The sequence below is a fragment of the Vulpes vulpes genome, chromosome 15 (assembly GCF_048418805.1).
Source record: "Vulpes vulpes isolate BD-2025 chromosome 15, VulVul3, whole genome shotgun sequence".
Taxonomy (NCBI): domain Eukaryota; kingdom Metazoa; phylum Chordata; class Mammalia; order Carnivora; family Canidae; genus Vulpes; species Vulpes vulpes.
The window spans coordinates 82821173-82965351 of NC_132794.1; the positions used below are offsets into that span (position 1 = coordinate 82821173).

The 144179-nt window shown below is 39.7% G+C and overlaps 3 protein-coding genes across 6 annotated transcripts; 1 reads left to right on the forward strand and 2 right to left on the reverse strand.

Annotated features, from left to right (window-relative positions):
• Nucleotides 1-9645: 9645 nt before the first annotated feature.
• Nucleotides 9646-89457, reverse strand: HTR7 (5-hydroxytryptamine receptor 7). Of its 2 annotated transcripts, none has more exons than XM_072739485.1 (3): nt 88121-89457; nt 16696-17454; nt 9646-11319 (listed from the first exon to the last, which is right to left on the reverse strand). In XM_072739485.1, exons 1-3 carry the CDS (start codon nt 88660-88662, stop codon nt 11277-11279), a joined length of 1344 nt encoding a protein of 447 aa, XP_072595586.1. In that variant the 5' UTR covers nt 88663-89457; the 3' UTR covers nt 9646-11276. The 2 variants fall into 2 exon arrangements, with proteins under 2 accessions (XP_072595586.1, XP_072595587.1); XM_072739486.1 differs by having other exon boundaries at nt 16691-17454.
• A 10666-nt stretch (nt 89458-100123) lies between these two features.
• Nucleotides 100124-131132, forward strand: RPP30 (ribonuclease P/MRP subunit p30). Of its 3 annotated transcripts, XM_072739487.1 has the most exons (11): nt 100124-100255; nt 101577-101632; nt 102431-102487; nt 102887-102961; nt 105939-106010; nt 112451-112540; nt 120990-121106; nt 121683-121712; nt 122106-122143; nt 122532-122611; nt 126482-131132. In XM_072739487.1, exons 1-11 carry the CDS (start codon nt 100174-100176, stop codon nt 126589-126591), a joined length of 807 nt encoding a protein of 268 aa, XP_072595588.1. In that variant the 5' UTR covers nt 100124-100173; the 3' UTR covers nt 126592-131132. The 3 variants fall into 3 exon arrangements, with proteins under 3 accessions (XP_072595588.1, XP_072595589.1, XP_072595590.1); XM_072739488.1 differs by lacking the exon at nt 105939-106010 and having other exon boundaries at nt 100135-100255; XM_072739489.1 differs by lacking the exon at nt 112451-112540 and having other exon boundaries at nt 100135-100255; nt 126482-127094.
• Nucleotides 131133-133483: 2351 nt separating this feature from the next.
• ANKRD1 (ankyrin repeat domain 1) lies at nt 133484-142969 on the reverse strand. Its single transcript, XM_025995616.2, has 9 exons — nt 142314-142969; nt 141484-141663; nt 140411-140548; nt 140176-140283; nt 138841-138939; nt 137390-137488; nt 137077-137175; nt 136839-136937; nt 133484-134346 (listed from the first exon to the last, which is right to left on the reverse strand). The coding sequence occupies exons 1-9, from the start codon at nt 142338-142340 to the stop codon at nt 134236-134238; spliced, it is 960 nt and encodes a 319-aa protein (XP_025851401.1). The 5' UTR covers nt 142341-142969; the 3' UTR covers nt 133484-134235.
• Between the last annotated feature and the right edge of the window lie 1210 nt (nt 142970-144179).

A 144179-nucleotide genomic window follows, 5' to 3' on the forward strand; every position in this document is an offset into this window, starting at 1 on the left:
AAAAATGAGTAGTAATGGAAAAAGGAAAAGAAAAAGAAGAAAATAAAAGGGGGCACCTTCTAGTTCTGTATATTATTTTTCCTCATCCTGGAGATTTCCAATGCTGCTTGGTCAATAAATTTGCTCTTCCCTTGTTCTTCCAGCTGGTCTTCTGGGGCAGAAGCCTGCTGCACTGACTCTCAGGTGTCTGTGCCTAGGCGGAAATGCCCCGCCCCCCATCAGGTGCCGGGCTCAGTGCAAGCTGTTTACCCTGTGAGGTCTCTGTTACCTGGCACCCTGCCTCTCCCAGGCACAAGGAGAGACAAAGAGGAACAACAACACTGGTGGCAGCCAGATTTCCAGCTCTGGAGTCAGCTCCCCATGAGTAACTAACCAGAGTCTCCCAGTTTGCACTGGCCTAGGTGCTCCCGGGGCAGGTGCAGGTGCACTGATCTGCACAGCCTGGGGCCGCCCAGGAGAGTCCTTGCTGTCCTGTGCCCTCCCCAATTCCACCTGTCCCAGGGGGAGCGAAGGATCACTGGCTTTGTCCACTAGGGTGCCCTGGGATCTGGAGCCCTGTGCTGCTGGACACACACTCCCAGGGACCGCCTCTCTCAAAGCCACCACTATCTGTAGCTGGGCTCTAGGGTAAAGGATGCTTCCCAGCCATCCTGCCTAACCAACCAGCTTCTCCCAAATGCTCTGAGACCTGCGGTGCTCCAGCCCTTTACCGAGATCAGCCCCTGGCTTGTGGCGAGCTTTCCTCCGGGCGCCCCTCCTCTATTAGTGACTCCAGGAATCTGGAGGCTTCACTGCCCCTCCTGTGATTCTGCCCGATTTCCCTGCTAAGCACATTTCCGTCTGGGAAAAATCCAGTGGTGGATTTTTAAAGTTCCCGCATCTCCGGGGCTGGGCTTCCCTGTCCCGGAAGCTTTCACTGCTCTGTTTAGCCCTGCTACTCATGTTCCCCTCCCCCACTTTATTCTTGTTTTTATTTTTTCACCTTTCTACCTTGTTAGAAGCAAAACCTTTTCTCTGTAGCATTCCCGCTGTTCTCTTTTTAAATCTCAGGTTGAATTCGTAGGTGTTCAAGATGTTTTGAAACTTATCTAGGTAAGGTTATGGGGCCAGGTGATTTGAGAACCCCTACTCTTCTGCCATCTTGCCTCTTCTCCCGTAGGATGTCCAATTAAATTTGATGTTCAGTAAACAACAATTTTTTTAAATATAAATATTCCCATGGTACATTTTGAGACATACTACTTCAGGATATACTTCTACTAAAATAATACAAAACTTCCTGCTGTTTATCTGAAATTGAAATTTAACTAGACACCCTGTCTTTTAACTGAATTTTAAAATCCATACAAGTTTTTGCCTTTAACAGAGATATGTGCAAGGAAAGACATGAGGCTTCACTACAGACCTAAAGGGGCTCAATTGATGAAGACTATGAGGATCCCAATATTTTGAATTGTCCCTTTGCAGCACTATAGTAAGATATTCAGTGGGTAAGAGACTTTTCTTTTGGACAATGGTTGGTGAATGAGGAGATGGACACTGCATGTGGCCCTCAGGTAAGTTAAGTTTAGGATGTGGAAATCTATGCTTTCATAAACTATCCATATTGGGAAAATTCTAGGATGTGTGCGTGCATGCCTATGTGTGTGTATGAGGTGGGGTGGAGGTTGATATTGGCACAGTGCACATACCCTAAATTTGAAGACCAGTATTCTGGGCAGTTTCCCAACAGGTCTGCACTAAATGGGTAAATGGGTTGTGACTGTGCCATAAGATACTTTATCAGCTCTTAGGGCAGCCTTGGTTTAGCAGAAACATTCCCTAATATACATAAGGTGGCACATCAATAAATGCTCACAGCAGCATTTTTTATAGTTTCCTAGACATCAACAAAATGCCCATAAGATCAAAAATGGTGGAATTAGTCACTGAATATTTAGGTAACCAAGTTTTATAGTGCAATTAAAATGGGTAAGTCTGATCTATAACTCCCAATATGAAGAGATCTCAAAAACCTAGCACTGAGAAAAAAGCAAGCTGCAGAAGGATGGTAGACACGGTATGGCAATACATATAAAATTACACAGGTTAATTTTTTTAAATGCAACCATCATGCATTAAAAGCAGATAAGCACTGATTAGAAGGATGCAGAGTAACTTGAGGAAAGTGCCTGCCTCTGGCAGAAGAATGGGGTTAAGGAGGACGAGTAAGAGCAATGGCAAAGGATAGCATTTGTGCAGTGGCAGGTCAGGCTCTGTTTTTCACTCTTTACAGTTACTCATTTACTCCTTTTGACAACTCCATAAGGTAACGATGGTATTATCTCCGTTTTATAGAGGAAGTGACTGATACTTAGAAACAGAGATTAGAGCGCTTGTCCAGGGTTATACATCTTTAATGAAAAGTACAAAAGGGGTCCTTAACTGTCCATTAATTTTTTTATTCATAAGGACTTGAAATATGACAAAATGACAACATAATAGATGAGTATTTATTATACTTCATTCTTTTCCACTTTTTTTAAATATCAAATTTAAAAGCTCTGCTTTATTCTTTCAGAGGCTCAAACTTATATAATAAGATCATTCTAAAACCCTGGTTCTTTTCATGAAAACATGTCTTTTTCTTATGTGTCCTCACCAGTGGTAGATAAATTACACAAATGGGTGTCCTTTTTGTCCTTTTTATTTTTGTCTGGTGATATGGAAATGAAGACATTCTATCTCAGTCTAAATTACATAGTATGGCCATAAACTTGCATGCCCCACTACAATTTATGTTATAATATTTAAGGGATGGTTTTCATCCAAAAAAAATCTGTACTTTGCATGGTCCAAATGGATGAATGGGAATTAGGCCCAATTTTCCCTTAATTGATTTAATTAACTGAATCCTTTTTTTTTTTTTTTTTTTTTTTTTTTTTTTTTTTTTTTGCAGAAAAGTTAAAAAGCCAGTATTTAAAAGCTTGCTGCAATTAACTTTCTAAGAGCCAGGAAAATAAGCAGTATAAAGAGTGATCTTTGATTCATGCACCCAGAATAGTTTCAGGTGGTAATTTTATCTCCACTTCCAAAATATATTCTAACATTTCATACAGAGCCATTGTGAGGAAGTTGATGGAATAATGGGGGTGACAGTAAACATTTTTCCCTGGAATTGCTGTCTTTGGCCAAGAGCAGCTAAAGCTGTCTCACTGAAGCCCATCTCCACAGAGACCAGGATGGGGGCAACTGGCCAAGCCTCCCTGACAAATCTCAGCTGTTATTTAATAACCCTAAATCATTTTTGTTTTCAAAAGCTAGTAGTTGTTGGGGCGCGTGGCTGACATAGTCAGTGGAGTGTGCAACTCTGAATCTCAGGGTTGTACATTCAAGCCCCACGCTGGGCATAGAGATGGCTTAAAAATAAAATCTTTAAAAAAAACTAAACAAATTTAAAAAACAAAATAAAATAAAAAAACTAGTTGTTGGCTCCATTGTGAACAGGAGAAAGACCTGACCAGGTCACATAGATGGATCTGGATAACAGCATGCTTTCAGCTATAGGGCCCCTGGGGGTCTGTAAGTAACTAAACAGCTATGAGATTCACAAAGTCCTAGGTAATGAAGGAGGCACACAGGTATGATTTAAGCTGCTATTGCCACCACCATTTGTCACACTGTCTGAAATTCCTACCAACACTCTCTCAGGTTTCAGACATTGATCCAAGAGATTGCTTGTCTCAGTGTAACTATGTATCTTGTAAGAAGGGGACATTGCCCCCAAATATGGATTAGTGTATTTGACTAATTGGCTGATAGTTTAGAGACATCAGAAGATAAGAGAGTGGGGCACAGAAAAGTTTTAATGAGGAGAATATAGAAAGGCACACATTATAGAGCAATAGCAATTAGGGCAGTATATTAGGATTCCTCAGAGAAACAGAACCAGTAAGTTATTTTATATATATTACACATAGCTTATTGATGATATATATATATGATATATATCATATATATATCTTTATATACATGTAAACAAATATTGCATTGATATATTTATAGTAATATATACATACATATAATGTATGTATAGAGTTTTATATAGAGAGAGTTATTATAAAGAATTGCTCACATGGTTATGGAGGCTGAGAAGTCCCACAGTGTGCTGTTTATAAGCTGGAGATCCAGAAAAGCCAGTGGTGTAGTTGAGTTCAAGTCCGAAGGTCTGAGAAACGGAAGGCCGGTTGTCCCAGTCCAAGGGCAGGAAAAAACCAATGTTCTGTCCCAGTCAGGCAGAGTTAATTCTCCCACTCTCCAAATTTTTGTTCTATTCAGACCCTCTAGACATTGGATATAGCCCACTCACACTGGGGAGGGTGATCTGCTTGACTCAGTCTATGGATTCAAATGCTAATTTCATCCACAGACACACCCAGAAATAATGTTTAGCCAAGTCTCTGGGCACACTGTGACCCAGTCAAATTAACACATAAAATTAACCATCACAGGCAGGCTGCAATAGAATTGCAAACTGGGAGAGAATGCTGAGCTGCTAGGTACCCAGATAGGGAGGAATCCAAGAATATGATTAGGAAGTAGCAGTCACAACCTTTGCCTCCTTTCTGTGATTGGGGCTTTAACCTTCAACAACTGCTTTGGGGAATTCAGTGACCCAAGAATCTCTCAGGGTTCAGACACATACATTCAGAACCACAAAACCAGTTGGTACCACTGAGATGCATTTTGTGGAATGGATGGGAGGATATAAGAAAGAGGGACACATCAGCTGGAGGGCTGTTTTGCTACATCTGGGTTGATGTCCTTGAGTTCTACAAGCATCAGGTCTCTCGTGAAATGGAGATAACAATCCCAATAGGGTTGTGAGGATTATCAGAATGAGTGATGAGTAATAAATACTCAACCTATTTATTGAGCTGTATTCATTACTGCCATAACACACATACACAAACACACACACACACACACACACACACACACACACCACACACATATTAGTAAAAGCATGGACTTTGGCCAATATCAATTTCTGATTCTCGACGGCTAATACGCAACACATATTTTCAAAGATCTAGTCTTTGCTTTGTTGACAAACATTGGATCAGCTACTTGGCATGGGGATATAAAAGTGATACATTGATTCTCAGCTGACCTTGTGCTAGCACCAATAGTAATCAGTTCACGCCAGGAGTTACTCAATAATGTAGGAACTAGCCAGGTCTGTTCTTAAAACCAAAATCCATAAGTCTTTAAATATAATTGAAATGATCTAAGGTGACCTGTGGGTTATTTTCAACAAAATTTCTGGATTTCTGGTGCTAAAAACTAGCAGGAACAGAGTACTAAAGAGTATGTAAGAGAATTTGTGAGCATCTTGTGTATTTCTCTGACAAGATGCTAGAACTGTATATAAATGACTTAGATATTATTATTTCATATTAATTATGCTCTTCCACACTAACTGCACACAGAATCCACTACATGATTCAGTTTGTCAGCATGTTTGGGAGTAGCAATTCTCAACTCTTGGAACCCAACTCAGCTGTACCAGAATTAGCTGGTAGGTTGGCTAACAGCTCTCTTCACCCTCTGCTGCACCCAACATAATGAATCAGAATTTCCAAAAAGAGGGTCTAGAAGTTTTCATGTTTAAGAAGCTCTACAGCGACTCAGTCAGGGAACTGAGTGAGTGACTCTTCATGTTGGGGTCCTGAGTTCAAGCCCCAGATCGGGCATAGAGCTTACTTAAAAAAAATAAATTAAATAAACAAGCTCCCTAGATAATTTTTACCCAGAGTGAAGTTTAGAACACACTGGGTTTAAGACAGAAGGCAGACTGGCCACTTGATAGTAACCTTAAGCTTTCCTATATTACAACCTTTTTTACCTTCCAACTATCGTTGACACTGTCAAAATTTAGTCTCTTTCTTTGCCCTATCTAAGAACAATTTGGTTAATATAATCATTCTAAAAATTAAATACCTTTCAGTGCCTTCAGGTCAGCATTCTGGATTCAATTTAATTGTAGATAATTAAAGAGGAGAAACACAGAGGAAAAACTGAGTTGCTTGGAGGCTCTGATTGGAAACTGCAGGCCACTCTTCTGCATGGCTCCTAACCCAGGTGTGGTTCTCAGAGGAGAGCTGCTCCTTGCCATCCTCCTTCACCCCCTGGGTATGACCTCCCTGCATCACACACACCACAGCATATCCTGTGGAAGAGCCTGGCACACAGTGTCCTGAGTGTGTCATGGTTGTGCTGGTCATTTCCTAGCCCAGAAACTGCTTTGTTTTCCATAACTGTACACTTTCAGGGGACAATGCCCAGTTTTTGTGATTTTTTTCTTTTTCTCTGTGTTATGTTTGTTCTGACTATATTTACTGAACTGTAATTTTATGTCTACTAAAACTAATAAAAAAACTGAACTTTTATTTTGTATTTTTACCTCACTTTTTCCTGTAATTTTGTTATATTTTGTAAACGCACAGCTATGCGACAGATTTTTTTTAAACTTCTTTACCAAAGAGCACTATTTTCCACCACACTCCTTTAAACAAATTCAGACAAAACACAGCTCTATTTTAGCACATTCTCACCTGCTAAACAGTAGGATGTTATATTAGATCATCCATGAGATTCTACAATTCTCTGTGAATATGGTTCTATCTTTTTCCTACAGGTTACAAACTTTTATGTGCACAGCAGACATTCTGCTGTCTTGTCATTGCTCTGCACCATATTTCCCATTGTGAGACTGTGTGGATTTAGAGAAAAAAGAGAATTTTAGTAAGAGCCCAATAAAAATGTAATTAAGAAAGGTAATTTGGTACCATTAAAAATATTACATAATATACATCAAAGATAAAGTCTAGATATTTCTTACCATCCATACTTTGGATTATAACTTCTCTCCTCCATTGAGATTTAAATGTTCACATCAATATTTGAAGTGTGCACTTCTTTCTGAACCTCCTTCTATTTGCTTTATCGTAACACATATCACACTGGATTATAATCGTTTGTGTTAAGTAACATTCAGCTTCCTTGCTAGATTTTTAGCTTCACAAGAATGGAGATCAATTCTGTCTTACTCACCACTAGGTTCTAGTATTCAGTCTCTGACATATTAATAAATGTGTATTGGAATAAATGAGTGGAAGAATGAATGAATTTCTTAGAGGAAGAACAATGGATTTTAGACTTTCCTTTCTTTACAGCATCTTGAGTATTTCTTGTCCATTACTTTCCTTTTGTACTATAATTTCTGAGCATCGATTTTATAATTTGAATAGAGTCTAAGACTTCACGTGCTTTTAGAGAGCAATAGTTACAATATGTCTTAATTCCCTCAACTCAGCATTGGTATTTTAATGCCAAATACCCAACATAATTGTTATCTGCAACTATTTCCAATGGCTGTCAACCTCCCGCACTTTCTGCTTCAGATTAGCATAGTAATATTTTGCTTTTACATTTTTTATTGATGATCACATCACATCCCCATTGCCTGGATTGCATATGCAATGTTTTTATAAAGAATTTTTTATTTCACCAGCAGGAGCTTAAAAAGCAGTTGTTTTTTTTTTTTTTAATTAAGAAATTACTTTTCTTCTCCAGAGAAAATGTAGACAAAGCAAGTTTAAAGAGAGATCCAATTAAATAAATTTTTGTCTCTGTGAATTGGATCCCAAGTTGGTTCTCAAGGTCTGCCTGCTTTACACCAAATGTCAGACCGGATTTCCCTTTTGTCATCTACACTGCTTGGATGAAGTAAGAAATGACATCACAATACATGTGTTTCTCCCAGCGCTTCCTAAACGTGCTGACCCCCTGAAAGTTTCAGAATGGCTTCTTTGTGGGCTGGTTAGGGACCAGCTGGCTAGCTGTAAACAAGTTTCAACATATGGGCCATAACACACACATGGTTCTACTCTACTAAGACAGAAAACTAAGAAAAGGTTGCTCTCTTGATATAGAAGCTCATGCAAAAGCAGCAGCACCATGTAGTACACAACCTGCCCTACATTGCACACAGGAGAACATAATTCCCTTCTGTCCCACTCAGTGAACATGTCACTTGATCATACCAGGTTTCCTCGATAGTCCCATCTGAATATTAAAAAGGATCCCTAGAATACTCTGGTTCTTCTCTTTCTCTCTCCCTCTTTCCTTCTCTCCCTCCTTTTTTCCTTCTTTCCTTCCCATTAAGAAATATTTTTTTACATGCCTCCTATATATGTTGCAAGCACAGTGCAAAGTGCTGGGCATATTGATGAGGAAAACAGACACAGCTCCTGCCCCTGAAGAATTACTAAACAATGATGCAGATATACATTAATAATTGAAAATAGGTTGAATATTCCAGACAGAGGGGGAAAGCATGTGTGAAGGCCCTGAGGTGGGAAGCATAGACAGTTAACAAAATGCAGGATCTGTAAGTATCTCTATCCATTAACTTAAGGACTCCTTCAACAGTCAAAATGCTGCAAGGAAAATGCTACCTCCTCCAATTCATGGCAATTCAAGCAATCATTATATATTAGCATAAACTATCTGAAAAACTGTGCATTCTATTCATATTGTTGATATGCCTATAATCAATGAATCTAATAAACCTGCATGAAAACATGATCATTGAAAATATATACAAGCACCTCAAGCACATGACACGCTCGTAAAGGCTTTAAGAATTATGAAACCCTTTCCAGAAAACCTAAAAACTCTATGAGTACCCCTGCTTAACATTTACATAATAAAACCAGACACTAAAGCAACAGTCATTAAGTGACAGCTTACAAGTACTCTTTCCTAAGCACCATTTCCCAATACCCAGCCTTGCAGGATGACAGCTGATATCTCTGAGTGAAAAAAGAGATTAGTCATAACAGCCATTCTTGCTGAACAGTCATAAAATATGTGTAAAGCATTTCTTTCCATGATTTTCCCAATTCTGGGTTAAAACAAAAGCTGTACCTTTGCACAAATTATGTCATGTGTGAAGTAGTATAAGTTGTTCGATATTTTTCTCATTCTCTCTCAATTTCTACTTTCTCCTTTCATTTGGCTGCTTTGCACATAGAACACAGCCTACACTGTCCTGCCCCTGTAGCCGGAATAAGGCAGAGTTCAATACCCAGGCATGCAGGTTAGGCGTGAGAAAGAGCCGATTTCAACAACGAAGGTCATAATAAAAAAAATTAAGCAAACCCATCTGAAAAGCTGGACCAATCCAATTAACCATAATACTTTGTCTTACACTACGGGCATTTGTGATTCCCTACAAACTGCCATAGCCCTCACTCTCTGATACAGTGACTATCTGAGAAATGTCTGCCTTCAATTTGATGGCACACTTCCTAAAACTTGTTTTACTCATCTTTGTTCCACTGATGTCCACAGTGCTGAATGTAGCAGAAGGCCAATAAGTGCCCATTAATTAAATCAAGGAATGAACAGTCATTCTTTAAAAAAAGTTATAAACCGAATAAATCTTCACAGTGAAATGCAGTTCATTAGAGACTGTATTAACTACCCATTAGGATTTTAGCAAAACATTCAAGGCTTGGCCTTCTGCTATTTACATATAGCAATATTTATGACAGCTATGACAGCAGACCTTCAATTAAAAATCATTACTTAGGTTGCTTTATTACAGCTACAAATAAACTTTATTTGATGTAATGTAATAAAACATTTTCAAATTTAACAACATTTATCTGACCAGAATTAATCATTTAAATTATGAATATAAGTATATACAGTCACTTTTGCAAATTCATGGTTCAGGAATTTGTACACGCTTTATCTGAAAAGACTGTGCCCACCTCCCCTTCCAGACCCTTCCTTGCGTCTGGTGAGATGCAATGTCAGTGAAAGAGGAAGAAATCCATAATCCACATTGGAATTCCACATTATCCTGTGAGAGAACAGCTACATTCCTTGTAGAAAAATAATTTTCTCTGTCAGTTCTCTTTTATCTAATGAAGGTTTGCGTTTGCTTTCTCCCCTTGGAGGTACTCATCTGATCCACCAACTTCCTGTCTCATTACGTATTACATAGTGTAATTTTTAAAAACATACTATCCACAAAGGGGCCTCTTCTGTGTCCTTACCTGCCCTAATGTCTATCGCATTGGGGATGGGGGGGAGGAGGAAGAAGAACAGAATGGGCCAGGCACACATCTGATTTAGGTTACAGAGAACACAAAAAACAAATTCTCCTATAGGGAGAGAATAGTGTTCTGAGTGTTTCCCAGTAGCAGCCCAGGCTACCTCCAATTTACACAATTCACTCTAATACAACACTGCCCAAGAATTAACACATTGATGCTCTGTCTCCAAAAGCATCACAACCTTCCAGGGAAACCCCATTATTCCCACACTTCCTCCCACAGTTATCAACTAGCCCATGAGCCCACTGCATTTGTGTGGACATAACAGCCAAAAGTTGTATGCCAACAACCATGCTGGTAGACAGTGCAGTTAGGTAGCACTCCTTCTGTATTCAGGCACAAAGCCTCATTTCCATGAGGGCATCCCCTTCATCCCTCAGGACCCTTCAGAAGAAGTGTGAGGAAAAGCTTTATTCAGGTTTTCTTATTCTCTCCATCCTGAGATCTGTTCCTGAGTTATACCATAACAATAAATGAGTTAAACAAAGAAAAGTACATTGGTGTGGAAGTCATAGGGACCCTGCAAAAAAGCGAAACTAGTTGACAGAAGCTTTAACCAGACACTGCTCTGGGACATCATTTGTATTAGCTGATGATGGGATTCTGTTTTCTAACACGGACATGCAACATATTCAACACTAGGCTTATCACAGTTTGCTTGGAAAAACACCCTTCTGTCCTACCACAAAATACATTCTGTCTCATGAATGATTCCTGAATATTCACCACAATGCCTAGACTTGGAAGCATGGGAAGTTTGCATTGGAACTTTCTTCAATTTGTAGGGGCTTGGATGTACACAAAGCACCAGAAACCATTTCCTTTCTGGGACTCAGCTCTGTCTGTGTGCTTACTGATGAGCTGATCTGGCTGTCTTAAACTGAGAACTGTTTTCCTTGGCACACCATAGCACTGATCCACAGAGAAGGACAAGAGGTTACCATCTCCCTCATCATATGCTTTGTACAACAGATCACCCTGGTTGTTACGTTTCAGCTACCCCAGGAAAGGACAAGCCACGCTCCATTCTGTGGGCTCAGCAAATGGTTATGTTTCCATCTCTGTCTTGCCTTGTTCATTTCATCTCCATTATTCCACTTTTGATCATGAATCATGACTTTTTTTTCTACAGTAGTCAGAGTTTTGTCTGTAAAGAGAGAGAGAGAGAGAGAGAAGACCAGACAATGATTTAGCAAAACCGTAAATATGAGTTTTCATTTTGGGGTGAGTGGATTTAATGTTTACAGCATTCAGTAATTTGAATTATTTGTGGCTTCTAAGGGGTTATAGGAGCTTCTCTAAAGGGAAGGAAAGAATGCTGTGGCTCTTTTCATAAATTTCATAACGTCTATAAGTTCCCAGGGCCTTAATACATTTGTAAATTGGCCCCAGATAACCCATTTAGAAATCCACTTTTATAATATGGCTGCAGCCAAAAATGGCTCCACTCTCAAAAATCTTTGCAAAATACTACTGCACTCGCCCCACATGAAAAGAATAACGATGACCACTTATGAGAAGTGTTCTTCCCTTCAGGCCTAGGAGCATGCATCATAGAAAGACATGTGTGCAAAGACCGGGAAACTCCATCTCCCTCACTTCCTTCCTCCCAGATTCACAGAAGTGCGTGAGTCATGGAGAAGTCTTGGCCAACAGTTGAGGGAAAGTCTCTTTCTCTTTGGTGTAGAGCCACATTCCATCCAGATCCACAGTCCCCTAATTCTATGCCTTCATAGGACTCAGCTTACCAAACACTATCTGCGAGCTTGAGACTTCAGTCTACTGAGGTTTCAGGACCTGGCACTGCAACCCTAGGCTTAGTCTCTCCATCCCAACAACAGTACTACTCTCACTTGGCTCTCAAGACTGGACAGATGGGTTTTCCTGGTGACAGGATCAGTGTCTCCATAAGATATCACCTCTTGCTTTGTCCGTCACCTCCCAGAACAGTGCTTGAAGAGAAGCACCATGCTGCAGCTAAGACCACAGCTCTAGGCTCCTGGGTTTGTGGGAGTGGGCAATGGAAATAGGTGTGTCCCAGACGATGCTCCCCCTCTTCTTAGCCTGAGGCCTCTACCTGTCTCAGAGGAGACACTATACTCAGAGGAGAGACTATGCTTCTCTACAGCTGAGCACAGCTCTCTTCACACTGGTTTATGAAATGGACTGAATCCCTCCAGGTCTCAAGTGGCAGCACCGTCTGATTCCCCTGCCCTCACAACCCACCTGCAAGTCAACCACTACTGAACATATAGACATCCTTGGCCTCTTTCCTGGTCTCAGTGCCACGCTCCTCTTGTGGGCCTTTATGACAAAGGATCCCATGTTTATAATGGTCTCTTAATTCATCTCCCTTCTCCTATTGTGAACCCCTGTCCTGGTCTCACTCCTGTTCAAAAGACTTCGTCTCTCCCCTGACCCACACTGCCCACCTGGTCCTCCATGTTGAAGGAGGACTCACTTGGCTTCCAGGGACTGCTGAAGACCCACTCCAGGTTCCTTATCTGCCTTATCTACCCCTCCACCCACATCTCTGCCCCTCTGTCCATACTGTCCCATCTGCTTTGAGTAGGCCCAACTCCACTTCCATCCCTGCCATCCCTTCTTCTTAAATTCCTGCTCTATATTCAAGGCCCACTCCAAATATCCCCTCCTTTCTGATTTCCCCCAGGGATAGTTTTCGCCCAGGCTTATTTTTCTTATATACCCATCTGTACTGCTTGATTTTTATTTTTAAAGATTTTATTTATCTATTTATTTATTTGAAAAAGAGAGAGAAAAAGAACGAGTAGTGAGTGGGGAGGGGCACAGGGAGAGAGACAGAGTGAGAAAGAGAGGGAGAAAAGCAGACTCCCCGATGAGCAGGAAGCCCAACTTGGGGCTTCCTCCCAGTTCCATTTGAATTTTTTTTAATCACTGGTTTCCATAAAGAAAAGGTAGATTCACCCTGAAACTCAAAAGCTTCAGCACAAAGCCTGAAGCAGCAGATTGACAGAATTCATAAAAGGAACCCAAGGTTACTCTACTACAACTCACCAGTGCAATCAACAGGGATTATAAGAGGCTTTTTGAAGAGAAAGGCAATATGATCACTGAGGAGAAAGGAGAGGCAAAAGAAGAGCTACTTCAAAACAATTTCATGAAATTCTTTCATATGAAAGTATTTTAATAACTGCCTTTCTATACTGTTCAAAATAACAGTGTCAAAGAACGAAAATCATCATAATGTGACACTTAAAAACAATTTACGGCATTCGAAAGCACCTCCATAAATAAGGTGATCAAATTAAAAAGAAAAACAAAAGAATCCCTGTTTATATCACATTCTCACACCTGGTTTTGTATTGCCAGATTCGGACACTTGTGAAAAGGTGACAAAGTGAATTAAGATTAGCAGCAAAGCATGCATAGTCTTTTCTCTCTTTCCACTCCCTACCCAAGTGCCAGTTGGACTCCTGAGTCTCTCACTGTGCTGATCAAGAAAATGGGAAGAAATGGGTAGATATTTGGATGTAGCAATACCGTCTAGTAGATTGTTTACACAGAAAAGGAAGAAAGCCATTATGTAGGAGGCAAAAATAGAGACAAGAAGGCAGTTAGGGGCATAAATGAACAAGTTTAAAACCCAAGCAGCCAGAGAGGGAGGAACCCTGAGTCTGTAGGCTGGCCAAGACATGTGGGTGCTGGAGAGACAGGTCGGGGCGGGGAGATAAAGGATCCTGAGAAGGCTTGCCATGAGCTCTGGATTGGACACCAGCCATTCTTCCAGAAACTCCAGTAAGGTTATGAATTGTTTGGGTTCTTCAGCTGGTATGTGCTTGAATGCAAGTATGGGATATTCTGATTACTTGTCTTACTAACTACTATCACCACATCTACCCAGCCCCCTGGACTGTGAGCTTCCAGAGACAAGGACTGTCACCTCTTTATCTTTCTACCCCCTGACATGCCTGGCATCATGCCTTGCACATGAAAGGCCTCACATGTTTCTGGGGAAAACCAGCCACTGAAGAAACTTAACTTCCAGCCTCTACCTTCTGATTCATATCACCTGGTGCCCCTGGATCAGTCTCCATCACTTTAATGATTCCTGTTCTCCTATGTGCAGAGATTCAGGCAATGACTTCCCTCTGTCCACACCATGGTTTTTGCAACTTCAGTATTACAGAATGTGGGGTAATTCTTTATTGTGAGTGCGCCTATATTACAGGATGTTGAACAGCATCCTATGAGATGGCAGTAGGTCCTCCTCTCCCCTAACTGTGATAACCAAAAATATCTCTAGACATTGTCAAATGTCCTCTGGGGGCAAAACCAACTCTGGCTGAAAACTACTCATCTATACCCAAATCCCAAATTGCTGGGGTTAGAATAGGAGAGCCTTCACAATTTTATCTCATTCTACCTTTCCACTGGATCTCCAAATCTTGCTCCATATCAAACCTCAGTGCCACTCTGACTGTCCTTTGCAGAAGGCCCCATACCAATGCCTTTACATGAATGCCCATATTCTCCAAAGTCTTCCCTGATCAGGGTTAGGGTAAGCTCTGAGTTATTTTCCTCTCCGTTGAATCCTACAGTTTTTCCTGTTTCCACCTCTCCTTTGCTCTTATTACAAAAAGGGTGACTCTGCATACCTGTGTGTTTATGCTCGGACTGTCCAACAGAAATATATGCAGGACCAGAAAAACATCACATATTTTCTGCATCCTTCTCAGTGCATGGAACAGTTATAGGCACAAAGTTCAAAAGGAGTCTTCCCACGCTGTAACTGACTAGAAAGCTGCCTGGTATTGATTTTTCAAAACAGCAGCTACTCCAAATCTCTTACTAGAAATTTCCGGAAGTTAATGGAGATTTAGGCAATCATTCCAAATGATTTTCGTATTCTATAATTATAAATACAATCATTATAAATCAAATAGAACGAGATGTAATGAGAGGATAGTCATTTTCTTAGACCAGGGAACAGCAAACTATCACCTATGGGCCAAATTCAACTGGCTGTTTCAACAGCCACTGTGAACAAAAAGTTCACTTTTTGTAAATAAAGTTTTATTGGTACATGACCATGCTCATTACTTGTGTCTATGACTGCTTTCTCACTGCAAAGGCAGAGGTGAGTAGTTTCAAGAGACTTATCGCTGGCAAAGCCTAACACACTATCTGGCTCTTCAGAGTAAAAGTTTGCTGACCCCCATCATACCTAATGCTCCATACTAGCTAAAGACCCAGAGGCAAATATCCATGGATGCTGTGCTAGTGAAGTTAGGGAATAGGCTGAGTCCTGGAGGTTTTCAGTTATTTGTCAGTTGGGGAGTATCCTAGGTTGGGAGCCTCTGTTGTATGCTGTGATGCTTGAGGGCACTTTAGTGTCCTGGAGCAGGGCTATTCTTCTGGGATAGCAAGAGCAGGAATGTGTCCTTTGCCATGGTTGTTACACATAAAGGAATCTAATTAAGGAAGAATTTCTAGAAGTAAGATTCAGATGAGGTAGGATCTAGACCTAGGAGTGTCCTAGCTCACTAAGGGCCACATTAGCCTCCAATCTATTACCTCTTTTGTCAAATGAAGGGTCTGGACAAGATGCCTGGCAGCCCATGGTTCTCCGGCTGCTCCCTCCCTCTGGGTCCAGTGAAGAGCAGTCCCTCCTCCTCTCATGCTCAACACTGATCTCTTACCAGCACCTTCCATCTTCTCATCCCAATTTCTTTGCCCTCAAACAGCTTTCAAACAGGAAGATGTTGCCTCTGCCTCAGATTTAAAGTAAAATCAGGGTGTGATGTGCAGACAACCCTAATTACTCTGTCGTCTTCTTCCTTCATTACCATGCCAAACTCAGTGAGTGGGTTGCGTGTGAAATACCCATTCTTTATCACCACTGGCCCTCTTTGATCCTTCTTGAGATTCTAACACCTACTGCAATTGCTTCTGGGAAAGTCAGAGGCCTCCCAGACAGACTCACCCTCTACAGGGTTCTCTCCTCCTCCAAAGGTGGGCAGCGCTTCCTAAAAGCTCTGTAGCTTTCAAGACTGCCTCATCCTGGCATGTCCCCATGCTCTCTACTCTCCTTTGTTCCAGGCTGCTTCCTTTAAGCTCATGTGAGTTTGCTCCCTTTCTCAAAGGACTTTATCAGTGAAGGAGGAGGGTATCAAAAAAGCTTTACTGGATGTAAGAGTAAGAGCAAAACAACAATAACAATGTTACAAGAAAGGGAGATACAGGACATGACTCCAACATTGGTTATGGGAAAAGGATGGGAAACATCACCTTCCCTGCCCATCACACTGACTGTAATTCATTGACAAATCAGTTCTGACTTCCTGTCCCTGTAAGTACCTGACTTTAGCTTTGGGAACTCTGTTGGCTGGAGGACTGGAGTCTATAGTATCCTCAATCCCAATCTAATCTGCTGGTAGGAAAGAAGCTGGCTACTGATTCAGGAAGCCCCCTGTGATATACTCTGAGAACTTCCAGACCAGGGGTGGGGGGATAAAAGGAAAATAGTGATAAGTGACCTTACAGCACAAACTCGGGTCTCTCGGGCCTCTCGGCGAGCTTCAGGGCCTCGTGCATGCCTGCCGCCGACAGCTTGCGGTTGATATTCCGGTACTGGCACTGAAGCAGGCTGCGGTAGGTGGTCCTCAGGTCCCGGTTGAAGAAGGCATATATAAAAGGGTTAATGAGAGAGTTTGCATAGCCCAGCCACAGAAATGTCCTCTCGACCCAGAGTGGGATGCAGCTGCAGGCAGTGCCGCAGATGAAGGGCCTGGCTGTGGAGAGGAGGAAGAACGGCAGCCAGCACACCGTGAAGGCCCCAACAATGATGCCCAAGGTGGTGGCTGCTTTCTGCTCCCTCTTAAAGATGGAGATGTTTTTCCTTTCGTGCTTGAGGAGTCTTGAAAGGTTGGCACACTCCTCCACCTCCTTCTGGAGCTTCACCATGCCGTTCAGGGAGATGATGCTGTCTGGCTCCTCGGGCCGAGGGAAGCCGGGGAACTTGTGCTTGGCAGCACTCTTCCTGGCGGCCTTGTAAATCTGGTAGTACATGAACAGCATGACAGACATGGGGATATAGAATGCCACCGCCGTGGAGTAGATCGTGTAGCCAAAGTCCTGGCTGATCAAGCACACCTTGTCATCGTTTACGTTCTGAGCCCATCCGAAGAGCGGTGGTAATGTGATGGAGGCCGAAAGAAGCCAGACGGAGAGAATCATCTTGGCCATGCACTTCCCGTTCTGCCTCACGGGATACGTGAGTGGCCTCGTGATCCCAAGGTACCTGGGGAGAAACGGAAAGCCAACGTGTGACTCCATGATCACACCTGAGCAACCAGAAGCACCACTAGCCAGGCGCCAGGCTTTCTCCCCCACAGCTCCATTCCTCAGGATAGCCCTTCTAGGGGGGCATCCTAATTCCCATTTTACTGAGAGGCAAACAAAGGCTCTGAGATATTACCTCCTTCCTTCCAGGTCATACAATCATCTGGAGGTGCTGCCAGCATTCAGCCTGGGGGCCCTCTGTCCATAATGCTAGGCCCTGGTCTTCTCCTACCTTGTAGCCTCTCCTATTTCACACAGAGAACCAAAGATTAAACATCCGCCCTCCCCCCAAGACCACTGCCACTGAAATCAGCTGGGAACAAAATGTCAAGCCTGACGTGGGATGTTGTGACACATCCTCACAAATTAACTAAGGTCTACCACGCTCTGATATTATACACCCACTGATCTCCTGGATTGTCTTAACTCAGACAGGCTTTTAATTCATTTTAACTTCCCCTTTGCACCGTAGCAAAAGCACTTCTTTAAGATCATAGAGATTTGTGAGCTATTAAGGAAATCCTAGGGTTTGGAAATGGAAAGTAGCAAGTAATCATTTTTTCTTTTACACCCAGAAAATTCTCACACAAGAGTAATGTCAGAAGAACAATCTATAAAATAAGAACAGCCTACCTTGTCTCTCCCCTCCTGAGAAGGATCACAAAAAAAGGGCAAAATTCTGAAAAATAGGAGGTAAAGCCAATGTTTTTTTCTGCGCTTCGATCTACACAGAGAATAAATATTTCTCCATTTCTGTCATCAAGGATTTCCAATGCAAAAGAGACTCAGCAAACAGAAAACATACACAGCAAGATGTTTTTGCTAAATGTTTAACGATTTTCAGCTTTTCAAATTTGTTTTCTTCTCTGTACTGAATGGTCTTAGCTTCTATTTTAGGGAGAATGCAAAGAGCTCATAAGAAGCCAAAACCAGAAAAAGCTGGTCATTTTGTTGTTTTTTTTTTTTTCATGTATGATATAAAAGATATACTTTTTAAAGATTTTATTTATTTATTCATGAGAGGCAGAGAGAGAGAGAGAGAGAGAGAGAGAAAGAGAGAGAGAGAGGCAGAGACACAGGCAGAGGGAGAAGCAGGCTCCACGCAGGGAGCCTGATGTGGGACTCCATCCAGGTCTCCAGAATCAGGCCCTGACTGAAAGCAGCGCTAAACCGCTGAGCCACCTGGGCTGCCCCTAAAAGGACTCTTAACGCAGGAAAAGAAAAGGTAGAGAGCCCCAAAATTACCAAGAGGTTATTTTCTGGAAGTCTATCAGTTGATGGGTTGGAGTTTTAAAAACAATTATTTTGTGCTAGAAATAGCCTCACATGTTTTGCTTAAATTATCCTACAAAAGTCAAAAAAATCATATTTTCACCATGAGAATTAGCATCAGCACAGCACTTACAACAAGGTAAATGTGAAATATTAGTAAAAAGGATCAGCCACATTTTCTCATTCATCAAGAATATTTATTCATTCCTTCAACCAATATTAATCATGCTCTTCTTGTAAGCTAGATGCTGTTTTAAAAGTTGGGGATATGGCAGTGAATAAAACAGATAAAAATCTTGAATGCAGACACTTGAGGAAATCATGTTGGGTTGAATGGGAAGACTGCGGGTCATGGTAATGCTGAAAGGACTCCTGATTCTCTCCAAGGATTCAGGTGTTAGTGGCATGGGTTCATTTTACAACCTTTAGGTCCCTTTCCTCCATACAGGTGACCCATCAGCACTATCCCTAGCTTTATAAGGTATAACTAGGATTAAGGTTTGGTTCCCAAACAGAATGAAGGATGAGAAAGAGGGAGGTTCTCCTGAGAACACAAGAATTAGAGCTGCAAAGGAAGGGAAAAGAGCAAAGGAAGTAAGAAGGGAGCAAGGAAGGGCAATGCCATTTGGGAATTATCTGAAATTATCTGAGTTTTAAGTTGCAGAAAAATTGTTAAGAAAATTTAAAAAAAAAAAAAAAAGGTAAATGAGGAAATTCCTGATGCAAAGTGTTGGAACTGACTGGTAGCATACAGTTAAGCTGATCTCTGCTCTGAGATATTCCATTAAAAAATAATAACAATAAAATTTTAAAATATATTTGTTTTGCTTTGGTTCACGTATTTTCTGCTGGAACTGCTTTCCAGAACTCTCTTTACAGATCTCACATTTGCTCTCCATAGAATCCTGTGGGTGGATGTAGCCTTTTGGCTTCTTCCTTGTTTCTTAACTCCCCCAGCAAGGCTTTGCCAGGACCTGGATTTTGATTATCTTCTCTCTTTGCCCATAGCCACAGGTACAAGCTTGGATCTAGCTTCCAGGATACCAACTCAGGCAGGAGGTCCAACAGGTATAGACAAGTCCCTACAGTTCCCCAGGTAGCCACCAGATGGCATTGTGAGACCATCTTACAACTACTTACAGGGGGAGGGTTGGATATGCCTAGTTAGGGCAATTGGTGTTTGCTGGAAAGAGGAAGTAGGATCACTCAACAAGAAAAGTTATATTTTATTTGTGGGGTTATACAAAAGATTAGTAAGACTGGAATTCAGAATCTCGTAAACTATTCTTGAGGAATTCGATTCAGTTTTCCCTTTCACATACTCCTTACTCAAACAGGGAATTCTATCTTCATGCCCAATTACATCCAGCCTTTCTAATGCTCACATAAATAATATGGAATTCAAAAAGATTAATTCTGAGAGATTGAGTACCAAAGCACATCTCACAATATTAAATAATCTCATAAACGCAGAATGCTCATTCATTCTAATATACTAAGTCTGACTTATATTGCATTTCTGTTACGGGAGTTGGCCCATATTAGGTCCTTCCTGGGTACACAAATTATATTCCATAAAATCCTGTTTTAGATTCCATTCTCTAGTGATCATGTCATGTCCTACAGTAAGGTAGTTATAATTACTTTTTTAGTCTCTTGGGCACCACCTGGTGAGAACTGATGGCTAAAATCAACCAAAAGATGATTTTAAAAAATAAATGAGTGCTCATTAAAGTGTCTGGAAATAAAATAAATAAACAAAAGTCAATAGTTTTTTTTTAAAATCAATTAACACTTAGAAATACAATAAAAAGAAATAACTCTATTCACAGCAACAATGAAGTCATTAAAATATCTAGATAAATGTTTTAAATGCCAGGGCCTACAAGAATACATAATATGCTACTGAAATAACAAAGAGAGTGCTTGAATCCATAGAGAAACATTTTTAAAAAACAAAACCCAGTGTTATAAAAGTGCCAATTTCCCCTCAATTAATCTAAAAATAATATACAACTCTACTTGAAGATTCCAGCAGGGCTTTTCTTCATTTGACCAAATAATTTTTAAGTTTATCAAGTAAATATTTAAAAACAGAAAATCTGAAAAGGAAGAAAATTGAAGGGATACATATTCTATTTAAAAAAAAAAAAAGTAAGAAGCCACAGAAACAAAAACAGTAATAAGTACTCAGACAGGTCAGTTGAGTAGAATAGAGCCCACAAATAGATTCAAATATCTAAGGGAATAATAAAAGAAAATGAGTCATTTTAAAATCAGTAGTAAATTGGGTATGTATTCTTGAAGTCTGACAACTGGCTAGCAATTGGGGTAAGTAAAAATAAAACTGGCTTACATTTCTCCTTATTCAAAAATAAATCCCAGATGGATCAAAGATTATCATGTAAAAAAGTAAGGCTACTATGAAGAAATATGGGGGAGTATTTCTGCAATCCTGGAAGAACAATGCTTGTTAACTATGATACAAAAGCTTAAAACTATAAAATGACATAGTGATTACATTTTTGACAAAAAATTTTATACACAAAACAAAAACAAATAAATGACATTTAAATTAAATTGAAAATGATCGTGTGTGGAGTTAAAAGTCAAAAGACAAACTCTGAGTCCACAGATCTCTTCCAGGTCAATGAGAAAAAGACAGCCATCCCAATAAAAATACTGAAGCAATTAAACAAAGGAGAAATAAGAATATCCAATAAGCACTTGGAAATAATGTACAATTTCATTCATAATCAGAAAGATGCAAATTTTTAAATGACGACAGAATTTTTGGTCATTTGTTAATTTTTAAGAAAGACAAAAGCCAATATTGAGAAAGTATGAAAAAATAAGCATCTCTCACTTTGTTAGTGGAAGTTGCAACTATGATGACAGTTCTTTAGGGTAGTTTGGTAAGGAATATACATCAACATTTACCTTTTGGCCCAGCAATCAGACTTCTAGGAATTCAAGAATATAACTGTACAAATGCAAAATTATTAATGCGGAAGGATGTTAACTAAATACCTAATAGAAACGGGAAGCTGTAGTGTAAATATCTATCAATAAGAGGTTAGATAAAGTAGGGCTGTTGCATGTATTTATAAAGATACAGATAGAAATATGGATACAGATGTAGATATATAATGTAACCATTAAATATTATAACATACTTATCTATTTACTGACATGTAAACACAAGAAAGTGGATAGAAAATTATGTCTAGCCCTAAAATACAGAGTGCCATATATTGCATTAATCTTTTTATGTAAAACTAGGTGTTTATATGAGTGTGTGTGTGTATGTGTGTGTGTGTATACTGAGATGTCTAGAATATCTACCAAATATGAATGGCACTTTTATCTAAGTTGAAGAGATTTGAGTCATTTTAAATTTTTTCTTTGGATTTTTCTATGCCTAACTTTTGTTAGCAGTATATAAAAAAGAAAAGAAAAGAACATCATTTTAATTCTGAGAATAAAATAAAAGATTAAGGAGGATTCTGTGATTTCTAAACCACCTAAGTGATTTTGGCAATACAGACAATCTGATTCATAAAATCTTTAAAAAGCTGATAATTAAATCTTAGATTGTTTTATCTGATAAGCTTTCCAAAAGTGTTTTATTACATTCATAAATTCACACAAAGGAAACAGAATTCACTGGCATTTAAAGTCCCATAATTAATATATAAAGTAATATTGGTATTCAGGGAAGTGTTTGTCCAAATTATACATTCATTCTCCCAAATCTTGTCTAGTATAAGTCTTACCTTTGAGAGAGGGGGTGGAGAAGGCAATCTAGATTGATTCTAAATATTCCCTAACACACATGGCTAATATTTGTCACACTACATTTTATGAACATTTATGTTCAGTGTTAATTAGAAAGCAAGGTACTTATAAAGCCTTCAGAATTTAACTTTAAAATGCATACAAATGTTAAAATAAGTAAATCTCAGAGACAAAGGCACCAAAGTATTATATAATTGTGAAACATATGCAACTCACAACAGGGGTTCTATTAAAGAAAGGGGTTTGTAGAAAAAGAGGGTTGGGAAGTTATAATCTACACAAAGAAAGATTAAAAAGCAAGTGAATTCTGCTGCCTGTCTTCCATTCTACTATATAGATAGAAATCACAGGTAATGGTTCTTCAATGAAATGACTTCTCTTGAATTTTACTGCTACAGAATAACAATTTAGGGGGTAAAAGAAATAGGATAGAACTACTCTTTGGCAAGTGTTAAACTTTAAAAAGGTCTATACACTTTGCACACCACTTCCATGAGAACTCCTCCCTCACAGGTGAAATCCACTGGAATCTCCAACTGTAACAGTGGTTCCCAAAGTTGTCAGAATCACAGAGAAGCTTTTGAAACCTACAGATTCACAGGTTGCCATCCACAGATTCTCTCTCAAGAGGATCTGGAGGCCCAAGGCTTTGTATTTAGAACTGTTCTGTTCCTTATCTCGTGTACTGCTGTCAGAGCAGCCTTCCCTTGTTCAATTACAAAGACTCTCCTCTTGTATTAAAGATTTTACTTTTACTTAAATATTTCATCTTAATGGTGGTTCCAGTTTGGCCCAGCAAAAGCATCATGGATCATATCTGCGTTATGCCAGTTATCAGTTTTGTCTCCCACTGTGTGAAATGCAAGAAATAGGCATGGTTTTATGTCTTAATTAAATTGTAGATTTTTTTTAAATGTACAGAATACAACAGGGTTTTGTAAACCTTTTTAACAATAAATAAGAAATAAGAACAAATACTTCTTATAATGGATATATTTTCCAGTCATTCAGTACACATATATTTAAGTATATAAATAAGAAATTAAGGCATAGGTATGTGTGTATGCAGGTATAGACATAGACATAGACATGCATATATTTATGTATTATGAAACTGAAACAAAAGTTTCACAATACCAACCTACCATTATAAATTGCAATTCACTCTCTTCTATTCTACTTCAGATTTTTAAAATGTTGGTCATAATGTGTTAAATTAATTTCATGACCCAATAATGGACCATGACCCAAAGTTTAAAAATTACTAGCCTTCAATAAACATACAGAAAGGTGTTAAATATCATGAGTCATCAGGGGAAATGCAAATTAAAAGCACACAGAGGGGCACCTGGGTGGCTCAGTGGTTGAGCATCTGCCTTTGGCTCAGGTTGTGGTCCTGGGGTCCTGGAAATTAGTTGTGCATCAGGCTCCCTGTGGGGAGCCTGCTTCTCCCTCTGCCTATATCTCTGCCACTCTCTGTGTGTCTCTCTTGAATAATAATTTTTTAAAAAGCACACTGAGATGCCACCGACACGCATCAGAATGGTTACAATTAAAAATGATGATGATTCAAATTGGTGCAGCCACTCCAAAAAACAGTACGGAGATTACTCAAAAAGTTAAAGATAGAGTTACCCTATGACCCAGCAATTATACCACTAAGTATTTATCCAAAGGATACATAGTGATCTGAAGGGGCCCCTGTACCCCAGTGTTCACAGCAGCAATGTCCACAATACCAAACTATGTAAAGAGCCCAGATGTCCACTGACAGATGAATGGATAAAGATGAGATACACACACACACACACACACACACACACACACTGGAATGTTACTCAGCCACCAGAAAGAATAAATCTTGTCTTTTGCAACAACGTAGATGGAACTAACGGGTATTATGCTGAGTGAAATAAGTTAGTAAGAGAAAGACAATTATATGATCTTACACATGTGTGGAATTTAAGAAACAAAACAGAGGATCATAGGGGAAGGGAGGGAAAAATAAAATAAGATGAAATCAGAGGAGGAGACAAACCATAAAAGACCTTAACTATAGGAAATAAACTGAGGGTTGCTGGAGGGGAGGAGGGTGGGGGGATGGGGTAACTAGGTGATGAGCTTTAAGGAGGGCATGTGATATAATGAGCACTAGGTGTTGTATGCAACTGATGAATAACTGAATTCTACCTCTAAAACTAATACCATAGTATATGTTAATTAAATTAAACTGAATTAAATTGAATTGAAATACAATTTTTTAAAAATAAAAATGATGATGATGATGGGGGAGTCTGGGTGGCTCAGTCAGTTGAGTATCTGACTCTTGATCTCAGCTCAGGTCTTGTTCTTAAGATTGTGAGTTCAAGCCCTGTGTTGGGCATAGAGACTATTTCTAAAAAATGATGATGATGATGGTAAAAATTACAATCCTAAGTGTCTGGTGAAGACAAAACGCAACTGTCATTCTCATGCACTGCTGGTGGGAGTATAAATTGATGCGGTAACTTTGGGAAACTATTTTTAACATTTATTGAACCAGAATATATATGTATGTGTATGTGTGTATACATATTTTAATATATATTTCTATATATTATGGAGAAATAATATATTTAATATATATGCATATATATGGAGAATATATATATATACACACACACATATATATATTTATATTTATATATATATTTCCACTCATATATATATATATATATATATATATATATATATATATATATATGAGAGAGGGAATCCCAAGCAGACACCATGCTGGGTGAGGAGCTCAACTCAGGGCTGAGATGATGACCTGAGCATAAACCTAGAGTCGGATCCTTAACCAACTATGCCACTCAGGTGCCCCTATATTCTTCTAAGTATACAATGAACATTCATCAAAATATCAAAGTATATATATATATAAGAATGTTCATAGCAGCGCTAACAGTAATAGCCCCAAATGAAACCAACCCATTCCACAAGAATAAAATAAGTACAGTTCTACAATAAAAGAATAGGTTTATATATTATGGTGTATTTATGCAGTAAATCCTATAAAACAATAAGAGTGAACCACCTACTGCTCAATTCACCAACATAGGTGATTCTTGCAAACATAATACTGAGCTAAAGCACCCAAAAAGGAAAAAAAAAAGAACACAGTTCAAAAACGGGCAAAACTAACCTATCGTGATATACATCAGAATAGTGGTTATCTTGAAGGGAGAGGGGATGTTGCATAAAAGAGAGTCTCAGGAAAATTTAGAGTTCCAGAAATGTTCTATTTTTATCTGGGTGTGTTACATAAATACATTCCCTTTGTAGAAATTAAGTGAGCTGTGCAGTCATGATTTGGCAGTGTTTAGAATATAAATAAATAAGTTTAACTTTAAAAATTAAAAGTAAATTTTTAAGAACACATCAAACTTAACATTTGCCATTAACTTACACATGGGCCTATTCTCTAAAACCACTGTTATAATGGGGCTATATCCTTTAAAACCATTTTTATCAGTATCTCCAGGCTATAGTCATAGTTAGGACAAGTGAAAATCTCGATTTCCCATTCTGCCCCCAGTGTTAAAGAAAAAAAGTAAAAATTTGGAAAGAGTAACAAAAGCTTCCTCTTTGAAAAACTAAAGTATAAGATAAGAAATGATGGCTTACCTTTAGGGAGAAAATCAGGCTTAATTAAAATAAAGCAAATCACTTAAAGCTAAAAGTATTTTTAAAAAATTCATATACTGTATTAGTTTACTGTTGTTACATAATTAATTACCACTATTTAGTAGCTTAAAATAACACCAAATCTGTAGATGTTCTCACAGTTCTGTAGGTCAAAAGTCTGGATATGGCTCCACGGGTTCTCTATTCAGGGTCTCCCAGACTAATCAAGGTGTTGGCCAGGGCTGAGGTATCATAGGAGAACTCTGGCAAGCATACATTGTTATTGGCAGAATTCATTTCCTTGTCGCTGCAGAATCCATAAAGGTTGCATCTTCAATGCCAGCAGGGAAACACCTGCTACACATCTCAACCTCTGTGATCTTTAAATCCTCTTTGAAAAGGGCTCACCTGATTTGATCAGGCCCACTGACACTGGAGGAGAGGGAATTATGCAGGGCATACGCACAAGGAAAAGAGAACCTTGGGGCCATCTTAGAATTCTGCCTACCACTGATACCCGGTGATAACAGACGCTAAGGATACAGAAAATTTTCTACCAAGTGAGCTCAACAGAGACCTATTTGCTATCTACTCAAACTGAGACAAATCTTCCAGGGGGACTAACTTGTCTGTATTCTACCATAAGACAATTGTTTTCTGCTGAATTTTTCCATCATTCAAGGTAAAAAAAACAAAACAAAACAAAAAAAACCCCACACACACATAAGTTTTCTCTTACCTGTCACTCCATTTTTAACTACCTAATATGTAAAACTCTGTATCTGTCAAAAAATTCTCAAAGGATTTTTAACTAATTATACAAAGTCATAAAAATAAATAATGTAAGATATTACTAGTGACCCCTGAATTATATTTGGTATTTAATCACTTCAGTTGTTTCTGACCTTACAATAAAGTCTAAATTTTCCCACCAAAGAATTTTATTCCTCACAGAGAGAAATGGAAAGACAAGGAGTGACCCAAAATTGACCAACAGCAATAAAACAAAGAAATGACATAAAACTTTAGTTAAAGCTTCAAAAGATCACAGGCAAGGAAAACATATATTCTGTTTTATGACAGTACAAAGTGACTTCTAATCACATACTATCCACAGAACACCGCCTTACAGAATTGGCTGAAGAAAGAGGGTGAGTAAATAATTTCTGACTAGTATTATTTGAAGTAAATTGAGGTGAGGAGGAGCCAGCCTAAAGAAAATCCATGAAAACCATCAAGAACAAAACCCCTCAGGGGATCCCTGGGTGGCTCAGTAGTTTGGCGCCTGCCTTTGGCCCAGAGCGCGATCCTGGAGTCCCGGGATCCTCCGGGATCGAGTCCCGCGTCAGGCTCCCAGCATGGAGCCTGCTTCTCCCTCCTCCTGTGTCTCTGCCTCTCCCTCTCTCTATGTCTATAATAAATAAATAAATAAATAAATAAATAAATAAATAAATAAATAAATAAATATTTTTTAAAAAAAGAACAAAACCCCTCAAATATCATTTTAGCCATGGTAAGAAGGAGCACCAAAATCTATGATCTTCTAAGACACTGGGCCGAAATGGGAGATACACCAAGGTCCAGAAGGTGGGTAATCCTCAGCTTAGTGGAATGTGCTCTGATACAGGACATTTCATGAGAATTCAGAATAAAGAACAGTCCTTCACTAAGGGCTTTTCACTGAGCTGTAGTGGTCTACTCCCTCCCCTTTTCCCCAACCCTACACTTTCAGGCTATAGAAAAGCAGATATAATAAGTAGTAGCCTAAAGGGAGAAAACTAACTGATATCAAATAAGGCAGATTTTCAAGGAGAGTTCAACTATACAATGTCAAAACAAACATTAAGATTTAAATAACTCATGTTAAGAATGAGCCAAATTTAAAAAGAATGTTGCAGCAACTACACAAACATACTACTGTAATAACAGTGGAAGAAGCAACAGAACATGCATAAAATTGTTGAAAACAAAATTAAAAAGACAGCACACCCTTAGATTAGAAGCAGTTTTCTTACAAATACTTTTCATTCTAAAGGACCTCAACAAATACATATAACCCGTGAACAATGCAAGAGTTAGGGGCACTGACCCTCCATGCAGTAAAAAATCCATATTCACTTTTGACTCTCCAAAAATGTAATTACTCAGAGCCTACTGTTGACCAGAAGCCTGATAACATAAACGGTTGATTAGCACACATTTTATGTGTAATATGAATTATATACTGTATTCTTTTTTTTTTTTAAACAAGTCTTTTTTTTTTTTTTTAAGATTTATTTATTCATTCATTCAGAAAGAGCGAAGAGAGAGGCAGAGACACAGGCAGAGGGAGAAGCAGACTCCATGCAGGAAGCCCGATGTGGGACTCGATCCCGGGTCTCCAGGATCACACCCCAGGCTGCAGGCGGTGCTAAACCACTGCGCCACCGGGGCTGCCCTATATACTGTATTCTTAAAACAAAGTAAGCTAGCGAAAATAAAATGCTATGAAAAAATCATAAGAAAGAGAAAACACACTTCCAGTACTGAACTAATTTCACTGAGCAGAGAGCCACAGAATATAAATTTTACAAAGTAAAAATAGCATAAGCCACAAGAATCAGGAGCTAATGAAAATGGTGTAAGATACACCATTAGAAGACTGATCACTTCAACTTTTGTAGTAGGAAAGAACTGATACTGTCTGTAAAATTTTAACATACAGTTTCTGTAAATCGAGCTTCTTGATGGTTGCATGTTTTCCCCATAATCTTCATGCAATCTTTTAGGAACTAATAGCATTAAAATTAATAGCCCTTGCTTAAAGTTTGTACTTCCTTCATTTTAATTTTATTTTTCTTTTAAATTCAAGTAAACTTTGAATATTTCGTTAGAATAATATGTTTAATGTGATCTCCTTCTTATAATTTTTCATCTATCAACTTTCTCTGGATCTGTCTGTTGAAACAGCCAATATCCAAACAGCCAGCTGTCCTTCTAAGTGGACAGAAGCATAAAGGGACATCTAAAATGATCCTCACCAAATGTTAATACTATCATTTTCTTCTCTGCACAGGGAGGGTTTTGACAATTTGTTGCTTTCTAATTTGTGTTTTTTATAATTGCTTGACATTTTTATGATGAACACATATAATTTTCAAAAAACTATTTCTCTAGGGATGCCTGGGTGGCTCAACAGTTGAGCATCTGCCATTGGCTCAGGGCATGATCCCGGGATCTGGGATCGAGTCCCACATCGGGCTCCTCACAGGAAGCCTGCTTCTCCCTCTGCCTTGCCTCTGCCTCCCTGTCTCTCTCTCTCTCTGTCTCTGTCTCTCTCTGTGTGTGTCTCTCATAAATAAATAAAATTTTTAAAAAAATTATTTCTTTAGAGAAATAATTTAGTTATTTTAGAATAACTAAGGGACTTTTTTAAGGCGCACCTAGGTGGCTCAGTCAGTTAGGCATCCTACTGTTGATTTCAGCTTGGATCTTGATGTAAATGTCATGAGTTCAGGCCCTCGGTTGAGCTCCATGCTGAGTATGGAGCCTACTTAAAAAAAAAAAAAAAAAAAAAAAGGTCTCATTCAGTAATTTCATTCACTTGCCCTTCAGTCCTTTTTTTACAGATCTCTCTATGAACTTGGCAAGTTTGGGATTGACTGCTTATTAACCATACTCAATTTCTCAGAAGATTTTATCTTCTTATTATCTTTGCACTCTTAAATTCTCATCAACTTCTTGAATCATGGTGTACATTTTGGGAGGAAGCCAGTTCTTGGCATCCTAACAGTCTAGTCTCCGAATGGGCTGTGGTGGACTATACATATGGCTATATACTCTTTGCCACCCTGTCTTTGAGAGGTAAACTTTTCCCCTTTCCTTCATTCTGGCCTAGCCTTGTGCCTTGCTTTACCCACAGAGAGTAGAGTAAGTGATGTGTGACTTCTGAGACCAAGGGCCTTAGGAGGTCTGTAGCTTCTGCCTTCACAGCTTGGAAAATCCCCTCTTGGAAGCCGACCATGCTGCCAAGAAGCCCAGGCTAAGCATGTTAAAAAAGAGAGAACCTTGTAGAGGAGCTCTGAGGAGTCACTGATGTGGATAAAGCTTTCTTGGATCTTCTAGTTTGGCCCAGACACCAGCTGAGTGTAGTCAAATAAATAATCCTTTATGATACCTTTTGGTGTCAGTGAACCACCCACGTGAATTCTGCCCAAATTCCTGACCACAGATTTTGGAACAATAATGAATCAAATAAAGTTACATGGTGGTTTCTTACACAACAATTTATGACTGAGACAGTTATCGCATTCTCCTCATTAACACATGATCTCAGAAATTGCATTTGCTGACAAGCACTCCGCCTCATGCTTGGGAATGAAGCACTGCTTCGTCTTGGCATCTACAGCCCCTAAAAGTAAGCCACAAGCACTCACTAGTGTTTGAAGCAAATCCAAATTTCATTCTTTGCCTTCTCCATTTCATTTATTCGTTCAAAGAATATATCCTGAGTACCTACAGTATGGTGGGTACTGTTTAAGGACTGGGGCTACAGTGGTGAATAAAAGGGACAAAAACCCATGAAGCTTGAATCTAAAATAACAAAACAAATGAACAAACAAAACCAGAAACAGAATGATAAATACAGAGAACTGGTGGCTGCCAGAGGGGTAGGTTGGTGGGATAGGTGAAATCCGTAAAGGGATTAAGAGGTGCAAACTGGGTAACTTCTCAGTTACAAAATAAATAAACCATGGGGATGAGGAGCACAGCATGAGGAATAAAGTCAATAACATTGCAATAGTGTTGCACAGTGACTCATGGTAAATACACTTTCTGTAGCGCACACAGCATAGCACTGTGCAATCACTATGTTGTATACCTGAAAATAATATAACTTTGAATAAATAAAATTTTAAAAATCTATGAAGCTTACAGAGATCATAAATGATGAGTGAAAGTAAGTGAAAGTAGACAGTAGGTCAGATCATTGTAAGTGCAATGGAGAAAAACAAAGCAGGGGAGAGGAACAGAGAGTGGAGGATGGGTTGGGGACAAGCCACAGTGCAGATGTGCACTGTGGTCCCTCAAAATGTGATGGCAGGCTCCCCAGGATTTCTTGAAAGCCTCCCCACTCTCAACTTCTGTGGCATGGCCTTCACCTGATTCTTTACCTTATGCTGCACAGAGACGCGTTGTCTTCATTTGGTGGCTAGACAATACTCAACATCTGGCTAAAATGGGAAACCGTGGAAACCCTGCACCGGGCAGATCTGGTGTGAATTCTGGCTCTGTCCTTTTCACTAGCTAGAGTACTCTGAAATGGATGCTCAGATGTCCAGAGCTTCTGCTGCCTCCAATGGAAGAAAGGGGGAAGGATGGAGTCACTGTGATGGGGAAATGAGAATGTGTACTTAAAGTTTTCACACCACCCATAACCTGGCGGACACTCAAAAACTAGGCCTGACTTCCTACCCCAGAATTCCATTTTAAAGAAAGAACTGGCAAATGAGGCTGCAACCTGAGTGGATCCAATGGGAGAGAGAGTGAGAGGACATATGAAGCATCTTGGGAGGAAGAACAGAGGGTTTTATGCCCCCCACATGAGCACTTGGCAGTGCAGCATGGGTGCTGATGGAATTTATTGGTATGAGGGCTAGCTGTCCTGGAGCTGGTGAAGTGGCTCTATGAATAAAGAAAAGAAGACAGAAGCAGAAGATACTGTTGAAACAGAGTAGATAGCACTTAGAAATGATTTAGCAAGGACTTGGGAGGTAAAACTGGACAAAGAGAAAGGAGAAGCTGAAGAGACTCATCAGTTTTCAAGCCAGGCTGACTGGGAAGATGGTGGGGCCCTTATCTGATATAAACGGTCCTCAATCTACTGTGATACACCTTCCAATCCAAGAGACCTCTGAGGCACTGATTGTCTCTCCAGATCCAGTGGACATCGCTCCATTCTTGTCATACTTGATGGCTCTGCAGCCCTCAGCCTGTAGTCACTGCCTCCTTTTTGAAACTTCCCTTAGTTCAGTACTGACATACTCCCCAAGCTCTCCCGTGCCTCTGGCCTATTCTTGCCTATTCTTCTTGGCCACCTTGTTCTCCACTATGGGGCCTTTATGCTTTGGAACTCCTCCACGCTGGATCCCAACCCCACTGTCCTTCTAATTCTGTATTCTCTAGCTGTTCTCTTCCATTACCAGGGCTTTAAAACCCTCTATTGACTGATGATCCACCAATTTGAATCCCCAGCCCAGACTACCCCATGGAGGTCTAGGCTCACAAATCCAACTGCCTCCTTGCTATCCCTACTTTGATATTTCTAAAGCATCTTATTCATTCCTTCATCCAACAGACTTTTATTAAACACTTTATATGAGTCTGGCACCATCTGGAAGTGTCCAAACACATCGTCATCTCCACAAATTGAGTCTCCTTTCTATTTTTCCAACTTGGTGAAAACACATAAGGGTGCAATTCAGGAAACTGGGAGTCATCCTGGACCCCTTCTTGTTCATCATTTCCCCCAGGTATTAACCTAGTCTTGCCTAGTGTATCTTCTCCATAACTCTCAAACCTGCCCACTTTTCTCTGCCTCCACAGCCACCATTCTAGAATCATTAACTGTTCTAGATTACTGCAGTGGCTTTTAATTTGGCCTCTCATATCTATTCTTCTCCTTCCTAATACATTCTCCTCATGCATCCAACATGACTTATTCTTTTTAATTTTTAATGTTAATTTATTTAATTGAATATCTGACATTTCATACTTAAAAAATGAAAATATCATAAAAGTCAATATTGAGAAGTCTCACTTCAAACCTTGCCCCGTCTTCCTCACCTCTTACATTTTCTATAGGTACCACTTTTATTAGAATCTTGTGTACACTTCCAGCTTTTCTTTGTACAAATGCAAGCAAATAAGAATATATTTCTTCTCTCCAACTTCCTCATATATAGAACAGCATACTGGATACACTGTTTTGCTCATTGCCTTTTTTACTTCAAAATATATCCTTGAGATACTTTTACACTGGTGCATCCAGAGCTCCCTCATGCTTTATTAAGAGCTTCCTAGCATTCTATTGTGAGGCTTTGCCATCATTTATTTATCCAGTTATAAGTAAATACTGGTATAAATAAATGCTAATGGTATCTACCAACATTCATACTTTGCTGTCCACCAATCAAAGCCAAAAAGAAATCCACACTTCAGATGCAAACACCCAGGCAGAAAAATAATGAAACAACTCCAATGTCTTCCTTGTGATGTGAACTCTAAAAACAGTGGCCACCTGTCCTTCAGTTGGCCTTTGAAGAAAAGGAAGGATGTTGTTGGCCAAGGCTGGTCACCAGCTACTAAAGATCCCACTGATACAGAGCATAGAATGGATGTTTCTTTCTACTAGCCAAGAATACTCCCATGAACTGGAGCCCAGAGCCTAGTTTCCAGAAATCCTACAATAGCTCAGGATATGTGTCCTGAGCCATCCTTGCAGAAGAAACAAGAAGACAGGTTTCCTCAGTGACAAGTATCTCAAGTTGCTGCACTATTTGAATGTAAACATTATTTTCCTCCTACTTTAAGAATATCATATACAACAGTCTAAACCCACCAAGATTCGAGTTTTTAAAAATCATATAAAAATATAGTACCAATAGCTTTGAGTAAGAAGTTTGTCCCACAGGGATGCCTGGGTGGCTCAGCAGTTGAGCATCTGCCTTTGGCTCAGGGCATGATCCCAGGGTCGAGTCCCACATTGGGCTCCCTGCATGGAGCCCCCTTCTCCCTCTGCCTATGTCTGTGCCTCTCCCTCTCCCTCTCTCTGTATCTCTCATAAATAAATAAATAAATAAACCTTTTTTAAAAAGAAGAAGTTTGTCCCTGTATTTAATACTTTGATAACATCATTTTCCTTTCTTAAGTTAATTGTATGGGAAGTTATGAATTAAATTTACTCTGTATTCTCTTTTCTATTTATTACTGTTATCAGATAATTAATTTGCCCATTTCCATTAATCTTCCCCCAAAGCAATCAACTAGCAAATATATTTAATCTTGAAATGCTTATTATGTATGCATAATTTCAATGTTTTCTTTCTGAACTAAATTGCTTATCTGATCTAGGCCTATCACAAATGTTCATATATTTCCACTGAAGTAGAGTAAAATAGAAATCAGCATATACTTATCAAAATGTATTTTCTGGTTTAAGTTTTAACATAATAAGCTTTGAACCTTATAAGTAATTCTAACCAAATATATACTTTAAAATAATTATGGAAACAAATGAACAAAAGAATTTTTAGAAATAGAAAATCAATTATATAATATATTCCAACCTGGAAACATAATTTAAAAGATTAGATTCTAAAAACCAAAGAAAAATTAAACTAACAACAGAAACAGTGGGCAAAATAACCAACACCAAGAGTTACTTTGTTGAACAAAATGAATAAAATAGAAAAGACCCTTTATAGACTGCTAAATAGGAGAGAGATTAAAAGAGAAAAGAAATGAAAGAGAAAATAGCATTTGAAAAGATCACTATCTTTCAAAGTAAACTAAAACAAAACAAAGACTTCTTTAAGAATCCCTTTGGTAAGAACTATAAAGCATTATATGTATAAAAAAACAGTACTTAGGAGGAAATTTCAATTGAAAACTGATTATAAAATCATCATAAAATAATTCGACAACTTCCTAAATTTAGACAGTATTAAAACAAGTTTCTAAAAACAAAACCCCACATTATAGCAGCATAATTTTTGCTCTAATCTACTGAATAATCTCACTATTTACATATCTACTTTAAAAAAGCAAATAGGCATCAGATATTTGGGTGGTTATTTATTCTTTTATTTAATTCTAACCCTTTGTTCTCATATTTTTTCAGTATTTTTCCTTAAAATTATATTTTTCTACTAGTTCTAAATGGTATCCAGTACTAGTAGTCGATATTCACCAACATAATCTAACCACTTAGTTGTCTTCCACTTCTCAAAAACACAAAACATATCAATAAGACTTGGAGATTTTCCTCCTCCACTTCCTTTCCCCTTTAGCACAGTAAACCATTACAAAATCACCACAACTTTAGTCCAGAGGCTCTTCTTCTTCCTCTTAGCCCTTTTTTATATGACATACCTTTACACAAAGGAAAAAATCTTTCTAGAATAAAAAAATCATAGCTGATAAACTTATTTTCTACTTGCAAGGAGAAAAATTTATATTTCTTTTATGCATGTGTCTATCCAGAAACCCAACATGCTTTGTGTGACATGTATTTTTCCTTTTATCCCCAAAATCATTATGCAAAAAGAGTAAGAGCAAAAATAATTCTGCCTCATGTTTTTCTATCATTTGTATAACTACTAACATTTACTGAGCATGCAAAATGCCCAACTCTGATAAATGTGTAGACACGGCACTGGATTCAGTCTTGGCAACCCTGTATGGTAGATATTAGCCACATTTCACAAATGAGGAAAATAAGTCTCAGAGAGGTTAACTTATTCTCCCAATGTCACCCAGCTAATAAAGCTCAAAACTGGATTTCAAACAAGGTTTTTCTTACTCCAGAACCTCCTCCTCACAAATACACATTTTCTACTTCATCATTTACAAATCACATTAATATAATATGTTCTCATATAATCCCTCTTTTTTTCAGTTTATGTTGGTGAATCACTGCAAGTCTAGCTGGCAAGAGCTTAGAATCCCTGACCAACTCAAATTTAGAAATTCCCATCTAGAATATCCCAAGCTTTTGGTTAGACTCACACGTTGTCAGAGAAGTCAAAGTTGCCTACAGCAAACAGCTACACTGTTGGACAGCCACAAGTGTTTAAAAGCTCTACATTAGTTCTAGGACAAATGTGCCTTTTTAATGGTTCCCCTCTGTGGGTGATATTCTTTTAAAGTAACCAAGAATAATTCTCACTCTTTTCCATATGACAACTACTCAAATGGCTTCAGATATTTATGATCTTTTTACTCTCGGTCAGGTCCTTTTCATTGAGATGATAGAACCCTGAGCTGAAACAAGCATAAGCAAGAAGGCAAATGTTATGGCCTGTGAATTTAAAAAAAAAAAAAAGTAGAGGTTGTGTTTCATGCATGTCTTGATCCAGGGGCTTAAATGATGTCACTAGAATCTGGCTTCTCTACAATGCTCATCTCTATACTCAACAACATGGCTCCATTCTCAAGCTCAGTATATGTCTGTTCTGCTTCCAGCACCCACAGAGTTTTATTTTGCAAGGTTCAGTCTGATTCAAGGCTGTGCTCTTTCCCAGCAAACCCAGAAAAAAGTCTTGTTTCTTTCATTTTATTGGCTTTCATTGGTTCACACATCCATCCCTGAGCCAATCATATGGGTCAGGAAAACAATACCCTTCCTACTCAATGCCCCAGATGGGAGTTTCCCACTCCCCCTAAAACATGCAGAGTAAACATAGGGTAGGGATAGTTTCCCAGACTAAAATAATAGTTGTTCCAGGCATTTTCCTTGTTTTCAGTAGAACTTGTCAGTGATCTTATAACATGACTACAGAAGGGAACTCAGGACTCGAAATTTGGTTGAATCTGCAGAGATGGCATGAAAAGTGGAGTCATTTGTTTTCACATTTTTGAGTTATATTTATAATTTAAGTTTATATAATAATATTGTTAATTCAAGGTATTTCTTCTTTTTTGAAGTGGTTCTCCCCTTAAGTACTAAGCACTCTTATGCTGTGTCCCTAGGCTACTCCTTAGGAAAACACTATTGTACAATAGTATCTCATTATGACTTCTGCACTTTTGTCCGACAGGTTTATACTTTGGAGGCTGCTTCACCTGAATTTTGTTATAATACAGCATCACTTAGATATGCTTGGCTGGGGAAAACATTTTCAGAAAACCCAGCTCCAAATGATATAAACAATAAGAATAATTTATCATCGCCCCAAACAAGAAGTCACAAAGTAGGACAGCTCTGAGATAGTTAATTTGTCAGCTCAACAACATCATCAGGGACTGGGCTATCTTCCAACTTTTTAATCTCAGCATTCGGACTCAGCAGTTCTATAGACCTAATATGGCTGCGGCCATTTGGAATGGCATCACACACAAACCAAGACCAGCAGGGCTGTGACAGACCAGTCCTTCATAAGCATCTCTTTTGAAGCAGTGACATCTTTTCCAGATGGCCCCCTTCTCAGAAGTCCTCTTCTCACAGCTCACCAGCAAGAAATATATCACCTACCTATTCCTAAACCAATCATAGACAGAAATATGAGATCACCATGAGTGGTTTAGTGAAACAAGACCATAGAAGAGGGAGTGCCTAGACAAAATATGGTTCTTTTAACAATGTGTGTGGGTAGGCAGCAGGAAAAAAATGAAAATTATCCATCACTTGGAAATAGACCCTATTTACATTTTGGTGTTTTTCCTTCCAAACTGTGTTTTGTTTTATTCCTTTTTGGTAGCTTTCTTTAAAACTACTTTATTCATTTGTCTAACAAATATCTACTGAGGACCTACTATGTTCCACTATTGTTAAAGGCAATGGAAATTTGGTGGTGATAAAGTCAAGGAGACAAATAATTTATAGGTTCTTTTCAGGCAGTGTTAGGTACTATGTGGATGAATTTTAAAGGATGAGGAGTATACAGAGGAGTGAAACAACATAGCAAGTTAAGAGGAGGTCCATCTGAGCAGAGGTGAGGGAGTGAGCCACCTGAGCATACAGAGAAAGCACATCAGATGTGCAAAGGCCCTAAGAGCAGCACACGGCCATGCTCACAAACCAGCAAAAGGGCCAGAGTAGCACAGGATGCTGGCCAGGAGAAATGTAGGGACACCTGGGTGCCTCAGTGGTTGAGCGTCTACCTTCAGCTCAGGTCATGATCCTGGGGTCCTAGGATCGAGTCTCACATCAGGTTCCTTGTGAAAAGCCTGCTTCTCCCTCTGCCTGTGTGTGTGTGTGCATGTGTGTGTGTGTGTGTGTGTGTGTGTGTCAAGAATAAATAAATAAAATCTTAAAAGAAAAAAAAAAAAAGAAGAAATGTAAGGGATCAATTTGCAAAGTGGTCAGCAACCAAATTTTATGGGGCCTGGCCAGCCATTATGGGATACCAGGTTTTAGTCCAAGTGAGGCGGGAAGTCCCTGGAGAGCTGAGCAAGGGAAACAGAGCCTGAGTTACATGTTTAATGCTCACTGGGACTGCTCTGTGGAGAAGAGACTATGTAGAGACAAGATTCTAGGAAGCAGATTTCTCAAGATTCTCTGACAGCTTTTTAAGTTCATTTTTTCCCCATTTACAAGAACAATCCTTTTTTATACACTAGGTTTCTCCTATATTTATGGGAGTCTGTTTCAGTTACTTGTTTTAGACCAGCACTGTCCATGATAAACATAATGTAAGCCACACACGTAAAGTTTCTAGTAAAAAAATTTTAAAAAAGAAAACAGGTGAACTTAAACTTAATAATAATATACTGTATTTAACCCATATGTCCTAAATATTATCATTTCTACACATAACATACAAATTTTAACGAGTGATTTTACAGTCTTTTCCATATATAAAGTCTTTGAAACCTAATGTCGATCACACATACGGCACATCACCATTCTTACTAACTGCACATCAAGCCCTCAGAAGCCACATATGGCTTCTGCTACCATATTGGACATGGAAGTCTGGGACAACAGTTTCCACCTGTTCTTTGTTCTTTTTAATGCATCCCTTATGCTATTTCATGCCTTTAATATTTGAAAACTTAATTTCATAAACATTTTCATTATAAAAGGTCTGAGCAACTTTAATATCCAATATCACTCCAATATGTTGGATAGACATTGTCTCATTCTATTGTCTCTTTAGACTTTTTATTTTCAAATACTTTAATTCAAATACACACTCTGGCTAGCTTCTGTTCAGAATATTTATTTGAAAAAGCAAAGTTCTGGGCATCTTTATATGCTTTAATTAACTAAATAAATTCCACCAACCTTAGAAACGATGTGAAGCTAATTTATTTTCTCTTTCTCTTAAGTTTATGATCTAAATTTGATTTAATCATGTAAGTAATTTCATAAAACTTCATACCTCATACCTCGCATAGGTTGAAAGGATAAAACTTTTTTTAACATTTTAAAATCGACACTTAAGCAGAGTAAAATTAAATTATTAGGTATAAAAATGCTGATTAGCTAGAGTACTTAGGGAATAAGATGGTTTTTAATTGAATTCTAAAGTTAATGTTGGCTCCTTATTGTGAAAAATCTTTCTAAAATATATTAGGCAGATTTCCATTAATTAAGTTTAGTCTACTGACTATAATAGATTTTCCTTTGATGATTCCAGAAGTTATGCAGACTCAGTGTTATTATTCTGAATAACAGCTATCCATGTACAAAAGTACAGAGGAAAGAAAATCCAATTATTTAAGGTCTTAGTTTAGTTGCGGTCTGGCCAGAATTCCCTATAGCATGGCAAATGAGAATTATTATTTTACAGAGTAAGTGAGGGTATACTAGCTAGGAATGCTTTTGGCTAAATATAATAACCTCTCTAAAGTGGGGTTTGTTTTCCCCTGGAGGAGTCCTAACAGCAATGGTGCTTCTACAATGCTAGCATGGACCTATCCTTCTAAATTCCCAGTTGTAACAAACTTAATCTTGTGGCCTTAAGATGGCACCTACCAAAAACCAGCATGCCATCCGTGTTCTAGGCTAGAAGACAGGAGACAGGCCAAAAGACAAAAAAAGATAAAGCTAATCAAATCTGTCCCCTTTTGAGGACTTCTCCAGGAGTCACTCCCATGAATTTTCATCTCAGTCTCATTGGCCAGGATTGTGTAATCTGACTACCACAGCACCAAGAGAGGTTGGGGAGTTAGTATTTCACCTGGATGCATTGCCATTCTAAACAGAACCAGAGCCTTGTTAATAAAGAAAGATAAAAGAATGGATTTGGAAAAGGTAACCAGCAATTGCACATAAGGGGACCGTGGCATAATTGTGGGGAAAAGGGAATTAGCTCCCAAATGCCCTAATCTCATGGCAGTGAGATGGAATGTGAACAGACAGGATCAGTACAAGAGAACAAATAACCACGTCAACAAATAACCATGCCACTTCCTCACCCTCCATCCCAAACAACATGTGCCTCTTTGTCTCTTCATCTTCAGGCAGTGTTGGACTCCATAGACACTTCCAAATACAAATTTTCCTCCTGTTCTTTCCTCTTCCATTTCCCCTAAAGTGGATTCTAACTAGGTAAACCATAGATCCCAAGGATAAGGACGATGACCTGTCTCTCTCTGCCAGCCATTTCAACTAGCAAGGTAGACCACTGGACATGCTGAGTCATCATAAACTCAAAGAATCTGAATAAACCGAAAGAAAAGTCTCACCATTTGGGCTGCTCAAACAGGACTCCTTTCAATGAACTGGGTTCTCACGGAAACACTGAATCCTTGCCCTTTATCTCTGTAAATAATTCAGGCCATTTCCACTTGCCAGCACCCACTGCCTCTCACACGGAGCGTTCCTTTTCTTCCGTCCAAACATGGCTCCATACCTGGACAGCCATCATCCATTGTCCATGTGGTCCTCTTCTACCTGCCTCTCTCAACTCTAAACTTGATTTTTCAGCTTCAACTCCAACTAGTGTCCTGGCTATCAGACGGAGGATCAGGCAACCCTAACTTTCCACAGCGTGCTGACTGCAGGAGGCAATCACCCCAAAGCGAGAGTCGCTGCCCTGATTCTGGTCATGGTGCTGGTGACGGGCCAATGGGAGGAAGGATACTAAACCTGCCACCTGAGGGTGGTGCTGGCCTGCATAGCTCCTGAGAGCTGTCCCTGAGAGCAGTCCCCAAGGAAATGTATGTGCCTCTTGAAGACGTTTAAAAAGAATTCCAGCAAAAGTAAGCTCTCTTCTATCCCACCCCACCCCCTTTGGAGCAGAGAGCGCTGGAACAGAGAAATTAGGACAGACCAGAAGAGGGACCAATACCATCAAGAATGACAAAATGAAACTCTCCACATTTCTAAATCTGCTGAGAAATAAAATCCTGGGACTCCTGGGTAGCTCAGTGGTTGAGTGTCTGCCTCTGGCTCAGGGTGTGATCCTGGAGTCCTTGGGCTCCCCACACAGAAGCCTGCTTCTCTCTCTCTGTGTGTCTTTGCCTCTCTTTAGCTCTCTTGAATAAATAAATAAAATCTTTTAAAAAATGAAAAGGAAAAAAATAAAATAAAATCCAACGTGATTGGGGGAAGTGGTAAGTGTTTTGTCCCAGGAAGAATATAGCAAGAGATGAATGAGGGTCTCTATGCTCTGACCCCTGCCTTTGGCTCCAACTTCATTGCAGGCTACTCTCTTCCTATACCTGCTCTTTGTTTCCCACATACTGTGCCAGCTCAAAGAAGCTGGCTTCTGGTCTAATGAGAAACAACTCTGAAATCCCATTCAATGTTCATTCTCGACTGGTGTCACATCTTCTTTGAGTGCAGGCAATTCCTCAGGCCAGCTCTCCTCCTTAGTGATGACTAGCTAAGCAGCCTGTCTCTGTCAAGCCATGCTTCCAGAATCCCATTTCAAGGAAAGAGTGCTCTGGAGACCCCACACCCACAGATGAACCCCCACCCCAAAGAATATTTCCCATCTTCACTCACACCCCATTGGCTAAAGCATATTACATAGCAGTGCCTAACCCCACGGGCAGGGAAGTAAGTCCACCACAAGTGAAGAAGGACAGATGGAAATAATGCTGAGCAACACAAATAAGCTGCCACGCCTTCCATGTTCTCTCTCACCTCCACACTTTAGCTTCTAGGTGGGGCTGCTCCCCAGAAGCTGCCCCACCCCCACCCCTTTCCTTGGTTAACCTCTATTCCTCCGGTTATTCCTCACCATCCAGGCCTGCATCCAGCCCATTAGAACTCTGTCCTGTCACTACACTTGTCATGTTGTTTCCTTATTTTACTCACAAAATGACACACTTTACAGGTCTGTTACTTGTCTTTTGAAAATTCAAGTATGGAGTTCAGTGTGTGGTTCATGGTAAAGGATTCCAAAATATGTGATAAATGATTAAATGAATAAACATGGGATCCCTGGGTGGCGCAGTGGTTTGGCGCCTGCCTTTGGCCCAGGGCGCGATCCTGGAGACCCGGGATCGAATCCCACATCAGGCTCCCGGTGCATGGAGCCTGCTTCTCCCTCTGTCTGTGTCTCTGCCTCTCTCTCTCTCTCTCTCTGTGACTATCATAAATAAATAAAAATTAAAAAAAAATAAATAAATGAATAAACATGTAACAACTCAGGAAGAGCCAAGAGCAGCAAGAGGCACAATGCCACAGGGAAGTGGACCAGACAGATCCACATCCAGTGTGAAGGTCAGCCATCATCAAGAAGGACAAAATCAAATTCTCCACATGTGTGAATCTGTAAGACAGAAAATCCAATGGAATTATGGGAAGTGATCTGTGTGCGTCAGCTGGGGAAGAGCAGAGGAAGAGGGACAAGCAGACTCTGTCCAGAGCATGGAGTCTCACATGGGGCTTGATCTCCAGACCCCAAGATCATGACATGAGCCAAAACCAAGAGCTGAAGATACTCAACCAACTAAGCCACCCAGGTACCCTATGATAAGTACTCTTAATCCTCTTCACCAATTTCACCCATCCTCCCCATCCACCTTCTTTCTGGCATCCACTAGTTTGGTTTTTTTATCTTTTTTTCTTTGTTTATTTTTTTTGTTTCTTAAATTCCACATATGAGTGAAATCATATGGTATTTGTCTCTCTCTGACTTATTTTGCTTAGCATTATACACTACATCTTCTACATCTATCAATAGACACTTGGGTTTCTTCCATATCTTGGCTATTGTAAATAACGCTGCAATAAAATATGGGCGCATCTATCTTTCCAAGTTAGTGTTTTGGTATTATGTGGGTGAATACCCAGGAGTGGAATTACCAGAGCATATGTTAATCCCATTTTTAATTTCTTGAGGAACCTCCATATTGTTTTCCAGAGTGGCTGCACCAGTTTCTGTTCCCAACAGTCCAAGAGAGTTCCTTTTTCTCCACGTTCTCACCAACACTTGTTTATTTTGTTTATTATTTTAGCCATTCTGACAGGTATGAAGTGATGTCTCATTGGAGTTTTGATTTTCATTTCCCTAATGAGTGATGTTTAGCATCTTTTCATATGTCTATTGGCCATCTGTATGTGTTTTTTGAAAAACTGTCTATTCAGGTTCTCTGCCCATTTGTTTAATAGAACTATCTGTGTAGTGTTAATTGTATGAGTTCTTTATATATTTTGGATAATAACTCCTTATCAGATTACCATTTGCAAATATCTTCTTCCATTCATTAGGTTGCCTTTTAGTTTCATTGATACTTTCCTTTGCTCTGCAAAGAAAACAAAAACAAAACCACCTCACAACGAATATATGTTTACATCTATGTATGAGACATGTGGCTTGGAATCTGAAGTTTTTTAACTTTTCTCATTTTTTATTAGAAAATAATATATGACCCAAAATTAAAATTTCAAATAATACAAAATGGTATGAATTTAAAAGTGGAAGTGTCCTCCCCATTTCCACCCTAGATCCCTAACACCACTCTCAGAAGTAATCACTGTTAGCAGTCTATTCTTCCAGAAATCACTATGCATATTATACTCCCACATGCTGGTATTTAACCTTCTCATATAAACAAGATCATAGTCTACATTTTCTACAACTTGCTCTTTTCACTGTATATAGGGGACATCTCTGAATCAGTACATAGAAACACACCTCCTTTATCTTACAGCTCAATAGTGAGAATAAGGAATTTGAGCCAAACCCCTGACAAAGAGGCCACAACTTTTTGGAATTTTAAATATATCTTTTGAATGGGAAAAGTGTCTTCAAAACACTGTCCTCTGTAAACAATGAGAAAACTGAGTTCATATTCCACAGAAAATCGAAAAGATATCAGAAGGGTAATAAATGGTCAACATTATTATAGCCATTCATCTTTCAAGTGAAGATAAGAATCTGAGAAAGTAAATGCCTTATTCTCCATAGAAAATGTTGTGCATGATTCTATCAGAAAAAGGAATCTAATTTCAAATGTCTTGATTTCAAACATTCTGTCCTGTTATATAACAAGGGCTCTTCTTTTATCTTCTCACAAAAAGAGAATCTGAATTAAAAGCCTTCTCCAATTCAATTTAAAGAAATACTCATGTGTCAGATTTTCCGGATCAAAATCAGGATTTACTGGAATATAACCTTTCTTTGCTATTCTTTGACCACTAAATGTTTCTGGCATAACCAGCCACAGTGAGTACTGGTAGCAAGAAGCTCCAGTCTGCATCTTACTCAAGAATTACTCCCATGGCCCTGCTCCTTGCTCTGGGCACATCTTCCTTTTGCTCCCGAACTTGGTTCTGTCATGCCTCTGCTTGGGTTGGATCAAGCTGGACTCCAGGACCAAGCAGGGACCTCTGGCTGTGCCCTGTTTCCCCCCGGGAGGCTGATTCCTGCCATTAATGGACATCACAAAAATAGGAGGGGTGGTCCATCCACATCCTGGAGAGGCTCCTAGACACCACTTTATGTGGGTCCACAGCACTTTCAATTCCAGTTACAGGCAAGGGACAATGCACCCAACCGCCCCTGGCTCTTCCGGATACCACACTGAATGCACTGCCTCTCCAAGAGGGCACTGAGCACTTTCCAGAAGTGCTGAAGTTTAGGAATGTTAGTTCAGAAGCCAGGCTGACTGAGTTCACATCCGACTTTAACTTCATTAGTTTGAGTGAGCCATTTTCCTAAGACTTAATTACCTCATTTGTAAAAGAGGGTTAATAACAACACTTATACAATAAGATTAAATAAAGCATAATCTTATTTCATAACATTGAATAATCCAGTTGTGTGCTCGTCACAATGTATGAAGCACAAGATGTACTTAATAAATGTCCAGAGATGACAGTGATGATGGCAATGATGAAGACGCTGACCTCTCCAAAAAAGTGTTTGGAATTCCTGACTTCCCTGAGCAACTGAACCCCTAGAATCATGCCCCATCACCTTTCCTATATCTCAAGGAATGAGATGGCCCAGATCCTTCCAGAGGACAGGCACTCTGAAAAAAGCCATGACCGTGCCTTAAATGGCCAACTAGACTCAGCCAGGATCCTCAGAAACAAAGTAAACCTTTGCCTATGCCATGTTCCTGAGGCTCCTCAAGAATGCTCATGAGGCTTGTATAATCCATCCTGGAGCACTTCTTCTCCTTCCCACAAATCTCTTTGACTATCTTTGAGCATTTTTGTTCCTCATTCACACTTGTGATTCTATTTAAGAACCATAAATACAGGCATCTAATGTTCAATATTTAATAATGACATCTAAACTCTGCAGATTCAATTGTCCCATGTGTACTTTTTGCTGGTAAAGACTGGCTTCCTGAGGAGTTTTATAACTTGGAAATTATGAGCCCCATCTTACTGGAACTTTAACTGTGGGAATTCTCTGAGGCCTGTGTCCAGGGTGTATTTCTCCAGAGACCATTTGCTTGCATTTCTGCCAGGCCAGACAACACTGCCCATCCAGGGCTGCGTTAAGCCCAATTCTAGTTTGGAGATTTTGCTTGTTTATTTTTCCTGGACCTCAGGAGTAGTATGATCTTGACCCTAAGCCCTATGAGTGCCTGCTTCTGGTTTCAGATTATCAAGAGAGACTTTTCACTCCCCAGTGTCAAGGTTAAGAAAGGCAAATTTCCCCACTAACTTCTGTGCAAATTTGCCCCTTAGGTCAGCCTTTCAAGATTCACTCAAAATTTGTAGCAGCTTTGATCTCACTTCCCACTTTGTAAAACTCGGGGGCTTACTTCTTGCCTCTGGAAGGCAGCCTTCGTATTTAAGGCTCTAGGTCACCAGAAATCAGCAGCTCACCCCAAGGGAGGCCGCCAGCTTCTATGCTAGTTTACCTCTCTGGCTACTTGCTTCCTCTCCATCTTTGGCCTCTGAGGATTCTTGTTATTTAGTTGCCAGCTCAGCCATGCAATTAAAATGACATGCATTTTTATAATGTTATCCACCGTGTTTTACATTATATGGGTTTTATAGAATATCTAGTCCATCCATAATACTACCAGAAATAGCCTGGATTTTCATGTGATGTTAAAATTTACTCAGTATTTTCTTCACAGTGTTATTTGAATGGTTTGTGCTTGCCTCTCCTCCTCCTCATCTGCTTTAATAATCATAATGCTCCTGCTCGACTCTGAAGCCCCTACTCACTCACTTCTGAGTTTTCTTTTATTTCCCCACTCATCTTCCAAAGTGATAAAGTATGGCACTTTATCACGAATTTTTCCAACTAGGTCTGCCCATAGGAGAAAGGTTACTATATAATTATTATTTTTATACTGTGACTTCAAGCAAGATTTCTAGAAAATTTAGTTCCTGACAGGTACAATACAATTACACAAAGAAAGATGGAGATTAATGGCATTCTTGCTAAGACAGATCCTATTAAATAGATGATGTGGAATAGTATAGGATCTTATACATTATCTTTCACAAAACACACCACATACAAAACTGTCTAATTGTGTTGCCAACCACCTCAGGAAATATTAACTGTCTACCCATTAGACTCCTTCCATTACTTTAAAATTAATCACAAAGGACTTTGGAAAGATCTATTAATAACTGCTGCATCACATACTAAATACATGGTGTGGTTCTTTCTCTAAAGCTCAAGCATTGGATTCTACGCCCATCCTCTGAGACAGCCTGAATTTGAATCCCTGTTCTAATCCTTACCATGTAAGAAGGTAAGAGCAGGTCACTTTATCTCTCAGAGCCTCCAGTCCTCACCTGCACAATGGGAATAAGTGTTCCTCCCTCACATGACCCTATCAGGGTTTAAATAAGAAGGTTTGTAAAACCCCTGGTACAGGGTCTATGTGAAGACACATATACTGTCTTCAATCATTGGCATCTGTAAGAATAAATTCTATTAATATCTAATTTTTAAAAATTTAGCCACCCAGCATTATCCCAACTGGAATAGCGACGACAACTGACCCAGTATTAGAGTTTAGGAAGCCAGGGGTTTGTTTAAGGAGTGGGGATTAATGTGTGCTGACTTTAATACTTCTTCTACTTGGTCCTCTGTGTAGTCAACCCAGTCTCCAAGATGCTCAGTCAGGATAAAGTCAATGGCACCTGCCTTGATTCAGAAAGTGTAATCACTGATCATGTGACTCAGCAGCATTAGCACCAATACATATAGTTCTGTACTACTGTCCAGTTCATTCATTAGCAATGACCACTCTGGGAGATTCAGGCTCCCAGCCCTTGCACAGGCTGTTCCTCTGCCTGAAACACTCCATAGCCTTCTTCAGCTAAGTCTTACTTAGGCACTTAGGCATTAGAAGGCAGCTTGGATGCCATTTCCTCCAGAAAGACTCTCCAGTTCCAATGAATTCCTTGCTTGGAGTTTCTGGGACATCTCCTCATCACATCATCAACTATCCTGGCTTTCTATGGTTATCCACTTATTTGTATGGCTTTTCCGTAACATAAGGTGCATTAGGACAGGAACCATGTCCTTATTTAGAACTAAATCCAAATCCTAGTACAATGGCTGATATGACAGGCATTAAATAAACATTGATTGTATGAGTGAGTGAATGAGTGAATGAAAAATGCAGAGAACTGTATGTAGTAAAAGACTTACTTATCCTATAGACATCACTTAGAGGCATGATATCAGAGATGTCTGAGCAGACAGACCTAAATGTCTAATTGAGATGACCAAATTGAAAAAGTAGCAGAACATACACTTTGAACATTGTCTTCTCTGTGAAAGCCAAGTAGAATTAAGGGGATTTTGAAGTCCTAGATGCAACTTCCACTGTTAGCTGTGTAGCCTCCCCCATCCGTCTGTTTGTTCCTCTCCCACGCCCACCCTCACCTCCCCAGACTCTTGTCCACATAGTACATGATTCAGTACCTGGTATATAAGCACTAAATAAATGTTACCTGAATGGCTAAATGGCACTTCTGCTGTTTTCCCCCCATCAATCCTAATACTTTGCCTATAGCAACAGACCCTTCAGCCAAGAACCAGCACTGAATTCCCACAATCCACATTGAGCCTTCATTTTGTGATATATTTTGATCATATTTTAACCATAACACTATGGTTCCTCTTATTCTTTACTTAGTCCTTAAAATTGTATTTTTCCTCCAACATTTTTTACTGTTCCTCAAACCGCACCACAATACCCCACGACATGGACTGAGCCCCAAATGCAGCCAAACACAAGGCCCTATAGCTGCGTGGAGTCACTTCTCAGTAGAGCCCATAAAACAGTCACTGTGCTACCTGCGAGCAGCCCAACATCGGATGTGTCCTCCCCTGGAGTGTTCTTTCTCACCCAAATTCATGTGACCATAGGGATGTGGCCTTTCTGCAAGGTGTTTCCACACCCCTCTGGCTTCCATCTTAAACCCTGCTCATTGCAGGCATTTCTGCTGAGGGAACTTCCACAACACATTGTGCCCAGGTTTATGTCTGAACTGCACCACCTGGTGTCTTCATTAAAAACACAAAATTTATAGAAGTAGGCAGGTTGACACCTGATTTTTGCTCAGCATTTGCCCACACATTCAATAAGCAGGCTACCCACCATGGAGGCATTAGCTCTCTGTAGATGCCAAGTGGTCAAGGGCAGGCCTCGGCTAAAGATGGTTCATCTGCTTCAGCAGCAGGAAAATGCCTGTCATACTTACCTGCTTCTAGGTATCTGGTTCATATTTCTTTATGCAGGTCAGTGGTTTTTATTTATTTATTCATATATTTACCATACATGTTCTCCTGGGAACGTTGAAGCTGATGAGGTGACTACATGTGATGCCTGGGTTAACATACCCATGTGTGCTTGCTCCTGACATTGGGGGTACATTAGGAACTGGCTAAGAAATGCTTACACAGATGGAAAAGTTGATGAGACAAGCAAAGAGAGAAAAAACCTGACAGAGTTTAACTTCCCTTATTCTCGGTTATTACCTGAACTCTTATTTTTAAACTACAAAGCCTTGAAATTCATGAATAATACAGGAAATCTGTAAAATGCCACTTTTCTGGAATAAGCAGGACATTAAAATGCAAATTGCAGTTCCAAACACAGCTGTACCGATGTGACAAATTAAGCTCTTCTTATTCCTAGTCTTGACATTTGCCTTCAAGATGTTTGTTCAATGTAAAGAGAAAGAGCAAGGGAGAAGCAGATAAGAGGAGGGGTTACCACAATGCCCAGGGTTTTTAGCCCCCCATAAGAGGTCCTGATGGGGCAAAAGGTCATTCTGGGAGCTCTCCTCCTCTAGCAGAATACATGGGGAAAACCATCCTCTGCATTATTGCATGAGGCCTCAGGAAGGCCTCCCTATAAAAATAGCATTCTTTAATAATAAACATACCTCTTTAGAACAAGTAGGACAGAAATCTAGAACAAAGCGAGTAAACTAGAAAGTCTAGAGTCCCTTTTAGACTTACAGTTCCATATTTCACTCACTCAGCTAGGCCCACAAAAGTCCATCCTCAAACCTTCCCTTACAATATAACATATTGATTCAGGACAAGTGCCTACTCAGCCTGGTACACTGAAGACCCATGAGTAAGTAATGCAGACTAAGCTCCCCGCCTTCATTGGGCTTACCTGTCACAGCTGGAGTAGGGAATGACTAGCCAACGATTACATTAGCTGTAATGCTAAATACATATTTGGCTTACATAATGCCCTTGGCAGCCCTGGGACAGAGGTACTATTACTATTCACATTTTACAAATGAGGACACTGAGAGGTTAAGTAACTTAGCTAGCACATAGTAAGTGGGTGAACTCGGATGTGAACCCAAGCACTCTCACTCTAGAATCTGCATGCCTAACCCCTTCATTACATTGCCTCTCGGTCTTAAGGCCTCTTTTACTTTGCTACCTTGCTACCTGTATACAATAAAGACCATATCCTCCCAAAAGTAGGGTCTGCACCCTTGTTATCTTTGCAACTCACCACTCACAATCCCTACCAAGTTTGGTTCTTGGGTAATCAATACTATTTATTGAATAAATGATTCACCTGTTACTACTAAATTACTCTGGGCTAGAGCCGCAACAGCAAATATTAGCGCCACTTAGTGGAGAGAAGCCTGGCACAAGAAAGGCCACCATGACCAAGTAGTTGACAGCCCAAAGGTAGCCAGGGATTAAAGCAATTATCTGGATAATTCAGGTAAATGTCCTTGTGCAGGTACCTTGCCATCATTCTACAGACCTCTCACACTCAACGTGATATAACCAAAAGCTAATCACCTAGTATATAAAGTTAACACTATCCCAAACAGATTAAGCCTTGGTATTCTCAAGGGATCAATGGAGCAGAATTTTTTAAACAAAATTCTTCTAGAAAAGTCATGATCACGGTCACAATACAATAGGAAAGATCCTAAACTCTTACAGGGATGATCTATATATATGTATCTACAAATAACTGCACTAATCTTGTTAAAGCAGATAAAACCAATCACTCAGAGACCAAAAATTAGATTGGGCCCAGATAGAAAGCCTAAATGACAATGCTTGTTCCTGATCCCTGCTTCTACAGGAACTCGACTCTTTGCCCATTCTTTTATTAAGTATTAGTAAATTGTTAAAAAAAAAAGATAGTAATTATAATATCAATGTATTAATGTATGAATAAAGGCTCTATACTTTGCTTAAAGTAAAACAAGTAAGTTGAATTTACTTCTTTCTTTAAATACCTCTTAGCAAAATAGGAAAAATAAAGGAGTATTTTATTTCAGTTATTTTCAGTTGCTTTCCCCTTTGATGTAAAGTGAAGAAAAAGAAAAGTATATGGAAAAATGCAGGGAAACAGAGTCAAAGACCAAAGTGACAAAGTCAGGAAGACTTCTAATCCCTACTGCATAACTTGGCAGACTCCTATTCATCCCTTAAGACCTTGCTCAAGTGTCGCCTCCACAGTGAAGTTTTTCCTAGCTGTGCTCCTCCTCTAGCTGCTTACTCTTATTATTGAGATCCCATAGTACTTGATATGTACACTATGATATAATATAGTATCATACTATAATTATGCACTGACCTGTCCTTGTCCCTTGGAAGCGATGAGGCCTTTCTTGCGAAGTTTCTCACCACATCTACCAGTGATATGACTACTGAAACTAGAAGTAAGTAACAGTCATTTGAAAACAATATCACTTCCTTCTTACTAAGCCATACTTTGTATTATTATGCAACAAAAGCCTCTTGAAAGTAACTCAAAGATACAGCAGTTCTCAAGGCCTTTGCTTTGACTCTTCCTTTTGTGATTTTTTTCTGTGTATGGTCTTCAAAACTAGTCCTCCCAAGCTACAAAATCGACAATCACTGAAATATAAAGTAGAAAAAAATAACCAAGGGCTTTGGTTTCCAATGCTATTTTCATCTGTTCTGCCTAGATGAAACTGTGTCAGGAGGGATACCCAACACACATCAGTGCATCCACCTGAACTGAAAAGAATGTGGAAAGGCTCACTGGAAACATCAAATCTGCTTTATAAACCCAAATGCCTCGACATGATCTGTTTATTTAAATGCTATTGGCAAATGTACTGCTGAAGGTCAACACACAATTAAGAATCACTGTATTTCCATAAAAAATGATAAATAAAACAGAAGGATTAGCCTTATGTAGTTTCATAAAATCAGCTACAATTAAACAAAAATCAATAACCAGGAAAAGCACTGCACTTGCTAAATGCATCTTGTTGGTATAGCGTAATGGTTAAAAATGTTTGAATGGGGGGTTATCACAGAGCCAGAATTCAAATCCATGTTTGGCCGTATATAAATTGGGCAACCTAATACATGTTCCTCAATCTATTTATGCCTCAGTTTTCTTATCTGTAAAAATGGGAGTAATAATAGCAAAATCATGGGTTTGTTGTGAGCACTTAGCAGAGCATTTGGTATATAGTAAACACTCAACAGATATTAACTGTTATTATTTCTCTTTTCTCATTTATTTATTCAGTACTTCAAGAAAATAAATATTGAGTGCACATACTAGATATTATGCTGGAGACTTCCACACATATCACTGCAGCTCCTATCTGGAAAAGTGAAAAGGTCAGACACAAGGAAAATTTCTCATGCCAACATCTCCTATCCTAGTCATGCGAATAGTCAAAGTGTGCTCCCAGGGTTCTGCAAACATTTGATTCAAATTTCATTATTAAAGTATGTTAATTATTTTACAGCTATAAGGCAAAGCATCAATCATATTCATTAATGTCCTTTATCAAAATTTAATGCAAACAAGACCCCAAAGAACTTAATGTGTGCTGCCCAGTTAACTCTGCTTTATTCCAGAGTCCTCACGATAAAGCTTTTCTGTGGATATATTTGGACTTCTTGGCAACATGACTCTGACTAAGAAGACTGAAGGTCTTTTTGTTTTGTTCTGTTTTGTTTTGTTTAAATTCAGACCTGCACATACCTACTCACACAAAATCATACAAGCAAATACAATCGTATAACATAGGTGTGCTCCACTAAATTAAATGACAAGGTACATTCATATGGTATTTTCTGACAAATGGTGACAAATTAAAATGAGTAACCATTAATTGATTCTTAAAGCTGAATACTTAATTAATAACCCTATGCACTTGTTACTTGCTGGGATTTTAATGAGACAAGTATTCACTACTCTTTTAAGTTACTGTATCCATTAAATTGAAAAGAAAGCTATTTTTAAAAATACTGTCATTCACAACTACTCTTATGAGTCCACATTTTCTTGATACCATACAAAGAGAGAGAGTACATGTGCGAGACAGAGAGAAAGAGAGAGAATTAAATTGGATGCTTAGACTGATGTGGCTGGAACTGCCTTCCATAAACACAAATTTCATTGGAAGTTTATTAAATAAGCCTCATTTAATAAACTTTTTAGATGCTTTTTTAAGATGACTTTCTAACAACCAAACATCACAAATTTTTTTTAAAGATTTTATTTATTTATTCATGAGAGACAGAGGGAGAGAGAGAGACAGAGACAGAGAGAGAGACAGAGACAGAGAGAGAGGCAGAGACACAGGCAGAAGGAGAAGCAGGCTCCATCCCGGGAGCCCAAGGTGGGACTTGATCCCAGTCTCCGGGATCACGCCCCAGGCTGAAGGTGGCGCTAAATTGCTGAGTCACCAGGCTGCCCCAAACATCACAAATTTGAAGTCACAAATTTATAGTAATAAAATCTCCCCTTAATCTCTTCTACATATTTGAATCCTACATGATATTTAAAAAGAAGGTTCAGAAAACTTCATTCCAAGTTATTCTCTTTAGTGAGCAATTATCAAAAGCTAGTAACTATGATGGTTCTTAGGTGGGACACAAAGAAAAATAACACCAAGTACCTGTCCACAAGAAAGTTTAAGTCCGGAAAAGGCTTTTAGAATAAGGCAGTATATGCAAAGTGCCATCAAAGTGTGTATGTGCATTATATATATATAATACCTAAAGGAATGAAGATGTAGATTGAAGGATTATTAATTTCAACTAGGAAGTTAGAGGAAAGTTCCATAAATAATCAGTATTTAAGCAGCACATTGAATACTGAATAGAATTTAATAGGGGAATTAAATAGAACATACCAAGGAAAGATAAAAGATTCAGGAAATGCTCAAGAAAGATAAGTGGTCCAAGTGTATGTGTATACGTTTTTGTTCATGTTCACTGAAGGAGGTAGGGGAAAGAGATAATAAGGCTAGCATAATCTGAAACATAGTTTCTGAAATTTTACCTAAAGATGTACATTTTGCATTTGTGCTAGATCTAAAGAGCCAAAAGAGAATAATCTTTAAAGTGAGCTCTGCTGATATTCCCTTCCAGTTTTTTCTGTCACTCAAGATATCCTTATAACTTCCAGTAAACTGAAGCTTGGTAATCCTCTTGTTTCTTCATCTTTCCTAACAATTTCTCACAAACATGAAAATATTACAATATTTGACAGAAGTCTGGGTTCCTTCATCTTTCCTAACAATTTCTCACAAATGTGAAAATATTACAATATTTGACAGAAGTCTGGGTTTTTCAAATTTGAAATATCTAGTCACAGCTGCTCCCTAGAGTTCTTTGTTATTTACCCCAAAAATGTCCAAATCAGTTTTCAGCAGGGTTTATAAAGAGACAGAATGAAATGAAGGAATTTTGAAGAGTAAAAAATTCAAGGAAAATTGTGTAACTCAAACTCATCATTTTCATGCATCTATGACCCATTCAGTTCAGATGATTCTGAGAAAGGGATGAAATAAAACAGAAGATGAGACCATTTTTTAACTCAAACACACTTAAAAATTCTTTGTTTAAGTGTCACACAAGTTCAACCCTCAAGCTCTCAGAGCTAGGAAGATAACCATGATCATGATTCTCATTTTCAAGTTTCTTGACTTCCAATCCAAGCTTGGCTTCACACAGGGTAGAGTGGTGAATCAAAAATATGACATGAAGTCCTTGGTCCTAATATTTCAATGTCTAATTGGGGAGATAAAATATAACATCTATAAATAATAGGAGTTTGTTTTTTGTGGTTTGTTTTGTTTGGTTTTGTTTTGTTTTTTTTTACTACAGCCATACCAGATGGAATTTATCATAACTCCTGGTTTAAAACATATTGTCAACATTGTTCCAGGCATGACCCTCTTTTTTTTTAATCTTTAAAAATAATATAATGAACAAGGTGCCTGAGTGGCTCAGTGAGTTAAGCAGACACTTAACTTTGGCTCAGGTCATGATCCCGGGGCCCCTGAGTTGAGCCTCACATCCGGCTCCCTGCTCAGTGGAGAGCCTGCTTCTCCCTCTCCCTCTCTCTGCATCTTCTCCAGCCTGTGCACTTGCTCTCTCTCTCTCTCTCTCTCTCCCTCTCAAATAAATAAACAAAATATTTTTAAAAATTATATCATGAGCACCACAAATGTACCATCCATCCCTAGAATTAGAATGCAGACAACTATTCACACCCATGGACACCTTTCTTGTTGTCCTTTTTTCTGCCTACCCTCACACAGGAGGTGAAGCCCCTTCCTGCTGGACTAAGGAAAGACTCAGTGGAGCTGGTCAGATTTTGATCAAGGGTGATCAGTAGCATTTGGGTAGATGGAATAGAATATTCAAACATGGACAAAAGCTTGAACAAAGTTCAAACATAAAAAAAAAAAAAAAAAAACTCTACCGCAGGTTTACGGAGGGATTATACAGAATACAAAGGCGGATTCAGCTTTGTGTAAGGGCTGAATGAGAGCCAAGAGAAGACACACCTGTGGGTAGAGACAACTAAGTGCCACCTCAAGTATCTTAAGTGTATTCTGAAGATAATAGAGAGACTTTCAATGGAAAAATAAATGATCCAAGGAGTGTTTTAGGAAAATCAGCCGGATGGAAATAGACTAAATAGACTGAAAAGAGGGAGCCAAAAATCAGAAAGTTCAGTCCAGAGTTGTACAATAAACTATCACTGAAAATGACAACTGGCCAACATTCCAGTAGCAGCGACTCCCTGTTTCCCACAAAAATACACATTCCTCATGAAAACCAAAGACATAGGGCAGCCCTGGTGGCGCAGCAGTTTAGCACCGCCTGCAGCCCGGGGTGTAGTCCTGGAGACCCGGGATCAAGTCCCACATTGAGTCCCACGTCCGGCTCCCTGCATGGGGCCTGCTTCTCCCTCTGCCTGTGTTTCTGCCTCTCTCTCTCTCTCTCTCTCTTTCTGTGTCTCTACGAATAAATAAAACCTTAAAAAAAAAAAAAGAAAACCAGAGACATAAAGCATTTTTAAAAAATCACTTAAGTGAATAACCTATTAACAAGTAGCCTCAGATGACCTTTAACAATATTAAACACAATAAAACTTAAAATACACACATCTTTAAAATCACAGAGAGCTGAAGGATAAGCAGATTCACTGGGTACACAATTTTTAAAAAGCACATATGGTGATAATAATATTAGGTAAAGGAGGGTATATAATCCAACTGGCTTGAAATATATATGGGAAAATATAAATTTCCAAAGTTGACCCCAAAAGAAATAGACAATGTAAATATACCAATAATAATTAAGGAAACTGAAAGATTAAAGAAAAAAAAAGGGGGAGGCTCCAGAACCAGACGTTCTACTATAGACAAAAAAATGCAAATCCACTCATTGTACAAATCTGATATCTACATAGCAGATATAATTCTAATTATATAATATATATTCTAATATATATTATTGTCTAGATATATTATAATAATTCTAATATCTGAAAAAATAGCACCAAGTAAGAATAAACTACTGAAATTAACTACAGGCCAGTCCCATGTCTTTAATTTTAATAGGGATAAGACAGAGCCTGTTATTTGCCCTGCAATATGCTAAAACATCAGGAAAAATATGGTCTCTGTCTTCCTGGTACTTATGGTTTAGCCATTGTAGTATGTAATATGTGAAAATCACAACAAAATACTGACAACAGAATTTTAAAATAAACTAAAAGAATCACTCATAAATACCATGGAGGAAGCACTCCCAAGAATGCAGGCATAGTTTAATGTTAGGAAATTTATTTATATGATACAGTAGTATATCAATATATGTATATGCTGAACATTTTGAATGTATATAGTAATATATAATGAAAAAAAATTGTATTTAAAAATATTTTTTTAAAAAAAACTCTTAAAAAAACAAAAAAATAAGATCAATTCAGAATTACAGAGCAGTATATACTACAGCCTCAACCCTTACACACCAATTCCTTGATGTACAGAGAGTTCTTTAAAAATCCATAACAGTATTGAAAGGCAAGAAGGGGCATTCTCAATGAACCAAAAATCATAAAAGAATCCCTTAAAGATAAAAGGTAGACTAGATCGGATTTAAAAAGGAACTGCAGTCCAAAACCCTCACAGAAAATGACTGCTGAAAAACATGAGTGAGCCTCTCTGAAGGTGCTAGGAAGTGGGATGGGTAAAGGAAGAAGCTCCAGGACAACCAACAGTGTCATCTGAGTAGGGATGGTTATCACAGCAGGGACAGGTAGACAAGTGTGTCACTCTCTACTCACTCCCATGCTCAAAACACTACCTAGCAGAGCACACTACGTGGAAAGGAAAGATGAGCCCACAACCAAGAACTATAAAACATCTGGGACAACCAAAACCACCAAAATGAAGCCCCAAACTCAACCACCAAGAACTAACACCAGAGGAAGAAGAATTATTAGAGCAAACACAGAGAGACTTTAAAATAAATATAATTTTTGAAAGTATTCATATCCCCAGAAGAATCAGACAAGATATTGAACCCATTAAAAAGTAAAAATCGATACAGAAAATTGTATCTTAGAAATAGAGTGTTTTCTTACAATGAGTCAAGTGATTCTAAGGCTCATCTAGAAGAATATTTAGATGATATTAGCCAAGAAATTTTAAAAAGGAAATAGTCTCATTAGATAATAAATTAAAACAGCAAAATATTGTTATAAAAATTGATAATTAACCAGAATAATAGCTCAGGAACAGATCTTAGTGCAACAATGTATTCAGAACAAAGTAAAACACACTTTATTACAGCAGTGAATATAATTCAAGAACTAAATGGATAAAGAAGATGTGGTTTATGTATACAATGGAATATTACTCAGCAATTAGAAACGACAAATACCCACCATTTGCTTCAACGTGGATGGAACTGGAGGGTATTATGCTGAGTGAAATAAGTCAGTCGGAGAAGGACAAACAGTGTATGTTCTCATTCATTTGGGGAATATGAATAATAGTGAAAGGGAATATAAAGGAAGGGAGAAGAAATGTTGGGAAATATCAGGAAGGGAGACAGAACATAAAGACTCCTAACTCGGGGAAACGAACTAGGGGTGGTGGAGGGGGAGGAGGGCGGGTGTTGGAGGGGAATGGGTGACGGGCACTGAGGTGGACACTTGACGGGATGAGCACTGGGTGTTTTTCTGTATGTTGGTAAATTGAACACCAATAAAAATTAATTAAAAAAAAAAAAGAAAGAAAAAAAAAAAGAACTAAATGTAAAAAAAAAAATTCAATGAATTAACTAAAATAAATCACAAATATTTCAATTGTCAAAAGATAAATGAAGACAGCTTAAGCAAAAAAGCAATCTAAGAAATAAAAGATAGCTTTGACTACATTAAAAAATACAAAATTAAGAAGCAAATGATAATCCAGAAAAATAATCTGCAACATATATGACAAAAGAGGACTATCTTCAATATAAAGAGCTCCAAAGTTAATCCTTAATTAATACAGATACTGAGATGCAAACAAATAAGATTATTTGAATATTCACCATTTTGCTTTATTTTATTTTTCACCATTTTAACAGTATTTATCACTAAGTGGTTAAAGTAAGAATTTTATTTCCTTTATATTTTTTTGTACATCCCTAATTTTCTACATTAAACCCAGTATTTTCACAATCAGAATTAAAAGTTATCTCTAAATTAGTAAAATGAAGATAAACACACAAAGAAAATTCATTAAAAAAAATATAAGTCTCGTCAATATATTGCAAAAGCTGGACACCTCTAATCAAAAATACAAACCAAAACAAACGCCATGTTTGCCAAAGTTAAAAAAATTATTTTAATGATACTATCCAGTGTTGGCAAGAATGCATTGAAACACTGTTATATACTCTTCTCTGGGTAGAACCTAAATTGGTACAATCTTCCTGAAGAATGTAACAATATATGCCATAAATATTAAAAATACATAAATTCTTATAAATTCCACTTATAAGAAATTATCCTGAGAAAATAATCAGAGCAGCAAAGAAGTATTTTCATCTACACAGAAACTAGAAACAACCTGAATATCAAAATACAAAACTAGAAACAACCTGAATATCAAAATACAGGGAAATCACCAAATAAATTATGGTAGATAATTATGTAGTCACCAAAAATCGTAATTTTGAAAAATGACTTAAGGATGTGGTAATTGTTCCCAACATAATTCTAAGTGAAAAACAGTAAAATATAAAATTCTATCTACAGTGGGAATGTAAAAATGAGGCAGCTGTTGCAGAAAACAGAATGGTGATTCCTCAAAACATTAAAAATAGAATTAGCATATGACCCAACACTTCCACTTACTGGTATACCCAAACGAGTTAGAAATCAGGGTCTTGAAGAGATATTTGTACACCCATGTTCATATACTCATGTTCATATGTCCATGCTCATGCAGCAGGATGCAAAACAGCCAAATGGTAAAAGGAACCCAAGTGTCCATGGACACAAGATGTGATCTATCCATACAATGTAATATTATTCCACCTTTAAAAGGAAGTAAATTGGCACATGTTACAACATGGATGAACCTTGAGTACAATATGCTAAGTGAAAAAAGACAAAAGTGTAGTATGATTCCACTTCCTTGGAGCACCTAGAATAGTCAAATTCACCCACACAGAAGATAGAATGGTGGTTGCCAGGAGCTGGGAGGAGGGGAAATGAGGAGTTGTTTAATGTTTATAATTTCAATTTTGCAGGATGTAACGAATTCTGGAGATTGGTAGCACAAATATGTGAATGTATGTAACAGTACTGGACCATATTTGAAAATGGTTATGGTTGTAAATCTTATGTGTATTTTACCAGATTTTTTTTTTTTTTTAGTTTTTATTTATTTGAGAAAAAGAGCACGATCAAGGAGGAGCGGAAGAGGGAGAAGCAGGCTCCCCACTGAGCGGGGAGCTCTATCCCAGGACCCTGGGATCCTGACCTGAGCAGAAGGCAGATACTTAACCAACTGAGCCACCCAGGCACTCTTACCACAATTTTTTAAATGGGGGAAAAAACTAGGTATGAACCCATTTTTTAAAGACATTTATAAAAAATGATCATGTTGTTCTACCACCTAAACCATCACTATATCCTAAGAAGAATCTGATATGAGCACAAAGGTTTAAAGACTCTGAATAATAAACAATACAGCCACAAGATGTTAGACATCTAGGAAATAACTAAGAGAAAGAAGGCAGGAACTGGCAAGATGGTAGGCCATAAGAGGGAGAAAGAAAGCCAAAAGTCCATCATCAAAGAAAATTTGCAATATACTATAAATTGCTTACAAATAGTTTTATGCAAGTGGATTCTTCCAGGGAAGCTCAAAGAGGAGGCTGGTGGCAGCTGAAATTTGAATTATATAAGAAATTCCTAAGCAAAAAGACTGGAAAGATATACCCTAAAATGGCAGTGATGGTTATTTCTAGACGGTGAACTTCCTGGTGTCTTTTTTTTTTTTCTCCTTTCATGTACATTCCTTTCTGTGTTTCTTAAATTTTCTACAACAAGCATGCAGGCATTTATTTGTTTGTGGTTATCTTGGGTAGTAGCGATGGGAATGAAAGAAAGGTAAGCAACAGGCATTGCCTTGTGAGAGACGAATCTACAGGACTTAGCAACAGGACCACTGAGGGACTGCATTCTTCCAGGGTTCATTCACTCACGGATTCCTCGATATAACACACATTTATTGAGACTCAAAGGATACCAAAATGAAGAAGACCCTGTTCTTGCCCTCAAGAAGCCATCGGTCCATCTAACAGACTCATTATCAGCCAAGCAGAGAACCACATGAGAGGTGCAAGAGGGCTTTGTACTAAGGATACACTATAAGAAGAACTACCAACCTAGTCAAAGTACTAACTGGAATCTAGGACAGAAAAATGCTTTGAATTCGTGTAAAACAACAGACAAATGCAAGGTACTGTCACAATGAACTGAATTATTCTATCAAGGAACAAAAACTCCATAAAACAATGAAGAAAGTAGCAAGGAAGATGTCCTACTAAGTAAAACTTTCAAACAGCGCATCTTGAAGCATCATTTTGATAAGTATTACCGAATGATATCTTTGGAAAATAATTTGTGTGCTTTTTTGCATTATGAAACAGCATCTACAGAACATCTAATGTTTTCCTGATGACTCAGTGTCATCATCAAAAGCGTCAAGCACGGCACTGTCTCAGACACAGTTAAGCCCTCAGGAGATACCAAGTTCTCTAGGACTATTTCCCCCACTCTGGTCAAGATTTCTAGGTTTTTGGTTTGTTTTGGTTGGGTTTTTTTTCCCCCCATTCTTGTGTGTTTCTCTATAGCTTTTCTGAGCTTTTATCTTAAACATCTTGATTTGTACAGCTAGAGATGAACTAATGCAACCTACTCATCTCACAGGGGAGCAAACTACTTTTCTTCTCCATCCTGAGGCTCTGCCTGCAACATTTAGCGTTTTAATGTGCCTACCGTGAGCAACGCCTCTCCAGTTTCCAATATTCTGCTTCTAATCTGACAACTGGGGAACCAGATAAGCAACCTTATTAGAATTACACCAAAAATAACCATGATCTAAACGGAAAAGTATTCTTAGAACACAAAGTAGGAGTCTTAATGTTGTTCTCTTGGGTCATACATTGTGGGGATTTGGAGGTCTCTTTTCCATGCCTCAGGTTGGGGAAATGTGTTTATAGTACAATAGTAAAGGCTTCTAGGACTGTCTATATAAAGAACGCTAATTCTCTAAGAAGGAGGAATCCTTCCCCTCCTGAACTGTATGATCTCAAGTAAACTGTAATCATTCTAGGCCTCAATGTGCTTACATATATAATGGGAATGAAGTCTACCTGGGACAAAAACGAATGGATTACATGAGGTCATGTGCTTTAAAGAGTACTCAAAAATGAGTTGATATTGCTGTTCCTCTCCACATTCCCTCAAGCACCATAAGAAGGCATGCTGGCAAAAATTAACGTAGTACCTTCACTTATTGAGCTCCTTCAGGACTGGGTACAATCTCACTCAAAGCAAGAGTGGGAGCCCCACTTGCAGATACTCTGATTTAATCGGCCTGAGTTGGGACCTAGGTAAAGAGATCTTCAAATGATTCCCATAGGCACCCAGGTTATGAATTAATGCTGCAGACAAATACCTTGAGCCCGTTGAGCCTCCACACCTGCCTACATTATATCAGGACCCCTAAAAGCCCTACTGTCCACTGATGAGACTCAAGGTTGGTTGATTCTTGGTACCTTCACACTCATCTTCTGGGGACCCTACTCTGACTCAAGTCCTATTTCCTTCAAAATGCCTGACAATATCTGGTGTAAGACTCATCTCATATCAGGTACATACATTGATATTACTGTACTAGTAGTTAAAATACCATGATATTTCCCTACTAGCTGGCATATAGCTGCTGCTGGAAGCTCCCTGAGTGGCCCCACTTCATCATCTAGCCATATGACCTACGTCCACTGCGACTGGTTAGTAGCAATAATTAAATATTTTTAATAAGATCCCAGATTTTCATGAGTAGGGCTTTGCCCCAGGACACTGAAATATACAGGGTGGAAAACACCGTAACAATTTTTTTAAGTTTATGGGTAAAATAATGAAGCAGCAGAAAGAGAAATCAAGGAATTGATCCTATTTACAATTGCACCAAAAATCATAAGATACCTAAGAATAAACCTCACCAGAGAGGTAACAGATCTGTACTCTGAAAACTACAAAACACTCTTGAAAGAAATTGAAGATGACACAAAGAAACAAAGATATCCTATGCTCATAGGTTAGAAGAACAAATATTGTTAAAATGTCTATATTACTCAAAGCAATCTACACATTTAATGCAATCCCTAACAAAACAGCACCAGCATTTTTCAGAGCTAAAACAAATAGTTCTAAAATTTGTATAGAACCACAAAAGACTCCGAATAGCCAAAGCAATCTTGAAAAAGACTGAAATCTTGAAAAAGAAAAGCAAATCTGGAGGCATCACAATTCCAGACTTCAAGTTATATTACAAAGCTTTAGTGATCAAGACTGTATGGTACTGGCACAGAAACAGACACACAGATCAAGGGAACAGAACAGAAAATCCATTAATGGACCCCTAACTCTATGGTCAACTAATCTTCAACAAAGCAGGAATGAATTTCCAATGGAAAAAGACAATCTCATCAACAAATGATGTTGGGAAAACTGGACAGCCACATGTAGAAGAATGAAACTGGACCACTTTTACACCATATGCTCAAAATGGATGAAAGACCTACATGTGTGAGAGAAAACCATCAAAATCCTAGAGGAGAACACAGGCAGTAACTTCTTTTGACATTGGATACAGCAACTTCTTAATAGATTTAACTCCTGAGGCAAGGAAAACAAAAGCAAAAATGAACTCCTGGGACTACATTAAGAGAAAAAGTTTCTGTGCAGCAAAGGAAACAATCAACAACTAAAAGGCAACCTTCAGAATGGGAGAAGATATTTTCAAATGACATACCTGATGAAGGGCTAGTATCCAAGATCTATAAAGACCTTATCAAACTCAACACCCAAAAAACAAATAGTCCTATTAAGAAATAGGCAGAAGACAAGAATAAGCATTTTTCCAAAGAAGACATGCAGATGGCCCACAGACACATGAAAAGACCTTCAACATCACTCAATATAAATACAAATCAAATACAATGAGATACAAATCAAATCAAATATAAATCAAAACAATGAGATATCACTTCACACCTGTCAGAATGGCTAAAATTAACACAGGAAATGACAGATGTTGGTAAGGATGTGGAGAAAGGAGAAAAGAACCTTCTTAGACTGTTGTGGGAATGCAAACTGGTGCAGCCACTGTGGAAGCAAGTATTAAGGTTCCTCAAAAAGTCAAACAGAGAACTACCCTCTGATCCAGCAATTGCACTACTAGGTATTTACCCAAAAGATACAAAAATAGTGATTCAAAGGGGCACATGCACCCTGATGTTTATAGCAGCATTATCAGTAATAGCCAAATTATGGAAAGAGCCCAAACGTCCACTGACTGATGAACAGATAAAGAAGATGTGGTGTATATACATACAATGGAATACTACTCAACCATAAAAAGGAATGAAATCTTGCCATTTGCAATGACAAGGATGGAGTTAGAGAGTATAATGCTAAGCAAAATAAGTCCATTAGATAAAGACAAATACCATATAATTTCACTCATGTGGAATTTAAGAAAAAAAAACAGATGAATGGGGGGGTGGGAAGAGTGAAGGGCAAACCACAAAAGAGAGTCTTAACTATAGAAAACAACTGAGGGTTGCTGGAAGGGAGGTGTGGGGGGGAATGGGTTAAATGGGTGATGGGGATTAAGGAAGGCACTGATGATGAGCACTGGGTGTTATATGTAAATGATGAATCACTAAATTCTATTCCTGAAACTAATATTACACTATACATTAACTAACTGGAATTTAAATAAAAATTTGAAACTACAAAAAAATTTTAAAATAAAGTTTATAGGTGAGTCCATTTGCATAGATAATCACACAACTGGCCTCCTAACTTTATTCAGATCTTTGTTCAAATGTCCTCACACCAGAGAGAATGTAAAACAGCACTTCACTGCCTAATGTTACCATGTTTTAATTTGTTGCACAGCACAAATTACTTTCAATTATGTTTGTGTTTTGATTTATATGTTAACTCCCTCCAAGAACATCCAAGGGTCTGTGAGAATGAGGACTGGTCTGGTTTATTTGCTCTCTAAATCCCAATGTGTTTTAAGCAGTATCTATACTATAGTAAGTACTAATAAATATTCACCAACAGTAAATGAATAACATAATTCATGTAGTACTAATTCATCCATAGATTATGGATGGAAGAAAATATCTACAATTCTTGTATCTGATTAAAAAAAAAAACTTGTATCCAAAATACACAAAGAACTCCTACAATTAATAATAAAGCCATAAACAACCCAATTAAAAAGTGGAGAAAAGTTCTGAAGAGACATCTCACCAAACATAATACCCAATTGGCCAGTAAGAAACTCAGCATCATTAATCAGTAGGAAAACACAAATTTAATGACAACAAAATTCCACTACACACCCAACTGAGTAGCCATAATCAAAAATACCAGGGTGAACATGAAGAAACCAAAGTCCTATACATTGCTTTTGGGAAATAGTTTGATAGTCTGATCGTTTCTTAGAAAGTTAAACAGAGGCACCTGGGTGGCACAGTCAGTTAAGCATCCAACTCTCGTTTGCACCTCAGGTCATGATCCTAGGGTCAGGAGTTTGAGCCCCATGTAGGTCTCCACTCCCAGTGCAGAGTCTGCTTGAGATTCTCTCTCCCCTACCCCTTCCACTCATGCTCACTATCTCTCATAAATAAACAGACAAATAAATAAATCTTTAAAAAAAAAAGCTAAACATGTTCTTACTAGCAGTTTTACTTGTGGTCATCTACCCAAGAGAAATAAAAATAATGTCCACAAAGGACTTGTCTACAAATATTCTTTTAAAAAAAAATATTTTATTTATTTATTCATGAGAGACAGAGAGAGAGAGAGAGAGAGAGAGAGAGAGGCAGAGACACAGGCAGAGGGAGAAGCAGGCTCCATGCAGGGAGCCCGACGCAGGACTCGATCCCAGGTCCCCAGATCATGCCCTGGGCTGAAGGCGGTGCTAAACTGCTGAGCCACCCAGGCTGCCCGTCTACAAATATTCTTTTTTTTTTTTTTTTAAGATTTACTTATTTATTCATGAAAGACACAGAGAGAGAGAGAGAGAGAGGCGGAGACAGAGAGAAGCAGGCCCCATGCCAGGAGCCCGACGTGGGACTCGATCCCGGGACCCCGGGGTCACGCCCCTGGCCAAAGGCAGGCACCAAACCGCTGAGCCACCGAGGGATCCCCCTACAAATATTCTTAAATAGAACTATTTATAATAGCCAAAATGTGGAACATCCTAGATGTCCTTCAACTGATAATCAGAAAAACAAAATGCGGTATATCCATACATTAGAATGCTTTTCTGCAAGATATACATATATGTCTTTGGAGGAAGGGGTATTGGAAATATTCCAGAACTGGATTGTGGGGATAAATACACAACCCTATACATTCACTCAGAATCACTGATCTGTGTACTTAGAATGGTGAATTCCATGGTATGTAACTTATATCTCAATAAAACTGTTAAACAACAACAAAAAAAGATAAAATAAGAATCACTGTACAAATCTAAGTGTTTATTTGCAGTCCTTCCCAGAAAATCTCTCCTACTCCACTCTCACAAATACTGCCTCTTTATCCACCATGACAAGCAGAGATGCCTCAGGCTGGGGACCCAAAGTCAACAGGGATCTGCTAGGTTTAAGACCCTATCTTTGAACAGTATAACCCCATTCTCCCTTAACTGTTGATTTGTGGATCACTTGTATCTGTCGATTTGTGGATAACTTAGAGCTACATGTATCTGTTGATTTGTGGATAACTTAGAGTTACAACCCCAAGTTGCCCCATGAAGTCTTCACCTCGTATCTGGTTTCTACTTCTGGGGTCTACCCACTCCCAACTGTCCTCTTCGTTCCCAAATTCACTTTTGTCCTGGACACTTTTATTTCTCAATGCATAAACCTGATACAAAAACCCTTAATACCACCCCAGATCCTGGGCCAAGAACCTTATTTAGACTGGCATCAGCTAGCTTCCCCCTTGTTCTGGGGCAGGATAGAGTTCAGGCAGCATCTCATAAGCTAAAGGGTATATCCCAGGGATTCCCATTATTCTTCAAAAAAAGAGGACCCCTTTTAAATGTCAAAACATTTTTCAAACCCACACTTAGTAGTAATTGCACTTTTACTATCAGTTGACTAAAGCAGTACAAAATGACAAAACGCTATGCTAGCTTAAATGCTCTTAAGTGAATTTGCATTTTATTAATCATAATCACATCTACATTTACCAGGAAGGAAAATCTGCTATTTTTTAAAAGGGAGAAATACTTACTCCAGCTGCTTCTGCATTCTGAGAAAGTGCAGAATTTATGTCAGGGGGAAGAAGGTCATTTTTTTCTTAGGATATTGCAGCCCTTAGGGAACAACAGCCTCTAGGGAAGCTAAAGGGAAGCCAGCCTCTAGGCTGATCTGATGAGAGAGATAGAGGCTGATGGGAAATAACTTAATTTGCATAATAAAATAAAGATCAAATAGACCTTTCAAATAGGTCTCAGGCAGCTTACGAGAAAGGTGGCTTTTAAATATTGTTTTTGTAATTTTGCAAGGGGTGGGGACAAAGGAGAGGAAGAACCCCAACATACTGAAAGAGGTGTTGAGGTGGAAAGTTTCAATGGGAAAAAGATTTGGACACAAATCCAGACCATTGCTGCTTGGAGCAAGAACCTGGATGCTGTTAGAACACCCCAGCCCACAACATGGAAAATCTGCTATAGGAAATGAGGTTTCTAATCATTTCTTGAGTCATCTCTTTAGAATCGTCCAAATCACAAGCTTCACAGATAATGAGAGAAGATCCCATCTGAACTAGTAAAGCACACAGATCAGAACGTCAACATAGGACCCATAGTCCACCAAGTCTGTCATTTCAAAGACAGTTATAATACCCTTATGCTACAGGAAAAGCAATACTCTCCACTTATCTCCACTTACAAAAGAACATTCTTATACATACTTTTTCTTTTTACCACCAAAACATCCTATGAGGCAGGTATAATCAACCCAACTTTACAATATGGAAACTGAGGCTCAAAGAGAGTGAATTGATGTCTTATAGCTAATAAGGAAGTCACAGAATGAGACCCAAAAGTGAGGCCTTTGGATTCCAAATGCAGTGTGTTTTCTACGTCATCATGGGTATGGAAAATGAACAGAAAAAATAAAAAGAAGTCAAGGCATCTGAATTCTAATTAGTATCAGGCTGCATCAACAGCCAACAGAGAATGCCTCAGAGGTCAAAGAATTAATATGCAATGCTGTAGACAGACTAGGTGCTACTACTAACTTTACTATTTCCCGCTCATGGACAATATGAATATTCATTCATTAAATCATTCAACAAATATTGATTGACTGTTTATCTTGAGCCAGTGCATCAGCAAAGCCAAGTTTCAGTAACTGCAACTCGAATACCATTTGATAATTGTATCCATAATCAGTGTGACAATTCCTTCCCTTGATGGTAAGAACCGGATTCACTGCCATTGTGGTTTGTGGGTGCGACTAAGCTCATGAAAACTCTGTATTTCTTAAAGAACAAAAACCATTTATCCTGGAAGATGCTAATTACACTCACATACAAGCCATCTGCCTACACTGCTTTTAAATGTATAACCAGATAAACACAGAAGCCCATTCATGGCATTTTTTATTCTGGAGCACCCAAGATAAGGCAAAAGACATAGCTGACAAGTTGCCCAAGTGCAGTTGAGGAATCACCTGGGTCACAGTCATTACAGGAAAATGTGATTCAGTTAAGTTGTTCTACAAGGAAAGGAAATAAAACAAACTGTCTAAACTACTAGACACTACTACTACACAACTACTAGGCTGTCCTCACTGGAGTGTACATGAGAATTACTGGATTGGAAGTCAGTCTGGTAGGCCTTCCAGTTCTGGTCTTGTCACTTAGCAGTCAGTTGCTTCAAGCAGGCACTTGCTTTCTCTATGCTTTGGTTTCCTTTATAAAACATGAAGGTTGGACTATATAACCTCCGAAATTCATACCAATCTGAATCTCAGGAAGAAAAAAATTGCACCCTCAAATTAGGATAATTTAAGGAATCTCTTTATGGAGGTATGAGCAGGAGGTAAGGTGATGACAAAGGACAGTGCAGCAACAGAACAATAACTACCCCATGTGCAAAGGGAGGAGGGCAGGAGGCAGTTACAGGACCCAGCAGGAAGGAGTCAGGTAGCAAGGGCCACCTGGAAAGGAACAATGACTTCAAGTCAAGGGGTATAGTCAGTGCAAGAGGACCCAAAGGAAGGTAGGATCTCCCTTTGATAAACTTCCCTGAACTTTCCATCTGCTGAACCCAACCCAAAGCCAGAAAGGGTATCTGTTTCCCAGGGAAGAGAACAGAATGGAGAAAAGTAGAGAGTAGACCTGGAGATGTCAACTAGCAGAGGTCCCTTCCAGTTTTCACATTCTCTGATTCTGTTTGGTAATTTAGGACAGGATAACTTGATCTCAGTTGACCTCTGGCATGCCAAACCTGGAACTTTGGGACAATCAGGGATAAAGAGAAGCCAACATGCACACCAACGTCAACATTTATCTTTTCACCGTACAGAATATTTCAAGGTGCTGATATTGTGCCCCAAGGTGAATCACCAAGGTCTAGATATATTATTTGATTTTCATCCTTAAAAGAAGACACGTGATCTACCAGGAATAGACCATACTTTCCATCCCCTTCTCTGAGAAGCATAAGAGGTAAGACACCAGCTCTGGAATCAAATATACCCAAGTTTGATTCCAGATTCTGACCCCGAGTAACCTGATCAAATTCTCTTCCTCATCAAACCCCTTCCACATTTGTACAATGGAGATAACAGAATCTACTACACAGGACTGTTGGAAAAAGTCAGTGAAATGGTCAGCATGTAGCACAGAGTCCTACAGATAGAGGGTAACATTTAATCTTTCACTGGGCATTTAGTTAACAAAAATTTCTTGGACTTGTTAATGATTTTTACCTAAATTACCTTTTACTTCCTTCATTTCAACTCTGAAAGACTCCTACACAGAACTTTCTAGGGCTCCCAAAATGCCAACAATCGATCAGGGATCTTTATTGAAGCTACAGTTGAAATGAATTTGTTTGAAGAGTCATAACCTTGGACAAGATGAAATTAAGAACTTTCAGTGGGAAACTGTTCATTTGGAAAATGTGAATCCTACACACTGAAAATCGAATCAAATCTAAATAAAATAAAAATCAGTCATCACATAATGCCACTTGAAAAATACAATTTAGAAAAAGGAAACTTGGATACTTATCAAAAGGCTTTATTTTGGCCAGTGTCTTTTATGACTACATACTCTCATTTTTATAAAAATTTGGGGGACTTTGCTATTACCTTTGGATATGCTAAGAAATTATAAGGATTGGTAAGAGACCACCATTAAAAGAGAACGTGGAAATACAAAACGTCAAGAGTAGAGTGAACATCAGATACTGGATATCTAGCTAGGGAGTGGGGAAGAAATGAGTACAGAGGTTGTTGGTAAAAACAGAAGCCAAGATTCAAAGATACTGCAATTGAGTTGCATACATTCATCTGACCTGCCCACATTTCCAAAGTGCATTCTTGGTACCTGGCACTGGGATAAGCCTTATGTTGGGCAAATCCAACAAGTCCTTCAGATACTGCTACTGTTCTTGGAGTATTCAAGATCTACTGGGGAGGTAGACTCATAAACAAACATCCAGAGAACTTGATGGACATTGTGCTATAACATGAACAAATCAACACGGGAACATAAATTCAGGAAAGAGGAAGATCAAATCACTGACGTCTTGCTATCAGTTTCTGCTATATAAGAAATTACTCTAAAATCTTGAGGTGTAAACACTAGCCATATATATTCAGCTTGCTATTCTGTGGGCCAGTGCACTGTTCTGGTCTAGGTTGGTTCAGTTCATCTCAAGTGGGTTTTCTTATGTCTGTGGTCAAGTGATAGATCTGCTGATGCCTTAGTAATTTATGAAAACCTCATTTTCCTGACTGGAGACTGGCAGCCAGGGAAGTAGGAGGACAAAGCCATGAGTCTCTCATTACCCAGCACAGGCTTCTTCACATGAAAGCAGTCACAGGGCCCCCCAAAGCAGCAAAAGCAGGCAAAATCCAATGCATATGCTCTCTTCAAGCCTCTGCCTGCATCATGTTTGCTAAAGTCCCATAAGCCAAAGCAAGGTATAAGACCAAGCATAGAGTCAATATGGGAAGGGCTATAAAGTCACACAGGAAAGGCATATGCACAGAGGAATGGGAAAATTTTGGGATCACTTTTATAATCTATCACAAGGCTATGTACAAGTGACATTTGAGGGGAACGTAACCATCTTGTAGGAATTTACCAGGATAGGAGCTATTCCAGGGATGAAGAATCAAGACAGAAACCAATGTATAATCGTAAAAATGCCTCTGACTCACCCAAGATAGAGCAATGAGAGGTTCCAGAGGCAAGGTTACATTTTATTATGTGATTTCCCACTTTCTGCAGATATGTTTGAAATATATGTAGCTGTAGTAGATCCTATTATACGATTTCCAGCATCTTGCCTTGCCTCTGGGGCTCAGAAGCCAATCGAATAAGGCTGCTGGGGATGTTCATGTAATGCACCACGCAGGTAAAAACCCTGTTATACCGACCACCCTTACAAAGAGACCTTAATGACAGAACATCCTGACAATGAAATCCACAGTGACTTTATAAATCGTGAGAAGCAGAACTGTGCATTCAGAGCCAGAAAAAGTGCTCCTGGCAGCTATGATCATGTCCCCACCCAGAGAGAAAAGAAGGCGCACCAAAGCAGAACTGGATCATAAATGGTGTGGCTCCTACGTCCTTCATTTTCCCTGCCGACTTGTTCTATACCCAAGACCCAAATGAGTAAATTAATGAATGCTTCCTTCATTCCTTCATTTATTCATTTACTTATCCATCACATATTTATTGAGCACCTTCCACATGCCAAGAAAAGCTGGGAACAAACAGTGATGAGTAAGACGCCCCTGTTCCCAAGGATCCTCAGCATTTGCTGTGTGGGGTAGGGAAGAAATAGAAACAAGTACATTTCAGCATGATGATAACAGAGGCTAAGAAGGAGCCTGGGAGAGAACCAAACCCAGACCTAGGGATCAGGGAAAGCTTCCCAGAGACCATGATATATTAGCTGAATCTTGAAGAATATTTAGGAAATAGGCAGGAAAGGGGAGGGCATTCCAGGCAGAGGTTTTAAATATCATTTACAATGACATCCAAATGTGTATATCTAGACCTGACTTCTCTCTGGAACTCTAGAAACTTACATCCAAATGTCCACAGGTATCAAACTTACCATTCAAAATAGAACTCATGATTTTTACCACCAGTCCTACGACTTTCCCACTTGGTAAATAGCATCACCACTGACTGGGTGGCCTGAGCCAAAAGCATGTTGTCCTCTATCTTCTCTGTCCCTCACCTTCCACATCCAACCCTGTTAGTCCTGCTGATGCACCTCTGAGACATATCTTGCATGCCTCCCTCTTCCCCATCTTCACTATTCCCAGTGATCTCTTACCTTGACTGCCACAGAAGCCTTCTGATTGGTCTCCGCCTTGCACTCTTACCCTTCTCCAATCCATTCTCTACAAAGTAACCATAGTGAACTATCAAAATTATAAATGGGATCATGTCACCCAGACTTCAAATTCTGCGCTGGATTTACTGCACTTAGAATAAAATCCACACTCTTTAACTGGCCCAAATCCCAATATAATCTGTGACTACTGCTCTACTCTCATTTCCTTCCAGGCTCTCCTTTCATCCTTCTACTCCAGTCAACTGGCCCAGGGCCTTGGCACCGGCTGCTGCCTTTGCCAGCATGCTCTTCCTCCTGAACTTTAAGGAGCCAGCTCCACCACACTATTTTTTGTATATTTTTATTGGAGTTAGATTTGCCAACATATAGTATAACACCCAGTGCTCATCCCGTCAAGTGCCCCCCTCAGTGCCCATTTATGCCATCCCCCCGCCCACCTCCCCTTCCACTATCCCTTGTTCATTTCTCAGAGTTAGGAGTCTCTCATGGTTTGTCTCCCTCTCTAATTTTTCCCACTCAGTTCCCCTCCTTCTCCATATAATCCATTTCACTATTTCTTATATTCCGCATATGAGTGAAACCAAATGATGACTGTCCTTCTCTGACTGACTTACTTCACTCAGCATAATACCCTCCAGTTCCATCCATGTCAAAGCAAATGGTGGACAGTCTCTTCAATAAATGGTGCTGGGAAAATTGGACAGCCATGTGCAGAAGAACTAGACCATTCTCTTACACCAGACACAAAGATACACTCAAAATGAATGAAAGATCTAAATGTGAGACAAGATTCCATCAAAATCCTAGAGGAGAACACAGGCAACACCCTTTTTGAACTTGGCCACAGTAACTTCTTGCAAGACACATCTATGAGGGCAAGGGAAACAAAAGCAAAAATGAACTATTAGGACCTAATCAAGATAAAAAAGCTTCTGCATAGCAAAAGAAACAGTCAACAAAACTAAAAGACAACCTACAGAATGGGAGAAGATATTTGCAAATCGCATATCAGATAAAGAACTAGTATCCAAGATCTATAAAGAAGCTATTAAACTCAACACCAAGAAACAAGCAATCCAATCATGAAATGGGCAAAAGACTTGAACAGAAATTTCACCAAAGAAGACATACACCTGGCCAACAAGCACATGAGAAAATGCTCCGCATCACTTGCCATCAGGGAAATACAAATCAAAACCACAATGAGATACCACCTCACACCAGTGAGAAATGTGAACATGAACAAGACAGGAAATAACAAATGTTGGAGAGGATGTGGAGAAAGGGGAACCCTCTTGCACTGTTGGTGGGAATGTGAGCTGGCACAGCCACTCTGGAAAACTGTGTGGAGGTTCCTTAAAGAGTTAAAAATAGAGCTACTCTACAACCCAGCAATTGCACTACTGGGGATTAACCCCAAAGTATAGATTCAGTGAAAAGCTAAGACACCTGCACCCCAATGTTTATAGCAGCAATGTCCACAATAGCCAAACTGTGGAAGGAGCCACCATGTTATTTATATCTCAATATACATGTCACCGCCTTGGAAAGATCTTCCGTGATAACCCACTCTAAATTAATACATCACTCTGCTTTAATTCTTCATTATGGCACATGGTTACCAATGAATGACTGAGTTTTTTAAAAGTGTATCTCTTTCTGGCCTATTTATTCTTACCAGAATGTAAGATTCAAGAGAGAAAAGGTCTTATTTTTGTCTTATTTAGGGTATAGAAGAGTAACTAATGAAGATTGAGGAACCAATAAAGGTTGAAGAAATGAACAGATAAATCCCCTGTGACTCCCATAACAAGAAAAGACAATTTTGATATGTTAAGAAGTTGTTAATAAAGGCCTATCACCTTTGTGATCCCCAAAAACTAACAATATGAAACCATAAGGCAATATATTTATCAAAACAGAAGAATTTTCAGACTTTTATCGAGACTATCAGGGACTTTTTCACACCAAACATACAGAATATATATTTCTCAAAATACAATTCTGAAATATTCAGGCAGTTGGATCAGGTCGATCATAGCTGGGCTGTAATAGCATGCTACTGAAGTCTCCCAGGTTTAACCATTAAGGCTCATAGCCCTCTATAGGTGTGTGGTTCTGCCAGATGTTCTGAATTAACCATTAGGAAGGAAGAAAGCTATCCGGCTGCCATTCTTTGAAAGAGTAGAAAAATATTATCAGAATGCCCAGAAATACAGAATGCTCAGGAATTTTAATCAGAACAGAGTCCATGATGAAAGTGAGAATGCAAACCAGCTAAATGGGCAAAACTCAAGCTCCCCACAAAGATGCACTGGGAGTGCTCCCCTCAAGGCCCACAGCTGCTTAGTCCCCAGAGGCTGGCAGCCTGCGCTTCACTACAACATCAGAAGAGTGGGCAGGTAGGTCTGGCCCAGGAGCCATAATTTTGCAGCCACCCTTAGCAAGAATAATTCAGGCACAGAAAGGCTGTTCAAAAACAGACCACAGAGTCCCTGGGTTTTTATTGATGGAAGCACTCAAACAACCCAACTGTTTGCAACTAGAAGCTGAATGACTCATAAACTCCTCCGGAAAGGTCAAAGCACACAGGGATTGACTGCAGAACAATAGATATAAGCTAACTTTTTAAAGGTCCAAATTTTCTGATATGTGAATAAATATTAATTCATGCTCAACTAGATAACCTCTTGAAGTCTGGGCCATGTCTCTATTCACCTTTGTACCACCACAGTACTCAAATATCTAGGAGACAAGTAACAAGGGTTTGCCCTATTAAAGAAATCTCAGCTCCACTATCTTCTCTGGCTTGCTCACGCATCCTCTCTCTCTCCCCTTCTCTACACACACACACACACACACACCACACCTGGCCTCTCTGTTAAGGTCTGCTGGTCTAGAGTCTTTCTTAAACCTGTGAAGAAATGGATCTTAATATTCCATAATGAACTTACCCTAACCCTAGCTCAAAAGCTAACACAGATGGACTGGAGTGGAGATGCCGTGGATCAACACTGGAGGAGAGGGTGCCAAAACACATCTGGCTCTAGAATAGAATGTTAGTTAAGAGACTATGAACTTATGATAACATAATTACTATTATAATAACATCACAGCTGTCCTCTCTGAAAGGTGGTAGAAAACATCTAGTGCTTGATGTGGTTCACAAATGATGTTCACAAAGTCAACATCCCTCTGGGTCTCAAAAGACCTGAAGTCAGACATTTCCCCAGCCAAATGTGATTCCACTACTTTCTTCCTGTGTGCCCTTGGGCAAGTTATTTAAGCTCTAACAGCCTCCCTTTGCTCATCACACAGGTGGCCAGGATGAGAGTGCCCACAGAGTGGTCATGGGGAGGAAGTGAGATGAATTACATAAAGCCCTTGGCAGTGGCCCTAACACAAAGTATGCACTCAACAAATTATGTTGCAAATGCCAGTTACTGCGCTCTCCTACTTGAGTATCACTCTCATGCCTGACATCTGTGACTCTCCTTCTGAGATACCTGAGCTTGGTCGAACATGGTTCTCCACTGAAAGAAAAAGGCTCTGGGATTTTCATTCAATTTTGCCTGCATTCTCCCTCTGCAACAATGATTATAATAAAGAGAAAATCCCTGGCTCTAAGCTGCTAGGTCTTTGGTGTCACTTGGACCTTATTAAAGTCAGTGTACTGCCTATGCATGGGAGTGGAAAGTGACTCTCTAGCCTACTAGACCTTGATGGGACAATCCCTTGGGGCTGTCCTACTGCCTCCATGCTGCTTCTGTTCCATCAATCCCTTGATTCTAATTTGGTTTCCCAGGGAAACGTCTATGTTTTCACCAAGAAGAATGTTTCACAGAAAGCTGGAAAATAAGTAGTCAAAGCCAGACCTTTGGGAATCTGAGGTACCCATCTTCCTTCTTCAAATCAATCCACAATGATTAACTAAACACCTACCATGTGCCAAGCACTACACTAGGGATGGAGACAGTCTCCAACAAGACAGACTCCTAACATGCAAAATATAAGAATAATTCCATGCAGAATGTACAGGTCCTGCCATGCAGAATGTATGGATGATCGATCCCATAGTTCATGAATGCATTACAGTTAATTTCACAAACCATGAATTACAAATTGAAGTGAGTCTTAGTAAGAAAAAATGCAGAAAGTTATAAGACTATGTAAGATGGTCTGGAGATTCTAGGAAAACTTGCATGCTACAGAAACATCTAGCCAAGGACCTGTTTGAAGAGTGGTAAAAATTAGCCAGCCAAAGAGGTAGAAAAGGAGGGAGGGACAATAAAAAGACTTGTGGAGGCCCTGAACATCAGAATGTTGAGGAACTAAAAAAAGAACAAGGTTGCCAGAATATTAGGGGCATGGCGGAGATGGGAAGATTGACTGATTGACGGACTGACTGACAGAGAACTGAACTGAATTGAATCAAATTGAATCTTGGGCAAAAGTTGGCAAAGTCCAACAGGATCAAATCTGGCCTGCCTGTTTTTTGTACAGTACCCCCAGATAAGAATGGTATTTATATTTTGAAATAGTTGAATAAAAATGAATATTTAATTAGATGTAAAAATTACATGAAATTCACATTTTAGTATCCATAAAGTTTTACTGGAACACAACCACTCCCATATATCTACTACATACTGACTATGGTTGCTTTTAAGCCTCAATGGCAAAGTAGTTGCAACAGAGACCACATGACATACAAGCCTAAAATATTTACTAAAATACTTATCTAGCCCTTTACAGAAAAAGGTTTGCCAACCCCCAATCTAGTGAGATAGGCAGAGGTCAGGTTATATAATTTTTTAGGTCACAATGAACATTTAGGATCTTACCCCATGAACAGGGGAACTCGTTAACCCATTAAAAAAGCAGAACAGCATGATCTAGTTAGTGTCCCAAACCTGTCTGCCCATTGGACTAACCTGGGAGCTTCCAAAATATGGATGTATGAATCCAACCCCCAGAGACTGGGCATTAATTGGGCTCGTGTATAGCCTAGGTATGGGCTGTGGAATTTTTTGAAGATTCCCAGGTAACTCTAATGTGCAGATAAGTTCGGGTACTGTGAATAAAATCACATTTGCTTTTTTTTTTTTCAAAGATTTTATTTACTTATTCATAAGAGATGTGGAGAGACAGGCAGAGAGAGAAGCAGACTCCATGCAGGGAGCCCGATGTGGGACTCAATCCCAAGACTCCAAGATCACACCCTGGCCAAAGGCAGGCACTTAACCGCTAAGCCACCCAACCATCCCACATTTGCTTTTTGAAAAGAACATCTTAACTGAGGGGCTTTCCATATTGCTACACACTAGAATTACTTGGGGGATGTTTTCAAACATTCTGATGCCCAGGCCCACCCAGACCAATTAAATCAGGATCACTCTAGAGCTGGGCTCCAAGAATTGTAATTTTTTTTTTAATTGCCCAGGTGATTCTATTCTTCGGCTAGGGTTATACACGCTGCATTACCATGAGGCAGTAGATACAGGGAGCTTCCTGGGAGGATACTCTGAGTGGTCCAAATGAAAGATAATAGAGGCTCCAGTTGAGCTGCTAAACATGGCTGAGGAGAGAGGGAAATGGGAGAGGTAATCAGCAGGATTTGGTGACCGGCTGGTGAGAGTAGGGGGCTTAATGGGAAGTTTCAAAGATGGACCCAAATATCTAGCAAAGCAAATGGGTGCAGAGTGATGTCATTGATTGGGATGGGAATGTTGGGAGAGGAACAAGTTTTTTTGGGGGGGGTGGGTAAGAGAATTAGCTCTGTTCTGACACATTGAAGAGGAAGGGTCTATAATGGAGTTAGTCATATTGAGGCAATAAGGGAATCTGGAGTTAAATCATAAAGGGCCTTGAATGCTGGTATAACAGTATTCTACTCACACAGTAGGCAATGGTTACAGTGATACAGGAGGATACATGGGCTTTTGATCCAGATGCTGTTCCTGCCACACAGAATATGGTGTTCCCTCAGCTTCCTCATCTACAAAATGGAATTAAAAATGTTCACACTTTCTTCTTTACCTTTGGCCAGCAGAGACACTCAGTTAACATCCTTGTTATGAAAATTAAGTGAGATATTGTGTGTAAAATCTTTAGGAATTTACATAGCACCAAAGGTTCTCAAAAATGGTAGTTGTTAATTCTAAAGGATTTAAAAAAAAAAAACAAACAAACGACACAGTGACACTCTCCATAATGTTTTATGATATATACATGTGGACATCCATGGAAGGATCAATGAGTGGGGTCAGAAACTGGCTCTTATGTTCAGCAGTTGTGACAGACAACATAATGGTATCTGTTCACCCATTACTAAGAAGTCAGGGTTCCGGCAACCCTGTGGAAACCACCATCCATCAGGATCCAGGCTACCCTGCTGGCACACTGTCCCTTCTTCCCAAGTGTGGTCCTCTCTTGACCAAGATAACAGCTAGACCTCTAGCCACCAGATTTAAATGCCAAGCAACAAGATGGAGACAGGACAAAAAAAGGGAGGAAGAAGGCACACACCAAATGTCTTGAAGGAAGTTTCCAAGAAGCTGAAACACAATATTTCTACTAACATCTCTTGGGTCAAAATCTGGTAACATGGCCACACCTAGCTGCAAGGGAGACTAGAAAATGTAGTCTTTATTCTGGGCAGCCATATTTCCAGTTGAAAACAGGAATTTCTGTAAGTAAGGAGGAAGAAGGTGATAGGTGTCAAGAAAGTCAGCCAGCAGCATCTGCCACAAGGGGCAAGGTCTTGCAGACTTGGGCTTTTCCTGTGCTATTACCTCACCCGCGATGCCTTCTGGCTCCCTCCCTGTTCACTCACAGATTGATTCACTGCCTCCAGCCTCTTGGCATCTCTATTCCCCTTGCCTGGAAACTCTCCACCTTTCCATCACCAGTCTAACTCAACATTTCTTCAGAGACCTCCATCAGGATTTAACTCCATCTTGGCCATATCTAAACTTCTACTATTTCCTTAAAGACATATACATTAGTACATGGCACTTGAATAGGCTTTGAATATAGGTTTCACCTTGTCTTGGACAAGTCACTTTCTCCCTTCAGGTCCTCCCACACTGAGTACAGACAACAATGCCCACCTCACAACACCAAAGGGAGGATCAAAGATTTCTGTGTGTGGAAAGTGGTCTGTGAACAATAAAGCACTAAAACACCTATTAGCTGCTAGCATCTCTACCCTGCTCATCAATTCATAAGAAGAAACAAAAGTAGTTTCTGGGAAGCATCACTCACAAAAGAACAGAAGACCTGTGTATTCTCCTCCCTCTCACCTTCCCATAGCAAAGCTAGAAGAGGATTCCATCAACACTTAAATGGTCCCTACAAGCTGAAAATTAATTTAGAGATGAGCAAAGATGACTTCTTTAAAGAGAAAGGTGATCCACAGAAGCCAGAATGCTCCCTGCACTGCTGATAACAGCAGAATCAAAGCCAAGAACGCAGCTCAGATTATCGAAGCGAATGAGTCACGGTACCTGGCAAGGAGGTGAGGTTTCAGCCAGACACCAGTCAGAACCAAGGAGTATGGATCTTGCAAATAAGTCAGATGAGTTCCTGTGACTGTTAACAACCTCAAGATGACTCCTGCCCTCATGCATGAAGCAAAAAAATAAATGGCTGCTGATCACACTGAAAGAGTACCAGCATCTGCTCAGATTAACCACACATCTAATGTAAATCCAAATGCCCCTTACAAGTTGTCATTAAATAAATACTTCAGTCCTTCTGATTATAAAACAAAATGTGTAAGCAGGAAAGTACTTAGAATATATATGGATGCTTTCACAATAATTTTAAAAGTGAATATTCATGTGATTATCACCACAGTTCAAGAGATAAATCGTTACAGCACTTCAAAAGCATGCCAAGAAGTAATCACTCTCCTTGTTCTCATGTTATATATGTCTTTCCTTTTCTTTCTAAAATTTCCACTTACCTAGGTCTCTAAACAAAGTTGTTTCAAATTTTTGAAATAATAGTGGAATCTCATTGTATGTGTTCCTAGGAACTCTGCTTCTTCTGCTCAGCATTGTGTTTGTGACCCCAAAGTATTTATGGGTGAAATGACATGATGTCTGAAATTTGACTTAAGATACTGTGAGGATGGAGGAGTCTCAAAGGATATGTTGAAGAAAATGGTGATCCCTATTGAAGCTAGGCAATGTATACATTAGGTTCTTCATACTATACTCTTGACTTCTAAATATGTTTCAATTTTTTTATAACAACAAATTGTTTAAATTACTTTGTGAGATTCATTTTAACCGTGGTTCATTTTCATTGTAGTGTAGCAGTAATTCTCTAAGTAAGGTCCCAAAACCAGGAGCATCAGAATCATCTGGGAATTTGAAATGCAAATTATTTGGCTCTACCCCAGACTTACTGAATCAGAAACTTGGGGTAGGACGCAGCAATGTGTGTTTTACTAAGCTTTCCAGATAGTTTTGATACATGTTCAAATTGGATAACCATTATTAAATAGTATTCTATCACACAAATGAATCACAATTTATTTATCCATTCTATTGATGCACAAATGTATTATTTCAAGTTTTAGGATTCCAAGTTTGTGTATATTTTAAATAATTTTATATAAGACTCTTGGTGACAAGAGTCTCTCTGATACATACCTAATGGTAAAATAACAAAATCACAGGCTGTATGTATCTTTAACACTACATAATAATGCCAAACTCTTGTTCAAGTGATTCACCAATTTGCAATCCTGCTAGTAATGTATGAAAGTAGCCTTTGTTCTACATCCTTGTCAATACTTGGTATTTTTCAGGTATTTTAATTGTTGCCATTCTGGAGTGTTTCTGCCAAATACTTTCAGGCTTTCCAACCTGGGATCAAAAGTATGTATTAGGGAATAGATATATTAGGGAATAGAACTCCAGACATGCATAATTTTGCAAATATGTTAGTTGGTGGGTTTGTATGGAATGGACCTGATTTCAGAAAGAATTTGGCATGATGGAGAAACTGAGAGGGTCAGTGGGACTATACTTGGAAGGCAAGAGGAAATGTGGTACAAAATATTATTGAAAAGTAAGGCAGGGACAAATCAGGGACCTTATACATGTGCTAAACACTTTCGGTTTTATTCTAAGTGAAATGAAAAGCCAATGAAAGGTTTTCAGAAGAGCAATTTACATAGTTACACTTCTGTTATTTGTATATATTTGAAATATCTCAGGCACACATCTACTTCTAGCAATGATGAGGCCACATGATGCTTCAGACCATTGCTCTGCTGAAACAACTAAAAAAACTGGGTAAAGCAGAGACACACCCCTGCTTGTAGCCATCACAGTTTTTGAGACAACACAGGAGTTGAGGGGACAAAATAATTCTGGACAAGAGAGAAGCACAGAGATGAGCCAAAATTCTGCAGCCATTTTTTCCCTTGGGACATTTGCCAAAACTAGGTGAGGGGAAGGGGGTAAGGATCCAGGCAAAGAGCCTCAGCAGAGCTGCTTATGAAGAGGCAACAATATGAGAAAAAACTTTGGTAGTCTATTGAAAATAAAAACCTGAGAGGCCAAGAACCAATAAGAAGGAAGAAGTAGAAAACTAAGCCCAATACTTGGCCAGTATTCCCCTCAAGACATCGGCTGAGTTCTGAAGCTGTGCAGAGCAGGAGGCTGAGAAGCCAAAAAGAAAGCTCCCCACAGGCTTTCAATAGGAGTTTTAACAGTCTCTCAGTGCTGAAGAGAGAACAATCAAGAGTTCCACACAAGCCAGGGGAGAGAGGTCATTGAGAACAAACACCTTATGCTCTTAGCTGAAATCCCAAAAAGGCTACACCTTAAATAGAGGCATCAGCCAGTAGCAGATAGAGCTCTATCAAAACTAAAACATAGCCTGTAGTCAGCACAACCCCTAAGTGGATTACAATAATAAGTCCGCCAATATGCCTGCCTCACAGATATTTTCTCTTAAGGAAAATAACATCATTTACAACATACGTAATTTTGTGTACAAAATGTTGAGTATATAATCAAAGGTGCTTGGTATGCCAAGACGTAGACCCAAAACCTAGAGGAAAAAAATCCAAAGCAGATTACACAAAAAGAAACCACAAGTAACTCAGATATTGGAATTAGTATAAAAAGAGCCTATGTACACTCAAGAGTATAATAACATTAAGGAGAAATTACATGGAAAGGCAGAGAATTCAAATCAACAAAAAGGATCAAATACAGGAAAAAAGGGTCAAATGGAACTTTTAGGAGTGTGAAATTAATAACTTAATAGATAAGCTAAACAACAGATTAGACATAGCTGAAAGGATGGTTAATAAACTGGAAGGCAGGTCAAAATTTTTTCAACATTAAACCACAGAGTAAAATGGAAAATAAATAAAAAACATAAGAGACATGTGTGATAGAATAAAAGTTCTACATTATATATGTTTTAGACACAGAAGAGAGAAAGAATGGGACAGTAAAACTAATAAAGAGATAACAACAAACTAATCAGAGATATCAGTGCACAAAAAGAAAAATTACTAAGAATGCCAGTGGAGTTGACAGCAAATTAACAGCAAAAAAATAATCAATAATCTGGAGACATCACAGAAAAAGTGATAAAAACTAAAGACAAAAAGAAAATCCTAAAAGGAACCAGAGGATAAAAGACACATTATCTTCAAAGGCATAATAATAATGTTGGTTAATGGCTGATTTTTCAACAGAAATGATGGAAGCCTGAAGACAATGGAAGAATGTCTTAAAGTGCCGAGAAAACCCCTCACACATATAATTACATACTCAGAGAAAATGTCACTCAAAAATGATGGCAAAATTAAGACATTTCCAGATAAATAAAAACTGACAAGATTTCTCACCAACAAACTCACTTTAAAAAGATGCTAATGAAAGTTTAACTAGGCAGAAGAAAATAACCCCAGATGAAAGCATGGTAATGAAGGAAAAAATACAAGGCAAAGGTGAACCTGTGGGGAACTGAGAATAAAAACTGATTGTTTAAAATAACAAAAATAATATATAAGAGATCTTTTAAATATGTAGATTAAGATGCATGAAAACCACACAAAAGATGTAAGGGGGCAAAGAGAATTAAAATACAATATGGAACCTTAGTATACAGCATTGTGTTTACCCAAAACAAATGAAAACATGTCCACAAAATGACTTGTAAACAAACAAATGTTTATTATTTATTATTTATTTATAGCACTATTAGTAATATCCAGAAACTGGGAACAATTCAAATGTCTATCTACAGGTGAACTTACAGACAAATTAAATGGAATACTACTCACCAAAAAAGTAAAATAAAACAAAATAAAATACAGACACACTAAAAACTATGGATGGATCACACAGATATTATATTAAGCAAAAGAAGCCAGAATTAAGAGTACATACTAAGCTGTTCCATTTACAAGAGGTTCTAACCAAGTAAAACTAATTCATGATCCTAAAAGTCAGGATAATAGTTATCCTTGAAGTATCAAAAACTGGAGAGGGGCAGAAGGGGATCTCTGGGATCTCTACCCTTATTGTGTCGGTAATTTTCAATTTCTTGATCTAGTGGCAGATTACATCAAAGTGTTCACTTTTTGGAAATTCGTCAAGCTCTATACTTAGGATTGTTCATTTTCTATATGTATTTTCCAAAAAAAATTAAAACATATATTTCAGACATACAGAAAATTAAACAAATAACAAGACTGTATCAACCATCAAAATTCGAGATAAAACATTACCAGTACAGTTGGTATGTGTGCTACTGCCTCATTACACCTCCACCTACCCCACCAGAGATAAGGACTCCCATGAGTTTGGTTTGGTGTTCACCATCCCTCTGCACTCTTTTTTCCTTTACTCCTTATATAAATTCACCTAAACAATGTATAGAGCTCTTTCACATGTTTTTTTTTTTTTTCATTTTTTTTCTTTTTTTTTTCACATGTTTTTAAACTATATATAAAATGTAATTTGATTTCTATTTTTATTTTTTAAAGATTTATTTTAGAGAGAGAGACAGACAGAATGAGTGGGGTAAGGGGTAGAGGGAAAGAATCTCAAGCAGACTCCCCGCTGAGCACAGAGTCCCACTTGGGGTTCTTTTTTTTTTTTTTTTTAAGATTTTATTTATTTATTCATGATAGAGAGAGAGAGAGAGAGAGAGAGAGAGAGGCAGAGACACAGGCAGAGGGAGAAGCAGGCTCCATGCACCGGGAGCCTGACGTGGGATTCGATCCCGAGTGTCCAGGATCGCGCCCTGGGCCAAAGGCAGGCGCCAAACCGCTGCGCCACCCAGGGATCCCCCCACTTGGGGTTCTATTTCACAACCTTGAGATCATGGTCTGAGCCAAAATCAAGAGTCATACGCTTAAATGACTGAGCCACCCAGGCCCCTTTGATTTCTATTTTTAAAAGATGATTCTATAAAGGGGCACAAGGGAACTTTCTAGCATTATAAAAATATGCTACATCCTGACTGGAGTGTGGGTCCATGGGTACAGACATATGTCAAAACTCATAAAGCTATGCATTTAATATCTGTGAATTTCACTACAGGTAAATATCATCTCACTTAAATTATTTAAAAAGAGATCATTCATAGGCAATGAATGAGGGATGGACAGAAATGAAACCAACAAGGCCAGTTAAAATACTTCAGTAGACCTGAGAATGCCAAACTCAACTACCTAAGGAGGAAAGAAATAAAGACAGCTTGTGGGCACAGTTCTTTGAGCAGCTTAACTGTGAAGTGGAGCAGTAAATTGAGGGAGACATAAGGCCAAAGTTAAATAGAAGATCAAGCTTGACCCAGTTGAGAGGAAACACTGAAGGCAAAGAAGAGAGAGCAGGGATCAAGGAAGGAACAAAATCCTTGAGATGAGAAGGGATGGGATGTGAAGTGCAGGTGGTTTGGTCTTTGCTGGGACACAATGTCTTCTAGCCTTTTAACTGGACAGAAATAAAAAGGGAACAGATATAGGAAAGACTGTTTGGTGGTGGAAAGATATTGAAGTATCCATCCAATGATTGCTACTTTTTCAATGATCATGAATCATTATCTGAAAAGGGTAGGGAAGGGAGTGTTGAAGCCTGTGAAGAAGAACAGCATGAAATTGCACTGAAAAGGCTAGAAAGGCATCCCTGTAAGGTGGATGTCATTAAGAAAAATCAAAGGTTCCATCTTGGACACGTTAAAGGCTCACTGGATATCCAAATTCTCGCAATACAGTAAGAGCTCAAAAGCAGGAATATTATTACTCATCTTTGATTAGTACTGCACAAAGCACACTGTAACCTAACCCTGTACTCAAGAGGGAATGAATAAACAAATATTAAAATTTTTCACATTTTCTTAGCACATTTGTATATCCGTGGTCATATTCTACAATGAAACTGAAGAAAACAGTCTCTTCAGAAATAATTCACCTTAGATATCAAATGTATTTTCCTTTGTCTCATTTTTTATTTTTGTGTTTTCTTGGAAGAAAAGCAATCTGTGTCTTCCAGTGTTATCAGTTCTTTATTTTATCTTAAAAAAAAATGCTCTGTTCATCCTCCAAAACAATTTTTAAGTAGAATTCACCAGTGGAGCAATTCTCATAGGAAATAAAGAGACAGACTCTACATCCCTATATTATCACGGTTTGTGACAATCATAGGATATGCTGGATGAAGAAACTGAAAACTCTTGCCAAGAAGGATTAACCTCTTCCTTGTATTCAAGACATCCTTGCTGCTTGCTGGTAAGTCACACGTGCACATGGAGTGAAGAAAGCCTTTAGCTAACATACAGGAATCTCAGGGTAGTCCCAAACCAAACCTGAATGAGCCCAGCAGAGCAGAAGCACTGGCTGTGTTAGGAGATGAGTTAGTATACTGTGCTATTTATGTATCATTTATCATTTATGAAAGGAAACAAATTATAAATGCATTTCTTGAAGCAAAAATTCTATTTTGTTGTATTACACTCAATTCCATTTAAAAGGACTCCATTCATGCAAGAATGACTGATTTGGTTGGCTTAGGAGTCCAATTTTCATGCTTACAATTCATTTATATACTTACTATGTATATTGAGTGCACTCTTCTATTTCCTGTTGCCACAGCCAGACTGTGAGTGCATGTGTTTTTGTCATGCTTAACTGTAGTAATTCAAAACTTCAGCTGTCAAGTTTGGAGCTAATATTCTCATATATGCCATTCATGCACTTTTTTCATGCACTTTTCTTAAAAATAATTCCTTGTTTGCTCTCAGAAGTTCCTACCTAACATGATATGTAAAAATGGCAGGATCAATTTAAAAAGAAAAAACAAACCTGAATCTTTAAACACAGCTACAATATATTTTTTCTTGAAAATATCCCTTTTCCTATCATTCCCTTTATTCAGTAATTATAAACCCTAGTCAAGCAGTAAAATAGGACAACATGTTCAATATCAACAAACCACAAACAGCAGTGTTCACTGGGAGGAAAAGGAAGAAAATCTCCGTTTCATGTTAGACTACCTTTAGAGGGACTATCATTTGAAGTGTGGAGGCATCAATTATTTCTTCTATGCTGAGGGTATACACATGTAAAGGCTCTGTAAGTCCACAAAATAAATAAGCCATCATTTCTCTGTACCATCAAACACAACAGGATACCAGTCTTGTAAGCGGGTTTTAAAACAACAGAATTATGTGGGTGAATCAGTTTCAAGAGAAACAGTTATAAGGTGGCCAAAGTGCACTGGGACCATACTTGGAGTTGTCAGTTATACAGTGTTTCCGGGACCAAAGACCAGCTCCATAGCAGAATCCTGTGATTCTAGAGTCTGAAGAAGCCCTCGGAGTCTCCTAGCCCAATCTGACACCCAAGGCCTGAATTTTTTCCCCAGTATCTCTGACAGATGGTCAGCCTCTGTTTCAATTACTCCACTGGGGCGGGGGGGGGGGGGGCAGTTCTCAAGAGAAAATTCTCAAGGGATATGATGAAAGGCTAGAACCAACCATTCAGACAGGGAGTAAGGCTCCAGTCAGCAAGCCTGCAGGATGCAAACAACATTGTCAAACACCAGAGTCAGACTTCCAGGAGAATGAGATTCGGGATCAGCAACCACAGAAGTGCAACGTTCAGACATGTAGAACCCCCCATTCTGCAACCATCCTCGGTCCGTTCACTGGCCTTGGGAGCAGCTCCCGCAATCTGGAAGCAGGGAGGCTTTTCAACGACTGATGTCTTAGAGTAAGAAACGACACTTTCAGACTCACAGCCAGGTCTGTCAGGTTTAGCCAGGATCAAATCCGTTCCTTCTAAAAACCAAGCCAAGGGACCCCCTGCTGGAACTGCTAACGCTTAAAATACTTTAACTTTGGTCTTAACTGTCCTCACTACAGTAGACTAGAACGCTTTGGGCTCTTCTTTTAAAGGCGTATGTAGACTCTGCCGTAACCGAAACTGCTGGGTGGGTGGAGGGTTGACGGGTGTGTGGGGCTGCCTGGGGCTGCCCTTTAGGCGCAGCCCTGATCCCGCCGAGTGCGGCTTATCCGCCCAGGACCGGCGAGCGCCGGCACTCCCCCAGCCGGACCTGACGGCGCGGCCGGCCCTTACCTGTCGATGCTGATCACGCACAGGGTCATGATCGAGGCCGTGCAGCACATGACGTCCATGGCGATGAAGACGTTGCAGAAGAAGTGGCCGAAGATCCACTTGCCCCCGATGAGGTCGGTGACGCTGACGAAGGGCATGACTGCCACGGCCACCGAGAGGTCGGCCAGCGCCAGGGATACGATCAGGTAGTTGGAGGGCTGGCGGAGCTTCTTGACGAAGCACACCGAGATCACCACCAGGCAGTTGCCGGCGATCGTCAGCAGCGTGATGAGCGTCAGGATAGCGCCGATCACAACTTTCTCGGCTCTGCCATAGTTGATCTGCTCCCCGCAGCCGGAGGCGTTGTCCGGCGGCGCGTCCCAGGTGGGCACGGGGCTGGCCGTCACCTCCGCGGCCCCGCGCAGCAGGGGCGGCGCCCAGGAGCCCGAGCCCGGGCCGGCGCCGTCGGGGCCCAGGTCCGGCAGCCCGCGCCCCACCTCCGGCAGGAGCAGCGCGCGGAGGTGCCCGTACAGGTCCGGGCGGCCGCTGCTGTTAACGTCCATCCTCGTGCCGCCGTGCGCTGCTGCCCATGGAGCCGCCGCCGCCGCCGCCGCCGCCGCCGCCGCCGCCGCCGCCGCCGCCACGCGCTCCGGCCGCCGGCCCCGGGCGCTCACCGCGCCGGTTCCGCTCCGCCCGGCCCAGCCATGGGGCCCGCGCCCGCCACTGGGGGGCGCCTCGGCTCGGCCTCGCGGCCCCGCACGTCCCGGGGCCCCCCGGCCGCTGCGGACTCCCTGCGGGAGGCGCCTCCGGCACCGACGGACGCCCGGGACGCGCGGCTCGCCGGCCGCCCCGCAGCCCGGAGCCCGCAGCCCGCAGCCCGGAGCCCGCAGCACGGAGCCCGCAGCCCGCAGCCCGCAGCAGCCGCGCGTCTCGGCCGAGCGCGCCCGGGAGGCAGCGGCAGAAGTTGCGGAGTGCGCCCCGCCCCTCGCGCCCGCCGCCGCCGCCGCCGCCGCTCCCGCCGCTCCCCTGCGGCAGCCGCGCCGCGTCCCCGCCGCCGCCGCCGCCGCCGCCGCCGCCCGAGCCCCCGGAGCTCCCGGGACGGGCTTCCCCCGCGGGGCCGGGCCGCCGCGTCCCCCGCACCTCCCGCCGGGCGGGGGGCGGTGCTCCGCGCGCCTCCCGGGATCCCGAGCCGCCTCGCTCGCTCTCCGGTACCTCTGCGCGCTGCAGGCGCGGACCCCCCCGACAGACCGGAGCCTCCGCAGGAAGGAACGGCGCTCGGATGGGGGAGGACTTGGGGGCCACGGACGTTCGGACTCATGCAAAATGAAGAACCTGGAGAGGGTTTTTTGTTTTTTGATTTAAAAAAACCTTTTCGAGCACTACACCAAGCAACAAATACTTCCGTTTCCTATTTTGACCACTTATGGGTGAAAGCGAAGCTGGAAAAGGAGAAGGAGCCGAATGGGGAGGGGTGGGAGCTCAGAAGACAAGCAGGGAGAGGATGGGATGCCCTCAGGTCTTGACACCCAGGAAGAGCTCCAGGCTCTGGGGAAAGGACTTGAACGCATTCTCACCCTCCGGCGTCTAGAAACAGACCCCGGCTGCTTTTATATTCCGACTTCAAGGCCTAATATACTGAAATGAGGGTTAATTTTCCCATGGTATTCTGGACATCTTGCCCATAAGCGAAGAAATGACCGATTATAATGTTCTGCAGAAGAATCCTGGAGGTGCATGTTGACTTAATGCCTATTGCCTAAAATCTCCTTGGTATTCAAACGCTGTTACAGAGGCTGATTTTTATTATTTGTGAGGCTTACTTCACTCCGTTTGGTGTAAAGGTTTTATTGGACACACAGCAGTGATTTCTTTAGTTTAACACTCTAAAAATAATCAAATCTGTTTTCTTTTCTAGTTAGGCCCTAGCAGATTATAAATAGGAAAGAAAGGGAACAGAAACCTCGAAATGTATTGATCTGAGAGCTGAATAATACTCTCATTCTTCAAGGTGGGTGTTAGCCCTATTTTTTCAGATAAGGAAACACAGTTGCTACTGCATTCAGCTGGTAAGTAATAGTTTTCAACACCAGGTTTATCTGAATACCCTGTCTATATTCTTCCCCCTACACATTGAAAAAAACAGATTTTTTTAAGAAAAGAAAAAAATCCCTCCATGGTGGGCCAATGGTCACGATTTATGAACATATCAGGGTCTTTTCTCAGCCTGAGATAAGCAGATCAATACACTGAGTCAGAGGAAGAGTGGAAGATAGTTACGTAGGCCTCAGAGCAATACTATTTAGTAGTTAAGAAAATGGATGACAAAATGTCTTTGATCTTACTTATGTTAGTATTAAACATAATTTCAGACAAGAGAAAACTAGTTTGCAGCTGGAAGGCATCTAAGAAATCATTTGTTTACCCTTCAAGACAGAAGGAAATAGAGGTTGGGAGAAGTTTAATGCCTTAGCCAAGATCATACATGACTACATTGAAATGGTTCAATTTTGGGGGTGCCTGGGCGGCTCAGTTGATTAAGCATCTGCCTTCTTGCTCAGGTCATGATCCTGGGGTCCTGGAATAGAACCCCATGTCTAGCCCAGCATCCATTGGGCTCCCTGCTCAGTGGGGAGTCTGCTTCTCTCTCTCTCCCTCTGCCCCTCCCCCCTGCTCCTCTTTTCTCTCTCTCTCTCTCTCTCTCTCTCCCCCCTCCCCCCCCCAAGAAATAAATGAAAAATCTTTTAAAAAATAGTTTAATTTTCTGGTTTTGAGTTTAGGATGTCGCAAGACTTCTTAAAAATTCTTTAAGGTAGTAATTTCACAAGCTACTTTTGACTTTTCTTATTTTAACTTTATAACTCATTTTAACTTATTTTGAGTTTTCTCTCCTACCCCCCCCCCATCCCTCCACCCCCGAGTAATCAGGGCAACTTACATTGTCTTGCCTCTTGTAAATAATATTCTACATTAGTGAATTATACAAAGAATTTAAAAAGCAATAGTTTTATTAATTGAATCTACGGTTAATATAATTTGCACCTATACTCCTACCCACTCTTACCCAGCCTACTTATTTCATAGCAGCTTCTGAGGTTTATTGCATTCATTATTTTTCATTGTAGGACATATAAATGCACCAAATAATCAGTAAAATACTACTTTCAAATTGACTTCCTCTTCCATTTTCCATATAGCATCAGGTCTAAACTCTCCTTTTTATAGAACAGTCACCTCTATTACATTACCCTTGGTGATGGCTGAGTGTATTTCCTTAGAGTTGCTAGGTTTTTAATTTATAAGCTGTCACAATGCATAAACATAGCTATTGAAAATCTCAGCTTCTGCAGCATTACCTTGCTTATGTTGAGTTTAAATTTCATCTATCATTATTCCAAAATCCTGGCAGAACTATCAGGAATTCTTTGTTTCCCTCTAACCTTGACTCACAAATAATCCTCTTTTCATAAAAATGCTAAAAATCTCGTGTATATGTTTCCATAATTTTCTCATAATGAAAACCTAACGGTAGAGCTTCACAAAATATCCAAGAAATACCTAAACACTCACCTAAATTTGTTATTTGTTTTGCCCTTGGTTTCCTGATGTTTTAAAATCCATACCAAGGTGTTGCTTCCTTCACCTTCCCCCTGCCCACCCACTCTTTGGCACTTACCCTGGAGAGGATAAGAGAAGTGTTGACGTTTAAATCAAGTTGTGTTGTTCGTTTTCATCCCTTTTATTTCTTTCATTTAAAAAGTAACTCTGCTGCTTTAAAAAGTATGAAACCTTGTCTAGACTCTCATTTCCTTTAACAGCAGTCTCATAAAAGTGTCAACGAGGGCACTTGACACTACAGCTTTCTGAGGCTTCCAACGGGTCATCTCCCTCTCTCAAAACCGCTCTGGGTGGTAGAGAAGAGCAGCAGAGTCCTACAACAGGAATGACCATCTTTTTATAAGCTCGTCCTTCCTCTAGGTACTCATCTAGCTCATCCACATGCATATGTTTAATCATATCTATGCAGACTCACACATACCCATCCATAGGACCTAAGTTTAGGAGAGTCTTTTCCCCTAAAACCAGCAAATTCTGACAATCGAGATTTACTTTAAGAAACACAAGGGAAATAAAGCTTTCTATGCCTTGGGATCCATTGGCAACTCACTAGTCAGGTAAGTGTGCTAATGTCATGCTAACTGGGATTCCAGTAATTTCCAAAGCCCAACGCAGCTGACTTCCTTCAGACCTACTCTTCTTCAAAGTCTTTCAGCTCCTCACTTTTACACCTTATTGCCTCATTCAACTAAACTATTTGCCTGGGTGTCCTTTGATCCCAGAATTGGATGAAACGACTAGGAAAACCAGAATGCTTGGGCAAATGTAGTGCTAAGATTTTTTCGTATAAATATCCAAATACTACCCAATGGCTAACAGTTGGGCTGTGGATCAGTAGCACAAAGATGGAAGTCAGAACATCCATCCTCATGACAAGGGCTGAAATCTGTCAATAGACATTGGGGAGGCTCAGTTGGGATAAGAGCAGCTAGCTAGTCTGGGACCAGGAATACCCCTTTCTCTGTGACAACACCCTTTACTGTAGTTAGTTTCATCCTTTCTAGATTCTTGGAGTATTTTTTTTCATATCTTTGTTATAGCATCTACCAGCGCAATATACTTTGCATTTACATGACTGTCTTCCCATTAGACTATGAACTCCCCAAACACAAGAATATTTTCATATCTCTGCCATGTACTAGGTGTTCAATAAACATTTGTCAAACTGAGCGCAGAATAATGCCTATAACCAAGTGTCATTCATGGTTTAAAATAATTCCTCAGTTTAAAAGTGAATTGTGAGTTTTGTTTTATTTTAGATCTAGGCATCCTTTAACTATTTTACCTTTGTTTGCATTATCCCTTAAGGCTGACGACAAAAATGTATTTTTTTCTTCAGTTCCTTCCATTTAGAAAAACTTCACTCCTTTTACAAAATAAATGTAACCTTTAAAAAATTGTTATAAAAAAAGGTAAATAGAAGGGTGCCTGGGTGGCTTAGCGATTGAGCATCTGCCTTTAGCTCAGGGCATGATAGAGTCCCACATGAGGCTCCCTGTGAGGAGCATGCCTGCTTCTCCCTCTGCCTATGTCTCTGCCTCTCTCTGTGTGTGCCTTTCATGAATAAATAAATAAAATCTTTTTTTAAAAAAAAAAGGTAAATAGAAAATCAAAGAACAGATAGATACAAGAACACCTATTTTTTTAAAAAATTATTTATTCACAGAGACAGAGAGGCAGAACACAGGCAGAGGGAGAAGCAGGCTCCATGCAGGGAGCCCGACGTGGGACTCAATCCCGGGTCTCCAAGATCACACTGTGGACTGAAGGTGGTGCTAAACCGTTGAGCCACTCGGACTGCCGCAAGAACACCTATTTTTAAATTACTCATTCTTTTTCAAACGAGGACCATTTGAAATATATGTGGTGCATGCACACCCCCTAGTGGGCAATCTATTCCTCAATACAAATTCCGCACAGAAAAACTTCCATGGGAAGCTTTGGTCAGGGAGCAAATTCAACAATTTGGCTTTCATGCTCTGAACCTGAAGGACTAATTAAAAGAAAAATGAAGTTTTTCAATTTAAAGATACTTAAGGAAAAATTTATAAAAGCAGCATTCTCTCACTGATTGAGTCAACATTTAGAGAGTCTAAAACTCCAGGTTGTAGTACAATATGAAAAGCCTCAAAGTATAGGGATGAGCCCACAGGAAAGAGGTGTTGGATCTGACTGGGGAAACCAAAGAATTGACAGAGCTAACATTCCAGTTCAACTAGAAATTTCATCAGTAGCCTGCAGGAGGAGGGACAGGGTTCCATAAATATACAGGACACTTCTCTAATATCTGTAGATTCTAATATGTTTAAATTTAGATTTAAAATAACCAGCTTAATATTGTCAGTACTTCTAATTTACATGTAATATTTGTTAAGGAAAGGCTAAATACATATATTTACTTATGTAGCACGTATTAGAATTTACATATAAGATGATGTTATATGTATTTATATAAGGGTATGTGTGATAATATGTATATATGTGAGTCACCATTAATGCAAGTGCTATGAATGCAGAGTGGTGCAGGTGTACTGCATTGTCAGCTCAAATAACAAAAGCAGTATTACTGCAATGACATGATTTTTTGAAATGAGGAACAACTCATTTAGTTTCCTACAGTTCCAACCAACTCATAATTCCAAGTAAAGTATAGTCCTCCCTCTTTTCACTCAACAGTAATATTCCTGGAAACCTCTGTGCAAATAAAAAAAAATGTGGAATTTGCTGTGCATTTATACATATAACCTGTTCTAGTTGCAAAAAAAAAAATGATAAACAAGCTTTGCCCATGCCAGACAAGGAACAAGTGTTCATTCTACAAGATTTTCTCATATATTTCAGGATAGTTAGCTTCCCTGGTCCCTTCCTGCTAAAGCCACTATCAATCATCCACCTTCTCAATTACTGTGACAACGATAAATCTAAAAAGAATGCCTACCCAAATTTTCAAGTACTCTCCAGGGTTGGCTGGTGGGTGGAAGGGAGGGCATCAACACTGTTGTGGAACATTGATTTAAAGAATGGTTCATCAAACATTTTCTGTAAAGTATCATATGTGTATTTTAGGTTTTCCAGGCCAAAATGCAGGATTGAGGCTATTATATAGGTCCCTAAATAGCAAAACTTCCTTGTGTCATTTTCATTCATTTAATGTTATGAATTGAAAAGTTAAGCAGTATTATCATAGAGTTTAAGTGTTTAAACTGGGGTACCTTTCTTGGATCATAGTCTTGATGCTACAGTATGAGAACAGGCCATAATTTTCATATCTGGAAACCAGTTTCTGTGCAGAAAAAGACCTAGATTATTCCTAGCCAGATAAGTTTCCCAAAGACAAAATTATGCTATCTATGGACAAATCAGTTTGTGTGTGTGTGTGTGTGTGTGTGTGTGTGTGTGTGTGTTTGTTTGTTTATTTATTTATTTATTTTGGTGTGATTTTTTTTTTAAAGGGAGATGGAAGAAATCAGAATATTTAAAGGAGATATATCACCAACCAAAGCAACTAAATCTGACCCAGGCCTCACTGATGAGCCAAAGTGGAGATATTTTCCTTGATAACATTAAGAAGTAAATCTCCTTTCTGCAATTCAAAACTTTCTCAGCATCCACTACATCCATTTATAACTATTTGGAACATGAACTATGTGGTTAACTACCATGGCTGTTATTTTTGTATAGTATTAAAGTTTAGAGTTCAAAATGGTTTCTAGTCAACGGTACAACAAATGGCTAAAATTCTGCATCTTGACAAAATCTTGTCACATTGTGCTTATGTTTCGTAAGTCTGATGTTAAAAATGACCCCTGCAGGAATCCCATCTGTAATCATGGTTACCAATTCTGACAAATCTACTTTAAAATTCTCAAAATTCTTCTCCATACACACACAAAAAGCCACTTCCTAATGATGTGCGTTTTGGGGACACCATTTCCAGATGATATTTAGTCATACCAAAATTTTCAACAACACAAATAGCTTTTATTTATCTACTTGATTATCCACTTGCAATAGAAAATGCCCCAAAATAACTTGATTTTTTAAAAAGATTTATTTATTTATTTATGATAGACATAGAGAGAATGAGAGAGGCAGAGACACAGGCAGAGGGAGAAGCAGGCTCCATGCAGGGAGCCCGAAGTGGGACTCCTCGATCCCGGGACTCCAGGATCGCGCCCTGGGCCAAAGGCAGGCACCAAACCACTGAGCCACCCAGGGATCCCCAATAACTTGATTTTTAAATGCCATTTATCCTGCAAGTTCCGAGCTGTTTTTCCAACATACTGAGCAATAGAATTTGTAGTTATTATGTTCCTAAATGCTAATTTCTGTTTAGGACCTGTTATTTCTTTCACTTTCAACAATCATTCTTTGTAAACTTGCCTTTGGTTAAGAAGTTGTAGTTGTTGCCTGAGCAATTTTTGTTTTCATTTAATATGCCATAATTTCAAGGCACTATCACTGTGATGGCTAATTTTATCTATCAACTTGACTGGGCCATAGGGTACCCATATATTTATTCAAACGTGACTCTGGGTATGTATGAGGGTTTTTTCCTGAATAAGATTAACATCTGAATCAGTTGGCTGAGTAAAGCAGAATTAACTTCCTTAAAACGGGCAGTTCTATCCATCAGTTGGAGGCCTGAATACAACAAAAAGAGTGATCCTTCTTTAAGCTGGGACAATGTTTCTGTTTTGTTTTTTCTGTCACTGGACTCAAGTTGAAATATCAGCTGTTTCTGGATCTTAAGCCTGCTGGCCTTCATACTGGAGCTGTATCAGCAGCTCTCCTGGGTCTTCAGCTGGCCACCTGAAGATTTGGGGACTTGTTAGCCTCCATAATCCCCTAAACCAATCATTCATATGATACACACGCACTTTCTTGGTCCTATTTCTCTGGATAACCCTGACTAATACAACTACATATTTCACTTGTATTAAAAAATCAACCCCCTGGTTGAAATTTCAGTCTTCCTCTCTCCATTCATTAAGTTTACCATCACACATCTTTTCCAAATACTAGCTCTTCCTTCAACTTCTTTCCTATTGTCTTCTTAAGTTGTATTCTTTTGTTATTATAGGCATACTTTGCATCTTAAAAGGGTAAGAATATTCTTTATTTTCACAAGGCTAATTTTTATAATATATGAGCTTTCTCCATCTGTTTTTCATTTTCAAACTTTTGATAGAAATATAGATATAAAAGACCTTTCACTTTCATTTTAATTGCACATTAAAAAAAAAAAAAAAAACAGCAACTAACGTTGCAAACATGGATAGACTACCCGGGCTCAGAAAATGGACAAAATTGAAAGATATCAGGTCAGGAATGGGAGTTTCTATGGGAAGACAAGAATATGAGAGGGGAATTATTGAAAGAGGCTTCCTGTATCAGTGATGTCTTATGGAGTCCCATTAGAGTTCTAGGTTTAGCAATTAACTTCCCTAGTATGTTTTATCAGGAGCTCTATGAAAAGTTGGGCATATTGTTCACTGCACAGCCTTACCAGCCATGTGGTGAATGGGAGCACATAAAAGTCTGCCTAGAGGAAGGGCACCTTTTTTCAATCTGCACAGGAGCTCCTGTAAGTGCTCCATCCTTGGGAATAAGAGAGGGGTTCTTTTTGGGTTGCTGGTATATCATCATGCCAGGGTACCATATGCACAGTTCAGTGAATTTCTGGCCATGTGTTTAGATAATTGAATACATCTAACAGCCACAGCTGTGATGATGTGAGTATGAAGGTAAACAAGAGCTCATGGCTTCATTGATTAAATCTGCAAATTTTGACTGAGCACCACCTGCTTTGTTCTAGTTCTGGATAAACTCCAGACCTCTGCATCCTGTTACTTCTCAATTCCATGCATCAAAATTTAAATCAAGCATTCTCTCATCCAGGAAAACAGACTTTATCTCCTCCAAATCTCCCAAACTCCCCCTCTATCTGGGAGAGAAGACCCTGCCAGATGCTCCTGAAACACTTGTGTAAATCATGTTATAATATTGCTTTCTTGCCTTGCCACCCCCACCCCGTTTCAGTCATAAGCTGCCAGAGGACAGCAGCCCCGTGGAGTGCTCACAAAAGGAGAACCAAATGAAAAGAGGTAGAAGATTAGCTGAACACACGCTGACTTTTGGGGATCAGCTCAAGAAAGACAGGCCTTTGGGGAGACCAAGAAGGGCTCAAAGGTTGCTTTAGATGCCACAAGCCACCCTTTCTTTCTAAATTCCCCAAGGAAGAGGAAATGACTCAAGAGCCGTCCATCTTCTCTGACCTTAGATATAACAGGGATAACAATATCTCTCTCCCTCATTGTCTGGTTGTGATGATTAATCAGATAATGGATACAAAGTGGATAGAAAACGGATAAATGAGATAATGGATACAAAGTACATAGAATAATTGTGCAGTCCTATTATTTTCCAGGCAGAAATTTTCAGGGTCTCCTTCAAACTCCAGAGCCTTGCTGCTTCAGCTTTCCTTGCAGGGTAACCTCTGACCCTTCTTCCCATTTTTTTCTGCTGTCACTATCCCATACTATTTATCCCTCTTCCCAATGCTCCTGCTTCTCTTCCACATCCCTCTCTACCTCCTCTCTTCTTTCCCCTCTAGCCCACCATTTTCTTCTTCCTTCCCCTCCTCTTCTCTCCCTCCTCCCTTCACAACCTCTAACTCTCGTCCCTGCTTGCTTTGTGCAGGAAATTGTACAAGAAAGGAAAACTGAGCCAAACTGCCCGGATCCTCCTGTACTTCTATCACTATTACCTGAGCCATATATTTCTCAGATGTAAAATGCAGATGTTGTTTAAAAAAAGGGGGGGGCAAAAAAAAACAGTACTTAACTCACAGTTGCTTTGAAAATTAAATAAGATATCTAAGTAAGTACTTACCAAATTGTCCAAATTAAATGTCCCTCAGTAAAGTGTTCAGTGACTCTTACCTATTCATCTTCTTTCTCCTCCTATCTCTTCTTCTTCACCCCTAAGCCCCGGGGTGAAGATGAGAAAAGAAATCGAAATGGTATAGTTTACAGCAGGAGCACCATGACTTTTCAAGAACGAAGCCCTCTTTAACGCTGACATCAAAGAATCAGTTATCTTACTCGCCTTCACCCCACATTGGTCACATTTCTGACCAATCTAGCTTTTGTGGTCATAGGTGAAGATGCCTGTATGATCCTGCAAAATTAACACGAGATTTTCTGATGAAAAGAAGAATTTGCTTTGCATGACCTTGTTCTCTTTGCAGAAGTAAAAAATTCCTCTGTTCTTACTTAGGAAATATCAAGTATTAGAAAAAGCAAAAATATTTCTTCTTTGTCAAGTTTAACCAAAAGGAGAAGTGCATGCTACCCCATGGAACAGAGCCCTCTTAAAATTCCATTCCGAAATCAGGAAAGAAATCATGTAAAGAAGGTCTAATCAAGGTGTGGTCGATATACCAGAGACCATCTATGTACTGTTTGTTTTAAGTACAGAAATTGAAACTGCTTAGAAACATTTGCATCACTTTGGTATTGTCTGGGTATCTAAGCCCCCAATCAATGTACTTTTCTTCTTCACTGAGTAGAGGGCAATTCGGTTGTTGTCAAATCAGTTTTAAGAGGCCCAGAGATGCTTACCCGTAATGCACAAGGGACCACGTACGAGCCTGCGAAGAATTGGAGGCGGGACAGGGTACGGTAGGATGGGCTGGAGGGGAGACAGGCCCTTCGTCGCAGCTTGAGAAGCACCGATGCAAACTGCAGTCCCGCAATATCACGTTGTCGGATACTTTATCAATCTTCAAGAGTTCATTTAAATAAGGCGCAAAAATACGGAAACGCCAAAAGTGTGGGGTATAGACCACCGTGCACACTTGTCAGATGGCAAAACTGACACATTTCAGTTCTGCCCGTGCCCTGCCGAACCTGTCCCGCTAAGGCAGCGCCGGAGCTCTCCGCTCTCCCCAGGGACTGCTGCCACCTCGCGGCGGAAGATGCCGACCGAAGCCCGAGCCGCGCGCGGGGACCGAGGTCTCCTGCTCAGTTGTCTCACTTCCTGACAAGCCCTTTGTAAACAACAGAACGGGCGTTAGGAGGCGGACATCAGGAGAGTTTCTTACGTCTGTTTCAAAAGTGCTTCTAGCTCTTGGCAGAAGTGTCCGGTTCGCGAAGGAATCACTTTCCACAATATTTTCTAGGAGGAATGATGGGAGATGTGAACGCCTGCCTCCGAGAGATACCCAACGTTCTCATTCAGAAGGCAAAGAAGGGTTGAGGTGAGGCTGTGGATTTCAACACGCTACCTTTTGCCGATACCTGAAGGCGAAGCAAGGGCTTCGAACCCTAACGCGAACACTCAAGTCGAGGGAAGGAAGGCGCGGACTGAGCAAGTAAACTACAATTCCCAGCATGCCAGAGGGGGTGGGCCCCGCGGCTGCGCAGACGGATGCGCGACGGTCATGTGATCTCAGCATGGCCGTGTTCGCGGATTTGGACCTGCGAGCGGGCTCCGACCTAAAGGCGCTGCGCGGCCTGGTGGAGAACGCAGCTCACCGTGAGTCTCCCCGGCTTTGCGGGCCGCGGTGCCTGCCCAGCCTCGCTGCCCCCCAGACCATCAGGCCACGTTCAGGAGGGACGCGAAGGCCCGTCTTCGTTCAGGTCCCCTGGGATCTTGGATATGTCCCCGCTAGCTGATGCTGCCGCCGTGTTGCTTAGATCCCGGGCGCGGGAAACTCGAAAGCACTTGGGAGCTGTTACCTAGTTCATCGTTCTTCTCCCCTGAAAACTGAAAAAACTGAGGCTCCGACAGGATGGGAGATTTGCATAGAGCCCCACGGCTAGTGGATGCCAGAAGCCAGGGCTTCCAAGTGTGTAAATCTCCTACACCAGTGCTTTTAGTATCGCCTCTGTCTGCCTCCCAGTAGTATCAGAGCAGTTTGGGGAATTGGGCACAGACGGGTAATGCTGTGGAAATTCAAAGAAGGGGCGGAGGGACATGAGGGTGACTTGTGGGAATAATTTAAGAAGGGGAGGTGGGGCGGGGGAGAGACGTACTAGGCGGGTGGCAGGGGAACAGCAGGCCAGAATGCTGGAGTGTTACTCATTTGAATCCAGGGGAAGCAAAAGCGCGGAGAGATAAGACCCTGTTTTGATTATTGGAGCTAATCATAACTGTTGTCTTCTGCAAAGTGTGGGGATAGAGAAGTTTAAAAATCAGGAGGCTTCTGTGGAGCATGGCAAGCAATGGATGCTCAATAACTATTTGAAGGAGGAAGGAAAGAAGGAAATCAGACAAACCAAGGAGAGGGAAAAACCACTCTTCTGGCATTAATATGCATTATCTTTTAATATCAGTACCTTGTCCTTCCCATTGGTGTTTAAATAATTTAGAGATAGGAATCATGATTCAGACATGTTTTTGGTAGTCCTTGTGTCCAGACTAATGCTGTACAGAGTCTGATAAAGCAAGGCCCTGACCTCAGAGTTCCCAATCTACTGATGGTGGGCAGCTGGGAAGGGGAAGTGAGCAGTGGTGTGAGGGAGTAATTACTCCATTTCTCCCTAGAAAAAGTACCTCTGAAGGAAGTAGAAAGGGTAAAAAGCAAAAGAAATGATCAAGTGAAAAAAGGTATCATGCTAACAGTACATCACAGAGGTCAGAGAGCCCTGCCTCTGTGCCAGGTGCAGCTCTAAATCATCCATGCTTGTTACCTTATTTATTTCTCATGACAGTTGTGTGAGGTAAGTCTGACACCAGTCCAAACCCACAGCCCCTGCCCCTACAGACCCCTGCTCTTGACCTGAGCTGAGTTGAGCCTATGTGTACAGGAGAGAGGTTGTTATATTTAACAAGAATGTTCCATTTTTCTTTTCAGTGGGTTATTCGGTTGTTGCCATCAATCATGTTGTTGAATTTAAGGAAAAGAAACAGGTAAAGAAAACAATTTCTGACGTTAATAATAACCAAAATTTACAATTGTTTTTATTCGTATTGGTAATATGGAAGTTGCAGATGAGTATATTTCTTAAATACACTCTCTTGTGTACTATATTATTTTATATGTTAACAGTTGAGCCAATGCAGAGTTTTTTGTGAAGTATTAGGGTGTGGTAGAAGGATTCTTAAGGTTGAATTGATGTTAATTAAATAACTTTCAATAATTTTTAAAAGTATATTGTTATTGAGTTATAGTATATAGTCCTTTTTATTTTACTGACATGGGCTCATTACTAATTGATTTCCCTCTTAAACATGCTTGTAAATGTGTATATTTATCTTCAGGCCAACAACTATACCTTATAGATTATTTCAATCAAAAAGCTATTTTTCACCCCACATATCCATTGATGTCCTTAGCTATTTCTCTGCTCTCCAGCTTTCTTCCTTTTTTTTTTTTTTTTAAGGATTTTATTTATTTATTCATGACAGACACACAGAGAGAGAGAGAGAGAGGCAGAGACACAGGCAGAGGTAGAAGCAGGCTTCATGCAGGGAGCCTAACGTGGGACTCGATCCTGGGTCTCCAGGATCACACCCCGGGCTGAAAGCAGCACTAAACCACTGGGCCACTGGGGCTGTCCAGCTTTCTTCCTTTTTTTTTTTTTTTAAAAAAAAGTAATGTTTCTGTATATCAGAAATTAACTTTCCAAAAACCCCTTGTAAGTTTTCCATTATGCTTCATTCCATTCACATGTACAATCTCGGGTGACTGTTCATTGTTTATTGTAGGAAATTGAAAAACCGGTAGCTGTTTCTGAACTCTTTACAACTCTGCCAATGGTACAGGTATGTATCTTGTTGTTTAAGGACCATAATAGCTATTCAGAAATGTCCAATTTTATGTAGCATTCTCTTCCCTGCAGTCTTCCTCCTCTACCAGTTTTACTTTTCCACAAGACTCAGGTCTTCCATGAAGCATCCTTTTGCTATCAATTCAGTACTTCTTTGGCGATCTTCTTTCCTGAAGTTCCTATAACCTTTGAGTAATCCTGTTATGTAGTTTGATACATGTATATTTTTATTTTGCCAATTATATTGTAAATTTCTTGAGAATTAAGAGTAGTTTTTATTGATTGTCACTACCCTTTACTGCCGGTGCCTTTCAGTGACTACTTTTCCACTGATAAAGAAGAAAATCGATTGTTTGTATTTTGAGTTTTTTTGATGGAATGCTTTTGATTATAGGGAAAATCAAGACCAATTAAAGTTTTAACAAGACTGACAATTATTGTTTCGGATCCATCTCACTGCAATGTTTTGGTAAGTTAATTTTTCTTTTTACCTTGTAAGTTGTACTGGTTAATGTTGAACAGGGTTGTAACAGTGTTTTCACCTTATCCCCTTCTTATATTCCTTGCCCCCAGGCATGACACCTGCCTACTCTCCCTCTCTTCAGAATTCATATAGCTGTTCTACTATTGACACATTAATATGGATACTACAATTAAAGAGTCCTTTGACAACTATTACTTATTGAACTCACATGAAACCAGGCGTAACGTGGGTCCTGGGGATATTGCTGTGAATAATAGAGATAGAATTGTTGAACTTATAAAGGTTATAGTTTAATGATAAAACGAGCACTAAACAGATAATTAAAAATGTGAGGAATATTTAAATAGTTGGGGGTAATAAGTAAAGGATGCTCTGGGAGTGTGTAACAAGGGGGCCCACCTGAGGAAGTTGATGTTCCAACCTGGGCGGGAAGAATCAGTAAGTGTTGTATCAGTGCTGAGCAGAAGAGAGAGTGTTCCCACAGACAGAGTGGATTATGCACAGGTCCTGGATCCAAGGAAAACCTGGTGTTTTCTGGGAAACGAAACAACACCGATGGGGCTGAGCCTATTGAGCTGGCTAATCTGGAACAAGGTTGGGGAGGTAGGTCTGGGTGAGCAATTGGAGACCCTTGAAGGTTTTAACTGAAGGAGTGAAATTATGGTGTTTGCATTATAGGGAATGGATCAGAGGGGTTGCGGGGATTTGAGAGGCTTGGTGGGGGGGTGGAGGATTGACAGGATTTAATGGTTGATTGGATATAGTCTGATAAATCCCTGGCATGGCTTGATCAGCCTGCTATGTAGATGGTGGTACCATTTCCTGAGACCGGATATAGAAAAAGGAGCAGGCTTGAGGGCATCGTGTTTGGAACGTTATGGGTTATTATGAGAATTCCAGTGGAGTTTGTCAAATGGACAGGTGAGAAAAGGGGTATGGCCCTCAGAAGACTGGTCTAATGAGATACTGATTTGGAAGTGGTCAGTCACTCTGTAGAGAGTAAATGAAGTCATGGCAATGGATAAGAATCCCTGGTCCATGTGCAGCGTGTAAAGAGAAGTTCTAGGGCAGAGTTCTAAGGAACTTCAGCATTTAATGGTGGAGAAGAGGAGGAGGAGCTAGGATTGGAGGCTGAGGCAGGACTGTGAGAATGGGAAGACAATGAGGAAAGTGAGAAGAGAAGCAAGAAAGAGTCAGCAGCATCAGCAGGCCCGAGCAGGCTAGTGGGAGAAGGGCTCAGACATGTCTTGGTTATTGACAAGGGAAGTTATTGATTGCCTCAGCACAAACCATCCCCATGGAAATGGTAGGGATGTGCGGAAATGCAGGCAAGTGTGTGATGCTGACTTAGCTCGAGAAGTTGGCCCCATAGGAAACATAAGACACAGGGAGGTTGGTGGACAAGAACCTGCTGTCTGGGTTTTGTTAGGTGGGAGAGAGGAGCATGCCTGCCAATGGGAGGACCTAGTGAAGGAGGCAGAAAGTGAGATCCCTGAGAAGGTGAGCAGTTTTATCTTAAGCTGGAGTGGACTTCTCTGCCATAGAAAAGGAATCATCAAGGAAAGGCTGGCCTCCTTCACGACAATTAGCATTACTAAAAAAAAAAAAAAAAAAAAAAAAATGTGGAAAGCCAAATGCTGGTATTTTATACAGCTGCAAGGCAGGTTCTCTGGGCCCAGGCAGACCTAAAGGGAGCTGACTTTTAATGGATCATAGACAAAAAAAAATGTTCATTTTCTTTTGTTATCATGAGCATCTTGGTGGCTTTTCGTCCCCTTTCCAGTTGGGAGTGAGCAAGCAGAGGGCACATACTCCTCAGTCCTGACTTTTCTAAGACCTGGAGCCTGCCCTGTGTCAGCGTGTCTGCCCAGCAGCCCTTCCTGCCTGCTTCACATTCCCTTCACTCTTTCCCTTTCCTCCTCTGATTTTTAGAATGCCTTTTCTTTTTACAAAATAAGAGGTAAAAATCTTAAGGGTACAAAGAGGCAACGAAGAAATATCATATATTATCCCATCATTCAGAGAACACGTTTAAACATAAAATTGGCCCTTCAACATTGCTAAGGTTGAGGGTACTGCCCCCTGCCCCATGTAGTTAAAACTCCATTTATAACTTTTGACTCCCCAAAAACTTCACTACTAATACCTTCCTGTTGACCAGAAGCCTTACTAATAGCAGAAACAGTTTATTAGCACATATTTTAATGTTACATGTACTACATACTGTATTCTTACAATAAAGTAAGCTTGAGGAAAGAAAGTGTTATTAAGAAAATCATAAAAAGAAAATATATTCATGCTACTGTACTGTATTTTTTTTTAAATCCACATAACGTGGACCTTTGCAGTGCAAACCCACATTCAAGACTCAGCTGCATAGTTTTCCAGCCTTTTCCTATACATCACATATAATGTAAGTTTAAGATTTTCTTTTTTTTTTTTTTTTAAGATTTTCATTTTTAAGCAATAACTTAAACCTCTCCTTCCATCAGAGGACTATCAGGTATTTTCTTGCACATCTAGCATTTTAATTTATATCTAACAGTATTCTCATAATGAGTCTGATCTTATGCTTAGTACTTCTTGTCTCACACACACAAAAATTGGTGAGTTCCAGTGAGAACCCTTAAATGAGTTCATATGCCAGTGCCCCGCGCACAGTAGATGCTCAGTAAATGTCTGGCAACCTTCTCCACTTGCTTGTAAGAGCAAGAACTGTCCACTTTGATTTTTATATTTCAAGCACAGTTTGGTACATAGTTAAAGTATAACAATGTGGGAAGGTGGGTGATGGGTGGAATCTAAAATCTCATGTGCTTACACAGTCTTTTCTGTCAAAAGACAAAGCAGAAGTGGCATTTAAGAGATGTTACATGATTCAAATATAAGCCAGCTAGACCACTAGTCAGAATTCCATGTGTGCACTCTTTGTTGTACAATAACATTCTCTATGTACTACCAGAGAGCAACGTCTTCAAGGGTCCGGCTATACGACATTGTTGCAGTTTTTCCAAAGACAGAAAAACTTTTTCATGTAAGTAACAGCGAAAGAAATAGTATGTATTATTTTACGTAAGAAGTCTGATGTTACGCTTTTGCAGGTGACCTGTTTCACTCCATCTGGAAACTTTTAAGACATTTATACTTGGAATTCTGAAATTTCATGAGGGGGTGCTTAGGTGGCATGTGTTGTTTTGTTTTATTTTGTTTTAGTCATCTTGTGGGATATTTGATGGACTCAGATTGAAAGAGACCCTCAGGTTTTCTCATTCTTTGCTTCATTCATTTGAAACGTCTCTTAGGTAAATGTTGGTCTGTCTCCTTCAAAGCTGTGAAATCGCTTTAGTTGCTGCCCTTTGTACTATTCATTGCTGCTTATGAGGGAAGAAAGGTGCAAAGTTCTGCGGCATAAAATATCTCATCTCTGTTCTGGCTTTCTCCTTTGCATGCTCTTAAGTGTGGTCCGTGTGGTCCATGTGCCAGCATGATCATATCAGCCTTTCCGTCTTCCAGAAATTCTTCTAAATCAGCCATCTGCTGATACTGTTCCCCTTTGTGTTCCTTGAACCTTTATGAATTTAATTTCTTTTGTGACTTACCAGGAGGGAAAGTTGTTGAACATGTAAGATCATTTTGACAAGTTGAGAAAGAACACACTGGATATTTTATTTTATTTTTTTCACTTTGCATGTTTTAAATGATAACAGAAAAAGAAAAACCATCAACTGTAATAATAGTTTTTAGAAATATGTTTTACTGTGTAAACAGGCATAGCTACTTTTAGAAAGTTTTGAATGTTGTCTTTATTTAGATTCAAGAAAATAGCCATCTACTAAAACTATATCCACCAAATGGATACTGCAGAACAGAAATATACTGATCTTTGATGTTTTAATTCTATAGCCTCGTTCATTTTTAAGCAAAATCTGTTGTAAAATTATAGGAAGATTTTCCTTGAGTTTATCCAGTAGATGGAGCTGTTGACTAGGGAGGCTGATGTGTGATTAAATTTAGTTTTGAAGGCAACTGTCAATGCTTAATTGTTTATATTAATTCAAGGAAATAGGACAAATGATCTGTGAATGCTTTTTTTTTTTTTAAGTTGGTGACTCCCTTCATAAAATGCTCATTTATATAGTAATTCTCAAGAATTTTGTTTCAGAAAAAGGTGAGTAGGATCAAGTGGTTCTCAGTTATCAGAAGCCCCTGTGGAACTTTTAAAAATCAGGCACGTTCATATCTCCACCACTAGAGATTCTGATCCATTGGGTTTGGAGTTAGAGTATCTGTTTTGGGGTTTTTTTTGTTTTTTTTTTTTTTCAAGTTTCATAGGAGATTGCCATTCTGTATTAAAACTCTAAGGAAGAAGGTGAGCATATCTACATTAGCAACTTTGTTTTCTTACTGAGTAGTAGCCACTCAGTTATAATGTAGAGTGAAAATTGGCAGTGTCCCTAATTTTTGTTGCCCATTTATTTTTTGAATTGACTCTGAAGTGCACACCTGTTTACTTGTGTAATTAGAGAAACAAAATACTTAAAATATAACATGGTGGGGAGGCATATGTTTATATATCCTTCCAAAGACTTCTACATATTTGTTATCTTTAGTATAACAATCCTGAGAATAAGCAGGACAAATATATTTTATTATCCTCCTTTTTTAGAAGAGAAAGTTGAGACTTAGGCTAAATAATTTGCTGTTAATCTCAGGCAGTATATTATATAGTAGAACTAGGACTTTTGGGTTTTAGAATACATTAAAATTTCACTTAGTGACATTATTTTATTACATTTGGCCCTTGAACAACATGGACTTGAGCTGCACGGGTTCTCTATTATGCAGATTTTTTTCAATAAACATAGTACGGTACTATAAATAGATTTTCCTTGTGATTTTTTTTTTTAATGACTTTTGTTGTCTGGCTAACTTTGTTGTAAGAATATGGTATATAATGCATACAACATACAAACATGTTCATCAACTGTTTATGTTACCGGGAAAGCTTCTGGTCAACAGAATTAAGTTTTTGAGGAATCAAGTTGTATGTGGATTTTTGACTAAGGGGGGTGGTACCCCTCAGCCCCATGTTGTTCACGGGTCAGCTGTACTTGTTTTTCACAGATTATTCAAAAGTGTGAATTCAAAAGCATGAACACATGCTTTATATGGTCGGTAGAACTGTAAGAAACACTGGAAAATGGAATAAAGCTATAAATAACACACAAGGTATTTGCTTGGAATTGACTGTGCATATATACTCAGAAAGTTACATGGAAACAATTTTTAAAATTGAAACATCTTCCTCTTATCTGTCCACATTTTCCCCTTTCATTAAGACACAAAGTTAGCACTCTCCCTGTTTTCTATTGAAAATCAATTTTAAAAGACATTTTTCTTTTAATCATAAAGGTTTTAAAAGTATATCATGGTTTGGAATTGGGTCAAATGCAAGCCATTACTTAGCAGGTTGTATTCTATAAGTGATTTTATTTGTTTGGTTTTTAAGTAGATTATCTAGAATTTAAACAAGCGTCCCTGTAGATGTGATATGCTAAAACTAAGGTCTCTAAAATGAGTCATAAAAGCATACACACGCACACACACACATGTTAACAATTAAAATCAAACCACCTTAAATAGTATTGTTTCCATTGGAAATAACATCTGATTTTCCATTCAGAGTATCTGGAAGATGTCTCATGGATAAACCCTCCCTCTCCACAGTTACCCTAGGGGATAGAGCAGAGATGAAAAATTGTAAGGGGAGTCCATTAGCCAGGGCTTCTTGGGATGAGAGATGGCAGTGGAATTTGGCAGACAGCATTACGTAGAAGCTTCAGGAACTTCTGAGTTAGTTACTCCCATTTAGGATTAAAGCAACTCAACAGGGTGAGGAGAATTCAAGTTATTTAGTCCAGTGGTCTTCAAAGTCCTTTGACTTTATGCTCTATCAATTTAAAAAAATACTGAGCTTGTATCCCCAATACATTGTTTATTTTATAAATTATGAGTATGTTCTATACCCGTGTGATTTATGAAATAATGTACACACACAAAATAAATTTTAAGAGAACGAATTAAAAAAATAAATGGAAATAGAAGATCTGTTTTCTTCTTCCTTCCAAAATCCATACCTTAACCTTCTAAAAGCACTGCTGTAGAATATGCTCGCAATGCCTGAGGTTCTTAAGGAGAGGGTGTACCTTTCAAAGCAGTGCTTCTCAAGCTGTGGTCTGGCTCCACCAGCTTCAGAAGTGACAGGGCTGTTTGTTAAAATGTAGGTTATTAGGCCCTACTTACTACTGAATTTATTCCTGGGAGTAAGGCCTGATCATTTCCATTTTAAATAAATTCTTCAGGGGAATTTATATACACACACACTTCAGATTGAGAGGTACTGTTTATGGATATCTCTCTTTTCTCTGGGTAAGCCTAGCTCTCCCTTGCATATTATTTGTCATAAAGTACCAATATGTATTAGCCTGACACCCAGGGAGGGACTCTGGGGGAGACTGAACTCCTACCCTCCTGTTCCCCTAGTTCTGTAGAATCTAAAGTAAATGTATTTGTAGGTATGTGAAATTTGGGGAATATGCTTTCCTTAAATCCTCATAAGAGTCCTTGGCCCAAAAAGGTGAAGATCAATTGCTATGAATTCATATGCAACTTGCCAAAAGGTTCTTAACTGCAAATATTATTTGAACATAATTTAATCTGTTTTAGTGATTTCAGAAGTATGTCATTATAATTTAAAATTAGCTCTTATTTTATAGTTCTCTAAATATGTCAATTAAACATTTGGGTTTTTTTTTTTAAGATTTTATTTATTTATTCATGAGAGATACACACACACAGGGGCAGAGACACAGGCAGAGAGAGAAGCAGGCTCCATGCAGGAAGCCCGATGTGGGACTGGATCCAGGGACCCCAGGATCACGCCCTGGGCTGAAGGCAGCCGCTCAACCACTGAGCCACCCAGGTGTCCCAAACATTTGGATTAATAGAAAGTTAAATAACAAAAGAATTCAGTTAGAGACATTTTAAGTTTGAAGTATTAGAGGGAGCCAATTGGAGCTGTCCTTTGTAATTGAATGTTTATTGTAACGTGTACTTACACCAACACAAAATTTTTTAATTAGCTGCTATAAGCTACATAAGCTGTATATATTTTTTTAAAAAGCTATATAAGAGGGGGGAAATGAGCAATACGTAAATTAGAAAGTAACCTAATTTAGCTTTATTCTGGGGAAGAATGCTTAATAGACTTTTTAAAAAATCTTTTTTTTTTTTAAATGAAAAACAGTGATAATAAGTTCAAACAGTACAAAGGGATGTGTATTGAAAAGTACACTTTCTTCCCACCTGACACTCTCCCTTTTCTCCTGAGGCAACCGCTACTAATAGTTTCTGTGTATTTTCTCAGGAGTAATTATTTACATAATCCTTCCTTCCTTCATTCCCCTCTTTCTCCCTCTATCCGTCCTCCCTAACACCATGCTTTTCTTTTCACCTAACAGTGTATTTTTTACCTAACAGTGTATAGGACTCCATGATATCAATTAGAGATGTTCCTCATGCCCTTGAAGGAGTCTGCATGTTCTGTTGTATAAAGGGACTATAATTTTTTAAAGTAAAATAGAGGGATATTTGGTTGTGTCTAGTCTTGTGATTGGTATTGGAATGACTGTTGTTGCACTAATATTCTTGAAAATTTGTAGGGCATATGGCTATAGAATATATTTCTAGAGGCTCTCTATAGGAAATTGCTGATGTGTGCATTTAAATTTTTGATGCCTACTTCTAAAATGCTTTTCAAGACACCACTGATTTAAAGACCCTGCAAGTGCCTGTTTACTCTTTTTCTTGTTAGCGGTGGCTTACTGAACTTTTGGATCTTTGTTGTTCTGATGGCTTAAAAATGATGACCAGAAGCTGAACTTGTTTTATCTTCTATTCAGAGCTTTTTGTTCATTCTTACCAATTTTCAGTGAGTCTTTTATGAGGTGGACAGCTGTATAGCACTTGGGATGGCCAGATTTTTTTATGAGCCAAGTGTTTCTGCCTGCCAAAACAGCATTACTTCCCAGGCTTACTAAGTTACTGTGACTGTCTAAAGCCAGACAGCCTCTGATCATTGCTTGCTTCCTAAAGCCCTGGAGTAGGGGTAGCAATGACCAAAGTGGGAATTCTGAAGAAAAGAGGCAAGATGTGACATTCCCATTACTGCTAAAAGTCCAAGCTCATCCTATGGGGGATATTACCTGCTCTTTACCTCTCTTCACTCACTCTGCCATTCCTTTGTCTATAGCCTTGATGTTGGTTTGCCAGCGTAGCCAACCTTGCATTTTTAATTTGTTTATCAGGCCTGTATACACCAGTATTGTCAGTAAGGCTTTTTTTTTTTTTTTAAAGATTTATTTATTTATTCATAGAGAGAGAGAGGCAGAGACACAGGCAGAGGGAAAAACAGGCTCCATGCGGGGAGCCTGACATGGGACTTGATCCCGGGTCTCCAGGATCGCACCCTGGGCTGCAGGCGGCACTAAACTGCTGCGCCACCAGGGCTGTCCAGGCTTATTTTTAATACAGTACAAAACAGCCAATTCTTTCTGTCACTATAAATAAAGTAATAGCCAAATCAGAGCCAGATATGCATCTTCTAGCAGTGGTTTGGCCTCTACTATTATGCTCGTAATCTTTTCCCAGCTTTGTTTCCCTGATTTTCCATTTACCCTGTTTTCTTATCTATTCATTTTCATTTGTATGTTTGTGTTCTTTGTAAGCCATTTCAAACCTCTTTTGGAAGTCAATCCAAAGAAAGTATTGATCAATAAAAAGAACAAAAATTAGAACAAAGGAAAGGGAAATTAAAAGCTGAAAAAATACATTCAGTATCATTTGATTTGTAAGCTCTGCTTTGACCATTTATGTAGACTCTATCTCTTAGAGTTGGAACAAAATGCCATCAGTAGGGCCATGTTAGTATTCCTCCAGCCATTCATTAGTCTGATAGGAGCCCCAGGCCTGGGACAATGTGTGGCACAAAAATAAAGAATCTGTGGAATAAATGGACCATGCATATATTCCTTTGTCTTATGTTTTTTCTTGAATTTCAGAACAGCTAGTTGCCTCTTTCTGGAACAATCTGAAGTAACCTTCCAGAAACTGAGCCTCTCTTAGCAACCCATCCTTATGGAGGACCATGAGTTACAGGATCTCTAGGCTCTGTTGAGATGATCCATGGACATACCACTGTGCTCCAGCAAGATTACAATTAAACCATTCAAACCAAATGTGAAGGAGTGGCTCATGACTGACAAATACACTTCAACACAGAACCATTATGATGCCCATGGAGCAAACCATCTCTATTTATATTTCTCTAAATTGGGTTTGACTACATCTCCCATTCTAAACATGTGCTATTTTTTCTTTTGGCTTTACCTGTTTGGGTTTTTTTCTTCTTGACAGGTTGCTTGTACACATTTAGATGTGGATTTAGTCTGCATAACTGTAACAGAGAAACTACCGTTTTACTTCAAAAGACCCCCTATTAATGTGGTAAGTGTTATACTTCCCTTTCTCTCTGTGAATCTACACAAACCCACATTAACAAGTTGGAAAAGGGGCAAAAGGACCTAGCGTTCTTGAGAAGGAAAAACCGAAGGTTAAGTGATAAATAGGCAGTTTAGAAAAGAGGGTTTTATTTTTGAAAGCTGCCTAAAGATAGAATGGAAACTTAAAAACTATCCAGTAAATTAAGATGTTTCTAAAAGGCCTTACAAACCAAAGTTGATGAAGGATATTTCTTAAGAGGATAGCCGTAATGGCAGATACTTAGTGCCTGAGCACTGAATATTAAGGGGATAGAGCAGTCCAGAAAGAAGAGATAGGGGAAAAAAGTATGTTGAGGGATCCCCAGACAGCAACAACGGAGGGTGGACAACAGGAAGGAGCGGGACCATGGGCAAGGTCCAAGCAACATGAAAATCTGCGCTGAAACCTGCTGGTTCCCACAGACACCCAGGGTTACTTTTACAACAACCTAAGAGAGTAGCCATGTGTTCAGGGAAGTTTTTGTTCCTTCTGCAATAGAATTCTTCTCGTTACCTTTCTACATAGTTTCTTTTGCTTTTCCCTACCCTTTATCTTCCATCTGTCACACCTTCCTGCCAGTCTTCTTCCATCATAAAGGTGGTGGTACTTCAGATCAGTGGCTGCCAGGTCAGTAGGACTGTCAACTGTTTGCAGGGGCAGCCGATCCTCTTGAAGGGTGAGGATTTTAGAATAGCAGCTTCCAAACCTCCCATTCTCAAAAACTCCTCTTGAAGGAGACAAAGGGTTTTGCAGACAGTCCAGGTTACATATCAAATCCTGTCAGAATTGGAAAATTAAAAATTTATGCCGCTTCTCAAGATCGATAACTCCCCTCTTCTGTCTCTATAGGATCACAACTTCCTAGAGCTTTGTTTCGCTGTCGCTGCTGCGAAGGAATTGGCCCAGTGCCAAGAATGGGGGGAGACAGAACATTGATCTATGTGGGGTGCAAAAAATTGAATCCGTGTGGAAAAATTTAAGTTGGCTTATGTTCCACCCCTAAAAATATGCTACTAAAGAACTTGAAAAGCACTCAAAAATTTTTAAAGTCATATATGTAAAGGGAAAACTCTAAACCAGCTCTTTTCTGATACAGAGAGTGCTACCTAACATAAAACAGTATTTATTAAGCTCAAGTCATTGTTTTCTATGTTCTTGCTGGTACTTAGAAATAAATAAATAAACCCTTAAAAAAAAAAAACCCGACTCATCACATTTTCAAGTTGGAAATCTATGTTGGTAAGCAGCTCACCTAAGAAATGTGGTAAAATGGAGGCTAGCAAGGAGAAGCCATTCAGCTCATCAGTCACAAGAAGGGTTGGGACACTTCTGGTTGATACCCTATCAGATGAGATCTCTGAGATGTTCCAGGTCCCTGTGATGAAAGACAAAACTAATACAGTACCCGAAGTGATGGCAGTCTCATTGGCCTCACATGTTATTCCTCTCCAGAGGTAATAATCTCTGTTAAGAAGTTTGCCAAGGCTTTTAACCAGCCTCAAACTACCAGTCTAGTTTCTGGAGTTAGGGGGTGCAGCCACTCTATAAATTGCTATTCAACCTGCAGCTTTGTTACTTTTCTCTTTGTCTTAATGTACAAGGAAAGCCATTTTCTAGACTCCTTTGCCTGAGTAAATCCACATAGGGTTCTGTGTCCTTGGTTGGGAGGAGACGGTAGCATGTGATGCTAAGGCCATAGGATGGACGGACAGCAGTACCCAGCACTTACTCCTTATGTCCTACAGCAGTGAGCTTCTCAGTGGCTGTCTTGGCAAGGGTTTTCATTCAGTTTCTTACGAACGTGCCCTAACTGTTCAATCCAGATTGTGAGCTAGAGCGCACCAACTATGGAGTAGGCCTTTTTAATACCCGGATATCTTGCCTATAATGGATGCTCCTTAAAATTTGTCAATTAAACAAATATATGTCTAATTTAGTATATCAAAGTGCAGTCTGGGGAACATAGCCAAATCCTGCCTGTCATATCTTCAGCTAGTTGCAGCATCTGGCAGGGAGCATAGGGAGGGAAATGGGGCAGTAGGGCAGCATGAGCAGGATGGCATCAGGGACAGTGGCAGTAGAACCACCCACCCTCCAGTCCCAGCTGTATGTTCAGGAAAACTGCTGTTTGATGGATATCTTTGGCTTAATTCCCATATATTTCAATTTAAGAATTCTGAAAAGTAAAAATTTGACAAGCGAGAGGGATATGCAGTATTTAACGCAGTGTCTGCCTTTTGAAAAATCTGGTGTGAACATTTTACATATGTTGTTTAATAAAAACTAGATGATGGAGTGGAAGGAAAGGCTGTGCAAGATTATTTTTAGTCTTCATCTAGTGTAGAAGTAGGCTGTGGTGTGAACTGGTCAGGAAGCAGAAAAGTCCCTATTTATTTACCAAGCATTTTTCATCTGAAAGAGAAAACTGGAAACATGAAGCTAGCTTACTGTTTAGGGTGAATAAGTATTGTACGGATATGTATGTATTATTTGTATCTAATATCTGTTATAGATATGGAGCTGTGTGATTACATTAAAACATGAAAATATGTTCACCGTGGAAGTATAGAACGTGGTAAATGTGGGTAACAGTTAAGGCTTAAGTCCCAGTTTTTGTATGCCCTGTGGACTTGAGAGTAAATTTGTCTTTGGCCATTAAAAGTTGATAGGTTGGCTTTATAAGGATCACTTTATTGGACACAGATCTTTATTTGGATAGGATTTGTACCCTTTTCTTTTGTGGTGGTGAAAAGGAGGAACATTAATTCATTAGTCTTTTACTTAGAGGCCTTAACCCATGTGACAGTTGTCAGCTCAGAAGGTTAGAGGCATACAAATTTTCAGTTACAAGAAGAATAACTTCTGAGGATCTAATGTGTTTGGGTGACTGTAGTTAATAGTACAGGGTCGTGTACTTGAAAGTTGTTGAGAATAGATCCTAAGCATTCTTTAAAAAAAAAAAAATTGACTACATTAACTATGTCAGGTGATGTATGTGCAAATTATGTGGATCTTAGTCATCATTTCACAACATAGATGTGTATCAAATCATTGGATTGTACACTTTAAATATGTACAATTATATTTGTCAGTAAATATAGTTAGAAGACAATAAAGTTAGAAGACAATGACGGTTATGGTTATGAAGGAGGGCCCGGGAGCTAGAGCAGCACACCAGAGCACTCCATTTATGCAACTTAGAGCTTACAGCGCCTCAGTTGTCTTCATTACGTGCTTACGGTATCACGTGCATGATATCAGTTATGTAATTCCCTCTAAAATCTACAAACCTCTTCTAGAGTCAAATCCTATGGAAATTACAGCCTTACCATGTGAGAGTTGGGTTTCAAAAAAAATTGAATTCAGCGCCTCTTCTTGGACAATCAGATGACTTCTCATTCCTTATTCTATGGTTTAGGCACTTTCCAACCTGCTCTAGCCCAGCAGCTGTAGGGTGAGTAGATGTGAATTATCTCCATTATGCAGATGAAGAGTCAAGACTCAGGTAGTTTGTGGCTCACACTTCTCCCAAAAGCTAACTTGGAAATTGCATTCAAGCTCTGATTCTAAATCCAATGTCATTTCCCACTGGGAAATGCTATTTAAAATTACTTTACAACAGAGCTCTTTGTTAAGCATAGAATAATTTTGTATTTCAAAACATGATCTTTAGGAATTCAGATTTTGAGAAGAATTTTTTCTAAGCAGCACACATATCTTTATCTTCCCTTTGATTTTTTTCAGCGTTATTGCCATTCAACAATGACTTCAAGTTTATGGAGTTATTTCAGCGCTTATATGTGTTACACTCCCTGATGTTTTCCTCTCAGCACTTCCTTTAACTATAATCCATTTCTGTCTTTATGATTCAATTAGTCCCCACTGAGAAATGTCCAGTAAATAGTGCCCGAAGCGAAGCAGTGAAGTTGTTCTAGGAATCATGCCATATATACTTGTGTTGGGTGTGAGTGCTCTATAAACTTTATTTTTCATCACACATGTTGTGAACCTCAGTGTGTTGAGTGCTTTATCGATCCAGTGCTTAGAGCAGTGCTAGCAAACTTGGTGGTACCAACAATTTTTGTGTGGCAGAAAAAAAACAAAGAAAGTTAAAAGACTGGTGAAAATATTTTCATATGTATCAAAGATAAAAGTTTAATCTCCCTAATGTATAAAAAGCTCTTAGAAAATGAAAAGCTAAAAAACACGAACAATCCCCAAAAATGGGTTAAGAATGTGAGAAGACATTTCACAGGAAAGGAAATCCAAATGGCCCTCACAAATGGAAGATACTTAAATTCATCAATGGGAAAAATTCACATTAAAATCACCTAATTGAAAAAATAAAAAATAAAAAAATAAAATAAAATCACCTAATTGATTGGCACAAACCCGGGAGTTTGCTGATACAGTCTGCCTTAAGAATGAGGAAAAGCAGACATTCTCATACATTGTTGTAACATGTAAATTGGAACAATCCTTATGGGGAAGTGGATAATTTGGCAACAACCTTTAAAATTACAACTGCATGTGACAGGAAGAGCACAGGTGTTATACTATATGTTGGCAAATCGAACTCCAATAAAATACATATATTAAAGAAAATAAAATATAGCTAACTCTAAAATAAAATAAGATAAAATTACAATCGCTTGACCTTCTGACCTTGTATATTAGTGTTCTGGGGTTGCCATAATAAAGCACCACAAACTAGTTGGCCTAAAACAACTGCAGTTCATTGTCTCACTCTTCTGGAGGCTAGAAGTCTGAAATGATATTATCAGGAAGGGAAACCTGGAAGGGAATCCTTCTCTGCCTCTTCCTGGCTTCTGGTGTGCTGGTAATCCTTGGTGGTCTTTGGCTTGCAGCTGTATGACTCCACAGTCTCTGGCTTTGCCTCACAGTGTGTTCTTCCTGTGTTCTGCCTATATATCTCTGTGTCTTCACATAGTCATCATTTTGTGAGGACACCAGTCTTGGGATCAGGGGCCCCCACCTTACTCCAGTAACCTCAGCTGAACTAATTACATTTGCAAGAGCCTTGTTTCTAAATAAGGTCACATTCTAAGGTATACAGAGGGTTACCATTTCAGCATACTTTTTAGGAGGGTGGGGAAGGGGGACACAACTCAACCCATAATACCCAGCAATCCCACTTTAGTGTTTATTCTACAGATAATATTGAAACAACCCAAAGTCTATTGGTAGAGGCTTGGTTAGTTACATGCCATAGCTCTGTAGTGAAATACCATTCTGCTATAACACAGAATGCAGAAGTTATGGAGCTGACATGGAAGACCCCTCAAGTCAGACCAAAAATATGGTAGGCTACCTTTTGGGTAAGAGAGAAAAAATAATATATATTCATATTTGGCTTGTATTTGTATGAAGAATAAGACTGTACTGGAAGAAGACACAGAAATGATTAGAAAGGGGAGGTGGGGATGGGGCCAATGCGAGCAGAGGTACAAGTAAGACTTCATTGCTTTCTTATGTTACTTTCATTTGTGAATTAGATGAACAAATTACGTGTCTTAAATAATAATTATCAAAAGGGTGTTGAATCCTTTTGAATTCAATAAAGAATTTTTATGAAATTAACAGATACTCTGTATATTGTCCTAGTAATCAACTCTCTATTTTCTTCCTGTCATTTTAAGCTTTGCTTAGTTCTTGGAATTTTACCACCAGTCTTTATTGATTCAAGTATTACACACCTGCCCTTGGCTTGTAGCATCATTATAACTGTTATTTCTCATTAGTAAATCTGATCATCTGCCTATTCCAGAACCTTGGTCAGAGATGTGAACAAAAGCCAATCAGGCAGACACTGTCATTCTTTATGAAGAGGCTGTTATGAACAATCATTTGATGAGCTTAAAGCAATTTACATTAGAATGGTCTTAGAAGCAGGCCCAGGTAATGACTCTGTATTTTATCTATCTAAAAAATTTAAAATATGGTATTTTGAAAGATATTCACAACCTTAAATAGTGCATTATGTATAATTTCCCTGTCTCAGACTTTTCTTAGCTGTTTAATAGTGAACTTGATTAATGTACTAAGAGCAAAATCAATTAAGCTGATAATTGTCATTCTCCTCCCTCCAAAAAAAAAAAAAAAGGAGAGAGAGAGGAGTTATTATTTTTATTTCAACCCCGGGGGGGCTAAAATTTTAGATACAGTTAGGAATACTTTATGACCTGGTCTCCCACTCCCAGTTCGGTGTATCATCCACATCTTTTATTTCCCCTCTTCTCTATCCTACTGCCTTGTGTTTTAGTTCAGTAAATAGAATGATGATGAAAAAAATGTCAGCTTCTTTGACTAATTAGTAGTTTGGGTAGAGAAGTAGCCAAGGGAATAGTTGAGAATATGGCTGAAGGAAGTGTTTAGGTTTATCTGTTGAATAATTAGCCAAATTCATCCTGGTTTCTTTTACATGAATAATCCCTAGTGAATAGCACTATTGACATAACCTCTTTTCCAGAAGCTACTATTTATCTACTCAGAATATAAATATATTAAACACTCTTTGTATAAAAGGCAGTTGTATGTTACAAAGAAGTATCTTGACACCAGCTCTCAAGAAGTGTACCACACAGGCAGGGAGACTGAGGTATACTTTATGGCACAAAGAATATCAGACATCATTCCCAGAAATAATCAACACAAGCCCAAGGATTAGAGGTGGGAAAAAGTTGTCAGGGAAGGTTGCAGTATGGAAAATAGCATGTGAATTTTAACTAATATCAGATATGTAAGGAAATCTACAATAAAATCTCAGAGCCTTAAGGCAAGAGGAAAAGTTAAGGAAGAGAAGATTGGGAGATGGGAGAAAGGAAATCTCTGTTCGGGGGGGAAATAGGAGCCTTCCACGTACACCCGAGTTAAATCAAGGTGGGCTGCCAGTGCTGGAAGAAGGCAGGTTTTTCCATTCCCTGTGAACATTCAGGAGGAGAGACCTCCAGCAGCACAGCTGACCACTCCCAGCTCATCCTCTGGGTAATAGAAACTCATCCGCCAGGCGCAGACTTGGACTGGCAGCCCAGTACTGCCTGGTTTGTGTCCGCTGTCTTTCCTGGGTTCATTCAGAAGACCACTGCAACCAAGTGACTTGGCCTTGCCCATGCTAGCATCCTTCAGTTGCTTCCCCCTGCTAAAATGAGTGCTGCCTCCAGTCCTAAAGACCTGCACGGTTGGCCCTTCCCATCCTCCTTAGCCTCTATTGCCACCCCAGGGGGCCCCCTGACTCTGTCTTCCCCAGCCCATGACCTCCTCTCCATGCTCCCACACTCCCTGCAACCTTTGCATGTCCTCTTTCCTATGAAAATGCTCCTTTCTCTACTATTTTCTCAGTCTCTTCCTCATCTACTCCTAAACTCCTCAATAGCACTTATTAGCACAGTTGAAATGTTATGTTTTTGTGTAGTTATTTGATAGCCTCCCTAGTAAACTATAAGCTCTGAAACGGGAGGAACCTTGTCACCTTTTGCTCACCATTTCCGCACAAGGTTGGCTGAACACATATCTGTTGTGGATGGATAAAGATACTGAGTTGTTCCTCAGAAAAAATGGATAGTATAGTGGTAGATTTCAATTCTGTTTCCACACGTTCCAGGCTGTTTTCTTACCTGTGGATGCCTGCCTATTAAGAATGCCTTACAAAGGAAAGAAGTTTCTTTTTCTCATGTAAAATACCAAGTTTGTCTGGTGAGCTGAATGAAATTGTCAAGAACCCAGGTTTCTTCCATCCATGAGCCTAGCCAAAACTCAGGGACTCTATTAGTAAAAAAGGAGGGGAGAACAGATATTGGGGGCAGTTAGTGTCTCTGCCACAATGCCTTATAAAGATATCATAAGGGTTAAATAAGTACCTGAGACTCTGTTAGCACAGTACCTGACACATAGTACTTCCTTCATTTAATGTCTGTAATAACTGACTTACCTGAGGGGCCTTCCCATCTCTGTTCCTAGAGCTTTTTCAGCTCTTCATTTCTGTCTCTTCGTTCTTGGGTCATATTACTTTTCTTTGGTTTATGTGTTTATAAACAGTTTACCCTAAGTGTAGGGAGCACATCTCCATTTTCCTTTTAATAGTTCAGGGAAGAAGAGGAAGGCCCGTCTGCCAGCCCACTGGGACTTTGCTCTCCATAGCCTCCTCATGATTCCTGTTTATATAAAGTCAACTTCCCTACAGCTGAGAGAAACTTGATCAAATAGAGCCACACATCTGCCTTCTCCTGTGGATGGTGTCTTCAGGCATGAATCTGCTTTTGTTTAAGGCTATACCTTGACATGCAAGAGGTGGATGGTGGGGTTGAGGAAGGAGATGAGGGAGAGTCTTCATGAAAATAAAGTAGGACAGCATGTGTTTATCCTGGACACTTCATTTTCTTTATCTCCTGTGAAGGCAGTTGACCGAGGTGTGTGCTTTGAACTTGTCTACAGCCCTGCTATCAAAGATTCCACAATGAGAAGGTACACAATTTCCAATGCCCTCAATTTGATGCAAGTTTGCAAAGGAAAGGTATGGTTCCCTAATTTCAGGGTATTTTTCAAATCTAGCAGTTTATTCTTATTATTAACATTACTGGAATTGTTTAATTGATTCCTTTTCCTGCAAGCAGAAAGCTCTCAAGGTCCAGAAACAAGTTATGCCATGTCAAGGAGCCCTGCAAGTTCTAAAGAAAAATATCAAAGGAAGAAAAATGCAAGGGGGGGTGGGGTGGGGAAGATGTGTTGAAACCCTTTATCTTCCAATAAGGAATTTGTAGTTTACCTACCATGAAAAGAATGGTCTCAATAACACTTATTTGTCATCAGTAAACTGAATTAAGATTATATGACCTTTTCAACTAGTTTTTTAAATGAATTCATCTTTTGTAAAATCTGGTGGAAAGGCTTATTCTGTTTCTTGTTATATAGGCTGCTGTTGGTCCTAAGGTCTTTCTTTGACTTTGATTCCTTCCCTTATCTTTAAAAGAAGTTGGTATTTGTAGAGCCTTAAATGTTAAAAAGTGATTACCAGCTATATGTATTAGAAGACTTTTCAACTTTTTTTACATTTATCTGAGATTAATGTTGATCACTTTCTATTTTGCAGAATGTGATTATATCTAGTGCTGCAGAAAGGGTAAGTCTGGCCTGACTACTTTGTTTTCACTTTTCAAGTTATAAAACCTTGAAACACTTCTAGAGGAAAAATGATTAGTAATGTAACAAACGCTTATTGCCTATTTTCATTTTGAGCTGCCTGTGCTCACTGCAATTCCCGAAGAGTAAAATGTATTTCCATTTCTCTTCGTCTGCAGGTTTATGTGAAGTTTTTTCTTTATGCTGTTACAAAATGCTTTTAGAGTTCTTTTAGAAACTCAAGAAAACCATCAAAATTATAAGGACTTAAATTGGTGCAGTTGACTCCTTTATTTTTTACTACTTAAGCATCCTATTAATTTATTACAAATGAAATCATTGAAATGTTATGAATAACTTCTCTCCTGTCTATTTTTTGTTCACTTTATTTTAGCCTTTAGAAATAAGAGGCCCATACGATGTGGCAAACCTGTATCCTTTTATGTGTTACAAGTTGTTGAAGTATTATTTTAGGAAATTTGGAATTTGTTGTGATATAGTTTAACAAGGTGTTTTTTTTTTTTTTTAATTTTACTGTAAGTAAAACCGATTAAAACCGCCAAAAACAAATTACATACTTTGTAGAGTTCCATCCTTTTGTTTTCTGGATTAAGGGTGAAATAGAAAAAGGGGAACAGGGACTCTATGTTATAAAAGCTTAGAGCAAGTCTCTCAACAGATGCCTGTTCCATTCAGGCTAAGAACTGCTGTAGAATAAAGGTCTGTCTTGGTATGGCCAGGTCAGCTGGAGTTGGCAGTTATTCTGTTAGTCTTGTGTCCTTGTCTGACACTGGGTTGAAAGCTTTAATGACCCCACCAGAGGATTGCTGTTTGGGCTGTCTGAAAGTGATGCCAAGGCTGCAGTGTCGACTAACTGCCGAGCAGCGCTTCTGCACGGAGGTGAGCCAGTTCTTTCAATAAAAACACCAAATGGCCCTGTTAGGAACCAATCTTTTTAAATCAGACAATGGAGCCAAGTTTACTTTTACTCTCCTGCTCTGCAAACTCCTTTAGGACCATCTTTGCTCAGCCTGTTTTAAATCTACCTATCAGTGCTTTTCACCCTTTAGGCTTTACTTTGTGTATTCTGTGAAGTGAACACAGTCTGCTTTACAAAAATGAGTATCGAATGTGTCTTTCAAGCTCTGCATGTGTGTCCCTGTCCACATTTTGGGAGGCTTCCAATCTCCCTTTCTCCCTGCTTCTCTCCAGAGAGGCGTGCTTCTCCTGTTGAAAATCAGTTTTCAAGAACTAAAACATGAAAAGTTGGTTTCAAGCCATTTTAGGAACACAAAAGTAGCAAATACATTTTAACAAACTTACAAACTCAAGTAGTAAACTTTTCATATTTATTACAACTCATTGTTCTTTTTCTCATTTTTTTTTTGTTTACATGCTCAACTATATGCAGACTATATATTTTTTACTCACATTTCATTTACATATATCTATCTCCTCACCTTAATTCCACTACTTAAAGCCACTGAACTTCTTACTACTCAGATGATAAAAATTAAACTAGAAGTATTTGATATGCCAAGATTTTGGAGAATGAAAATAGGGTTTTATTAAAAGAAAAAGATTAAGAGATGCCTGGGTGGCTCAGTCAGTTAAGTACCCGACTCTTGATTTCAGCTCAGATCATGATCTCAGGATTGTGGGATCAAGCCCCGAGGCAGGCTCTGTGCTGAGCGTGGAGTTGGCTTGTCCCTCTCCCTCTACCCCTCCCTCCTCTTCTCTCTCTCTCTCTCTCTCTCTCTCTCTCTCAAATAAATATATATATAAATAAAATCTTCAAAACCTGCTGTCTCTGTTCCTTCACTTTAAAAAAAGAAAGAAAAAAAATTGTTTACACTTTGAATATGCTGTTTTATCTTCATTCTCTCTGTGATTTTTAGCTCTAGTAGTAGTGGTCACAAAATGGTTTACTTGCTATCACCTAGATGAATTTTAAACTTCAGAACAGGGCTACATGTAAACTAGGTCATCTGGCATATGAATAGGTGAGTTATTTAGGCCTTGTGTTGTGTCTGGATTTTAATGATCTGATCTCCACTTGGAAGAACTGATTCCTGTATTGACTTACCATAACTTAGATGATTTTGTTTCTGTTTTCAACATTTTTAGTTTGAGATTATGATATAGCCTAGACCCCATCACATAAGCTCTGAGAATGGCCAAATTAATTAGGACTTTATCAATATTTTCTTGAAATTAGGGAATAGTTGGTTCATGCTTTGGTTGTTTTGCCATTATTTTTGTCTGTTTTATTCTTTTTAAAGATTCTATTTATTTAAGAGAGCGCACACAGGTGCACAGGGGTGAGACCTGGAGAGGAAGAGCAGGCCGCCCGCTGAGTAGGAAGCTGGATGCAGTGCTTGGTTCCAGGACCCTGGGATCATGACCTGAGCTGAAGGTAGACACTTAACCTACTGAGCCACCCAGGTGCCCCTATTTTTGCCTGTATTAAATGAACATAAGGAATCATCCAGATTCTGGATAACAATTGGTGTTCCAAAGTAGACTAGAACAAGAAAGGGAAACTAATAAGAAAATATAATAGGAGGGGCGCCTGATTGGCTCAGTCAGTTAAACATCTGCCTTCAGCTCAGGTTATGATTCCAGGGTCCCAGGATCGAGCTCTACCTCAGGCTCCCTGCTCAGTGGGGAATCTGCTTTTCCTTCTTCCTGCCTCCTACTTGTGTTCTCTCTTTCAAATAGATAGATAGATGATAGATAGATAGATAGATAGATAGATAGATAGATAGATAGAGGAAAGGAAAGGAACGGAAAGGGAAAAAGAAAAGGAAAAGGAAGAAAAGAAAAGAAAAAAAGAAAAGAAAAAAGAAAGAAAATATAATGGGAATAACGTGAAGTTCTGTATTTGACTTCATAAAAACTCACCTGTTCAACAGAGAAGATATATGTATTATTATATATATAATATATATAAGCTTTTATAGAAACTAAACTAAAGGAAGCCTTACAGACTTTAGGTAGCATTACTATTCACCCTTTTGTCACAGTCCTGGTTTTAGTTAACATTGGGATCAATATTAGACTGCAGTGTGGTGGATTCCAAAGATTGCTAATTCAGCCTCAAGTTGTACTAGAAGAAATAAAGAAATCTGAAGCAAGGGGATTCCAAGTCTCATGATTACCCTCTACACTGATGAAGTCCCAGCTGGCATGTGTATCATCCCAAGTGCCACATTTTTAAGAAGGACAGCAGTGCACTGCACCACTACCACAAGATGGTTAATAGGGTCTTAGAGGAGACCTTATCATGAGAGAGTTGTCAGAAGCAGTGCTGGAATGGATACCTGGAAACTGAAGACTTAGGACACACATTAGCTGCCATTCAACACTGGAAGGCTCGCTATAGGGAATCAGAATTATGTGGGGCCTTCAATGTTCCAGAAACGAGTGAATAGCAATTCTAAGGAGGTTGTAGAGAAGGGACAAGGGAAGTTGGCATTTTAATGACCTTGAGAGAAGTTTGTCCCTTTTATCAATTAAAATGCTTTCAATAACCAGCAAAGATTTAGTAGACTTGGAAAATTAACCCTGATAAATGAGAAGGCAATGCTTATGTAATGCTTTAGAATTGACTTTACTTTTATTACTACAACAAAGAATAATTCTTAACTGAATTTATGTTATGATTCTATCTTCTTTGTAGCTGATGGACTTCTCTCTCTCTCTCCTCCCTAGTCCTTCCTTATTTCATAAGGACTAAATGTGGATCTTTTCATGGCATCGTGGCCCTTCACAACAAGCTACCCCTCCATCCCCATTTACCCCTAATTTTTTCACATGCCTTCATGGCAGTTTATTGTCATCTTAACTTACTATGTTCTTCTTTTCTCTCCATGCCTTTGCAAAGGAACCTTTTCCTTCTTCTGTACTCCTAATGTCACTTTTGTTATGATACCTTCCTGATTCATCCAAGCAGAGTTTTTTCCTATGGGTGCTTCCATTCCTATTATATTTGCCCCTAATGTGCTTTCATCTCAGTGTGTGGTGGGAAGAAGCACAGTGGCAGGCATCTCAATGTCTTCTGTAGATGACACACAGCCTGGCCCAGTAGTATATTTTTAGCTGAAATTGAATAGATTTAAGTTGAACTCTGCTGCCAGCCTGACCTGATACCTAATAGTTCCCATTCTTTATCCATTGTCACTAATATATGAGAGATCAATAAACATGTGAGTTTGATCTTCTCATTCACTCAACAAGGATTTCTTGAACACCTGTTAGATAACCAGGCATTGCTGGGTGTTGACAGTACAATATGATTGATTCTTTGGAGATACATTGATGACTCAGTGAGAGACCCAGATATGGTACGTGCTGTATGATAAAGTAAGCACACATAAGTAAGCACACCTTAGGAGGGATGCAGTTGGCTGTCAGCTGGGCTGTTTTGATTCATCTGCCTTTCTACCATACGTAAGACATCTGCTATACCAAAGCCTGTGACTTGAGTTCTGGCTACACAAGATACCACGCACAGACCTTTAGAACCTGCCCTGCAGTTTTACCCTTTAGAATAAATTAGATGTGAATAATATACTGATATATATATATATATATATACGTTGGGGGAAAAGGATAATAATGAATAGCATCAGTATCCATAGCCATTCATTCTGGTTTTATCATTTACTAATGTTATAAGTCAAAGTAACATGGTGATACATGTTAAACCACCTCTTTTTAAATCATGTCTTAACTTCAAGCCCTATGGTTTCCCTGTTTGTTTTACAGAAACGAGAAAAACTGCTTTTGGAATTATTTCCACAGTGAAGAAACCTCGGCCATCAGAAGCAGATGAGGATTCTCTTCCAGCTTGCAAGAAAGCCAAGTGTGAGGGCTGAAAAGAATCCCCGGTCTCTGTCAACACTCCCTTCTTCCCTTTGATAATCCATCAGCCACAACAGAAACAAAACTTTATGACTTACTATTTTCATTCAGAGCTAGAACTCAGCAGTCTATAAAAACAATTTTATATTCAAGCCATTAAAATAACAAAACCTAGTGAAGCAGTAAAAAAGAAGACTGCCCACTTAATTAATTTAGATATATTTTGAGAGAGACAAGTTTATTTATTTTTTGTGTTAAGTGATAAAACGGCAGATATAATTGAATAAGATATTTCAGGAGGAGACACCTTAAAAATGTTTCTTCTTGGGCAGCCTTGGTGGCTCAGCAGTTTAGCGCCGCCTTCAGCCCAGAGTGTGATCCTGGAGCCCTGGGATCGAGTCCCACATCGGGCTCCCTGCTCAGTGAGGTCTGCTTCTCCCTCTGCCTGTGTCTCTGCCTCTCTTTCTCTCTCTCTCTGTCTCTCATGAATAAATAAATAAAATCTTAAAAAAAAAAAGTGGAATGCATCTGCATTTAAAAAAATTTCTTCATTTAAAAATACATGCTTTGCTGCTTCACTTCATATACATGGCTTATTATTTTTTTAATCTTACCATTCAAAAAGGGGTTATTTTGAAGCCTATGAAGACTTACTAAGGGGTTGGCTTTTAGTTGACTTATTTCTATTGTAAGCCTGTCCTTGTATTCATCAAGTCAGAGTTCTTTCTGAAAACAATTGCTATAAAATTTTTGGAAGGAGAGAGAAAAGTATATGTAAAATTACACATGGCCTCTTCCTCTGCTGGTTTTACCTCCATGATGTTCTTGAAATAGAATTCTCTCCTTTGATTGGAAGTCTCTAAAAACCTAATATTGATTTTCCTAATAGTAGTATTAAAAATATCAAACCATTGTACTCAACCAACTCTGAAAAAAAATTTTATATAGCATAATCATTCAGTTAAATGGAAGTAGCCTTTTTTGTGTCTGTATTCATGTTATATTAATATAAAAAAATAACTTCAGTGAGAAAAGCAATAGTATTCTGAGAAAAAAGATAATTTTTAAAAAAGTTTTATATCAGTCTCACTTATGAATATTGATTCTTAAAATATTGGTAAAGAGAGGCCATTAAAATAATATACCATGACAAGTGAGATTTATTCTAGGAATATAAGGATATTTCAGTTCTTTTTAATGTACTGTATTTCATCATATTTATTAATCAGATGAGAAAAATCAGAATCCTTTTAACCGGTGCAAGTAGGACATTTGATAAAACTTAAAATCCACTTCTGATTTTAAAAATAATAAAAACCTGCCACAAAACCAAGTAGTAGAATATTTCACACACACATATGTATGTCTGTATATATTTGTATATTGTATGTAGTAAGCATGATGTCTCTAAGAGCATTTTTGTGTGCCTTCCACTTGGGCAATTTGATGGATTAGTCAACTCCATTCCCTCCGTAAAACTGATGTAGCCACCGCTGAGCCCACACGCTGGAGTCCACCACTTCCTCCAGGACTAGCTTACTTCTGCCCCCACCCCACTTGAACTCACCAAAAGTGAATGTGCTTTATTCTCAAGTCTGTTTATACTACTGTGGTTAGCGTTGTAAAGTTATATACATCAACTAAAAATTATAAAAACTGTTGCACTCTGAAGGACAAAAAAAGAATTTCCAGGAATTTCAAGCTTTTGAAAGGCTTAAAAAAGATGAGCCATTAAAAAAATCTGCCAAAATAGGTGTGAACAGGACAACTAAGATTTGGGGTTTGGGGAGTGCAGTAAAAATTCCACATTTGGATTGTTTCACTCAAGTCTTCAGTTCTCTTTCTTCTTTAAAGATATTGGAACTCAAGAAAGGCAGCCCTATCAGGGGATCGACACTCCCCAGAGCAGATGCTGATCTCTACAGTTCGGCACATGAGTGTGCATTTATATATTTTGAACTCAAAATGTTTAAGGGGTCATATGTTCAACTTTTTTCTGATGTCCCACCTTCGTCTACTGTCTCAACCAACTGGTTTATATGTGTCTGTTTGCCCCAGTTGTATTGCAGATAGAGTATTGAAGACCTCCAGTTAGGAAGAAGGTAGAGTTATTGCAGGTGTGACTGTTGTCTTCAAAAAAGAAGCAACTGGGAAAAGATTAGAAAAGATTAGAACTAGAGTTGCTCCTTCATTTATGCACATCTGTTACATATTTGCAGTTGTGCCTGCTTTCTGTTTATGGACAGGTACTTATCCTGCTGTTCAGAATAGATAGGCATGATGGCAGGTCCTCAGTGAAGAGCAGCAGGCGGGTTTCCTTCACATGTTTATCTTTGTTAGAACATGATGCATTACGGATTTATTACAACAAAATCAAACCTTAAAAGTTCAGCAAGGTGGTCAGTTATAAACTAAAGATACAAAAGGTAATGGTTAATAAATTGCTATAAAATGTCATTTTAAAAGATGGTACTGTTCACAAAGATATAAGTTAGTAAGAAATACATAGGACCTCTGAGGAAAACTCTTAATAAGGGAAATTAAAGAAGATTGGAAGACACTTTTTTGGATGAGGAGACTGTTCATCAAATTCTCCCCCAAATTACGACTTTAACAAAACCAAAACTGCCTGCATATATTTGTTTGCTTGTGTATATGTTTGTATTTTAAACCATATTTTGAAATAATGAGGATAGCCAAGAAATTTCATAGAAAAACAACAGGAGGGACTTGTACATCCGATATTACATAGTACAGCAGGAGTCCAGTAACTAAAACTGTAACTCGTGCAGAAATTCATATAAACCAATGAAAGAGTTGGGAGTCCAGAACAATTCCAATTGTAAGAAGAAATGGTGAATTTTTCAATTCAGTGGTGTTGTATAACTGGTTTTCTATGTGAGAAAGGCAGTACAGCAAAACAAGTAAGTGCAGAGACTAAAGACACTACATGTGTTAAAATCTGAACTTGCTAATAATACTACCTGTGACCTTACACAAGTTACGTAACCACTCTGTGCCTCACTTTCTTCATCTCTTCTCCCCACCGATGGCACTATTACAAGGGTTAGGTAGATTAATATTTGTAGAAGGCTCAGAGGAGAACCAGTTCTACAGAAGTTACCTACTAAGTATCAGCCATTGTTCTATCATTTAAGAAAAAAGTCCAATCCTTATCTTCTACCCAATATACGCCCTACTAAATTCAAGTGGATTAAAGTTGTTTTTTTTTTAATTTCTAAAATACTAGAGAAAAGATAGGTAAACTTTTTATCTAAAATAACCTTGGGTCAGAAAAAACCTAAATGATATCAAAGCCAAAAAACATGAAAACTTGATTAATTTGCCTCTATAAAAATAATGTTAGAAAAGTACAAACAACTAGGGAAGTACATTTATAATGCATCTTAGAGCAGAGAAGTTAGCATCATTAGTAAAAGCTTTAAAATAAATTGTTTTTTAAGAACATGCAATTTGAGGGGTGCCTGGGTGGCTCAGTTGGTTGGGCATCTGACTCTTGATTTCGGCTCAGGTCATGATCTCAGGATCATGAGATCGAGCCCCATGTCAGGCTCTGCACTGGTCCTGGAGCCTGCTTGAGATTCTTTCCCTCTCCCTTTGCCCCCCACTTTTCTAAAAAAAAAATACACACACACACACACACACACACAATTCAGTAAGTGCTGTTAGTGTCCACCAAATCCCTTTGACCAGGCTGGTGTTCCCTCCAGCTGCTTCAGATTTGGGTACTAATGGTTTATCTTCACTCTTCCCCAGAGCATTTCCCTCAGCTGATGTAGTCACTTTACCCAAAAGATGCCCCCACCCCTTGAGGTCGGCCCATGGCCAATGCCTGATGCAGGGTGTTATCACCTGACCCTCTGGCCTCTATGGCATGATTTATGCCCCTGAGCTGGAATAAGGCTGAGGAGATACTTCTGAAAGCATATCTTTGCCTGTTTCTTCTCCTGCCCTGTCCTGTCTCTCATTGCCTTGTAGAGCATGCTCAATAAATCACTAACACAAAAATCCTCATTTCAAGTGCTGCTTCCAGGGAAACTGACTTAATAGAAAACTGCGCAGGAAAATGTTCAGTAAACATGAAGACACTGACCTTTTTTAGTAATCAGGGAAAATCCACCCAAAATGTATCTTGCTGGTCAGGTTAAAAGGTAAAAGATGTATAAAATGAGAATTCATGATTTGGGGGAAAGACCATAACATGGAAGGGATATAATTTGACACCAACCTTACAGATTCTTCTGTGAATGTGTTTCTTCAGAAATAGCTAGTTAGGTATAAAGGGTGTGTGGATAAGGGTATTCATTGCAACAATGTCTAAAATAATGGGAAAATGGAAGCAACCCAAATGCCCAGTAGTAGAACTGAATGGTCCACTGTAAATTGAAACAAGAATCCCACTTATAAAGATGTCTCGAATAAGTCGTTCAATTGAAAACAAAGTCACAAAACTAAATGTATGGTGCCTATATGTAATGTGCCAGAAATAACCAGTACCATGAAATAAAGATTATGGGGATGTTTGCTTCCTTCATTATTTCTTCCTGTGATTGGCTTCATATTTGGTGAGTAGGTATTACTTGCTCAAGGGGAGAGAGAAGGATTTTTCCCTTGGAGAGTAAAGGCAGTATCATAGATGCATGACACCATTGGTAAAAATAAAATACAACAGGAACATGCTTGGGGGGAGGGGGTACTAACTGTATAAGTAAGGGTCCAGGATGGTTTCCTGGAAGAAAGGCAGCTAACCTGAAGGGGAGGAAGAAGAAGTTGGGCAGGGGGTAGGGTGGGAGGAAGAGCCTTCCAGGGAGCTGACACAGTACGAAAAAACAGAAAACCAAGTGCCCAGATTTTTTTAGGAACTGAAAAGTCCACAGAGTTGAAATTCAGAGTTTAGTGCAGAAATTGAAGAGAATAGAGAGTTAACGACAGTCAGATTTCAAGGATTTCTGAAAACGTTATGGAGTTTTCATTCATCCGGAGGGAAATGGGAAGCCACTGAAGAATTTTAAAGAGGAGAATGACTTGACCAAATTTGCATTTTAGAAAAATCACTCTGTGCAACTTTACAGGTGGGGGGAGAGACCCAGAGCCCGGCAAGGGCCACTTGAGTCATCTGGGGGATGTTGAGGCCATCTGAGCTTGGGCAATGGCCCCCGGGGTGGCAGACGATGTGGACAGACTGCAGAGCTGCCCAGGGAGTATACTTGGAAGGAAGACGTGGCGGTTGATGGGAAGAAAGAAGTGAGGAAAAGAGAAGCAAACAACTAGCAGAAGTCTGTTGGTCAATGGGACATTCTCTTCATTGAGGAAAAGACAAGACGACAGACAGACTGAGGGCAAAGAACTGGCTCAGGTGGCAAGATCAGGGACTTCAAAGTTGACTACCTGTGTGACAGAAGGTTGAAAGCTTTGCCAGAAGTGTTTATCTCCTCCATTAGCAGAGTTGGCTTCATCGGAATGGGACTTAACTCCATGTTGTCTCTCATGCCCTCCACCTCTGTGCTGGTGGAAATCTCTTTACTTGGTTACTCCAAAGTATTCTAACCACTTACTCTCTTCCCTACCCTCCTAGCTGTTGCGGGGAGGAGGACTTGAGGAAGGCATCATCAAGAGAGAACCTGGTCACATCACAGCCCACCAAGTTACGCTGGGGGAGAGTCCAGTACCAGCAAGAGAAATGACTTGTGTCGTGGGTGCTTTACGAGGAAGAAATGGGACATGAGCCTTGAGGACATGGAGCCAGGAGGACCTTAGCAGGAGGGCAGATGGATGGCGAAGGGGGATTGAGAGGGAGGGAGACAAAGGAGGGACTGGCACTCCCCCATGCCCTTGGGAGGTTAGGAGAGTAGACACCAAAGCTCAAAAATGTTTCAAACCATCCTCACAACTTATGTGTTATGGACCATGCCCTTACACACTCTCAAAGTGTTAGCGGCATAGCTAAGAGGCTGTGTGTGTCATCCCATCTGGAGTGAGTTTTGGGGGGAGGGATACCAGTGCCACATTGGCCTTCATACATTTCCTAAAATGCCAGACTTTTCCCATGACCTTGCCCTTTTTGGTGTTTTCCACTGCTGTCTGGAACGCTGTGCTTGAATAGCTCAAGTGTACCCTTCAGACTCCCCGAAAAAGTCACCACCTCAGCGAAACCTTTGTAGAATCCCCTCCTCCACCCCTCCCCCATCATCTGATGTGCCTTTGCATCCGAGGCTCTCACGGCACCCTGTTTTTGACTTCATCATACTTACCACAGATCATTACTATGTATTTATTTCTGGGATTACTTTTTTAGTATTCATCTGTTCTGGAAAGGCAGGGCAGGGGCAAGCTAGTTTTCTCATCACAGGTCTTAACACCTGGTCCAGCACCTGGTAACAAAATGGCTCCCCTCAGAGGTCAACAAATCATTGACCAGGTGTATCTTCTCGTGGGCATCCTTTGACACCGACAGCCGGTGTCCACAATAATTGTTAGACCTCAGATTAGCCCTGATGGGCACTTCCCTAAGGTGCACTTGTTTAGCTTGCAGTGATCATTCTTCCCACCAGGGGTCTCTTTCTCCCCACCACTGTGGCCAAAGAAGGTGAACTCCCTATCTTGATGGTCTTCACAGCCTTGCTGCTCCAAGTGTGGTTGTGATGTACCACCACCTCTGCATCATCTGGAAGCTTGTCAGAAATGCAGAGTCCCAGGCCCCATCCACAGTGGGGGCAATCGGAATTTGCATTTTAGCAACATCCTCAGGCGGTCCGTGTACACAGTAAATGCTGAAAGGTGCTATTTTATAGGACATTTCTAACATGAAAAAACTGAAAGACAAAAAACTCCATCCAAATGGCTTTCACATGGTTTTCCCACCATACTTACAGAAGCACTCAGAAAGGGGTTTATAATTTGCTTTTATTATGAATATAAAATACACATACAACATAATATACATTTACACATTTACACTTTGCAGTCACTTTCATCTTTTTCCAGCAAATTCACTTCTGCATGGCCCAGCGGCCGGCACCTGCCACAACACGCCGCTTACACTCATGACATTCTCTTCACCTTGGTACAATGTGTGACTCGGTAAAAGATACCAGGCCCAGGCGTCAAACGGCTGGCTTTACTGTCCTTCTCACAGAATGCCTTTCATCCTGCAGTTTCCTTTCCTGTCGCTACATGCCCCCTGTTGCCTCAAACTTCAGCATTAAAAATTCAGAAGAGGGCTGCAATAATCACTCTTGTCCTTTAAAAACACCTTGAAATATCTTCCATGAGCGAGGTGCACATGAGTAGGCATTGACAGCATTGCTCGTTAACATGGTTTAAGAATGATCTACAGGAAGTTTCTGGAGTGTTATGTACAAATTAAGCTCACCAAATGGATCATCATGAAGGATCTGAATACCAGTGGTATGGAAGCAAATAAATAAATAAATAAACAGGAATAAATAAAAATAAATAGAGTGAGTTTCGCTAAGGAAAATTTCCATACCTATATCCCTGTGCTTTCTTAAAACTTCATTAGGTGCAGCTTTACAACAGGTGGGTAGGAGCTGGATTTTATGACTAGTTACTCTTCTTTGGGGTCGTGTCTTCAAAATGCTGGTGAAGAACAACTGATGAGCTTGGCATTGTTTCCCTCAGAAAGAGGCTATGCGAGAGGTTTTGTAGGAGTTCTCCTTGAGGCTGTCAAATATTGCTTTGGTTCCATTCTGCCAGTGTAGCACCAGATCCATTGGGGTCTTCCCAGCCTAATCAAAATACATGAGGAAATTTGACTTCCAGATGGGAGGCATCTATAAATTCTACACATCCTCTGTGGGCGTGTTTTTAATGAGGTAACGGATAGGTGTATGTTATTGAACTGTTTTATGCTTTCCACTATGACTGATTGGCAGTTTATATTCAAATCAGCCCTTCACTCTTTCTCACAGGAATGTGTTTGGCATTTCAGATTAGCAATATTTTTGTTTTTTGTGTGTGTTTTTCCCCTCTGTGGGACTATTCCAGGTATTGGTTTAAAAAAACCCCAGTCCCTAGACGGTAAATTGCAAGAGCATGCCAACTCATTTCAAAATTCAAAAAATGCCTCTATACATCTCCGGTATCCTGCAGAAGGGGCATGGGAAAATAGTGAACAAGAACCAGTTCCTATCAATTTGGAAAATGATTCCTGATTGATAAAAACTGATGGTAAAAGAGCTGCTTTGACACCTTGGCTGAAGTCCTCCGGTGCCGTACAGAACTCTTACTGCTCCAAGGTGTGGAGTTTTCACACTGGGATCTCCTGGGAAATTTCATTTTTCTTGGAGGAGACCAAAATTCTTTTACCTTATGCAGAGGTCTCAAGACATGTACAAAAATTAATCCGATGCCACCTCTCGATTCTTGTCTTTAAATAGGAGAAGTCTTATATTTTTCTACCCCTATTTGTTTAGAAGTCTCTTTAACTCAAACTGCAAACTGGCAGCTTTGAGATGCAAATCAGTTTAGAGACCTGTTTTGTTTGGGCCCAGAGGTGAGATTTTTTTTTAAAGTTGGAATTAATTGTCAATAGTTGGAAATTAGGAGATTTCCCAAGTGAATTTGTGAACTCTCTGAAAAAAATCAGAAGAGTTGGCCAGCCTGATATCTGTGGCTTCGCAGAGCCACCACCTTTATAATCATGTGCACAGATCCCTGCAGCCACCATTTATGTAATTCAGGTGACCTGCCTGACCCCTGCACTTATTGCTTATTTGAATTAGTGGCCCTGTAACCTTTGTTTTGGAACTTCCCACCTCTACAGCATGTTCCTCGAGAAACACTCATCACTACACATAATGACAGAATTTTGGACAACAATAGAATAATGTATTGTGTGTTTGTTTCCAATTCCCTTCAAGATGACGTTCAATGGCTAGTGGTCTGGAACATCCAGCCATTGGGTCAATGTTTCAGGACCCTAATGCTGGGGTTTAACTGATATTCAAAGCCCCCAGCCTCATTGGTATATTTTGATCTGTTCTTCCATGAATTCCTTCAACTCCTCTCTATTAAAATGTATCTCCTGATTTCTGGCTACTTATACAGTCTCCCCAAATCTATATGCTATTTCTCTTTGCTGGTAGTGTCTCACTGCCTGAAAACAATTTTAATATTTTCTGCAGTTTCAGAGATTTCATTAAATCTACTCTTTTTCTGCTTATTTATTTCAATTATTAGATAAGGCCAATCCCTATACTAAGGATGAGAGGACCCTACTATTAACACTTTACCATCCAAGCAGCCTCTATTTATTGCTTCTATTCTTTGTTCCTATCACCAAGACAGTTTTGTGGGGCTTTTTATGATAAAATATTCCTCTAAGTCTCATAGTAACGCAATAAGGGGAAGAAATTATTCTCAATATAAGATGACTGGGGTTTTCTTTTCCTTCTTTGTAAAGTGATTCTCTACCAAACCTTTCAAATTATTTCTTCAGGAATTTATATCCATTCCTCCCAGTGATATTTTTAAAGCTTACATTAGATGATGTTTGCCTGGGAATTGGGACCATGAGGAAAAGTTGGCTCTATTCCCTGGCTTGCAGATGAAGCTAAATTAACACGTACTTGTAGAAGGGACTTATACGAGCATTTTCAGGGCCTAAATATAGGGAATTATTTTGAGGGATATGCAGATAAACCAGTGTGGAGAATGGATAGAAATTATCTCAAAAATATAGGCAAAAGCATGGCTGGCCCTGGAAGAAAGTGGTAGCATGTTATGCTGTTGTAAGGAGGGGAGGACTACTCAGAATTACTGGATTAGATATTGATTAATTTCAGTTCATTGGCTCTTGGCTGTATTGACCACTGTGGAATTGTATTACTTCAGGGATGGTGTCTTTCTTTATTCCTGACTACCCCAGGCCTTGCTCAACCAGGGGTAGCCAGGGAAGATTGTGCTTGGGTTTGTGAAGGTGAACAATTTGACCATCTTATATTTTTAAGACCAAATTTTGAAAGAATCACCAGACACTGTACTGGCACTGAAGCTACAGCAGTCATGATGGCTTCACCCATCTCCGACCAGGTAACTTGAGTCCTCGCCAAGGTTAGCAATGTCATTATAGGAATGGATGGACAGGTGCATTTAAAGCATCAAAAGAACTCCTCCAACCCTGAAATCCTACCACTGTGGGATTATTTTCAAGTGCATAAGATATGCTTTTGTTAATAAGAAAGCCCACAAGCGGGGGCTGCTTGTTTTAGGTACTTACACAATTCTTGATGTTGAGGTCAGCCCCATACATAATCAGGAGTCTGATCATCTTGTAACGGTTCAGCCTCACTGCGTCATGCAGAGGGGTATCTCCCTCCTAGAGAAGCAGAGTCAACAGACTAAAGTTGGGCCTGAGGCCAGGAAGTGGGTCCCACAAGTGTACTAGGCTTGGGGAGTGATCCCAGATAAATGAGGCCTGGAGCTGGAGGGAGGCAGAACTTTGCCCAGGTACTCACTCGGTCTTTGGCATTGAGGTCCGCCTCACAGGCGATGAGATGCTCTGCGCACTCATAGTGGCCAGTCCTCACCGCCACGTGCAGCGCAGTGCTGAGCAACTGGGAAATTGAAGAGCACAACTGATGTACTGGGCTCAGGGACAGAGGCTGTCCCAGACCCCAAGGTGTGTGCAAGGGGGACAAGTGGCCACTATGGTGCCCCACACAGCATGAGCTTCCTGCTGACCCAAATGGCAAGGTGGCTTTGGGAGGGGGGAGGCCAAGGTGGGGAAGGTACTGGGGGAGGGGGGAGAAGGGACAAGAAGAAATATACCTTATCTCGAGCACTGATTTTTGCTCCTTTGTTCAGTAGCAATTTTAAGACATCCAGGTTTCCTCCACGGCTTGCCCAGTGGAGGGCTGTGGATTCAAGCTATACAGGAAGGGGAAAGCAGAGGAGTTAGTACTTGGTTTCCAGGGCCCAGGAACACCAGATTTGCTAGGGTATCCCCCTCCCAACTACAACTACATTTTTGAGAACTACCATTTATTGAGAATTTCTACATGCCAACAAGGTGTTATGCACCTCGGATGGATGGGCCCTCCTGGCAACACTGAAGCAGGTGTGAGTACGCTCATTTTGCAGATGGGAAAAACAAGTCTCCAAAATAGTCAAGTTTCTTGCCCTAGGAGGCACAGCTAGTAAGCATCAGAATAGATCTTCAAACCCACATCTGCCTGGAAATTTTAACCACTTTTGCCAAATCTACTCAGAAGTTCTAGACAAATGCATTTGAAAATCCTGGCAGAATAAAAGTAGTCCCTTCCAAAGGATTTTAATCTGGATCTGCCACCTCTTCCTGTGTCCCTGTTGTTTTCCCCTCCTCTCCTGCTGGTTCTCTGCTGTCATCTGTGCCAGCACAGCCTCTATGCCTCAAGGGCCGCCACTTGTGGTCACTGCACACTGCCCTTACTCCTTGGAGATGCCCTCTTTCCCACTCGGGCATATTCCTGGCCTTCCAAGTCACACACTCACGAATTTTAGTGTCTTTTCATGCAAGCTTTATTTATTTATTTTTTGTATTGTTTTCCTGTGTGTGTGTTTGTCTTTGGGGCCCAATTTTGTTCAAATTCTTTGGACTTTCCTAATATCCATCTTCTGCTTTATAAAGTCAAATTGAGCTGCATTTAAATAAGTAAAGCATTTTCCCAGCTCAGTCTTCAGTCCATAAAATATGCTGTATGCTGGTCTTTGCAGAGATCACAGTAGCTGAATTATTGAGGTCTGAATAGCGGCTACTTTCCATAGATGCAGTTCATTCCGTATGCAGGTTAGCCCCTGATCTCAGTGATGGCATCCATCAGAGAAGGTGAACAGCTAGAGAATTCTGACACACCCCTGGCAGCCAAGGGGCCACGAGCACGCTGCCGTGTATAATGGAAGGACAGGGATGCCGAGAGGCAAGTGCTGACCGATTACTTTTCAGTAATGCTACTGACTTGATACTGACCCAACTCTCTGATGAGGATATTGAATTCTGTGCAGCGGCTTTCACTTCCTCCTTTTCCCTGGAACCCTCCTCTCCTTTTCAGTATGTATGGAAAATACTTTCCACCTGACCTAGTCCCATCTCCCAACTTCCCTTTGTATGGAGAAATGAGCTTTCGCCTCATTCTCTCAGATCAATTTTCAATCCAATCAGCCCCGTTTTTCATTGTAGGTTTTCTCAAGCTTCATATAGTCTCCTTATTTTGGCTCATTTCCAAACAAAGAAATATATTTACCATATCGCGGAATTCGATCTGGGCTCCAGCTTCCATTAACTTCTCCACAATTGCCAAATGTCCTTCTAAGCATGCTCTGTGAAGAGCTGTCCGTTTATACTGTCAGAATAGAGATTTAAAAAAAGAGAGAGAAATGCATATAAAAATGAGCATAAATCCCTTCTAAGAGGTATGAAGCTGAGGACCCTGATGACCTAAGTGATAGAAACTTGAGTGCTTCTTTTTAAATTAGAAATGTCAAATTTCCTAAAATTGCAGAACTGGAACAAAGATTGTGTAGCTGAGGCTTGAGTTTCCTGCAGGTACATCTTTAAATGCTCAGAGGTCTCCATGGAGGAATGTGAACTCAAAGCTCACAGTTGCCTCAACACTGACATTTCCCTTTCTTGAATTCTGTGCCTTCGTTGTTTGTGTTGAATTGGCCATGCAGATCAGATGGCTTTCTTCCACCTGGGACTGTTGCTAGGTTGAATATCAAAAAGTATTCAATTCTTTTTTAAGAGAATGGGGGACTCGTTTTTAGTTCACCTTCAGAAATGATTCTCCATTCAGTTTGGGAAGGCGAGGTGGGGGGATACAAAAAGGATTCATGTTTCTGGTAAGAAGGCTTCATATGAATAGATTAATAATAGACTATTTGACCAAGAACAATTATTGGTCTTATTCACTCCAGTGCCCTCTATTTGCAGACAAGGAAATGGAGGTCTAAAAAATGCAAATTAGCTGCTAAAAATCAAATACCCAAGTAGTGATAGAGTCAGCATTTGAACTCCAGTCCACAGATTCCGTGTGTTGCACTGATGTGTTTGGGTCCAGTCAAGGATGTTGCTATTGAGGCACCTGGGTGACTCAGTCAGTTAAGTGGTTAAGCTTAGGTGATGATCCCAGGGTCCTGAGATCTAGCCCAGAGTGGGGCTCCCTGCTTATCAGGGAGTCTGCTTCTCCCTCTGCCTTTGCAGATCCCTCTGCTTGTGCTCTCTCTGTCTCTCTCCCTCTCTCAAAAATAAATAAATAAAATCTTTATTTTATAAAAGGATGCTATTTTGTATCTCTCCAAAAGGGACTTGTTGGTCCTGCTTTATTAAAAGTCTATCCTAAGAATATAAAAAGTTAAAGACAAACTGAAAAATCCAGCTGGAAGAATATGCAACCCATAGCACTAATCCAGCCTCTTTTTTCTGCACTATCCTAATATGCTACTGGCATATGTGGCAACAGCTGGAGAAACTGTTTCAGGTGGATTGCTTTTTGGCACCAAGTTAGCAAGACTGAAGTTAAGCATAAGAAACACAAAATTAATGAGCTGGATTTTGCAGTGCTTTGTAGAAGCCTTACCTCATCACAGACATCTGGATTGTTCTTGTCTGACAAGAATTTTTCTACTACTGGCAGTTTATTCTCCAGGGCAGCCTTCAGGAACCTAGGTACATCCACAGGTTCTGTCTAAAGCCAAAGAATAGTGCAGGAGTTATCGTGAGTTTTCCAATATTCGATCAAACCCTCTACAGATATTTATTCCCTGGTAGCACAATGCTGGACATGTAATACTACAAAAGCAAACAGTCCTTACAATGATTTCAGGTTCAGGTTCCTTTACAACTGGAACTTTAGTTTTCCTGTATTTTTTCCTTTTCTTTAGTTGAATGATTACTTCAAGGTCTTCTAGATTTTCAAGCTTTGATCTTTGTTCTAGTTTTTTCTTCTTGAGCTAAAAAAGAAATCCATATTTCAAAATATGGTGACAGGCATTCTGGTTGTGTCTAAACAAAATCTGCAAGGTCTGAGATAAGTATGTGAACAGTTGGAGCAAAAAAGTAAAAACAACAACAACAACAACAACAAAAACAAAAAACCCAACCAACCCTTTAAAACTAATCTTTGACTCTGACTCAGTCACTTCTTGATCAAGTATTTGGGGGTCTAATTTTTCAGCTAATTGCCTTCATCTCCACTTCTCTTGCTTGTAGCATCAGCTTTTGGAGATAGGATCTCTGTAAGTAATGATCATGTAATCATTTCCATACATTTCCATAAATGAACCCCAAATTTAGGTTGAATTTTTTATTTAACTCAGAAGAATCCAACAATAAGCATTAAGCTCCAAAATACCAATGCCAAACTCTTTCAGGCAGCCTACAAAGCAGGGCCTATGAAACAGACTTTCCTGAGACTCCTGCTAACTAATGCATGCTTTATCTGTGATTAGTAAGTAATGAAAATGCACATGGCACCATGGAATTTATCAACACAGATAGTGAACACAGCCAAACAATGATTCTGGGACCACAGGCCATGTTATTGAGAAAAAGAGATCTCATCTCTCTTGCTTGAGATTGACTAGATGGTGCATGACATCAGAAATTCACTAGTTACGTTTCTCTTTCCAAATCTTTAAATCAGAACATAGTTGTAGAACATTCAATCATTGGTTCAGAATCCAGAGGTCATAGTCTTGCTAAAGAATTAGTTCCTACTACTTGTCCTATAGAAGTTGCCTCTCCAATGGGTTTGAATTTGGCAAATAAACATCTTTGGAATGGTTGCATTTATTTCATTTATCTCTTTTCTCCTTCCTGCCTGGCACCTATTTTCTCCTACCCCATCCACGACTTCCCACTAGTGGATTCCATGGAAGGTCCTTACCTCTGCCTCTCGCTCTTTCTCAATTTTCCACTGCTGCTCCCCCAGGATCAAGGAGTGGGCTGGAAGTGTCTTCAGGTCCTCTTGCTTCTCTAAAGTAACAGCAGCTTCATACTGCCCATCTCTGAAATCCTCAGGTAGGAACTCCCCAGTATCCCCACTGCCATTCTTCTTCCCTGTGACCTAGGAGGAAAGAATATTGTAGGATCAGAAGTTGCAGGGCCTGTCTTGGAATCATTCTCCTCAGAGGATGCTGCAGAAGGCCTTGGTCCTCCTTGCCTGAGGACAGCCATCTCTGTGCGCTGTGTTCTCAGATCTCAGGCTGGGACACACCGCTGTAGTATTCCAGAATTACCATCAGATGATTGTCCTACCCTCCTGGTAAAGCAAGGCTTAGGTTAGGTTGATACATTTAAATGCACTTTTAATCCATTTAATCACATTTCACCTAGGAAAACTGCAACCCCTCCATGATTGTTTTAAATTCTTCCATTTCAGGTATTGTTAATGGCTCTTAGACTTGAGTTGTAAAGTTTCCAGACATATATTCTTGCAATAAAACTTCTTCCCTAAGGCATCCTCATAACTATATGTGAATCCATGCTTTAGTAAGAAAACCAAAGAAGAAGATAATAAATAGGAAATATATAGAGAATTCATTACTGCTAGCTTCGTTTTTCCAATTTCACTTATTTCATCACTTAGGCCAACCATGTTCCATAGATGACATCAGAGTACCTATGCATTATGCCTAAAAAAGGACATTTCAATTTTCAAATAAAAATCAAGACTAAACCAGTTTTCACCATGAAACAAAAATGTGTCTTACGTACCAGCTCTTCTACCTTCATCACCATCATGTCGGCCTGAGGTTCGGTTCGTCTGTGTGTTTTCTCCTGTGGATTGAATCCCTTGAATCAGCCCTGCTGAGCCCCTCCACACCGGTCAGCTTATATAGCTAGGGCTGGGTGAGATAATCTTCCAACCTGGGAACCCAAGTAACACCCCTGCCCCCACCCGTGGCCAACTCAGAGGCAGGTGAATTTTCATTCCAGACTCAGTGTCTGGGAAGCAGAAGAGGGAGGAGATGACAAGTAACCCCACTGAATATGTGAATCAGGAAGAAATGTGAGAGGGCCATTCCTTTGGCAGTGACCACACCGCTCAGCAATGCAAGTCATCCTATTTATCGAGAAGCCAGGGTACAGCTGTCTGTAGATATTGCACCACAGCGCTGCTCCTTTTCCTTCTTTGTCAGCTTTCATATGACTAACCCTATCAAGAAAATGTAAATGCCCTGCATATCACACTGCCAGTAATATCTTGCTGATAACCAGACTTATCAACACTTCACTTGGGGGAAGTGTTGCTTCAGGACATCCTATTCTCATGGGTAAACAGTCTGAGAGGAAAGGATCCGGGTCCTAATGGCCCTTGTCTATATCTGTTTGGAATTCTCTGGAGTGATGTCTGGGACTAAAAAGGCCCCATGACATGCCACCTTACCATCATTATAAGAAATTAAAAGCATTCAGTAATACGCTTTTATTTTATGGTGTCACTGGCCATAATTAGCACATTACATACTTACTGTCATCTAAAACGGCATACTTACTGGAGGCTTTTTGATTCAAATGGTCCCCAGAAAGATCATAGGAGATCAGTTACTAGCAATAGCATCATGTTGATTGGGTCATGGAGCCTAAGTTCTCAGATACTATTGGTAAAACACTCACCTGTGGGAGCTTGTCAAAAATACAGATCCCCAAGCCCCACTCTAGGGTGGTGGGTTCTAGGAATCTGTATTTTTTCAAAGCACTCACATAATTCTGATGCATCAAGGCTTGAGACACATGGCTTGAGGGGCAGAGAGCTTTGCCCTGCGGAGGAGTAAAGAATACTCCTGCTTATAGTTTCTCATTCTGAAGCATTAAATTATGTAAACATATTTAGGTCTTTTTACAGTTCAGGAAGAGGCTGGGATTGTACCTTCAAAGCCACTTAAAACCTTAGTTTTTCTCAGTAAGAGAAACAGGGGGAAGAAGGAGAGAAAGGGAGTAATAATGGAGGGAAGTGTTAGGATATTATGTTGACCTTTCTATATCTGTAACCCCTCAGACTTACCTGCTCCACAAACATGGCTACCATCCTTCTCTCCTTGAACGGATCAACCTATGGACATTTTCTGGAACTGTCAGAATGAGACATTGACCTTCAAAGAGAAAACATTGGTATAGCACAACCCTCCTAATAACTCTTTTTTTTTTTTTAAGATTTCATCTATTCATTCATGAGAGACACAGAGAGAGAGAGGCAGAGACACAGCCAGGAGAAGCAGGCTCCCCATAGGGAGCCTGATGCAGGACTCAATTCCAGAACCCTGGGATCATGCCCTGAGCCAAAGGCAGATGCTCAACCACTGAGCCACCCAGGTGCCCCCCCTCCTAATAACTCATGTACTTGTCCTGGTCTTCTCATGTTCTTTCCTAAAAGAGGTTTTACCTAAAGGAAATCTCCTGGTGTTTTCTCTGAGATGGACACAACTATTACCATCTTCCTTGGTTTCTCCATGTAAGTGAGAAATGGCCACTTTAGCTTTTCTTACCATTTCTCAGAGCTTTCTGTTCCAAGCTTGATGCAAGCTGATGATGGCATTAGGAGATATCTTTGGGGAAGGGTCACAGGTTAAGGGCCTTAAA

Coding starts and splice junctions, on each gene's coding strand:
- ANKRD1 (XM_025995616.2), bottom strand. CDS start 142,340: ATGATGGTGATGAAGGTAGAAGAGCTG. Junction 141,664..142,313: donor TGATGAAGGTAGAAGAGCTG/GTACGTAAGACA, acceptor CTTTCCTCCTAG/GTCACAGGGAAGAAGAATGG. Junction 134,347..136,838: donor ACCTCAACATCAAGAATTGT/GTAAGTACCTAA, acceptor TATTTTGATTAG/GCTGGGAAGACCCCAATGGA.
- HTR7 (XM_072739485.1), bottom strand. CDS start 88,662: ATGGACGTTAACAGCAGCGGCCGCCCGGACCTGTACGGGCACCTCCGC. Junction 17,455..88,120: donor TGCGTGATCAGCATCGACAG/GTAAGGGCCGGC, acceptor GTTTCTCCCCAG/GTACCTTGGGATCACGAGGC. Junction 11,320..16,695: donor GAGAGACCCGAGTTTGTGCT/GTAAGGTCACTT, acceptor CTCTCTTTACAG/ACAAAACTCTGACTACTGTA.
- RPP30 (XM_072739487.1), top strand. CDS start 100,174: ATGGCCGTGTTCGCGGATTTGGACCTGCGAGCGGGCTCCGACCTAAAG. Junction 112,541..120,989: donor AAAGACCCCCTATTAATGTG/GTAAGTGTTATA, acceptor TCTCCTGTGAAG/GCAGTTGACCGAGGTGTGTG. Junction 121,107..121,682: donor TGCAAGTTTGCAAAGGAAAG/GTATGGTTCCCT, acceptor TCTATTTTGCAG/AATGTGATTATATCTAGTGC.